This window comes from Podarcis melisellensis (genome assembly GCF_964234715.1).
Source record: "Podarcis melisellensis genome assembly, chromosome: 6".
Classification (NCBI taxonomy): domain Eukaryota; kingdom Metazoa; phylum Chordata; class Lepidosauria; order Squamata; family Lacertidae; genus Podarcis; species Podarcis melisellensis.
This window is the reverse complement of record NC_138538.1, coordinates 46,154,223-46,259,272: the sequence shown is the minus strand read 5'-3', so window position 1 is coordinate 46,259,272 and position 105,050 is coordinate 46,154,223. Positions and strand designations below refer to the sequence as shown.

Genomic DNA, 105,050 nt, shown 5'->3' with positions numbered 1-105,050 from the left:
GATGGGTTGGGGCAGTTGAGTCTATTTACTTTTCACAACCTGGCATTTCCCATGCTATTCTTGGTTTTGTCACTTATCTGAAAAAGCTGTTACTTTTGTAAACTGAAACATTATATCTTGATTTTTGAAAGTGCCTAATTCATTGATTTTTATTTAAAGACAAGGGATGCCACCAACATGCCTGGAAACTCTGCCTGAGCCCAAAAATCAAGAGTCATGCCAATGGGGACACCCACAGGTGGCATGGATTGGGGGGAGGTGTTTGCATATCTGCATGTGCCAAGCTGGGTGTGCGTGTCTGTGTCTGTGTCTGCCACATTGACTTGCAGGCTTATTTCCTGGCCTTTCTGTGTTTTGCAGGATCTGAAGCCTGGTAATTTGGCAGTCAATGAAGATTGTGAACTAAAGGTAGGAATACTTTTCAAAAGTATGAGGCATGTAGCAAGCAAGATTGGTTTGATGGCGCTTTTTCTGAATCAGCAACCACATCAGATGTGTGGTTAGTTGGAAGTACATCTGACTGATTTCAGTGGAACTTACCCCAAAGATTACTTAAAATTGCAGATTAGATAGAGACCCAATTTTGAATATTTGTTTATGTATGCTGCTGAATTTGAAGCAAGTGGTTCAGAGTGCAAATCCAGGGAAATTCTGATGTAGTTTCATTTATATTCAATCTTTGTTGGTTTAAAATCAACATAGATATACAAAGAAAACTTAGAAAAAGAAAAAGAAAGAAAAACACAGGACATCACTTACAGATAAAATAATAAAGAAAATAGTACAGTACATCACGAATACACAAAAATATTTCAGCCCCCAGTTTTAGAGTTGCACAATGGCACCTAAAATTATTCTCCATCATCGGTACTCTCTTTCACTGACAGATGGCTTTGGGACGGTAACAGGGACTGACCATAGTCCATGCCCCTGATTCATATCATCTAGGTTTAAAAACCATTTGGAATATAGATACTGACTCAGCAAGATTCTTGAGAAATGTATTTGATCTGGTTTTATGCTGCCAGCTTAAAAAAGAAACCCTGTTAGTTCTTATGTGTGATAGAGAAGATGTTTGTTATCAATAGGAATATATTGCTTCTAGTGTAAGAGTTTTGTGTCCAGATGATATTACAGGGTGTGCTGGTGATGCAGAATAGTCCTAGAAAAGACAAAGTCTTCCCTTTATTGAAGGTTGGTGAGTCTGCTCTGTGGTTCCTTCATTATATCTCACCATTTTTGTGTGTGTGTGTGCTGTAGATCTTGGACTTTGGCTTGGCAAGGCATACAGACTCTGAGATGACAGGCTATGTTGTGACCCGCTGGTACAGAGCCCCAGAAGTGATCCTGAACTGGATGCATTACAATCAGACTGGTGGGTGAAAGAATTTCCTTGTTCGACTGGTGGGGGAACTTTTCTCATTAGAATGCGGGTCTCCTTAGACGGATTCTTAAGATTTCAGAAATAATGCCACCTGATAAACAAGTACAATATAATTCCCTTATACCTCCTCTCAGTGCTTTTTTTTTCTAAAAAAAAATGTTTAGGGGGTACTCTCATTTTGACTCAAGAAAATCACCATTTTATAGTTCAAATCAGGAAAAATAAATACAGTAAATGGACAAAAGGCCACCATCAGGGGTAGCAACGGAACTAATGATTTACTGTGCTAGAGAAGAGACTACCAGTAATTTTTTTTTAAAAAAGTTTCTTCTCCCGTTTAGGGGGTATGCGTACCCCCGCGTACCCACGGGGAAAAAAGCACTGCCTCCTCTGGTTCAAAGATGCATCTGCTTAAAATGTGTACAAACCAGATAGCACAACCCTATATTACATTGTGAACTGCCCTGAGACCTGCGGGCATAGGGTAGTATACAAATTTAATAAATAAAATAATAAATAATACTGTACATGTTTACTTAGAAGTCAGCCCCACTCTGTCCAATGGTGCACATTCCTGAATAAATGTGCATAGGATTGCAGCTTGAACTAATTTTCTCCCCTTATACAGCCCATGAGCTAGTGTTCAGGACCTGGAAGAGGGCAGAACAAGAGCGGAACAGGCCATAAAAAGACCGCAACGGGGAGAGGCGGGTTTACGCACGCTCCCCAGATGCACACAGAGGCCAGGAATGCAATCCGTGCACAACTCAGGGGTTGCCTATGTGCCACTATGCACTGTATTCTCAGAGAAGCTAACAAGAGTGAGTAGCTTCTTAGCCTGAGTTATGGCAATAAGCACAGGTGTTTCTGATGCAGCTGCTTCCGCTGCTATCCCTATTAGAAAAAGCTTGTGTTGCATTAATCTGCACTAGTCATTGTCTGCAATCATCCCTGCACACACTCCACTATCTCCTTCAAGAGACAGGAAGTGAAAATATTCAGTAAGACCCCAGAGGAGGAATAGGACATACAAAGCATTGTTGCGGGAAATTATTTATTTATTTCGAACCCTTGTTTAAAAGAAGGGTTTTATGAGCCATTCAGTCACCTCCTCCTGTGTTTCTTCTCCTCAACAGTGGACATCTGGTCTGTTGGCTGTATCATGGCAGAAATGTTGACTGGGAAAACTCTCTTTAAGGGTAAAGACTGTATCCTTCTCTAACTATGACCTGTAGGGGTGGGTTAAATGCGTTCGTTGAGGGTGTGATGGAGGCTGATACTCTCGGTGTATGGACTAAAAATATAAATGATGGGAAATAGGAATCCTTGTGGCAGGAGGTACAGACAACTCCCCATTTACGTGAAATCTATTTGAGTGCAACCATGCACACACATGGTGCCGGGACCCTGGAAGTGGGACCCGGAAATGGGGAGCACCCTGGAGAGTTCTCCTGGCCTGCGAGGAGACCTGTTGCAGAGTCTGAAAAGGACATCCTCCTTGGCCTCCAGGGAAGGTCTCATGAGCCAGAGGCGCCAAGGGGCTTTGCTGAGGCTGCTCAGCCTTCCCAGCTAACAGCTGACATGCAGGGTAGCGCAGCCACCACTGCTGCTTCCCCTCACCTGAGCAGCCTCAACAAAACCCCGCTGCCCCTCCGGCTCATGAGGTGACCCTCCCCAGAGTGTGAACAGAATGTCCTCTTCAGGCTCTGGGGAGGGTCTCCGCACAATCTGGAGGCTTGGTGGGGCTGCTCAGCTGATATGCAGGAAAGCTTCCCCGCATGTCAGCTAAACATGCCCCACTGCCCCTCCAGCTCCTCTGAATCCCACCACTGGAGGAAGCTGATTATGTGGGGATGGGAGATAGAGCCTTCTCGGTGGTGGCACTACATTAATGGAATTCCCTCCCTTAGGAAGGCAAGAAGCACAATCCTATTCATGTCTACTCATTTCTGAGTAGTCTCATTGAGTTCAGTCAGGCTTATAATGCATATAGCATTGTAATCATAAAAGGTAAAGGTAAAGGTACCCCTGCCCGTACGGGCCAGTCTTGCCAGACTCTGGGGTTGTGCGCCCATCTCACTCAAGAGGCCAGGGGCCAGCGCTGTCCGAAGACACTTCCGGGTCACGTGGCCAGCGTGACATCGCTGCTCTGGTGAGCCAGAGCCGCACACGGAAACGCCGTTTACCTTCCCGCTGGTAAGCGGTCCCTATTTATCTACTTGCACCCGAGGGTGCTTTCGAACTGCTAGGTTGGCAGGCGCTGGGACCGAGAAGCGGGAGCGCACCCCGCCGCGGGGATTCGAACCGCCGACCTTTCGATCGGCAAGCCCTAGGCGCTGAGGCTTTAACCCACAGCGCCACCCGCGTCCCCATTGTAATCATAGTTGTGTGCTATTACTGTTATTGTTGGTGTCACTGTAAGCACCCCAAAGTAGCCATTGTACAAAAGATAATATAAAAATGCACAATAATGCGGGTGGGTGGGGGGTGGAATTGGGTATTTCAGATATAAGTTGAGGCTCTGAAACTCAACGTATTATCCAAAGGTTGTAGATTGTAGCCACCGTTATCACTATGAATCAGTAAACGGGAAAGTCTCACCATCTGTTAGTCTAGCAAGGATAAAATCAGGGTGGTGGAGGCGAACCTCTGTGGTGAAAGAATAAAATAGAAACGCATTAATAAATAGATATATAGATGTAACTTGTGCAGGTGCTTTGACACTTACGTTCCAAAATTTGAGCCTTTGTTTTAATAAACCTTAACTTAGCCTGCCAGATTTAGATCAGCTGACTCAGATCTTGAAAGTGACAGGAAGCCCCGGAGAAGAATTTGTGCAAAAGCTGGAAGACAAAGCGGTAAGAAAATTGCATCAGACGCTTCTCTCACTTTTGTGCTTGGCCTCGCCCACTATTCGCATACGGTCCTTAGAATGTGGGGCTTGCTCTGTTCGCCCCCATGTGGACTGGATTTTGTGCTCTCACAGTTGCAAAGGAACTTAAAGGAGACACATGCAAAGACGAAAATGCTGTATTGGAAGATCTCTACACCTGTTTGGGATGTAGTGAAACAAAGACTGGCAACCAGAACTCCTTGAGCTAATCATTTGCTGTGTGACTTAGAACACATTGTATTTCTGTACTTAAGTTTACCTAACAGTGCAACCCTTTACATCTTTATTCAGTCTCACTACGTACAGTGTGGCTTACTCCCTCGTAAGCATGTTTAGAACTGCACCAAATTACTTGCTTGAAGAAGGGAAAGATAAACAGGCAATTATTGCAGAAAGGGAGCTGCTGGAATTAAGAGCAAAATAGAGGAGGCATTAATAACTGGTAGAATTACTACTGTGTCCTATTTACAGATATGTTGGCCATTGTAAACTACTGCTCAAGTTAAAAGCTGACTGCATGTGTGAGTCTTTGGTTCCCCAACAATATATAAACTATTTAATATTGCTCCTTACACTTTCCGGTTGTGGGGCATTTGAATGCCTGTCTGAAAGTCTTGTTTCTTTCAGGCAAAAAGCTACATCCAGTCGCTTCCCAAGATCCCTAAAATGGATTTATCTCTCCTTTTCCCCAAAGCTAATCCTTTGGGTAAGTAGACACATTTTCCCTGACTCCACAGAACCTGCATTTAATGCTTCACTTTTAGTAAGGCTGGCCGAGCAAAGAATTCTTTTACAATAGAGGAGATGCAACTCTGCTGGAGTAATCATCATTTTCTGTAGTGTTTTGATGATGATGACAAATGAAAGGGAAAAAATCCCTTAAAACAGGGTGGTGGGATGCCAAGGCCAACAGGGCTCTGGCAATTTCAAAAGTGGTATTGGATGGGGATATTCAGCAGCCTGAACACATCACGCAAGCTACACCTTAAAGATGCAAGTTAGCGATTGTTCCAAATTGCTCTGTGCAACAAAGGGATCTTATTGTACTATTCCTGTCATGATTTGGGGGGCAGGATTCTACTAACAGGCCCTGCCAGCACAAGGACTTTCACTAGTTCTGCAGGGCTTCCCCCCCTCGCCTACTCACTGCCATTGACTATGGAGTGGCGTCATGAGAACCCCTTGAACTAGAGGCGGAGCTAGCTGCTCTGGCATGCACACCCTGCACCCGGGGGCGGGGCTAGCTGCCCGCAGGGGCGGAGCAAGTGTCCCGGGGGGGTGCAGCGAGCAGAGAGTGTCCCAGGGGGACAGCGTGATGTCACTCCCCCTCAGGGATGGCACCTGGGGTGGACCACACCCACCACACACCCCTTCCTCTGCCACTGCATGGAACTGAAGGGAGTGAGCACCTGGGGGAGAAGAGGGCAGGTTGTTCCATCAGGCAACCTGAAATGCTTGCACCATCAAAGCAGTCTGCTTAGCACCACATTGAAGTCTTCCTATAATATCAAGACAAGGAAATATTTCTGTACGTAGCTGTGAACTGAAGCTTTTGAACTCTGTGTGTGAATCGTCCTTGTTGAATTCCCTCCACTCCTTCTATGTAGGTTGCAGATGAGAAGAAGCACTGTGCTTCCAAAACGGGCTGAGAAGTAAAACTGAGAAGGAAACGGTCTTGACAGATTGGTTAACATCTGGGTTTCCTGCCTTCCTGTTTTCTAAGCCTAGTTTAGCTGTCTTTTTCTGTGTGCAGCTTACCTCTTTTCTGCACAATTTGAGATGAGTGAGGCTGAAAGGGAATTTAAAATGCGAAATAACCCTCTGCTGGAACGTTTTGATTATTTACCTTAACTCTCCCCACCCCCATCCCATTATGCAACACTCCCCATATATGTGATCACATGGAGAAACATCACACATGATCCAGTGGATCACAGATATAGTCGGCAGAAGAGATGGGGGAGAAATTTATTCTGTTTGCGTTTAGAGGCAAACCTACTTAATCCTCACGTTCCAAAACAATACAGAAACTGAAACACAGCAATTTGTCAATACTCACACTTCTCCAAATTTTGAGTGACCGTGGACCAGTCACTGCCTCTCACCCTCACAGCGTTGGAGATAAATAAATCATCCTACTTCACCTAAATTATTGAGTAAAATGCAAGCACGATTTTTGGGGGGCGGGGTGGGGGTTGTTTGAGCCAAACTACTTGGTGATGCTGTAAATCTCAGAATGGTTGTGGGGCTGGACTGATGTAGTTTCACCACGGAAACTAAGTATGTCTGGGACTGTGCAATACTTTGAAGAAGACTGAGAGCAGATACGAAAGGCAAGTTGTCGCATCTGAAGGGCTGTCACTTGGAAGTGGGAACCAGCTTGTTTTTTCTACTTTGGGGTAGGACCTGAACCAAGGGCTCCAGCCAGGGATTCTTTAGCTATGATTCCTGTGTTATAGGGGGCTGGGCTCCTGGGGTCCTTTTCTACTCTACAATTCTGTGAGTCTATGAATGGGCTACCTCTTTTGGAATATGCATTTTCTCTCCTTTCAGTGATGTATGTGACTACCATCTTCTGTGCTACTTCAGTGGGGGGTGAGATTCAATATAATAATGAAAACCATTTTTGGCTCCGTCTGATGAGCTGATGCAATCAGCCATGGGAAAGTGCCTCAGAGGCCAAGCATCCCTTTTGGTTTTCGGCACATTACTCTCTCGGGCTCATCCTAGTCTTAAGCATTATTGCCCTAATTTACCTAGCTCCGTTTCCCTCCTTTCTTGCAGCAGTGGACTTGCTTGACAAAATGCTGCAGCTGGATGTGGGAAAGCGTCTGACGGCCACCCAAGCTCTGGCTCACGCTTACTTTGACCCATACAGAGACATCGAGGAAGAGACAGAGGCGCAGCACTCCTATGATGACTCCACAGAGGCCGAAAAGCTTTCGATCAATGAATGGAGAAGTAAGTTCAGCTCGATAGCTTTGCAACCATGAGTGCAAGAAGTCTCTTGGGGAAAGGTAGGCACCTTCTCCACCCTCACATGCTATTTGGAGACATCTGGCTGTCATGGAAGTCCAGCAAGCCAGACTTTCCCTCATTTATTTCACTTCTGCCTTTCAACCGGCCGACTCCTTAAACAAGAGGAACCTCAGAAGTTTCTGCTTAGCTTCAGACCCAGGCAGCAATGACAGCCAACTGCATCTCCTCATCACTGTGAGGCAGATTTCATCTCATCCACCCTTTTGTCCTTCTAGGCCTAAGGCTGTAGTATGAGGAATCGGCTTGGAATGAGGGAGGAGAGTGATCCTTGGGCTGTTGTGTCCAAAGGACACAGTCAAAATCCAAGTTCCAAATTAGAAAGGGAGACAGAAAGAAAAGGCAAGTAGCACGAAATAAACAGCCTAGCCAGACCAAAGAATATTAAAAAGGCATTACATGCCATAAACAGCATGGGCCTCTCATATTCATCAGACAATAGTTTTCTACAGCATCCTATTGAACTTTAAAATCATTTGAGCCAGGGCATGGGGGGTGCTGGCCATGGGGAGCTGGATATGCCCGTTTGGCATCTTGTGGCAGTGTGTTCAGCATGTAGGTCAGAAAACCGGAAAACATGCAACAGGAATGTAGCCTTAATGAATTTGCTATGCCGAACATGCCTGACTCCATTCACCTATGCTTTTATGCCTTTTATCATCTTTGCAGCTCTTTTCACAACACTCAAATGAATTTTTTCCCATTCTAAAGCACAATTTTGAAATGCATCATTCCACGTGTTCTCAGGCCTCAAAATTTATGAAAATGCCCCATTATAGAGTCTTGTATACATCTGAGTTCCTTTCCCTGAGAATCACAGTTTTATGTTGTAAAGTAATGCACTAAGTAACCATTAAAACGTTCGGTGTACATACGGTAGATTGATCACAAATGCAAACATGTCTTTTGCTTCTCTTTCAAGGGCATATTTACAACGATATACTGTCATTCAGTCCAATCGCACGGAAGGACTCCAAGAGGAGAAGCGGTATGACATTGTAAGCTCTGTCCTATCTGATGCTGAGACACCTTTCCTATGAGAAAATGCACATCAATATTTTGACCCCAATAAAGAACAAATGTTAATCAGCATGGAAAAGCCTATGTACGTAGAACACAAGGACAATGAGTGTATTAGGGGAGTTCCAGCTTAGCCGGAAGGCCAAAACTGCACCAGGAACATCTTTCAATGCCAAAAATTAATATGCTTCTCATTAAAGCTCTTTGTGATAAATGGTGAGTTGCACATTTCTTTCTTTTCTTATGCATTCTGTAACTGGTTCTTCACTTGATTAAAAAGGCACCTGTGCATTCCATTATTCTTTTTCATTACACCTTCTGGAGTCTTCTCAACTCCCCGTTGGAAACTCTGCAGCTTCCAGCAAAACTGACACGGGGTGGTATTCAGTGCTAGTCCTACTCAGAATAGACCACTGAAGTTAATGGACACAGATAACTCAGATTCATTGATTTCAATGGGTCTACTCTGAGTATGACTCAGTAGAAACCAACCCAATGTTTCTAGAAATAAAATAAGATTTATGTAAGATAGTGACAATTTTTTCCTACTTTTTTGAGGGCACCACAAGGAATATTTTGGAGCTGGAAGTGATTTCTGATTTAGGACACCTCAATTCTCATTTGCCTGATATGAGGCCACATTATTAAACACAATGTGTCAACATTTTAAAGTGCTAACATAACATAGAAATAATGTTGTGTTAACTACATTATGACCATTCTGAACTAGGGGAGGGCTTAGGTCAGTGGCAGAGCATCTTTTTTGTATGCAGAAAGTCCCAGGTTTAATACTTGACATCTCGAGCATCTAGCAATTGGTATCCCAGCCTTTCCACTGGATTTCCGTTTCCTCCTCCTTCTGGGGGTGGGGTGGATTTATCATGTAAGAGCCCAAATTCACTTCAATTGTGCAATTTTCTGGCATGTGGCGAAATCCCACCTGCAGAAAAGCAAGTCTGGAAGGCCCTGAGCCTCTTAGATTTTTCCATGCACACTGGATTCCAATTGCTGCCCATTCATGGGAACTAAGAGAGGTGCAAACTCTAGGGAATATTTCCCTTCTTTGCCATACAGGACAAAAACATAGGGTATTCAGGAAAGAAAAACAAACCAGTATTGGTTTGCTTTGGGAATCATGGACAAAGGTAACCTGTGGCAGAGAATTCTGGAGAATTCAACCTGTGGCAATATCTGGGGAAAAGGGCATTACGGAAACCTAGAAAAAAGGGGGGATTGTAATCTCTTTCATTCCAGACCCATCATAACCAGTACACAATATTTTGTCAGAACTTGGCTACTTCCCTCTTCCCTTGACTAACTTTATGCAATGTGAGAAACTGAGCTTTAACAGATACTTTTAAAGGGGTGGATGGAAATGACCACAGCCAGCTACCATAACAGATCATCAGTGACTTCCAAAACAGAACAGGCTTGCCTCACAATTCCTCTACCCTGAGAATGGCCCCCTGACACACAGGCATTGAACTGCAACCAATCACTAAGGATGGCTTCCCAGCTCCTCTACCTCCGGAATGGCCCCTGGACTTAGGGATTGAATTGCAACAACATTCAAGTTCCTGCACTGGCTAAGTGACCCTTAGAATACCACACAATAAAACAAAATAAAATGTGCTAGCAGCTTTCTGTGCCAGGATGGGCTTTGGTCAGCAGTGAAATATTAGGAATGGCCACACTGTGTTGGTGCTACAAACACACACTGGCAGCAGAGCATCAGTCAGATCGAGAACTTACTGTACGAATTCCATTCTTATCTACTGTTCAGAAGACCCCATCATAAGGAATGGAAATATGCGACTTTCCAAAAGCCATATTGATGTGGCAATAAAAGGAGGCATCTCATTTGCAAGCAGGAGTGTTTGTTTTGAAAATGTCATCTGTTTCCTGTCAGTATCTGATTTGAGTCATTTTATCTGTTTATTCCACATAGCTCTTGCCTGCAATGCTTTTAGCGCTCCAAAAATCATTTTGATGTGCTTTTCCCTCTTCCATTGTTCAATATACTGTTATTTCCAATCCTAGTTTCATGCTGCAAGTTGTGGTACCTTTTCACTCATTGATATAAGCATGCTGTTAAACCAGCACTTATTCCCATTTGCTGTCCATCAGCAAAGCCCTGCTGTCAGTGAAAGTTAAATGCTATGCTATGAAGTGAATTGTTGGATGATTAATATTAAAAGTTGGGTACCCTATATTACTTTACTGCTGGCTAACTCAGATGACTATTCAGGAGCTTATTTTTTAAAAATGATTTTTTTTGGGGGGGTGGGGAAGGATCGCTCTTTTTGAATCTGCAGGTTGTTGTAGTATGAGTGGCTCCACCATGCAGCCAGATTATAGGCATATAATCTCCCTACGACAGCTCTAGTTCTAATATTATTTTGCCTTCTAAAAATCCCATTAGCCAACATTCATGATGTAAGAGGGATTTTACCAGAAACACCAACAAACTCAACCCCAGGTTGATTTCACTGCAGTAGTGGTCAGTAAAGCAAGCATGGGTGGGACTCTGTCGCTTTTCAGGCATCCAGACACCAGAGGCCACTGCAACTTACCACGAAGGGGACAAGTAAGGTGCAGAGTTTCCTATCTCCCCCCCCCCACCCCCCGGGTAACAGCCAGTGTGACTTGCAGTATTGGAAAGTGACTTGTCCCCTTCATCCCACCCCATACTGCCGACAGAAGGAACCCTGCATTTTAGTATCACATCCCATAGCAACAGAAGTGCAGTAGAGGGGAGTGAAGGGTAGACAGTGGCAGTGACAGCAGGAGCGTGGGAAGGCTTGCAAAGCCCATATACACTGATCCTTTCAATCTCAGGCATCCGAGGTTAGACATCCAAGGTGTGATTATTACTAACTGAAAACGTATTGCTAACTGAAAACCTTTGTGAAATAGGATGCTGCGGTCAGTACAGTACACTATACAGCAGCCACCAGTATAGAAGTACGGTAATTTCAATCTCAGATATCAGAAGTGCTAGTTGATTTACATGCATTTACGACATGTAGATGCTAGGCGTACATGTAGGTATACACCATTCAAACATTCTCCATAAACAAAATGAAACTTTTTAATATGAGGTGCCTGACAACTACAGTTCTGAAGTCGGTATAGCTTGCTAGGATTAGAGAATAAGAGTTCTTCAACTGTGTATCTGGAAAGGTCAGTCCCAGGATCCTCCATCAGTGACTTCAGTGTATTTGCCAGGTGCCTTGCTGTAGGTGGTTGTAACTCAGTGACAACTAAAGTTGTGCAAACCCAATAGTGTGCCTATTGTTCTTTACCCTTAACTAGGGTAGGATTTGGGATATATAAATATGCCATCTTGGCATAAAGAACAAAAATACACATCTTTATCTGGCTGTGCTCATACACAGTATGAAAGCGTCACCTATCAGATTACTCAATTTTATACCCTAGGGAGAGGTTATAACCCTTAATCTGCTTTCATGCAGTAAATGGTATTACTTTCTCTCTTTACTGCTTTGAAATAATAAAGCGGAGCACCCCATTAAGCTGGTAACATTGACAAACAAGTTTTCCTCATAACGCAGGGACACCCCCTTGGAATAAGATTATTTGAAGGATTACAAAATATTTCATAGTTACAGGAGGATACACCACAGAGAGCATAAGACTGGGTGTTTGTACAAAGCCATTTCTCCTACTCTTAGTTAAGCACTTTAGTATGAAACTAGAAATGGGCTGTTACCTGAAAAACATAGCATGTCATGAACCTGCATCACAAGGACTGTACTTCTAATACTGTCCCAACTTCTTGTATGGCATTATTTTACTCAAATTTGTTATGTGGTAGCACGCAGTTGTAGTTTGTGAATTGTTTGCTGCAGCAAAGGAAGACAAAGCTCTCTGCATGTGTGCAATCTATGAAATGAAATAAACCAGCAGCTAAAACAGAAAGCCTGTATTTGGAATGTACTATGTGCGTACAAATATTTTCTTGGCCAGGGTTCCAACCTGAGTCGTCAACAGCAGTGGTACAGTCCGGACATAGTCTCACCACCTCATGTGCTTTTTGGAACTAGGCCTACTTTAGGACTGCTTCACACAAGAGGAGAGCAACTCTGTAACAGGAACCTGTGAAAACACCATGCGATACCCAAACACTTGTCACTTTCTGGCCAGGTTCCCAAAGCCTGCAGCAACTATACACGTGTTAAAAGCTCAACATGCAGCAGTGGGATTCATCTATGCATGCCTACGGGGAAGTGACTTCCTGTAGGAATTTGAACGTGAGTGGAAAAAGCCCTTAGGACTCTGCACCAGGAGGAACCCATGTAGCCTATGAGCTCGACCGACGGGGGCACCTTTTCCCCATGCCCCCCAGTCTGCTGATCGGGCCCCGAAGTGCTCCCCAGAGGGGCCTCCCCCAGGGTCGCCCCCACCCCTAATGCAACCTAGCGAGCCTGGGAGTACCAACCCCCGAAGCTCTGCCCGCCACAGCGGGAAGGCGAGTGGCGACGGCGCTCATTAGCCTATCTCGGTGCCCCCCCAACCCCGCTCCTGACCGCTGTCGCCGGGCCTCCACGCTTTGTGTCCAGGGAGGAAAACGCAAGGGGGGGGCGGTCCCTGACCGGGGGGGAGAGAGAAAGAGCGGAGCGCGGTAGCAGCCCCCTCCCTCGCCGCCTCCTTCCCTCCCCCCCCTTCTCCCTCTCTCCATCGCTTGGCCGGGCTGCGCTCCTGTCGCCGCCGCCGCCTCCATCTTGCCTTCCCTCACTCCCTTCCCCCCACCCCGCAACAGGAGCCGGAGCCGCGGCTTAGGAGCTGAAGCGAGCGGGCGGCGGGTCCGAGGCAGGTCGGGAGCCGCGGCTATGAGGGGGAGGCGCTGAGGGGAAGCGCGCCGAGCCGACATCTTGTCTCCCCTCCCCGGCGGCGTGAGCCCGTCCGTCCCGCAGAAGACCCGGCGCCGCCACGGAGGAGGACAGGCAAGTAGACCGAAGGACGCGCCCGCCCTCGCCACCACTGCCGCCCGCTTGCCTGCAGCCCCGTTCCTCCCTCCCTCCCTCAGCGGCGCCCCCAGGGTCGCGGGAAGGTGACCGGACTAGGCGGTGAGGGGGTGGCGGGACTGAGGAGGCCTCGCGCCCTCCGAGCTGCGGAGCGGGGCTTTCTCCACAGCGCTTTATACCGAGGCTGAGAAGGGAGAGAGAGTGGGTGAGAACGCGGGGGGGAGAGAGAGGGAAACCGATGCCCGCCATCTTGTTCGCCCTCATAACCGGGACACCATTAGCCACGCCCACCTTCCCCTTCTTCATTGGCTCCGGCAGGGACACGTCGCTCTCGCCCGCGCGCTGTGTGCTGCTACTGGCCGCGGTGCAGGAAGATGGACATCGATCGTATCCAATGGAAGGATGATTACAGCTGTTTCCTTTCCCTGCCGTGTAATTAGTCGAGGGATTTCCCCCCTCGGAGGGGCTTGTAGATGTTGGCAAATTTATATTCAACATTTCCCACCCCCCTTCCCGCCGCCTGCGACTTTAATCTTGCTGTGGATGGAAGGAGGGCCGCTAGCATCTGGGAGAGCGAGATTGCTGCGCGCTCTGTCACGTGGAAAGGGCCTGGATTCTGACACAGCCCAGGCTGCCCCGTCCCCAAGGGAAAGGGTTTCTGCTGTGAGGCCTGGTGTGTTTTTCTTTCCCTGTGCACACTGAAGAGTCACCTGAGAGACGGTGCATGTGGACTCAAACCTCCTTCAGCGGTCTGCTGCTAGAACCCTTCAGTTGCATGGACCACCCTTTTCAAAAAGACCAAAACACAGTTCAAAGGCAGATTAAAATGTTGTCTGCTGCTGAGAGGGTTACTGAGAGATGTTTTGTTAGTTTATACTGATTGCATGTGATCCATAGACTAGGAGCAAGAAAGTTGTCCACTTGGAACTTATTCCAGCCTTTAAGTTCATAGTGGCAATAGTTTCCCTGAGGCATAAGATGCAACTCTTGAACAGGGGCCTCCTCCACTGAAGGATAGAGTTTGTTCACCTTAATGCAAGCCTCATTATTCATTTAGCTTTCCTTCAGATTCCTATTTCTCCATCTATTGCCTACCCTTATTGTATTTCCTATGTTCCTGGACTTCACAGTCAGCCTGTTTAAAGTCTTAATCATAGCCAAACTGACAACTACCTATCCCTTCCCAAAATCTATTCAGCAAACAGTTGGGTTTCTTGAGCAACTGAACATTCTGGGTTATCATACCAGCTTAGCTGTCAGAAGCACAAACTAATATAGATAATGGTGCAATAATCTGTTGAATATAATGATGCTAGTTAAATCTCACTCATCAACATGTGGCCAGGGCTTTGGCATAGTTTTCATTGGATCATGTGTAATGAATTATTTGTCTTTAATTCAGCATATGCATGATAGGAATAAGGAATAATGGCATGTGGGAAGAGAGGAATTCAGTGTTTTATGAATTGGGGAAGATTATTGTATTATTGAAACTAGAAAAGACTAACTTGAAGACAAATAGCAAAAGAAATTTGGCATGGTTTCAGCATAAAAATGGCATGCATTGTTTAGGGACATTTGGAGATGGTGGCTAGCATTCACTGAAACACTTTAAGCAGTATCATAGCACTTTCATGGCTTCCTCCCAAGAATCCTGATGCTAAGTGTTCTTAGCCTCATGGAGCTACAGTTCCCAAAGTTCCCTCAGAAGACGGGTTTATTGTTAAACCACTCGGCAGACTGTAGCTCTGTGAGTAGAATAGGGGTCTCCTAACAACTCTCAGCACCCTTAACAAACTACGGTTCCCAGGATACTTGAGGGGAGCCATGACTGCTTAAAGTGGCATGATACTGCTTTAAATGTATAGTGCAGATTGGGGCCTTGGTGAAAGTGCAAAAGGGGTCTAGTCTCTTGATAAGTGGCAAATATTAGCAATAGGCAAGGGTGAAGTCTTGAAAAGTGTGGAGGAAAGGTAAAGCTGTTTTAGGAAGGTGAGGTGTTGGATGTACCTTGTGAAGGAAGACACTGCTAGAGTATCATAGAGCGACAAAATATTTGGGGGGCAAGCCCTGTCCCACATAATTGATCACATGACACAGCACACACGCACCATTTGAATGGCCATATTCATCAACCTTAGGAGGACCAGCCCCCTCAATTTGGGGGGGGGGGCTGCTGAAGGGCCCCTAGGAGTTGGCTCCTGTGCAGAGGAATTTGTATTAAGTCCACAAAGTTTATTGCTATAATGTGGCCTTGTAAGAAGAGTGGCATAGCATCAGAGGAGAGAGGTGCAAGAAAGAAAATGAAACAATAAAGGGTCTGAAAACCAAGCCTTATGAGGAACGGTTGATGAAAATGGGTATGTTTATCCTGGTAAGAAGATGATAAAAGGTAAAGGGGCCCCTGACGATTAGATGCAGTTGTCACCGACTCTGGGGTTGCGGCGCTCATCTCGCTTTATTGGCTGAGGGAGCCGGCGTACAGCTTCCGGGTCACGTGGCCAGCATGACTAAGCTACTTCTGGCAAACCAGAGCAGCGCACGAAAACGCCGTTTACCTTCCTGCCGGAGCGGTACCTATTTATCTACTTGCACTTTGACATGCTTTCGAACTGCTAGGTTGGCAGGAGCAGGGACCAAGCAACGGGAGCTCACCCCGTCGTGGGGATTCAAACTGCCGACCTTCTGATCAGCAAGTCCTAGGCTCTGTGGTTTAACCCACAGCACCACAGCACCTTCAAATATCTAAAGGGCTGTCACATGGAGGATGGAGCAAGCTTGTTTTCTCCTGCTCCAGAAGCTGGGACCCAAACCAATGGATTTAAGTTACAAGAAAGTAGATCCAACAAAATACCAGGAAAAAAATTCCTGACAGTAAGAGCTGTTCAGCAAGAAGTGGTGGGGCTCTCCTTCCTTGCAGGTTTTTAAGCAGAGATTGACTGGCCATCTGTCATGTGTTATCTAGTAGATTCCTGTATTGCAGATGCTTGGACTAGATGACCCTTGCGGTCCCTTCCAAATCTACAATTCTATGAAATAATAATTGGTAAATCAGTGGGGTGGGGGGAATCCAGCAAGTGCTGATTTAGCACAAGGGTTGAATAATTTGAATACTGAAAATCAAGGGAATGTAAAATAAAGTAGTTTATGTCTTCTGTAACCAGCTGGCATCTTTAGTGTTTTAACATGAGAATAGAAAATATGTCTTCATAGGCAATCCACTAAGCTAAATTTTGCATGGCTAAGTTTTGTATTCATTGCGGAGGAGGCACTTTTACAACACAACTGCCTTCTTACAAATATGCAAGTGGAACATAATGGAAGCAGAACGTCATGGCATAATACTATGACTTGAGAATCATAGGACATAGTAATAATTTTATTATTTATACCCCTCCCAACTGGCTGGGTTTCCGCAGCCACTCTGGGTGGCTCACAGCATATCTAAAAACATAATAAAAACAACAAACATAAAAAAATCTCCTGATACAGGGCTGCCTTCTGCTCTGCCATTTTAAGGCTGTGCCAATAGAAATAGCACTGGTGCAGTTTCACACCAGCATACTTGAACTGCCAGCAGAACTTTACCAGTGGATTCACCAAAATGGGCCAAGGTTGAGTGCATGACAGAAGAGAATCAGATGTACACAAAATGCTATGCTGCTAACTCCAACACACTGTTCTGATGTTACACTGATGTCTGAAGTGGTGTAAGTAAAAAACACTAATAGAACCCCAAAATCATTGGCTACCCACCCTGTCTCCTCTCCCACCGTGGAGCATAGTATTCAAACAAACTTTGTACCTAATCACGGTTGTATAGAAACAGTATATAAATCCCTGGGAGGGAGAGTATAACTCAGATGATAAGGGATGCACTATGGGACTATGTCTCTGCCATGTCATTAATTGATTTAATGTGTCTAGTTTTGCCTTTCAAAGCAATAGTTTCAGGGGGCCCTGAGCAGGATTGGGAACATGTCATCTGGAGAAGGAGAGTTTAATTATCCCTTCCTCCCTCCACTTTTATGGTCCTGATTAAAATCACCTACAAATGTACTGTTAGCCCTAATAGGGAAATGTCCCCCTGAGGCTTTGGGGGTGGAATTTTTTATCTTGACCATGGTGAGAGGAATGATTCTCTCCTCCCATTTTAGCTTGCTGCAGTCCCACTTCTGCTTATGTGTCTTTCTGTAGATGTTACTTTGAAATGCAAAACCATATGCTAAGTCCACTCTGAACACAGTGTGTGTGTGTGTGTGTGTGTGTGCGCGCGCGTGCTTTGGAGATAGGAAGCACTGAGAAATGAAATGTTTCACAAAAAGGGGCAATTAAAGCAAGCTATTTAAGGGGCAATTAGCAGGCCCTTTATAACTTGTTTCCCAGCTGGGATCAACAGGAAGCAATAAAACTAGCAGAAACAACAAGCAATAAACTTTGAACTGAAGTTGTCAGGGACCTTTGTTTTAAATAGAACTTAATTGTGATGGAACATAGGAGAATTTGGTTATGGGGAAGGCCATTGCTTGGTAATATAGTGCTATATGCAAGCTCTGTATGGACACTCTGCTTTAATTCCTTTTCCAGCTAATTAGAGGAAACTGTGCACCTAAGGGCTTTAGGGTGAAAGCAGCCCTGAAAAGCAACATGGACTGGGACCTTATTTTCCTTTCACAGATTCCTCATCCCCATTTCCTCCCTTCCCACTCTCTTTCCCTTCCTATTGTCCCTCAAAAAACTCCACATAGACTTGATTCTTTTAAGGAAACTTTCTCCAGGAAACTATCATTGGCCTTCCCTGTTCAAAAAACAATGCTCAGAGTCCTTCACATCCCTCCATCCCATATAAATGGAATGCTTGCTCCATCCCCTGGAGAAAATACTGATTTCTCAAAACACATTTCTTTAAAAGGGAAGATGGAATACATGCATTAGTCAATATTAATACATCATGATGTTGACTGATACATATATTCCATCTCCCCCTATTCATATGCTAATGCACTTTTTCAATCTAAAATTGGTTCTGCGCAGTATAAAAAAATCTACTGACATGATAATAATAATAATAATATCATGATTATTATTAACTTGTTGATCACTTGTTACCTGAAGATCTTCAAGCAACTTACAATACATTTAAAACATAAATACATATACCATAACAACAGGGCAAAACAGCCCACATAACAACCACAAGGAGCCTTGATTGCACACTACTTTATATAATAATTATTTTTATTTTATATTTATATAATAAATGTTTATATTTTTTTTCTATAGAGCAGTGCAGGCCATGTGTACACTACACAACTGAACCAGTGGGCTAGAAGCAGTTTGTGGAGTAGCCACATTGACTATTATAATTTGTTTCAATGTTCTTCTATATGTTTGTTTATTTAAAAGTTATTTTTCCAACCACCTGTCAGTAAACTATCAGAGTCAAACACCGAGAACTTCTTTCTCTTTCTACATGAACTGATTCATTCTCATTAGCATTTTCAAAAGATATATGTAGCATTATTGATATATGTAGCATTATTTCTCCCGCTAATGTAGCATTGCTCTGTGTTTAAAAGTATTAGGCTCGAACATAAGACTCCAATATTCAAATACAGTATATGCTCAGCTATGAAGCTTACTGGGTAGCCCTAAGCAAGTCACTACCACTTATTCCACAGGTCACCAACATTCAGGGACCAGTGGAGGCATTGGGAGTTTTGAGAAAGTGCAATGCGCTAGTCAATAAATGGCTGCCTTGGGTGGGATATAACAATAAGTGACTGTTGTGAGGCATAGCTTAACAAAAAGTAGCTGCCACATTTAAAGGAGCGGAAGACCCAGGACCACGAAATGGTATTGGCGTGGCTACCATTGGCCTCCCATCAATGGAAAAGTCCACCTGCATCAGCCACCACTGTAGTTACAGAGATAACCTCTTTGTACCTTTTCTCTGTTCAGAACAGAAGACATGGACAATATCCCTTCCTTGCATCCAATAAAATCTGGGCATGATTAAGGGTGCTTATTCATTGAGGAAAGGACAAAACAATGCAAACAGAAACTGAGCAGGAAGCGCAACAGTCTCTCTTTTCCCCAGGTTTTAAAAAAAGTACCGTATTTTTTGCCCCATAGGACGCACCTAGTTTTTATGGGGGGGGAATAAAGAGAAAAAAAATTATTTCCCCCCCCAGGCGTGGGGGAAGCCCGAGCTTCCCCCGACCCCAGCCCCCAGAACAGCCTGCTATCTGCAAGCCTGGGGAGCCGTGCCGTCTCCCCAGGCTTGTGGAGAGCTGCGTGAAGCCCGGGTGCGCTCTTCAGCACGCCCCAGGCTTCAGAATGCAGGCAGCTCTGCGCAACCCTTTGGAGCCCGGTGCGGCTTCACGCCAGGCTCCGTAGGGTCGTGCAGAGCTGAGCGACCTCCGGGAGCGCAGGCAGCTCTGTGCAACCGTTTGGAGCCCGCGCGTCTTCGAGCCAGTCTCCCAAGGGTTGCGCAGAGCTTCCTGAAGCCTGGAGAGCGAGAGGGGTCGGTGCGCACCGACCCATCTCGCTCTCCAGGCTTCAGGGAAAGCCTGCATTCGCCCCATAGGACGCACACAAATTTCCCCTTCATTTTTGGAGGGGGGAAGTGCGTCCTATAGGGCGAAAAATACGGTAGTTTTAAAGTTGCTTCATCCATGAAGTAACCTTTCTGACTTAAGTTACATCATCTCCAGAACCAGTAGTTTTAGAATTCTCATCCTTCTCAAATGATAGCCTTTGGAAAAAATGTAGCAGATGCAGTCTGAAGGCTCATATTTTGTAACCAAAGGGGAATTGTAGATTTTCAATTATGTCTTTAAGAATACATGTTTATCTTAACTCAAGTATTGTTACTTTGTTCTATGCCACTAAGACCTATACAATAGGTATGGATTTCAATTGTTGCATTTCCATGTTTGGAAAACTGCCATTTGTTAAATTTATTCCTGGCATACAGTTACACAGAGGGCCTAGGAGAAAGGGCCTGGCTTTTTCTCCTTTCTTTAAATGCTTTTTTATTGAATGTTTCAAAAATAATTACACAATAGGAATAAATGTAAAACATTGTCACAGTTTAAGAAGAATATGCAAATGTAGGAAATATAGAGAAAGTTGACCATTGAAGACATGCATTATAACAGTTATTGGGTTGGGGGGGGGGGTTTAAAAGAATCATGCCAAAAAGAAAATTGGGTGATGGGAGGGCAAAAGGTTTTGTCTTTCGTATTTGCACACATAATACATGTTTGCCTTTTCAAACATTTCCCTCAACAGTAAGTTAAATTCTGTTCAAGAGTGCAATTCCAAATCAATGTTTGGTTTGTACACACTTAGTATCTCACAATCATGTGTCCCCTCCCTCCAAGGAAACTATGGAAGCTTTTGATTCCATTTTAGGTTAACATTATGCTGTGACCGATTTGCCTCCCTAGAGCTACAGTTGCCAGTGTTTCCTGGGAAGAGGGGCCGCTTGTTAAACCACTCTGGGAATTGTAGCTCTGTGAGGGGAATAGGGCTCTCCTAACACCTCTCAGCACCCTTAACATGCTTCACTTCCCAGAGGGAAACCATGCCTGTTTAAAGTGGTATAATACAGCTTTAAATGTAAAGTGCAGATGGCTTACAGCAAATTAGGTATCCACTAATTTAAAGTTTCACACACCCAAAAGTGCACTAAGAGATAAGGCCCCAGCCCAAATTTATCTTTTTAGTTTGCATTCATGTGCTGCTTTGCATTCTGTGTTTCAGAATCTTAGTTCATTAGAAGAGACAGGCTGATATTTAGGTCCTTCATTTTACTTCTTTGCTTGGGTTTGTGTTTCCAAATTAAATTCTTCTTTTGATCCATTTCTTCATTTTCAACCTCCTTGTTTATTATTGGATTTTCTTTGCTTCCAGGTTCTCTTCTACAAGTCTTCTGTGTCTAGCCTTCCTAGCTGCTTGCTTATGATATCTTTGTCTTGTTGGTTCTGTGAATGACTCCTATAATGCTAAAAGACACTTTAGTAGAAAGAAGAAAAGAATCTAAGGATTCATATTCAGGATAGCCTAATGTTTAGGGCTATTTCTTAAAGAATTTGTACTTGGTTAAATTTTGTTTTTTAACAGAGCAGTCAATTCAGTTTAAATACTTTTCAGAATGAACATTACCTAAGTTACCTCAGGATAGGTGCCTTTTTGAGAAACTGAAGTGTGAGATAAGCCAAATCTGTCTACCACTCGTTGTTAAAAGGCTTCATTTTCTTTCTTTTTTTATTCCCACAAACAAAGTAGTTGCCAAATAAACAGGTATGCTCTTATTTCTCAGCCCTCTTAGTTAAAATTAACTTTAACCAATTAATCAGTTGGAGTTAGACCTTGTTGCCCCTGAAATTTATGCTGCTCATGTTTATGCTATTTTTCTTTTGGACTATTCTGCAGGGTTTTTTGAGTTGCTGCTATGAGGAAACCTCGGAGGAGGTCCCGACAGACCCTAGAAGGGAGACGTTCTCCTTCACCATACAGCTTGAAATGCTCACCCACGCGAGAGACTCTGACCTATGCCCAGGCCCAGCGGATAGTCGAAGTTGATATTGATGGGCGTCTCCATCGCATCAGCATTTATGATCCTCTAAAGATCATCACAGATGATGAGCTGACTGCCCAGGACATCACAGAATGCAACAGTAACAAAGAAAACAGTGAGCAGCCACTGTTTCCTTCAAAATCAAAGAAAACTCAGTGTAAAGGCAAAAAAAGGGAAACATGCACAAAACACGCTCCTGGGACATCATTCCACCTACCACAGCCCAGCTTTCGGATGATTGATTCCTTGAGCCAACCAGATGCTCCAGCCCTGCCTTCCGCATACTATCAGTACATTGAGAAGCCACCTGAGGATGTTGATGCTGAAGTGGAGTATGATATGGATGAGGAAGATTTGGCGTGGCTTGACATGATCAATGAGAAAAGGAAGAACGATGGCTATGGGTCAGTTTCTGCTGAGACTTTTGAGTTGCTAGTAGATCGGTTGGAGAAGGAGTCATACCTGGAGAGCCGCAACAATGGGGCCCAGCAGACTCTAATAGATGAAGATGCCGTTTGCTGTGTTTGCATGGATGATGAATGCCATAACAGCAACGTCATTTTGTTTTGTGACATTTGTAACTTGGCTGTGCACCAAGAATGCTATGGAGTGCCCTACATCCCTGAGGGGCAATGGCTTTGTCGCTGCTGCCTACAGTCCCCTTCCCGCCCAGTTGATTGTGTTTTGTGCCCAAACAAGGGTGGAGCCTTCAAACAGACCAGTGATGGTCACTGGGCCCATGTTGTTTGTGCCATCTGGATCCCAGAAGTCTGTTTTGCAAACACTGTGTTTCTGGAGCCCATTGAGGGGATACAAAATATCCCACCAGCTCGCTGGAAGCTCACTTGCTACATCTGCAAGCAGAAGGGCATGGGAGCAGCCATCCAGTGTCACAAGGTGAACTGCTACACAGCCTTCCATGTCACCTGTGCCCAGAGGGCTGGTCTCTTCATGAAGATTGAGCCCATGAGGGAGACCAGTCTCAATGGCACAACGTTTACTGTGCGCAAGACTGCTTATTGCGAGGCACATTCCCCTCCTGGCACAGTGAAGAAAGGGCGCACAACTACTGTTCACAAGGGAGAGGAGGATGTTTCAAGGAATGAGGCAGTAGATGGGGGCACTCCCAAGAGCAAGAACAAAGTGAAATTGAAGCAGAAGGTCAAGAAGGAAGCCTGTTCTTCTGCCCCTTTGCTGATGGTTGCACAGATCCCTTCATACCGGTGAGTGGTGAAACCGTTCTGGCTTTTGTTTCCATGTTGATCAGTGAACTAGCCCAGCGTTTTTCTCCTGTTTTCCAATTGGGTGGCATCTTTTATGCCCTGCGGCTGTTTCAGCAAATGCTTTGTTTAATTACGTTAGGAAATGAAGTGCAGGCACAAATTGTTGAAGGTGGAAAACGAAGAAAATTTGCAATTTATGGTCCGAGTTTAGGCTTATCCCATTGACTTCAATGGGATTGTGACAGTTTAACTTGGAGCGGGATTGTAACCTCTATCTACAGTTGTGTTTGTTGCCTAGTGTTTATATTAGTAATGCATTTAAGTGATTATATGAAAGTGACTGGAGTAATCACTTGCGCTAAACCTCTGAATTAATTTGGTCCATTTGAGCTGAGCTGATGGCTGGGTGTTGCCCATTTTGCTGTTACTATTGCTTAATTGGAGCTGTAGAGCTGTTTCTTACAGAGCAGCAATTTCACAGTTGAAAAGCCTCTGATGAACTTGAGTTACTTATATAATTCCTAACATGTAATGTGATGTTAGAAAATTAGGCACTGTTTTGCTAAAGGGAGGGGGGTTCCATGTGTTACACTGGTCTTCTGGTATCTGAAGTTGGGTTTAATATGTGATGAAATCACTTGATGCTTTTGTTTTCCCTAGACTGAATAAAATATGCAGTGGTCTCGCCTTCCAGAGAAAGAATCAGTTTATGCAACGACTGCACAACTACTGGCTTTTAAAGCGTCAGTCAAGAAATGGTGTTCCTCTTATACGGCGTCTGCACTCTCATCTACAGTCCCAAAGAAATGCAGAGCAGGTATGATTGTGGCATCATTGACATTTTACTGAACCCTGAAATACCATGAGAGAATAGTGTTACATGAACTAATTAGGGAAGCTTCTGGGATACATGGATGGAAAATGTCCTTGGATGGAGTAGCTACTGCTAGCTAAAAAAAGTAGGAGGGTAGTTCATTTTGGGAATTTCTTATGAAGTATAGAAATGGAACTTCAAAATCTTCCTTTAGTAGAGTTGTCCATGAATAACTATTGTGATTGTAATAGAGGTTTTGCAGCATGCAATTTTTGTATTATGCCACATAGCGTAAAGCCCAAGCCACCCATGATCTATGCCTCGCTCCTGAAAATTCTCTTAACAGTTCCTTCCTTTGAAACCACATCCCATTGTTTTTATCTTGTAGATGGTTATCAATGGATTTTATCCACATTGTTTTTCTTTCCTGTGTAAAACTTTACATCTGTCTTTACCTTAGAAACAATCAGCACTGTGGAGACCACTTTTCCTTAGTTGTCATGGCCAAAGACTGTACCCACTGATTTACTGTTTGTGGTCTAGTCCTTTTGAGCTAGGCATACACTTTACTATTTTCTTTACACAGAATTGGTACTTGACATTTGCTGTGCCCCATAACTTTTTTTGAGTGACTTTGCTAGAGAGCTGCAGCAGTGTGCGAGGTTGGGGGGGGAGCAGCAGTGATGCCCTCCTGGTGGTGGTGCCACTGTGTTCACTAGGACAAAGATGGGGTGGGGGCAAGGTCAAGGAAGCACTCTGTTGGCGTCATCATTGTTGTGTATATGTATCTGCACCAGAGACATGCTTCTGCCATCAACCTGTAGCTCTCCACCCCATGAGTCCTGGTGAACACAGTCCAGGTGAGCACAGTGCTGCCACCACCAGGAGGGTGTCACTGCCATTCTGTGCCTCCTGTGCCACTGATGACACAGTGCAATCCTTTGTCAAAAGGCCGAAAGCAATGGAGCCTCACTTTCGGTTATACCACATGTATGAAGTAGCAACACATATTTGAGAAGTTAAAGAATGTCAGTGGGTATGGTTAAAACATTTCCAGAACATACTCAGAACGTTGGTTGGACTTCTTTAGATAGTCTATGCTTAGGACTCATAAGGTGCTTAGATTCTATGATCTAGTTAAAGACTGACTGTGAATAACTGTAAATATGAAGAGATTGGTGAATCAGGAGATATGAAGAGAGATCAGGTACCATTAAAAAAGAAAGAAAGAAAAATCTCCCATTTTACAGAAAGAGCATGATGAGAAGACTGGTGCAGTGAAGGAGGAACTGAAGTACTGGCAAAAACTGCGGCATGACTTGGAAAGGGCACGGCTGCTCATTGAATTAATTCGTAAGCGTGAAAAACTCAAACGTGAGCAGGTTGGTATGAGCATGACTTGCTGATCTGTACAGCTGTTTACACTCGCAATGAGATGGACATTATTTAATGCCTTTGATTAGAGCTGCTAAGGTGGCCTGGATGTGGAGTGATTGCCATTTCAGTGTTAAAACAAAACAAAAAAAACAAAACACCAATGCAATCCTAAGCATGCTTATTCAGAATCAAGCTGCATTGCAGTGGGCCTTACACCAAAATACGTGTGCACAGGATTACAGCAAAAAAAAAAAAAAAAAAAAGATTCTGAAATGAGTCAGATCCTACCTCTTATTGGACAAACTTTGTGTGTGTATGTGTGTGTGCGCGCGCACGCACATGTGCACACACACACAAACACATCCACTGGCACTTTAAAATTAAATGGCAGCTTTCCCCTGCCCCCTTTCCCCCTAGTGCTGGAGTGAAGTTGAGGGGAAAATGCTATCTCTTAGTATTAAAGAGCTGGAAGACAACTTTCTCTGATTTCAGTGCTGTGGTGCTTAGCACTGCGATTGGAGCTCAGATATTTCTCTAACTGCCAGATTAAACTTTATCTCCATATCTGTATCTAAGATCACAGAGCTAAAGTGCTTAGTGTTGAGATCAGAGAAGAAAGATCCCTCTGCTTGTTCTTTAGAGAAGATCTCTTTAGAAGAGGTCTCTAAAAAACAGTCAGAGGGATTTAATATTCTGATGAGTAGATATCACATCCATCTCCACTTTAGAGATTACTGTGTAAAGAACAGACCGAGATATTTATCTCCTGACCAGACTGGGGGCTCGTAGCCAATTTTCTATGACTTGGTGGGCCATATCTGGCCTGTTGGCCTCAAGTTAGCCATCTCAACTGTAAATGCTACAATTAAACTGCATTACTGTATAGATCAGGTCAGTTTTCTTCATTTCATAATCGTTTTAAAAACACATGGATAAATACGGCTAGATCATTAAAAGAAAACATATATCTCAAACTAGTACAGTGGTGCCTCGCAAGACGAAATTAATCCGTTCCGTGAGGCTCTTCGTATAGCGGTTTTTTCGTCTTGCGAAGCAAGCCCATTGACAGCTTAGCGGATTAGCGCTACAGCTGTCAAGCGGCTTCCAGCGATCAGCTGTTAAGCGGTTTATCAGCGGAACAGCGGCTTAAGAAAAGGGCGAAAAAAGCGAAAAAACCCCGCGGGGGGGGATGCAAGATTTTTTTCGTCTTGCGAAGCAACCCCATAGGGGAATTCGTTTTACGAAGCGCCTCCAAAACGGAAAACCCTTTCGTCTAGCGGGTTTTTCGTCTTGCGAGGCGTTCGTCTTGCGGGGCACCACTGTAGTTTATCTGGCCCACGATATTGTTATTGAGATATTTGCCACTAGAAGTAATAGATCCAATAACAAACTTATTTGTTGTTCATGACGTTCAAAATCATCTGTCTAGTTTTGCCTAATGGTAGGACCAGCCCTGCTTGTTGTATATCCTGTTATCCTTTTAGCCTCTAGTTAGTTGGTTTTATCAGAACTAGCATTTATAGTTTCTGCAGTTTACAAGGTTTGCCTACAGGAAATGCTATTTTCTATCATTAGTATCTCAGGTGTGCTGCTTTTAGTTATCATTCCTGCATTGCCCGCAGTTGAACTAGATGACCCTTGGGATCCGTTCCAACTCTGATTCTATGATTTTCAGGTAAAGGTTCAGCAAGCTGCTATGGAGTTGCAGCTCACACCTTTCAACGTGCTGCTGCGGACAACACTGGATCTTCTACAGGAAAAGGATCCAGCCCAGATCTTTGCAGAACCTGTAAAGCTGAGTGAGGCAAGTACTTTACCTAGAAGTGCAGTTAGATTTGACCTAAAGAACTGCTCATTTGAATGCCTGCAAAATGTAACTCTCAAAAAGCAAGACCAGACTGGACTGTTCAAGGCATACTTGCTCTGTTCTTGTATAAATTAAGGAATTCCTCTAAGGTTCTTATACAGAGGATTCCCCAACCAGGCAGACTAGAGCACTTTTTCTGAGGGAGTTTGCTTTTGCTTCTCAGCAAGGTTATTTATTTGCTGGGGCTGAATGGGATAGGACTTAACCGGATGAAATCACTGTGCATTTGTGCACTGTCCCAGTGCCAGTGAGAGGGCATTTAGAGTGCTTGTGATGGATATGCCTTGGTTGGCTAGTAAATGATTTTTGTAATTGTACAGGTTTTATATGTTTAGGTTCCAGATTACCTGGAATTCATTTCCAAGCCAATGGATTTTTCTACCATGAGGCGGAAGCTGGAGTCCCACCAGTACCGGACACTGGATGAGTTTGAGGAGGACTTTAACCTTATTCTTACCAACTGCATGAGGTATAATTCTAAAGACACTATTTTCCATCGAGCGGCTGTCCGGCTGAGAGACCTTGGAGGGGCAATATTGCGCCATGCACGGCGGCAAGCTGAGACTATTGGCTATGATCCCCAAGTGGGGATTCACTTGCCTGAATCGCCAAAGACAGAAGATTTTTATCGTTTTTCTTGGGAGGATGGTGAGTTTCCATTAGGGATTTTTGTATTTAAAAATAAAAGACCATTAAGGAGAAAGAAGATTAAAAACCTCCATGTGTGCAAAGAAAGACAATAATTTAAGAAACTACCCTGGAGGCAGTATCGACTGCAATACATATATTTTTAATTTTGTTAATACAGACCTCCATTTCCCATTGATCCTATGGAGGAATCCCATTTTGCATCTTCCCCCACTCCCCATCTGATTGATGCTGTAAACAGCTGAGGAGCATGCTAATCAGTGTGTCTATCAGGCAGGGAGGTGCATGCTGTTGCTGTTTTGCCACTCCTGTCTTCCCTTGCATTTGTTCTTTCATTGCCGTGCTGGGTTCAGTACTGACCTACCTGCCATACTGTGTCTTCTGCTTCCTGGCCAGATGATCATAGATGCCTACTTGGTGCTGTACCCTGCACTTTCTATATTTGTCTACCAGGAAGCAGGAATTAGTGGGCAGGAGCTGTCTGCAGTAAATTTGAGGCCAATGCTGTTGGGAATAGTTGCCAGGGGGACTACTGGAGGAGTGGGCCATACAGGACAACAGTGAGGGGTACATGTGTTCCACGGCCACAGGTTGCCTATGTGTGCTGTGGAACATGTGATCTCTCTTTTTCATTGGCTCTGGTGTACTCCCTACATATTATTGGCATTTCATTCAAAGGATCCTTATGACCTTATATGAAGTTCAAAAACAACTTTATTAATTGCCTGCCCTTCGCTCAAAAGTTGTAGGATGAGTTACAACAATTAAAACACAATATTCAAAACAGTTCAAAACGACTTAAAATTACAGAAATAAGGTATGTTCTAAAAATAACCATCTCAGATGTCAAAAGTGAGAGTGAAGAGGTGCCAAAAGCTGTATAATGAAGATGATAGTCGACGTGAGACCTAAATGGTGGGTTAGTCACATTCTTGCTTCTCATTTCAGTTGATAACCTCCTCCTCCCTGAGAACCGGGCTCACCTTTCGTTGGAGGTACAGCTGAAGGAGCTACTGGAAAAGCTGGATATGGTGAGCAGCATGAGGTCAAGTGGCGCCCGAACTCGCCGCATCCGACTCTTGAGACGTGAAATCAACTCTATCCGGCAAAAGCTGGCCCAGCAACAGAATAAAACCTTGCCAAATGGAGATCCAGCTCCATGGGAGGAAGGGCTGGAAAAGATGCTACAAGGAGAACGTGATGAAGATGGGGAGAAAGGTGAGTTTTTTCACTAGGTCTCTGAAGGAAGCAGTTCTGGTTGTACTGGAAAGGGCTAGGTAAATGTGAAGACTCAAGGGGATCTGTGCACATTAATTCTACACAAGTCTGGTAGGCAGAAGTCACTATGTAATTACTGCCTTTGACAACAAACTCAAAAATCATCTTGAGAAATGGAGAGCGTCAAGAACAGCCTTAATATAGCATTTGGTAAACCTGTACATTTTTGTAACAAATGCTGGAGAGTTTTGGGGCCGAGGAAGCAGCAGTCGATGGTAACAAGGGTTGCCAGTCTCAAAGCTTTATGGTGATAAGGCAGCCTTAGAGAAATGTGTTTGACAATCTTATCCCAGTTTCTAGAGGTCTGCATCACAAAGACACCTACACTTGGAAGTGCTAATTTACCTCCTTGGCAGGCTCATCAGGAAGAGGTTAAAAGACTGAGAAGACTGTCAGTCTCATGTCCTACATGTGTCTGTCACTTGTAGATACATAGCTGCAACAATGGGCTGTGAATGTAATAGCAGGAAGGAGCTGTGACATAGATTGATCCAAAGGATAGTGGACAAACCTGGGCAAGGAACCTTGGGTTGTGATCCCACCCATGGTCATCTGTGAATCAAGGATAGTAGAGACACTTACAGAATAGTGCACAAGTGGCTGCAGCCAACCATGATCCTAGTTTGCTATTGAGTAAGTGGCTCTATTTCTTCTTTAAAAGCATCATTTAGTTAGAACGTTAGCTGTCTAACTTTCCCTTAAAAACAAAATTAGAAGCCAGTAAAGATGGAAGCTGTAGTATATACAAAAAAATAACCATAGAAGCAGTCAGGGTTGGCCTTTCCTGTAGGGTGGGTCAGATCTCCTGGTAGGGAAAAGCGGTTCAACATTGCCTTGCCTGGCCTTCTAAAAGGCTCAAAATAGTCAGCTGACAGCAGTTTAATGCCATTAATTGTTACTGATAAAAACAGTGTTAGCATGGTCCTGCCATCGTATTCTCAGAAAACGTGCCTGCATTAACAAGCACTGCTGTTCTCCCCTATACTGTTTCAAAGCGGCAACCATGCTGAATTGTTAAGGAAAACTCTTTTCTCAACTCCTGCATGTTTGCAGAGCTTTACATGCAGCCACAGAGCAGCAAGCCTCACTCAGTTTGCACAGCTTTTGGCGTCAGTCAAATCTATGGCAAATGCAAATTCAGAAAGAATAGTGGATGCTGGTGCCACATGGCTGGAAAGTTCAAAACACATGGAGTGTGAAGTAGGGCCCATGAGGGGTGTGGCCAAACAGAGTGGTCTGTAGGGACATGAGGTTCCGCAGCCCTTCTGTACTGTTACACATCCATTTTGAAATCAACCAAATCCTTGCAAAAGTGCAACTTCAGTCATTGCCTTTGTATACCACCCTTCATCCGAAGATCACAGGGCAGTTCACAACATTTTGTTAGAATTACTGGAGCAGCATAGTCCTCCACCTGTGGGTGGCAGTAGCCCTGTCCATTGTTGATTGGATAGATATGTTTTGGGTACTACTCTAGCTACTCAGCCTGTGTCATGCTGAGAGGAAGGAGGAAAGAGGGGCCAGCCTTGTTTGAGCATCCAGGAAATGGGGAAGGCTGTTAAGGTGGAACAAATAGTAATTTTCCCTCTCTCTGCCGCTTCTGAGAGTCTGTGAACTGTTGTGTATATACACACATGTACACACATGTACACACACACACACACAGGTCCTTTCATTGGACTTCATTTGTGACCTTTTGGTACATAGGTCGCTAAAAGTATATTAAATTCCTTACCCTCCACCCGCTGTATGGACCAGTTAATGGTAAGGTCATGGTTAGAGACATAGCATTTCCAAAAAGTTTGAAGCCATGGTGTGTGTGTGAATATGTTTTTTTCCATTTTTCCCAGAAAAAAACCGGAAAAATCTGTTTTATATATATATATATATACATACACAGAAGGGACGCAGGTGGCGCTGTGGGTAAAAGCCTCAGTGCCTAGGACTTGCCGATCAAATGGTCGGCGGTTCGAATCCCCGTGGCGGGGTGTGCTCCCGCCGTTCGGTTCCAGCGCCTGCCAACCTAGCAGTTCGAAACCACCTCCAGGTGCAAGTAGATAAATAGGGACCGCTTACCAGCGGGAAGGTAAACAGCGTTCCATGTGCTGCGCTGGCTCACCAGATGCAGCTTGCCACGCTGGCCACGTGACCCGGAAGTGTCTGCGGACAGTGCTGGCTCCCGGCCTATAGAGTGAGATGAGCGCACAACCCTAGAGTCTGCCAAGACTGGCCCGAACTGGCAGGGGTACCTTTACCTTTACCTTACATACACAGAGATGAGAAAGAGAACAGGCAAATGATAATAATAAAAAGAAGAAGAAACAATTAATATTTGTGAAACAAAGAACATTATTATGTCTCCTCCAGTTCTCCATAGTGAAATTTAGTGTCTCATTTTCTGAGCTATTGCTATGAATTTCAGTTCCTGCATCTTCTGCTTCTTCATATTTGTCATCACCATATTTATAATGAACTTCTAAAATCTGAAGGTTTGCCTGTATTGAAACAAACATCTCTACCCTTTCACAAGCAAATGAGGCACTGAAATCATCTTCCTTCTCTTGTGACAATAGCAGTGCCCCCAGAGGCAGAAATGCATCTTGCTGTTGCATTTGAGAGTTGAAGTCTCAGTTTACAACCCAGGACTTGATTGTCCTTAATGTACAGGAATTGTAATCATCTGATACTGCACATAGTCTTAACATAAAAGTCTACCCATTACATAATTTTTAGAAATCATTTGTGGGGAGTAAATATATGAGCACTTTATCTTAAACATTGTAATTGTCATTCAAACATAATCTATTTTTTTGAACAAAACAAAAAGCTTTTTTTTGGGGGGGGGGAATGATTGGGAGGGATTCACCCTTGAAAAAGTTTCTGGCTTTTCCTAGGCTATCACATCTTTTGTCATGGTTGTAGCAGATGAAAATCTGTTTTGACTTTTGCTGAATGCATCTCAGAAATCTTAATTTCTCTTCTGGATTGCTTTCAGGAATATTTAAAGGGATGTTTTGAAAAGTTGTTTTCCTTTTCCTTGAGACACCCCCTCTCCCGATGATATACAAATAGGGTACACCAATGGTCTGCTGTCTCTTGGTGGGGGATTAAAGTATTCTTAACTAGTCGCCAAAAAACTTAAAAGAATATCAGTATTCCCAATTGAGGTTTAGGGAAGAGCTTCAGTATGAACAGATTACCTCATGTTTATTGTTTTGGTTAAATCTACAATAATCTTTAGTTTATAAGCGTACCAGTCTCTGATTTTGAACTGCACTAAATAGGACAAAAGGCTTCTTAATATACTTTGAATTCAGAGATGTTCTGTGCTCTCTTTATGAGGTTCTTACAAAATTCCTGAATGGTGACATTCCTTCTTAAGGGGTTGTAGTCATCTTAGCAGCCATGCTTTCCCACAGTGCTGGCAATCCATGCAGTTTAGCTAGTCGAGGGAATAACTTGTTTTCCCCTGCTGACAACCAGAACATTGCACAGATAGCAAATAGTGCTTGAACAGGAACAGAACCTTAAAAGGGGGAAGAATGAGTGCTAATCTGTGACCTCATTGCATCATGAATTGGAATTCAAGATGAAGGAAGGCTCACGGGAGAGAAAGCAGAGCTTGGATTTGGTAGTTTAATGATCTCTGGGTGTTTTTGGTGACCTTAGTACAAGGGACAATGACGTGGTTTAAAAGGAAAAGAATACACAATTGACTATTTTCCATTATTTGCAACATGATCGAGGTCCTTAAGATACTTTTTTGCATTTGAAACTCCTCCTTTGATGTTTTCTAGTTCTCCCATATCTCTTTACCCTCTTAGGTCAAACATGGCTATGTAGAGTTTAAAATACCTGAGGAATGAGGGTCTGAAAAAAAGAGTTAAGAAGGTTGGGGAGTTAAGCGTCATGCAGCCTGAACTTCAGCATGTAAACGTATAAGCAAATTCCATTAAATTCAGTGGGATTTGCATGCTTGTAGCGATGCATAGAACTGCCACCATAAATAACATTGTTGGTTAAATGACAAGCATGTTGACTGGCTCTCAAGAGGATGAATATTTTTTCTTCTGCAGAGTGCCATAGTTATTATTTTTTTCACCTCTGAGTGTCTTTCTTTAGGCTATTCAACAAAAGTTAGTTATTACCTGCCACTTACTTTCAAGCATAGAAAGGGGCAGAAAGGTGTGATCCATACTTTGGGAAATACTTTTTAAAATGTTCAAGCAGATTCTCTTTCTCTTTAGCAGATGACACCAAGCCCCCACTTCCCCCCACCCTGGAGCCCACAGGACCTGCACCCCCCCTATCGGAGCTGGACTCTCTGCAGGACCCTCCAACTCTCAAACCCATTAGCGAAAGCAAGTCCTTGAACAGACTACATAAGCGGCTGAAGTCCGAGGGCGAGCTCTTTGATAAGAAGACACTGCAGAGGGAGAGCCACGCCTTCCAGCGCTTGCTCAGCGACAACGGCCTGAACGGATTGGCCCTTCAGGCCACGGGCACCTCTGCCAGCCCCCCGCTTAGTGGAGTGGGCAGGCGGACATCTGTCCTTTTTAAAAAAGCCAAGAACGGGGTGAAACTGCAAAGAGGTCTGGACTGCCCCCTTGAGAATGGAGAGGACCACAGCCAGAGTGGGCAGCTTTCCCCCTCCAGCGTAGAGGGTGAGCGGCCATCCCGGAAACGGCCACAGAGTGGGAGCTGCAGCGAGAGTGATGGCGAGAAATCCCCCAGGCAGGCAGGAGTGACAGGTGACTCCCCTGAGCTTTCATTCCTCTGATGTCTTGGAAAGCCAGAGATCCCCAGAGTAGAAGTGTCTTGTAGCTGCGCTGCTTGCCTGCTGGCAAGAAGTCTCCACGCCTTCGCAGCATTTCTCTGAGTCCCTTTGGGAATTGAGTTCTGCCAAATGTCTGTTGCATGAATCCCAAAACTAGTTTTATTGTACTAAAGGATGAGAGGAAGCTATGGGCTCTGGAGCAGAAAAGAGTTTTATATTGCAGAGGAAGGCATATTAACCAGCCTATAAATCTGTGACTAATTTGGGAGTTTTCTTCCCTGATGCCTTTAGCATTCTAGGCTGCTTTTGGGAGAAGTGTAATACCTGATTGTTTGAGTTGGAGAGGAAGAGTAGGTCTCTCTCTTTTTCTTTGCACCTTTTTCAACCTTCAGCTGAATCAGATACACATCTCCCTCCATTTTTAATGTATGCATGTGTGAACTATTTATTTATAGTGTAGTGAACCTTAACACTATTGAGAATTTTCAGTGAAATCAAGTGATGTGAAAAGCTTACACCATATTCTTCTCTACTGTTTCTTGTTCCTGGATCCTGTGCAGTCATGTGCCAGAATTGGACAAATGGATATGCAGAGGGATAGTAATGGTTCTGTGGTGACTTATAGGTCTGGAGGATCTGGAAGGAAGCAGACAGTGTTAGGGAGACTTTTTATAAAGGCAAGCAGCAGGGTCATAGTATTGATCTGAATGTGTCCCTGAGCTCAGGCTGTTTTGCACATGCTTACACACCATTGGAATAATATGCACGTGATTACAGTGGTGCCCCGCAAGACGAACGCCTCGCAAGACGAAAAACCCGCTAGACGAAAGGGTTTTCTGTTTTGGAGGTGCTTCGCAAAACGAATTTCCCTATGGGCTTGCTTCACAAGAAGAAAGCCCATAGGGAAATCTCCAGGGACCTCTTTTAAATGCAAGCGGTGGGGAGCAAAGCCTTTCCCCCCCCCTCTGGCCTTCAGAAGAGGTCCAGGAATGCCGGCGGGGACGAAAGGCTTTGCTCCCCACCGCCAGCATTTTAAAAGCAGTCCGGGATAGCAGGGAAGCGCTTCTCGCTATCCCGGAGGGCTTTTGAAGGCAGGCGGGGGGGAGCAAAGACTTTTGCCCCCCGCCCGCCTTCAGAAGAGATTTATTTATCAAAATTATGTCCCATCTTTCCATCAAATGTTGCTCAAGGTAGCTAACAGAAATAATAAAAATACCATAGCATGTAATTAAAGGCAATAGAATAAGTTTTAAAATATGTAAAGACAAAGCAAGTGTGCTCACTTCTGCTTTCTTCTTTCAGAGTAAGCAACTAGCACATATCTTTTCTTAGTCATTAAAAACAGGGACCAGTTCTGAAGCTCTTTAGAGCAATCAGATGGGATTTTTGAGCCATTCTCAAAAAGTTGAATGAGTAACTATTTCTAAAGCAGTATTTGTGCATATGCTCATAGTGATCTTGTGATTTATCTTTAAAAGGGGCACAGAGAATCAAGGAAGTGTTTGGTAAAATAGTGCCGTGCAATCTCATACTGAGCAAGTGTAGTAGTACCTGTCAGAGGTATGCAACACCTTTTTAGCTAGCAGTTACTGATGTTAAAGTAGTAGGTGGAATCTCCCATTTAGCTGCAACCCAAACTTAGGAATACATGCTAGCTTGCACTTCTCTATTTTATGGTTTGTGTACTTCACACTGTTTCATTTATTTAACTTTATATATCAAAGACTGATAGTGGGTTACTATTTTAAAAATAAAAGCATGAAGTCTAAATGCAAATCCTAATAAAAACATCTCCACAGGCCTTAATACTTCTGGAAGAGTCTCATGCTGAGCCTTAGCACATCCATAGGGGGAGTTCATAAGTTTGGAGCCACCACTGATAAACCTTATTGTATGCAGTTTGCTCACAGAGGAAACGAGGGTCTGCTTAGTTTATTACAGAGCTGGTGATGGGATAGAAGAAATAAGACTGTCTCTTTGATTCCTCAGGTGCCTTTATATGTCAAGTGTAGCACCTTGAAGTCTCTGAATTGTATAGGGACCCAGTGCATGCTATGGAATACAGGTGTAATGTGCTCCCAGGGACCAAATTGTACAGCAGTATTAAGGCCTAGGTTGCCCTGATAATAGTTGATTCTTTGTTGGCTAAAATGCCTTTAAGATGGGCTGCTCCCCTCTCTACTTTATTCTGTGCTGTGCAGCAGCTTTGTCTGGTATCGCTTTACTTGTGTGTTGCCAGTTATGAAAGTGATAACCTATTCTGTTGGGATACTGCTGTGTCCTAGTTGGCTTGTGATTCTAGTACAGCTTGATAAGATGCAACAGTCATTGCTCCCCACCCTAAACACTTGTTTGACAGCTCAGTGACTTGTGAACTGAGCTTCATGATGGGTAAAAGAGATGTAGGTGAAATTAGTGGAAATTCATTACCAAATGTTTTTAGTAGTTGTTGTTTTTTCAATTTCATTTTCCACTTTCCTACTGATAAAGGACGTTAGTCAGCAGGGGACCCATAGATGGAATATTATACAGCTTTCTCACCTTCTTCCAAATCTCATATATCATATTCTCTAAGTCTGGGGCTACAGTGAAGTTTACCTGTGCCTGGGTTAACCTTCATTGGTGGAGTAAAGAATTGTTTTCGTAACCAATATGTGGAAACCCAAGTCAAAAAATTAAGAGATATCTACACTTGCAGCCCTTGTTTCATCACTTATTATTTCTCTTTGTCTCTCCTTGTCCTGTGATATTATAATACTTTTATGTATGCACTTTCTCCTCCCAGAGTTGAGGACCTGCTCTTTAATTTCTTTATTTCTAAACCCAGTGTCACTTGAATATGGAAAGGCTGTTAAGCAGATTGCACTCTTGCCAAGAGTGAGGGCATTAAAAAAAAATCAAATAAGGAAGGAGAACAGACCTCTGTGGGTGACCAAACCTTCTGGGATTATGCAAGAGCAGAAACAAACACATTCACACATCCCCAAAGGAAAGTAATGAGGTCTCTAGGGGATTGCTGTGTAGTGGATATGAGCCCAGTCTGTGTTTAAAACAAACAGTTTTTTTTAAAAAAGGGGGAATTAGTTGTGAAGTCTTGAGCTGATGACTGGGATGAGGGGCATTCCCAATGTTTAGCATACTTGACCATAGGGGACAATGCATGAAAAGTAGTACTTTTTTCACAAGGTACTAATGCCAAACACCCCTCCCCCCAAAGCACTAATCAGGAACATCTCATTATATGAAAAACTTGGCATGTCCAAAGCTCAAGTTTCTTTCCTATCAATAATCATAACCATGTAGCAGATGACATGCAGAATCAAATCCAGGCTAACAATACATTTAAGTGCAGACCTCTGGAATTGAAAATGGTTTTTAGAGTGTAGGGGGAGAAGCTTGGCAGATATACAGAAGGAAAATGTGTCTTGTGAACATTTGTTCAGGCTGAATTTTGACTTTGTAGACAAGGCAGTGCTTACCATAATTTGCCAGTTATCAGTGGGGTTATGGAGGTAGCAGTTGCTGGACTAAAGAGAGGTGGATGAGGAACATTTCCTTGCTAATGGGAAAGAGTTGGTAAGGACTGTTCTGCGAACATAAGAAAATGGTGGGGCAAAACTCGCTTTGAACAAGTTCTTTGAACATAGTTGCTGCAAGATGCCTCTTGACTCCAACTGTGCACAGACATTGGGAATGAGAATTTAATGCATTCTTTAAACTCTTAAATGCATTTTTTCCCAACAAAATTTTGACATGATTCAAATAGTCTTGTTAGCTGCATTGTAGAATTGTGGTGTATGTAGTCTGTTTTCTTTCATAAGTGTCTAAAGTGGGGACGGGGAGCAAGTTGGCCAAGTTGGATATTTTTTTACCTGCGTGTTAAATCACACAGGTAAAAAGGTGGGTTCTGCACTTTTCTAGCAGCAACTGTTCAACTGATAGTTGATGCTTAGGAAGCACTGTGCAAGGGACTTTGCAGGCACTCTCAATCAGCTGGTTGGGGATACCTGCAAAGCTTTGCCCAAGCGTCTCCTTTACCTGCCCTATACCTCATGCCAGATGTAGGGCAGATAGATGTGACTTGGCTGAAATGGCCTCACAGACCAAATGGGGAGGCGTAGTGGGCCTAATTAGGTCTGCAGGCTGGACGTTCCACAGCTGTGGTCTAAGGAATTTTTAAAATAGCACTGTATAGTTAGACTGTATATGAGTTAGACTCATTCTCACATGCATTCTTCTCAGCACCAGTGACAAATGGCTTCAGGAAGCATATGGAAAGCGGGTCTGACTCAGAGTGCAGTTCTGGCCTCGGTAGTGGTCTCTCATCTGACATCTGCAGGTAAGTCTTCTTCCAGGTGCTTTCACCCAGAAAAAACATTATTCTCTTGGTAATTTTCCAGTCTTTTCTTTCCGTTTATACTTTTAGGTGCCTCTTACATCCATATCAGAGGCCAGAGGTTTTTTAATAAAGAAATCAGCATTCCAGAGGAATTATGGCTCTAATCTTGATTTAGCTGCATGTGTGCAGTTTAGCACGTGGCAGCAGAGGGGTGATAAGTTCCAACCCTTGTATTCTAGGCAGTATAATTCTAAGCAGTATATAGTAAATTGGTGACACTGATGTCTGCATTATTTTTTCATCCTTTAGCATCAGTGTTTTCTATTATTTTGTGTTTTGTTACCAGTCTATTGCTGAGATAAGCTACCTTTTGATCCCAAGATGGTTATAGGGTCAAGAGTAGTCCCCAATCCCTTAATAATAATAATTAAGTAGTCCTTGATACTTAGCACAGGGACGCGGGTGGCGCTATGGGTTAAACCACAGAGCCTAGGACTTGCCGATCAGATGGGGTGAGCTCCCGTTGATCGGTCCCTGCTTCTGCCAACCGAGCAGTTCGAAAGCACGTCAAAGTGCAAGTAGATAAATAGGTACCACTCTGGAGGGAAGGTAAACAGTGTTTCCGTGCGCTGCTCTGGTTCGCCAGAAGCGGCTTAGTCATGCTGGCCACATGACCCGGAAGCTGTACGCAGGCTCCCTCGGCCAATAAAGTGAGATGAGCACTGCAACCCCAGAATCGGTCACAACTGGACCTAATGGTCGGGGGTCCCTTTATCTTTACCTTTAATACTTAGCACAGTCTTGCCATTAGCTTGCCTATCCCAAGTGAGCATCACTGCCAATACCATTCTCCCTCTGGCTTTACATCCGAACTTTTGTCTGCAGAACAGTCAATTGAGAACCAGCTTTATTGCAATGTTGGTTTGCTTCTGCCCTATCACATCCTGCTTCCAATGTCTGCAGCAATGCACAGCCTGCCTGAATTAGCTTGTTTCCCACCTTCCCTGTCCTTTGCATCAGATCCAATTCTCCTAGGAGCAGCTGATCAGATCTATGATTCATATGAATTTCTGCCTTTCACAGTAAGGTTTTAATTGCTGCTCTGGCCGCCCACTTCTGGTTATTTACTAAAAGAAAGGCTCCAGAAGTCCCTTATCAGGTCCAGATGTTATTGCCCACAACGGCATTCTATCCACTCCTCTTCCTTCACTCCATGAAGCTCAAGGTGTATTTTGGAGCTAAGCATTGTTTTATCTTGTTTTATCACTTGGCTCTCTTTTCACAGTGGTCTGACTCCGCACAAACGTAGCCGAGGAAAGCCTGCCCTTGCACGGGTCCCTTTTTTGGATGGTGTAAATGGAGACTTGGAATACAGTAGCTCAGGTAAGAAAAACAGTGTTGGTGTTTCTTAAGCATAACGTGTAGCTATAATTTGTACAACTAGGTTATGGATGTTATTTTTTCCTGTGGATTGTGCCAAAGGAGACTAAGGCTGCAATCCTTCCAACGCCAGCAAAATAAGCATTGTTGAACTCTGAAACTTATTTGCAAGTAAGCATGCATAGGATCAGTTTCTAAGCATGTTCTTTACATTTGTTGCCAGTCTTATAGCTTGCCATTTTTATAATGGCAGGATCAGTTCCGCTGTAAAGATGTAGGTAAAAGAGTTTGGGCAAGTTCTATAATGAGGCTTTCATCCCCCCCCCCCGCAAAAAGCCCCCATATGTTATAGCTGTAGAGAAAACCTTGAAAATGTGTTGTCAATATCTGGAGAAGGCTCAGACCACAGAGTGTTAAATCGATGGAGCAATATGCATTACTGTTATGGTTCCCTGCTTCCTAGTCCTTCCCCAGCTGACAGTCAAGTCTCCAAGCCTACTTCCTAAATGACCTGTGCCAATCAAGTTTTAGCATTCTAAATTCTTCAAAGTGAAGTGTGTGTGATAGGGGGAAGCTCATAATTTGGGGAATAGAATAATTTTGGCAATGTTGCCTAAAATATATTTTTAGATTTAATTTCCATAATTTATTCTGGGCACAAAAATATTTTTGCATGTTTCAGAATTCAGTCTTTGTGGAAGTAGCTTAGTATGGCAACAGTCAATGGTAGATTTTACCTGTATTTTCTCTGTAGTTGGGTCTTGAACCTTGTCCCAGAAAGGCTGTGTATGCTCTCATCAGTCCCCTAAACAATGTATACATTGCCTAATTACAATTGCCTCCAAGTGGTATAGAAGGATACTATGTTGCTGCATGTGGTGTTCATAAAACAGTGATTGAGAGGAGCATAAGGGAATTTCATCCTTTTTGCCTGGCCCTGGGGGGATGACTGGGCACTGACCTCAATGGGATTGTTGTTGGCTTTGCCATTGATGGTGTGGGAGTGTTAGGGTGGCTGCTTGCATATGATGTGTATTGCGATGCAGGGGCTGTGTTCCCATTGTTATAAGCTTATTGGTTCCTCCTTTATGTGTGTGGCATGGCATTCACAGTCCCCATTAGGTGAGTATTCCCCTTGCTTCTGGAATGTTGTGGGCATGTCTGTTTTAACGCTGTTTGGGGATTTTCTTGTGTGTTTTTCTCCTTGTGAGCTGAGCACACATTGGATGTGGCAGCTATTCTCCTGACATAATGATAGCTTGCCTTTGGTACTGGGTCAGTGTGAGATTGCACTGCCTGGTGTGCAATGTATTGCCTTTATACCAGATCCATTCTTACAAAACATTTTGTCTACTTATAAAAGGAGGATGGTAGGATAAGTCTTTGCCAACCTGGCGTCTTCCAGGTTTTCTGGACTGCAGCTCCCATCAGGTACGCTGGCAGAGGTTGATGGGAGTTGCAGTCCAAAGCTTCCCGAGGGCACCAGGCTGGCAAAGGTTGCCTTAGATATTGTTGTCTTATGCGAAATAGTTGCTCGTTTTTAATTAATATGTTTGGCCTGATTTCATTTTTCAACCTGCAAGTTTTATCAGAAGTGTTATTTAAGATGCAGGATATGTTTCCTCAACTTCGTATTCATAACAGCAGCCTTCATCTATAGTTCTGCAATATCTTTCAAGGAAAAATGTTATTGTCATGGTAGACTATGATTCTAAGGCAGTTCATATTGTGATTCCTTAGGTACAAACCTACTGATGCCCTTTGAGGAGCACACGGAACTAGAACCTCTGGAACTTGTATGGGCAAAATGTCGTGGCTACCCTTCTTACCCTGCGTTGGTATGTATATCTGGTTCAGGATGTCTTGGTGGCCTATAATACAGTGCTAAGCTCAAAATGTAGTTTCATCTGAGGAGGGAGCAGAAGATGTCCTCTGGAAGAACCCTACACAACACTGAAGCTTTCATCATGAAAACTTGGGGGCCTCTGAGCTATTGTTTCATGGCTAGCCATATTGTTACTTTGTTCCTTCTAATCATTTTTAATGTTCTTTATGCAGGTTCCATATTCTTTTGGTTAGCTGCCTTCCAGTGCTTTGGTGGAAAATAAATATACAAATAAATGACTCAGAATAGGTAGTAATCAACAATCCTCTATCACCATATGTTTAGCCATATGCCTAGTAACATCCACATTTCGAAACATGGAAGGATAAACAGTGATAAAAATATAATAAACAATTTTAACTAGAAAGATGCCATCTTGGTGCTAGGAAACCCTGGATGATTTCCTCTTAACCAAAAAGAAACAGCCACCATACATATCATTATTGTTAAATATTTAAAAACACCAGTGCAATATAAATACTTCATATGCCTACCCAGTAGAAAGTCTCCCACGGCTGGCGGAGACCTTGTCAACACCCAGAAGCTTGGGGCGCGCTGAACTCCGCACGCCCCAAGCTTCGGGATTAGCGCAGAGCACCTGGGGGGGGGGGGAATAATTTTTTTTCCCTTTATTCCCCCCCCCAAAAAAACTAGGTGCATCCTATGGGGCGAAAAATACGGTAAGCTGTGTTTTCTGAACCTGTTAGCTAAAACAGCTTCGAGCCTTATCACCTCTAGGCTCTGCCCTGCTTCACATAATTCTTTGCCCTTGCTAACTTCTTCACAATTTTCTTGGATCCATGCTGCTTCCACCTAAATGCTCAGATGGTTGTGAAGCTTGTTCCTTTAATTGCAATCAAGACTGCACATTCTACTACCATAGATGAGATTTCTTCGCTACCCACTCATCCTTTCCCTGGTTTCCTCGGGTGCTACAGAACAGGGCTTTTATCGTCAGGCAGAATTTCTAAGATCGGTGATGAGTTTCCATAATATAACCTGTGTATTTTGCCTTGTGTTTTTAGATAATTGACCCTGACATGCCTCGTGAGGGTCTCCTTCACAATGGAGTCCCAATTCCCGTCCCTCCTCTGGAGGTATTGAAGTTAGGGGAGCAAAGGCAAGCAGAAGTTGGAGAAAAGCTTTTCCTTGTCCTTTTCTTTGACAACAAGAGGACATGGTGAGTAAATGTAAACAGGTTAAGGAAAGACCATTTTATTGACTGCAGAGTATCAAGAAGTTATACTGATGAATTTGCAGCTTAAAATTTAAGCACCCAGAAGGTAGGAGGGAGGACATGCCATTTTCTCCCTTCCCCTTTTGGCACCAAGCAGAGTCGTTATACAAGTTCCTTCTTTTGGAGGGTGTACATGTCACAATATTATTCATCAGACTTAATTGACATTCCTTGAGGGTTTTCTTTCCAGTTAAAATGAATAGCAACAAACATGTCTGTAAATTTGGAAATAAATCTTTGCAGTCTAGGAGAAAACTAAGGCTCAGGATCATTGAAAATAGATTTCCTTGTGTTTTCTTATGCATTCTCATCTATAATTTTTGCCTCTTTATGTGCTCTTGAACTGCAGGCAGTGGCTTCCACAGGAAAAAGTTATTCCTCTTGGAGTAGATGACACAGTGGATAAACTAAAGATGATGGAGGGACGAAAAACCAGCATTCGCAAGTCTGTCCAGGTGGCATATGACCGGGCCATGATCCATATGAGTCGAGTTCGGGGAGACCACCCTTTTGTCACACCAAATTATCTGTAGGGACTGAAAGAGCCTGCTCTGCCCTTCCTGCTCTTTCTGGAAATAATGCCTGCATCTATAGGCACAGTGGGTCTCGGGTCACTGATCAGTAGGGGATTCTCCCCTGCTTGGAGGACGGTGTGAATGCTATGTCTGTTTGTGTTCATAACAGAGACGCACTATTCCTAGTAGTAGGGAAAGCAGCTGTAAAGTATCTGATATGTGCCATAAAGCCTGTCTGGATTCTTTCTGAATCTGTCTCAATGAAGAGCCAGCAGGAAATGAAGTGATGTAATAGTCTGACTAGGAAGAGGATGTCAGGAGCAGCTGCACTGTCCTGCCGTGGCCTTGGTTATAGGGCAAGGGAGAAGCTGAACTCATTTGGCGATTGGACTGCAAGTCTCACAAGTCTCTTGTGTTTCATTCTTCAGCTAGTCCTGAGTTCAGCTAATGAAGAATTATCTGGAGCCTGCCACTGCTATAAATAATCCTTTATCCTTTAGATGACTCTTGTGTGCCAAATTTAATATTCAACATACTTTTTCATGTTATTTTAAAAAGCACTGGTTTGCCCCACTGCATTTATACATTTAAAGGCTAGTCTAGAAGCCTCATGCCTAGGTTTATATAGGTTTTTATGTTAGATCTTACTGACAGGAAGGATAGAGATAATATTTTGGTGGGTTTTCCCTCCTCCCTCATGCACATTTAAATGCACAGAGCTTTAAATATGAAGATGAAATCACTTGTGAAATGTTTTGTGTGATTACATTTATGAAGTAGATTTTACATTTCAACTTCAGGTTAATAACATGTTTGAAACCGGGCAAAACAGTGTTTTAAATCTTCTTTTGGGAAGCACCTAGTCCGCTGGAGCAATGCTGTAGTAAGATTTACTAGGACACGACAAAAACAGAACCTTGTTGGTTTTAAAAACTTCTAGCACATAGCTCCATTTTAGGGGCGCTGCGTACAGACGTTCTGTCCGAGTAAGAGCTGCCTCATTCGCTTCTGTACATCATCACCCTGACCCATAAAGCCGCATAATTGCTGGATGTCTATAGAGGAGGCTGGCTATATGCAGAAACAGGTTTCCATGTGGCCATTGTGCACCTTGTGGCATGTGCAGAGATTTCTCCCCCTTTAAATGGTGCAGTTCCTGCTTGCATAGAGTGCCATGTGTGTATTGCCGTGTGGAGCTTTGGGTCAGGGCATTAGTGTAAAACTGCAGTTCCCCTTTGCCCTCAAAATGCCCCCCATCTTGTTTTGGTTGAATTTGGAATGGTGTCTGTTTTCTTGCTTACCAGAACACATTGCAATTTCACACTTAGCTTGCCCCATAAATATTTCTTTCTCTATGAATCTTCATTACTGGAATCCGTTAAAGTCAAGTGTGCAACTCCTCCGAGAATCCTAGCTTTTAACTTGCATGCGCTGGAAAAACTGGGAAAGCTGAAGTTTGCAAGTTGACAAAGCATTTCACATTTGAATTCTGATTTGTCTAGATTTCTCTATGTCTTTTTAAGCGTTACAAACCAAAGGTGCAAAGCAAGATTGTAATTTTAAAATATAATTGTTTCTTTTCTTTTTAACTCAGTATTTTTTTATTATTTTAATTTTTCTTCATACTAAAGAGATTGTGGAACAAAATGTTAATAATAAGGGGGAAATCACTGCCATTTCTATGTGGTCTACTTTTTTTAAAAGTACCACGTCTTATATATTGGGGACATAAAACCACACTTTATGGAAAATATCTGTAACATATAAAGAATAAGAATAGGATTTTTAAAAAATAAGTTGATAATGCCTAAAGAGTGTGGCTGTGGAAGGAACTTCTGTACATAGTTGTAAAATACTATTCTAAATTATTCAGGCCGATTGTTACCATTCTTGAAGTCCTCGGTTGTGTTGCTGGGTCTTTTGTATGCACACAGTGTAATTAATTTAAAGCAACATACACTTTTCCCAGGTTGTAGCTCAGCTGTGGACTTGTGACTTATGTATAACTGTTTTAAGATCTTGCATTTTACTTTTATCATTTTTTTAAAATTACATTTTAAGGATTTGAATTGGCTAATATCCTGCTGTTGCTATGGGACCTAAACGTGACTTGTCAGTCTGCTGTAAAGCACAGATGGCTCTATTTATTATAGAAAGTGAGTTTATTTGCTTTCTAGAACTGTTTATATCAGATGGTATAAAAGAGGTAATAAAATTCTATGCTCGTAAAGAAAAAAAATGCTAATTTTACCTACTATAATCTGACTGTCTGAAGCTATATTTTCTCTCTGAGAAATAAATGTTCTAATGTAAAATAACTAATTGAATTGTCTTGGGAGATCCTTGACCTGACATCTGGACTTTGAAATGTAATGTGAATTTTCCTAAGTCCCAAGCATTCAGCAGTTTTCATATACAATACCTCCTTTCCTGGAAACCTGTGTGCTCCCAAAGCTTTTCCTCAATTACATTTAAGTGTCAGATTTCGTAGAATGTTGAAAAGTTGACAGGTATTCATTTCTTTAAGGAAAATGTGGACCATATTCAAGAAAAAACTTCCCAAAATGACACGTCAAACACACATCTGTAAAACGGCCCAAAAATCTCAAAACAGGATTTGAAATATTTACCAAAAGCCACGAGGACCAGCACTAATCCAGCATAAATATCAGAATTGGGCAGAAATTTGGTAGTAGTATCGGGAAATGGGAAGGTTTAAAATGCGAGGACACTAAGCACATAAGCCTGAAAAATACCTAAAAGGTGATGTTTTTATCTGTCACATGTGTAGTTTGTCCCCACTCCAGCCCTGCCAGTCCCAAACTTTCATGATTTTAGGCTTGCAAGGAAAGAGCTCTCAGGCTACTATGGTAAAATGAACTTATGGGTAAGCCACCTGTGTAATGTTATCCACAACAAATCTTTTTCCAGCCATGGAAGCATATTTCCAATGCTTGTGGAGTGGGATACAAATTGAGTATATGCTGCAGCAATCTCATGGTGATTTTCTGCCCGTTGCAAATGCTGTGTGAATCCACATAACACATAATCAGTGTGTCAAACTGGATTGTATGAATTGGTTTACAGAACTGGGAACAGGCCACTTTAAGGGATAGAATTATATTAGTTCAGCAGTGGCTTTTGTCATTGGGTCTGCTCATATGGGAAGAACTTTGGACAGATGTGTTTCTCCTCTGGTTCTTGGAGGGCATTCTGGATTATCCATGGTAGAAACTCCTCTTGCTGGGAGGGAAGTGACTCATGTTTCTTGACATAGCTCCTTTAAGGAGGGACATCTCTCCTTTCCCCAGCTACCCTACCTAGTGGCAGATAAATTATTGGGGCTTGCATCCCTTTGTGACCAGTTGGTTTTAACAAGGCAGCACAATCCCAAAGAAACATGTCAACCAATGGAAGCCATTCATCAAGGCTTTATTGAACCCTGGATGCATAATCAGAGAGATCAAGTGATAACAACAGTATTTCTTTTTGGTTTGGTCCCAACAGAATGAAGAGTTTGATCACATGGCCAGCTCATATTCTGGTAGCTCCCATGAAGCTACCACTTACCACCTTCTCAGTCCACTTGGTGCATCTTCCTCACTCTATGCTCAGTACTCGGCTGGCACAGACCAATAGTCTGCTGTAGGGACTGGGTGCCATTCCGCCCATCCATGTACAAAACAAGAGTTTAGATGGAAGAATCTGAAGTTTGTATTGATTGATTCTGTGTTTGTAGAGCAGTGGCTAATAATCAAGTTTCACGAACATCCAAAATATTGTGACAGAAGTGAAGAATGGAGCCTGATTGCTTCATAGGGCACCTTTGGTAACTGGGTGTTAAGTATTTTATTTGTGATTTGATGTCTTGAAGTCATGCAGGAAGCAAGAGAGAAAGTCAACAAGTTCGCGCCTTGTTAATTTGATTTATCCTCCATTGTCCCTTCCCCCACTTACCACCTTCTCAGTCCACTTGGTGCATCTGTTGCCTAGGAAAACGCAGACTATAATAAGCTGTTTAAGGGTACAAGCCTGTATTTAGGCCTATACTGGCTGAGAAGCCAAAAGGTATGAGATGGGAGTGGAAAAATGCCGGATACAACTCAACCAGTGAAGATACGCCAGCACAACTTTGTGGATATGCCAGTTGAACTCCATGGAACACTGCACTGCCAGGACAACACTGCTGGTGGAATGACCAAAAAGGAGTACAGATGTGGCAGTGATGAATAAGTAGACAGATGACAGCTCCTGTACTCTCAACCCTACTCCAAACATCAGCATACTACCATTCCTAGAACTCAATAAGGACTGGCTCCTTGTATGGCTGGCTGAGATGATGTCAGCCCACGATTGGTGGGAGCCAGTAGTGTTGCCATGGGCACTAGGGGTGTGGCTGTGGTTGCTCTATTCCATGTTACTTGCTCCTCAAATTTGTGCTGGGCTTTGCTAGATACTGTCGATAAGTTACTCCAACCTTGCGGTGGTGCAAGAAGACTAAGATTGCACTCTGCTTGTTTCTTAGGAGCACAACAGTAGTCTGCCACAGACTTAACCTCACAGCTGTTTCTCTGAGAACGGCTTAGGCAGGTCACACCTCACCACATCACTTCTCCCCCAAACCATTACTTTTGCTCCGTGGTTTCTGTTTAAAATAATTTAATTATCTCTTAAATCCTACAAGGGCTTAACAGCCCGATTTAATGAGTGAGCTGCCAATTTTGGAGTCAGAAAAGAAGGTAGAATCATAGTTGTGGAGGAAAGCCATCTCCCCTTCCTCGTTGAGCTGGAGCTTCAGGATAACCCTGCAGGCCTGGATCTGCACCTCTTCCTCTGGGTGAATGATGAGCGAGAGGAGGCGGTCAGCTAGGCGGGAATCGTCCCCAAAAAGGACCTCATGAAGGGACGACTCATTGTACTGCCAGCTCACTGACTGGTACTGGGGAGTCAGGCGACCCTCACAAAGCCGTTCCACAAATACCAGCAGCTCAAAGAGAAGGTTTCCAGGTCGTGAAGGTTGGAAGAGGTGGAGGAAATCTGGATGGACCTTTAAAAAGAAGCAGATCAGGTTGATTTTGTCTTAAAGGACAAGGCTTGGGCCAGCAAGTCCTACCCGTCTGGATGACCAACTCCAGATTCTTCAGGTGGAAACCAAACACCACCCTCCAGATCTTTCTATCTGGCCCTTTGAACTCTCCCTGGGCCACACACTCCCCAGCCACATTCTACCCATTTTTGCCTCCGACCCCACTCACTGCTGGTATGTAGTTCTCAGAAGGTTGCCCAGAAAGGAAGGCAGCCCTCAGGCTAAAAATGACTGTATCCCTGTTCTACTAGGCAGACATCCCAGGCAGCAGGAAGACAATGCACTTTGCTCTGTTAATGCCGCTGCATTAAGCTGCAGCAGACATGGAAGGCGAATTGCTGCCTTCTGGCACCTTTTGCTTCCTTCCTCTCCCAGGTTTCCCAACAAAGACAGGACTGAAATCCTCACCTGGCAGTTCATGATGTCAAATAACAGAGCTTCCTTTTGGGCTAGCGTGCCAAGGAATTTTAGAACCTGCACCTGAAAAAGACAGTTGCAAGTATATCAACACTACAGATGAGGTGTCTCACTCTTGTTTTATGGCTTCCACTTAATGCCCTCACAGGATTTAGGACAGGGATGAGGGACCTGTGGCCGTCCAGATGTTTTTTGAGCTACAAGTTCCATCACCCCTTGATGATTGGCCATGTTGGCTGGGGCTGTTTGGAGTCCCACAACATCAGGAGTTCTCCACCCCTGATTTAGGAGTTGGGTACAAGGGATAAGCCTTGGTACCTGACACAAAGTGTTTCCCATCTGCAGAATTTCCATGAAGGCCGGCATAAGCTTCTTCACCAGTGGAAATGTGTGGTCTGACAACGGCAGCCCATTCAGCAGCCTCAGTCCAGCCGCATGTAAGTCGTGGTCCCAGATGCTGGCGACCATTTCGAGAACCTTGGGGAAAAACTCCTGCAGAAAACATAGTGATTTATGGTTACTGTGGGTTACTTTCCGTGACTGAATTGTCCCCTCTAGTGATGCATAAATGCCTCTTCCTTGCAGTTGTACGCTGAAGCAAGAAGACCACCCATTTTCTTCTTCTTATGGAATGATGTGGTAGGAAACATACTTAACAGATCAGATGGCCACAGCTAACAACATTCAAATGTGCTGTTCATAGCTCAAGTACTGTCATGGATCTAACCCCATGAGCAGAGTTTTCATAGACTTTCCATTACTTTAGATCCTTTCATAGCTTCTCAAAGAAGTCCGTTCACTTGTTCAAACCACAAGCCATAGAATGACGAGACACCAAATGATGTCAAATGGCAAGCCTTCTTGTGGGAATCAGTCGAGATCCACTGCATGTAGCCTAATATGGAAAAGCACTATGGGGTACAAACAATCACCTGAATCCTAATTCTAAACTTCCAAATGCCAGTGAAGGCCTTGAGGGCATGCAGAGTCTGAATCTTGATGCCAATGTCTGGATCATCCAGGAAGGAGGCCACCAGTTTGATATCCTCATACGTACAGGCGGAAGCCTGGAAAAATAGAGCACGCAAAGTCAAGAGGGATGTTAGTTTAGGTTTATTACATTTATGTGTTGCTCCCACTAAAGAAAGTTCTAAGCCAGGCTTCCTCAACCTCAGCCCTCCAGATGTTTTGAGACTACAGTTATCATCACCCCTGACCACTGGTCCTGCTAGCTAGGGGTCATGGGAGTTGTAGGCCAAAAACATGTGGAGGGCCGAGAAAGCCTGTTCTATGCAATTTACATCCCAGGTAAAAAAATACCCTCATAAAATCACATATGAATTGAAAATATATTTAACAATACAATAACACAATAACACTCAGGAAAACAAAAGCACATTTGCTACTGAAAAATGAGAAGGTTAGTTCCAGGCAGGCCTTCTTGGAGAGGCTCTATGGGGTGGGGTGGGGGGCTACTATGGAGAAGGCCCATCTCTCATTGCCACCCTCTTAACTGTCCTCAGAGGGGGCACACAGAGAAGGGCCTCACGTGATAGTCTCAGGATCCAGACAGGTTCATAAAGGTAAAGGGACTCCTGACCATTAGGTCCAGTCGTGACTGACTCTGGGGTTGCGGCGCTCATCTTGCTTGGACAAAACCATTCATTCAATCATTCATAGCACTTATACTCCACCTTTGTAGCTCCAGACCAAAACCGCTCAAGGCAGTTAACAGGACATAATTAAAAAGGGACATGGCAAGAAACAGCAAAATGCAAGCAAACAAGTGGCAGATAAAATTAACAAAAGAAAAGGAAAATATGGGGGGGAGGAAAGGAAAAGACAAAAAAGAAGCGAGCCAGCGAAATTAACCCACATTCATACCAAGGGCCCACCAAAATTCCAGGTAGTGGCCAAAAGAACCAGGTGGATTTCTTGAGGCAGGGAGTTTCATAGGGTTGGTGAAACAACTGAGACATCCCTTTTACATTCCCTTTTACATTCTGAGTCCTCCAAAAATGTGCATTCTTCTGAGGGATTTGCCACTCACTTTGCAGCAACTTGCCAGAACGCAAGACTGTTGGCCAAAATATGCCACCTTTAAATATGGCTTTGCCCCAATCAGTCGAAAAATAGGTGGGTGGGTGTAAAACTCTCCCCCGATCACCATTTCTCCCCTTGTAACCCACTATCCTCTCTCTCTCACACAGCTCTTTTTGCCTTAAACCAGACTCCAGTATCAGAGTCCTGCTGGGAGATAAGTGGCTGGTTGGAGGGATTGCCAGTGGAGGACAGGAGAAGAGTTTAAATCAAAGACCCATTTTAGATGCACAGGCTGCCATCATCAGATGTAGCTTTGGTCATGAACAGTGGCGGACTTTGGGCTCTCAAATTTCAGCAGCGCCATGTGTGATGCTAAAATTTGGTGCCCCTCACCTCTCCCACTCCGTTCTACAGCATTGCTGTGATGCCCCCTGGCGCCCAGTGCAGCCCAACCGGTTGTGCTACCTTAAAAGTGCCTCTGTCCTGAACTTGGTTACTTGGGTGCAACCTGGCTGGCCAACGCACACTTGATTTCCTTGGACTTGCTCTTCCACCACTGTACTTTACATCATGCAGTTCTGGAGTCTCACCTCATTGTCCAGTAGATAAACACACCGGGTGATGCCATGGAGTAGCATATTCTTGGAGTAGTCATCTAGCTTTGGGTTGAGGGTGTTCAGGAGTCCCCTGAGTTCTCCAGAGTCCAGCACAGTTTGACTCTGGTGCTCTATGGCGAGTTCTAAACACAGGAAAGGAAGGAAGGCAAGAGGTCCCGAGGGGGGCAAGGAGGCAAAAAGAGCAGTGATAGGTGAGCTGAATGGAGCATGTCGTACTAAATGGAATAACGTGTTTCGACATGGGAAGCATCAGAGCTCAGTCGGAGAGTATCTGCTTTTCTGTTAGGCAGATCCCAGGTTCAACCCTTAATATGTCCAGGTAGGGGTCAGGAAAACCCATGTTTGAAATTCTGGAAGGCCGCTGCCCATCATAATGGACAACACTGAGCTAAATAGACCAAATATTCTCAGTATATGACAGCTTCTGACAGTGTGTCTTCTTCTTCAAAGGTCATATGTTTATGCTATCTCCTATTTCAGCAAAGTCCTCTCTCAGATCTGTCCTTCTCAGGAGGAGGACACTGTCATTGCAAGGAGCGCAGCCAGTTAGAGGGACCTGATATTTAATTCATGGCAGTTCACATTTCATTAAGCAGATTGCTTCAGCCCAGAGAGATGCATAAAGCTAAGACATCTACATCCAGCACTTGCAAGGTGGGTATTAGAAGACAACACAGACCCCAAAGAAGCAACTCGACAAGTATTTCTAAATCAGAGATGCAAATTTAAGAGCAAATATATTCCTTTGTTGCACACTTTCAGAGATCATGTATGAGATTTAAATTTTAAAAACTGTGCCCAGTCTGGCTGGGGGAAAGGCCTTGAGTGTGGCCTTCCTGCCTGAACTCCATTGGCCATTGGTAGATATCTGAGAGCCTGTTTTAAGGCTGATTAGCAGAATGTGGCACCATGCAATAGTGCATATGGCATTTGTTTCAGCAAATGTCTATACCGTTCTCACATATTCAGCAGGAGCCTATCCAAAAGACCAATTCCCTCCATACTGTTTGCTTGGAGAGCCAGTGTGGTGTAGTGGTTAGAGCATTGGACTAGGACCTGGGAAACCAGAATTTGAATCCCTACTCAGCCATGAAGCTCACTGGGTGAATTTGGGCCAGTCACTGCCTCTCATCCTAACCTACCTCATAGGGTTGTTGTAGGGATTAAAAATGGGGTGGGCGGGGAGTGGGGGAGAGAATCATGTACACTATTTGGAACTCCAAGAAGAGCTGGGATATAAATGTGATAGACAGATAGACAGATGATTGTTGAGAGTTAAACCAGGGCCTGTGAAAACTGCCATGCTGGGAGCATTACATGACTCACTGGCTAAGGTAAGTGGCTCTGGGTTGTAGGGAGGGCTCTTGATCCCTGCCATGATGGTTTTGCCCAATAGGAAGATAGCTCCAGCTCCTGTTGCCGCAGATACCACGTTTTTTGTTGTCACCAGCTCAAAATACTTCATGTCCTCTCCTCGAACTCCCAGGGATGTAGATAGAGCCCTGGGTGCTGACCTCAAGCAGGTCCTCCAATGGGAATACTAGATTGCTCTTGGCATGGTTTGTGATGTCACCAGATTCCACCAGGACATCTGTGACACACCGTCCGAGAAGGTGCAGGAAGCAGGTCCCCCAGGTTCTCTGATATCAGTGCAGGAGTACATAGAAGCCTGTGCTGAGCTATGCAAAGGGAGCTGCTTAATAATAATAATAATAATAATAATAATAATAATAATAATAATTGTATCCCTACTATCTGGCTGGGTTGCTCTAGCCACTCTGGGCTCCTTCCAGCATATACAAAAAAAATAAAACATTAAAAACTTCCCTATACAGGGCTGCCTTCAGATGTCTTTTAAAGGTTGTATAGTTACTTATCTCCTTGACATCTGATGAGAGGGCATTCACAGGGCAGGTGCCACTACTGAGAAGGCCCTCTGCCTGATTCCCTGTAACCTCACTTTTCAGTGAGAGAACCATCAGAAGGCCCTCAGAGCTGGACCTCAGTGTCTAGGCTGAATGGTGGGGGTGGCTGGTGCATGTTTTCCCACTGAATTTTAAAGACAAAGTTTTCATATGGGCCACAGCAGGGGAGGAGGGGACCTGCCCCAGTTCCAGACACCGGGGTCAGCAAGGACAGGGGACTTTGCTCCCTCATCAGCACCCCCAAGTACACCCCTTAATTTTTCTCCCACAGAAGTGAATGGTAGCGGAGTGAGGGAAGTGTACCACTTGAAAACAACTCTTCAACCCAACTGATTCCCAACGCCCAAAAGAGATCCCCCTAGGAGGAGTACAATGAATCAGTCCATCTGAGACTTCTGTTCTTAGAGACACCTTGCATTCCTTCAGCAGCCCCTGCAATTTATAGGCTCACCCTCCCATCCTATCGATGGCCAATCATAGATGCAAATGGCAATATGCCAACTTTTCTGTACATGTTGTGGTGATGCCACTGCTTTCCCACACCCCACCAGTTGCTCACAGAGAGAAGCCCTTTGCACCTCTCCTGACCTCAGCAGAGAAAGGAGGGTGACTAACCACTCCTCACATCTAATGAAATGTAGGCATGGCTGAGGGCTCATGCTCTGTGTTGGGAGAGGCAGAGCCAGTGGAAAGAGGAACTGAGCAGGAACAGAACCATGCGGGAGGGCCCAATGATAAGCCCACATTTCCCCTTTTTTTCATGGCCTCAAAGGGCAGAAACAAACCTTTATGTGCAATGTAATGATAGGTAAAGGTAAAGGGACCTCTGACCATTAGGTCCAGTCGTGGCCGACTCTGGGGTTGCGGCACTCATCTCACTTTATTGGTCAAGGGAGCCGGCATACAGCTTCCGGGTCATGTGGCCAGCATGACTAAGCTGCTTCTTGCGAACCAGAGCAGTGCACGGAAACGCCGTTTACCTTCCCGCTGGAGTGGTACCTATTTATCTATTTGCACTTTGACGTGCTTTCAAACTGCTAGGTTGGCAGGAGCAGGAACCGAGCAACGGGAGCTCACTCCGTTGCGGGGATTCAAACTGCCAACCTTCTGATCAGCAAGTCCTAGGCTCTGTGGTTTAACCCACAGCACCACCCGCGTCCCAATGTAACGATAGGGACATGTTTATTTATGTTAGGTGTTGTATCTGCAATTCTTCTAGTTTTCCCCTGCTCCTACTCCTCCCAGGCTGTCTTCTTTTCTTATTTCTTGGGATGAAACTTCTCTTTTTCCTGTTCTGAGTCCACAGCCTGAGTGCTCTGGAGTCTTCTGACAGATCCTGCAGCTTATTGGCTCGCAGGGCAATAGATGAAATCATGCTCACATCTCTGCCAAAAACAGATCTCAGGAAAGTATGGGGGGGCCCAGTTTTTGCCTTGCTTCTGCTGGAGCAACTGAACTAAACTCAGAGGGTATAGATCTGATGTGGAACGAGAACGAATAAAAAGAGAATGTGAGCATCTTGGGTTATGCTTATGTTGCTGGGTGAACAACAGGACTTCCTGCCAGAAGATGGCGACAGCAACCAAATATTATGTGGCTTTATTCCTTAGCACTGGAACTCTACCAGCAGTGTGGGCCAAGTATTGCCTATGTCACACTTACCAGGTAGATATGAGCATCAAAGGCTTGATTTCCTTTCTGTTCCTTCCTTGTTTTTAGTTCAAGGTAGGCTTGCAAGAACTATTGGGTTGCATTTTTTACTAGAACCCCCAAAGGCTCTTAACTGGAGCCAGTTGCCAAACAGTGGTGGAAGAAGGGGGGGGCCATATCCAGATATAAGGAGCAGAGCGTCTCTGAAGACATGCGGAGGCCAGGGATTTGTTTTCAGTACTCACAGGCCTGTCACACCAAAACCCACTCCTGCTTATCCCCGCCTCCCAGCTTTCCTTATCTCAGCAGCCTAATAAATCAATCCTTCTTGAACTACTGCAGGGATGGTGAACCTTCTGCAGGTTGTTGGACTCCATCTCCCATCTGCCCCAGCCAGCATGGTCAATGGTCAAGGATTATGGGAGTTGTAGTCTAGCAACATTCGAAGGTCCATGGGTTCCCCAACCTGCAAATCATTTAGAGATCTACCAGTACAGTAGTTCCCAGTCTACCTTCTGCCCATCTCTGCTTTAGAACACATGTTTTAGTAATCAACCCCCTTTTTTTTTGCCCAGGGAACCTTAGTAATTTACTTTATGGAAGATTTTGATGCTTTCAGATAATAAAAAAGCCTTGCATTCTGCTTGCTAAGAGATGTGGGAATGTAGGTCTGGAGATGCTTCAAAACCACCTGTGTGATGCTAGCTACACACACACACACACACACACAGAGAGAGAGAGAGAGAGAGTAGAAAGAAGAATGCTTGTACAGTGGTACCCTGGATTAAGTACTTAATTTGTTCCGGAGGTCTGTTCTTAACCTGAAACTGTTGTTAACCTGAAGCACCACTTTAGCTAATGGGGCCTCCCGCTGCCACCGCGCTGCCAGAGCATGATTCTTAACCCAAGGTAATATTTCTGGGTTAGCAGAGTCTGTAACCTGAAGCGTATGTAACCTGAAGCATATGTAACCTGAGGCACTACTGTATACAAATTTCAAAAAGTTAAATGATCTTGGGAAAAAGCGAACTGGAGAAATTCTCATGATGATCCTTTAGTTAGTCAAATGAAGGGCCCCACACCAGCCCAAAGGCACAAGCTGGTAAGAATACATTACAAAGCAAATATAAATTATATGGTTGAAACTCATTTAAGCAAATCATGCTTCACAAAACCTTTTCAGAAACACACACTCACCACTGTATTCAGCTTCTCCAACACACCCACCCACACAACGCTGTATTCACTTGGGTACCCAAAGCCAGACATATAGAAATTCTGGCATATCTCCGGGGGGGGGGGGGAATGGGAGTTCTATAGAGAATGCTTTTCTGCGTGGTGAAGCTGTTCTCATTTGATGCAAGGACAGTAGCCTCAAGGGGGCACTCTCTTTCAAAGTTAGAAATCACAAGAGGGCATTACAGAAGAGGCAGGTACGTTGGGCTAAGCTGTACAGTGCCTGGAATTGTTCCTGAAAGAATATGAGGAATAATGCAGACGCTGCAACATTGGGGTAACATGCTCCCAGCTGCGCGTTGCTCCAGGGCTGGCCATCTGTCTTGCTGGCACAGCAGGCAAGAAGACCAAAAAATGCACATACAGACTTGCCTAATGTATCGTATCCTGCCCGATGGGGACAGACGCCTCCACATGCCTCTTATGGTGCAATGGAAATACGTTTGCATTCACAGAGCAGACCTTTCATGACACATACGTAAATGCACTACACATCAAGTCACAAGTCCCCAAGTGAAGTGAAGCCTCCGTGTGTGTTGCTGCTTTCTCTAACGCAGTTGTAACAATGTACATTGGTGGTTTGCAGTGTCATCTGCATGTTTTCTGCACTGACAAGAATCAAAAGAGAAAAATAGTCAAGAGAGCCCCAAATATGTTTTTCCAATGTTTCACATTAAACTCTGCAGCCATGACAGGTGATGCCTACAGATTGAATGGGCTGAAGGGTTTCAGTTGTACAGACACAGGTAGCAACTCTGCACACTTGCATAAAGAGCAATCAACCAAGCAACTGAAGGGGGAAAAAATCAAACCAAGTTAAAAGTAACGCAGACCAGCCTTACAGCTGAAATTAAGTAAAGGTAAATCGTACTCGTCGGAAGGGATAACTCTGTCTGTTTCAGTTGTTTCCGTTTATCACTTTCCCCATTAAATCCAGCTCTCCACATTTCTGCAGCAATTTGTGAATTAAAAACACAAAATCTTTGCAAAACTTAAATCGGCATTTTAGTGTGAATTTCTTCTAATCAAAACTACATTTTTGTATGTAGTTTTGATTAACATACACTGTTTTGCAAGCAGCTATCCCCAATATAATGCATGGTTGTAAGTTCTTTCCATGACGTGTTCATTTTTATGCCTATTTTCTTTGTCTGGAGAATTTCATCACAAAATTTGGTTAAGTGCAAACTTCAAAGGGAAGCTATGTTTTGGTTTGTGCATTGGTTCACAAAGTGCGAAATGGGTCATTTCTCTTTAAGATGCAAGCAAAATAGAGTTAGTTCCCCATCCCTATATGCTTGTGTAGTGAAGTATAAGAGTCTTAGCAGCAATACCAATAGGTGTTTCCCCACTTCTGACCTCTACAGGTGTGCTGGCATCAAGAGCACACCAGTGTGCGGTAAGATGACTTCAAGTGTGCCATGAAAAAGGAAACTGTCAAGGTAGAAGCATCCACCACTTTATGCCTGTCACAGTGGGGAAACCCTTGGTAGTATTGATTCCCCTTTTTGCTCATATATGGGCAGTGACATCACATACCCTCCAATATGTCCAGGCTCAAAACCAGGCCGTGCGTCTTCCAGGGTGATTCATGTGATCTGTGCAGTGCCAGATTACTAAATAGGCAGAGTAGGCACCAGCTTAAGGGCCCCATGCCTTTTAGGGGTCCCGCGACAACGGATCAAAATAATGTTGTGTAATAAAATTAGTTTATTAGAATTGTCGATTGGTAAAATCAAGAACGTATTAGGAGATAATTTGTTGGGGTGGGGGAGCCCTAGAGATTTTGACTGCCTAGGGGTCTCCACAGGCTTTAATTTGGCACTGGAGCTACCTTTTCAGGGTGAGGTTGTGGCATCCAAAATGGCCGCTGTGCTCTTGCATGGTAAAACAGGATGTCCTGGTTTCCCCAGGACAGTTGAGAGGTATGACATCATCTCAGGGAGGGAGTAACAGAGGATCAAAGTATTGCCACTGAAAACTGTGGGGAATTCCAGACACACCCCATTGTCTGGAAAACATGGGTCCCATCCTTGTGAACTCTGACTCAGAGGCGATATTAGCGCAACGATCCTACAGTTGTGAGGAAGATGCCAGCCCATTGTTCTGGGAGCTGGCTGTGGAAGTATATGAATAATATGAATGGAGTTCAGGAGTGAGCTCATTTCAATGCCTCAAACCCTGTGGCCTGGATATTAAAGGTTTAGGAAACACTGCATCAAGGTGAGGGACCGGGACTAAAACATGGGACTCAAACACAAACCTTGCACACCCTCTGATTCGACTGTGCTGCCCTTACCATTCCAGGTCTCCCTGACAGACAGTAAACAAGCTCTGCTTCCTACCCCCTTTCTTTGAAATCACCTCCTTTTGTCGCTCTTATCTGTTACTTCCACAGCTTCCCAGCCCTCTCATCAGAGAGCAAAGAGCCTCCTTCTCTGGGTTCCCACAGCTGTCAGTCTGATTCGTGAAGAAGCCTAATTTCTGGTAATCTGCCTTCCTTGATGGCCCTTCTGCTGTTGTGCCTCTTGATCCTCAACTCAAACTGCTGATAAAATACCCTGTAATTAAATTCCTGTTCCTCCTAATGGACTTGTCCTTTTTTGGATGGCACTGCATCTCATTTGAAGCATCTGCAGGTGGTTTCGGTTTGAGGGCGGAGGTGGGAGCTGCCTGTTGCAGGAATCTATTTGGCTTTCATTGACGAGCACTTTTGTCAGAAGGATACATTGCTTCTTTATTTCACCTTTTGAAAGTGAGGAAAGTGATGCGATGTCATGGGGAGTTTCTCCCCGTGTGGAGTTTGATTCATGCCAACGCCAGAGAGCCTCGTCTATCTCCTGGCACAGAAACTCATCTCCCCATGCACAGCCCTATGGGCTCAAAACTGCCTTCTTGTTGGAATGATAATAGCTGAATATAAACATACTAGCAGTAAAATCATCCTTTCTACCTAACAGAGCTGAATGTGATAAGACATCCCAGCCCACCTGTCATCAAATGGGCAGCCTGTCCATTTTCATTCACTTGTACTGTACATGTTAAATGCTCTGCTCTGGGGAGAAGGATTGCTAAAGAGGTCTTTGTTCTCCTGTATTCTGAAGACTCTGAGCGACAGCCATAGCTCTGCATATGTTTGAAAAAGGGAAATTGTACACCAAGTGACCCAAATTCAGCACTGAGAAAAGTGGGAGTCTCTTAATTGTATACAATGCATTATGCGAGGGTGCGTTATAGTCTGCAAAATTTATTTTGCTGCTGCTGATCATGGGAGGTCTGTCAAAGGAATAAACTGAAGCTTTGGAGTTCTTCAGAACTCTTCAGGAGGCTAGATGGTAAACAAAAGGGGGAGGATGTGGTGCAGGGTGGGGGGAAGAGTGAGTGACGTAATCTGAGGCTGCATCTGGTATGAGTGTTAAGGTCGAACATCAAATGCTGCCTTATACTGAGTCAGACCATTGGGCCCTTGCTAATGGGCATCTAGGTCAGTCCTGCACTGACTTTCACCATCCCTGCAGGGTTTTAGACAAGGGGCCTTTCCAGTCCTACCTGCAGATGTGACATTCAAATGAGACTATTTAGGTGCTATGCAGGTTTCTGGTTGCACCGAGATGAGAAGGAGAAACATACAATAGCATACTCTCCAACCGTCCCTATTTTTTTTTAAATAAAAAACATATTTTTATTAATGATTTCTTGGTTTACAAAAGTATGTGCAATGTCTCTTTTTTCAAGTTACATTTTCTACAGATCAGTTTCATTTCTTGAGACCTTAGGAAGAAAAAGGGGGGAAGAGGTGGAGGGGGGCATGGTGAGTGGGGTCGGGGTTGGGTGGCAATGCTTCTATTCTGCTTAATGTATGTGTGGGGGTTTGTGTCAGTGTCGCTTTACTATTTGCTTGTGTTCCTTTGGTGGTGAGAGAGGTTGGGGTTGGCCTAGGGTGTGGTTGGTGGTCTTTGATTGGCTGTAGTGAAGTTTGTTTTCATGTGTGAGTGGGGTATGTGTGTGTTTTTGTATCAAGTTAGCCATATTGATTTGTATGCTGTTGGTGGATTCTTGTCATTGTCTTGTTGGGCTGTGTATGTGATAAAGGGGAGGTGTCTTCTTCCATTTGTCCCCGTGTCAGTTTCAGTTTGTTGGTTAGTTTTTCTAATAAGGCTGTTTCCCATATTATTTGGTACCATTGGTCAACCGTCCCTATTTTAATGGGACATTCCCAGAATTACAGAAGCCATCCTGGCTTCTGATTTGATCCCAGAATGTCTTTGGGCTGAGCCGGTGACCACAGCTGATGCTGTCCTGTCACGCGAGTCAGATGATTTGGGTGAGAGTGCGGCGCAAAAGACACACATCTCCTGGTGTCGCATGAGTAAACTGACTCACACGACAGCATGGTAACAAAAAATGTGTGTCTTTTGATGCCACACTCTCGTGTCCCGATTTTCACCAGGGGAATGTTGGAGCTGATTCCATGTTGTCAGTTTTTGCATTTCCACAGATGGGGAATAAGTTGCTGTATGTTTCTCCTTCCCCCACAGGGTAGTGGAGAGTGTAAAGTGCTATGATAGTGTCTCTGCTAAAGTTTTATCTGAAAATAGGTAGTTTGCAATACACTTTGTTTCTCTCCAAACTAGGGTGTTTCCATGTGGTTTTCAGAACTGAATCAGAAAGTGTGAAGTCAGAAGGGACTGCTGAGCTAATGGGTTCTTCAGCACTCAAATGGTACCACCCAGTGCCAATTGGTTTCCAGAACTCTTACTTAAAAATACTCCCTCTTGCCTGGAGGCTCCCTTCCTTTGGCAGAGGAAGATTGGCCTGAGTGCTTCCTGGGGGAGAAGAACAGGAGTATTTCTAGAACCACAGTCCCGACTAGCGTGAGTGATGATTATACACTCAAACGTGGCGAGATTTGGCTATAGACTGAGCACTGATTACATAAATACATATTTAAAACCAGAATCTTACAGCAGTGAATCTAATTGTCCATAGACTCGTATATGTGTGCCTAATTAGCATCACATAAATAAATCAACAGTGGATAATTATACAGTGAATCAGCATTTATTTTAGCAAGCACTGCAGCTAACGGCAAAGTTGTGCCTTCGCTGTTGTGAGTTCCTGTTGTGTTATATAAGAAAGGCTCGGAACACAAGCACCTGCTGCCCCCGAAGGATGGCAAAGCCTTGGAGGAAGGCAGAGGAGAGGCTCTTGCCAGGAGCTGCAGCCAATCATCTGCAGCAGAAGCAGCCAAACAGGTTTCCCTCAGCTGCATGACGAGGTTTCCATGCTGCCTTTTGAATTGCAAGGCTTGGGTGGATGGTTTGGCACAGTGGCAGCAGCAGCATCGTCTGCTCACTCGCCCACTGCATCCAGCTGGGGTCCTGGAGAGGAGGATGACCTGTGGGTCAGTCGGACTCCTGTGTCGCAGCGGCAGGCTTTAAGCTTTCCGGCCAGGTGTCTCCTGTTGTGCACACACACAAATTTGCACAGTGGCCCTTCCAAGCTGTCCTAGCCGTCCACCTGAATAGAAGAGGACGAGGGAGGCAAAGATGCATTTATTTGACCTGCACCAGAAACAGGGATGATCCCCAAACCAGCTAGGGAGACAACTCGCCGTAGCTTTTAGCATCTCCGTGTGTGGTTGAACGTGGCTGTTGTCAAACCAGCATCTGCTCCAAGTAGCCCTGTAACTTACTAAAACAACAATAGGTGAGTTCCGTCACTTATTTTTCTGGGGGAAAGGCACCGACTATGGCAATCTGCAAAGAGTCAAAGGAGGAGGATCGCTCTCATTCTACACTGTCTTCCACGTGTGAAGAACACTCATTGCTATTCCTATGGCACCCTGCCTCTAAGAATGCTTCCACTTCTTTGTCACCCAGCATTGATTTAATAGCCATAAATTCTTCAGGATTTTCTTACCTGAAGGCCCCTGTTGAACATCAATCTCGGGGAATTCCACAATATGGTCCCCAGCCGTGGCCCATTGAGATGGACTGACCTCAGGCTCATCTGCCCATGACAAAATAAGAGAGCGCAGTGCAGAATGAGCAATTTACGGGCAGATGGATAGCAGGTGACAAAACTTAATGGTGCTTGCTCTTGGGATAAGGATTAACTCCTCATTCCTGATGATGTGCAATGGTGGCTTGCTGCCATCTCAAGGCCTCCCGTCACCAAATGACCTCCCTAATGTGCAGGTGCCAGGCTGAAATGCCGCAGCTATTGTTGGGTCAAGCAAGAAGCCCAGGTCTTAAGAAATCCAAGAAAACAATGATGTATTGTTGTTGTTAGAAGCACAAGGGGAATAACAAAATGGTGAAATCTGTGGGAAGGATTTTCCCTCTGTGCAGAAATGGTATGTGGGTTTACCCCCCCCCCCCAGTAATTCTGCCCCCAACAAGCAGATATGCCAGGGGTCAGCAAACTTTTTCAGCAGGGGGCCGGTCCACGGTCCCTCAGACCATGTGGTGTGCCGGACTATATTTTTTGGGGGAAAAATGAATGAATTCCTATGCCCCACAAATAACCCAAAGATGCATTTTAAATAAAAGGATACATTCTACTCATGTAAAACCACACTGATTCCCGGACTGTCCGTGGGCCGGATTTAGAAGGCAATTGGGCCGGATCCAGCCCCTGGGCCTTACCTTGTCTACCCATGAGATATGCTGTGCTGAAAATACTCCGGATTCAGGGGGCTGAGGAGAGAGCAATATTGAGCTCCTTACTGAGTAGGAAAGGAATAGGACTTAGTTTCTTGTTGAGCGAAGCAGCAACAGACTGTTTTCCGGTACTCCTGTTTGGCGTCCCCAGCCCCCTATGGATCCACAGGTTGGTTGCACCAGATGTCACAAAGAGATTGATGCTACCCTGTATGAACCTGCCTGAACTCTGTGATCTGCTCTGGAGGATCAGTTCTCTGGTCCATCAATATGAGAACTTAGACTAACAGGGATTAGGAACAGGGCCTTTTCAGTGGTGACCCCATACTTATGGAATATGATCGCCTATGAAGTACATGTGGTCCCTTCATTGCTGGCATTAAAATAACAACCCTCAAAGCATTTTTATTTCAATCTGCTTTTTAGTAATAATTTTAATTCCCATGCCTTGTTGGTGTTTTTTCTGCCAGTTTCAAAGGGGTGCAGTTGGAGATTATAAATGGCTGATTTATATGCTTTGCGACTGGTATTGTACCCCATCTTGTGAGGACTTGTCATATAAATCTTTTAATAATAATAATAAAAAAATCATTTTGCCAGCATAATGATTTTACTATTGATGGGGGTCATCATGAGAGGTTTAACTAAATGTGTGGTTGCTTTTTCTGCAGGTTCCCTGTATTAACGCAGCAGATTTCTGCATCCCCCTCAGAGTTCTGTATTGAATATACATTCCCTCTGAATAAGAACAAGTGGGGCTTTCTCCTTCTGCTTTCTGTTTTAAATATGCTATGCTGTAATACTGTAATCGTGCTTCTAATGATGTTCCTTGGGCAATGGACATGGAATGTTTCTTTGTTGATGCTCTTGGATTTCTTAGCAACTGGGAGGGGGGGGGAACGGACTCTGCAGTAATTCTGGCCCTATCTAGGGGTAGATTCCAGAAAGTAGTGCAGATCCTCCCCTTGGCCTTCTGCTTGTGGAGTGCCACAGGATTCAATCAGTTCTTGACACTGCTGGGGGAAGTCATCCAGAGGTGCTGTTGTGCTGGCGACAGCCAACTCTCTCTGCCACCCATTTCCCACCAAGGCAGTGGATGTTCTGAACTGGGGCTTGGAGACATTCATTCTGATTTGCTTGCACAAAACTTGCACAGTGGTTAGAATATGTCCGGTCTTTATTGAGCATTTGTTTCTATTCATTCATGGGTTGGTTATACGACAAGGATCATTCATCCTGATAGGCTTTGTTTACACCTGTTCCTCTTCATCATTTGTTCCTCCCACACTTTTCAGTGAACTTCTCAGTCACTTTCTAAACTGCAAAAAGGTTATTAAAAACACACACACACACACAAAGCGGATTTGTTGCACTAGGGCTACAGAGTGCTTTAATCTGCTTGAATTGCAGAAACCTAATGTTCTGGTAAGCAACTGAATCCCACCTGCAAAATAGTGACAATCAGGAGGCACCCAATGATGATAAGAGTGATCAAAACAATACTTAATGAAGATATAGGGAGGTCCTGTTGCTTGAAGGTATCTAGAGATAGGTATATAACTGGTGGTAGACCGGACGGCTTAGGCTTTTTCTTGGAGAGGAATGGCCCAGCCAAGTGATGCCTCACTTGTACTACTGTAAAGAGCTGCACACGACTGCTTTCAAAAAGTGCTTATAAACCACAGCTGCTTCAGAATGCTGCTCTTAGGATTTTGAGTGGAGCAGCCCACGAAGGGCTTGTAATGCCATATTTGCAGCAACTTCACTGACTTACAGTTAGTTTCTGATCCCAACTGAAAGGTCACTTTCATATTCACAGCCTTAAATCTACTGGGTCCAGGATATATTTTTAGGGCCACCTGATATTGTATAAGCTTACTTTGAAGTCCTCCTCTGCATACTCCTGATCATTTGAAGTACTCTGTGTATGCGTGTGCGTGCGCGCAGAATAGGACACACACACACGCACGCACATGCATGCAGTGCTTTTTTTCTAAAAAAATGTTTACGGGTACTCTCATTCCACCTGAGAGTCAGGAAACACTGTGACAGGAAATGAGGCCGCCATTGGGGGTAGCAATGGAACTGACAATTCACCGTGCTACAAAAGAAATGAAAAATTTATTTTTTAAAAAAGTTTCTTCTCCCGTTAGATTCACAAAATGTTTAGGTTTTGTGCGCCCCCCCGAAAAAAGCACTGTAGATAGATAGATAGATAGAGAGAGAGAGAGAGAGAGTGTTTTTATTGAAAGTTTTCAGCATACAATAAAAAATAAACTAATTTAAATGAAAAAGAAAGAAAGAAATAAAACAGAGAAAACAGGAGGAAAAAGAAAGAGAAATAAAATACAGGAGGAAAAAGAAAGAGAAATAAAAGAGAACTCTCTTAACCGTTATCTTACAAATAAAAGGGGGTGGTCCCTCCCAGCTCTCAGCTGGAAACTTCCATTTCTTCTTCCAGCCTCCCACCCTGGGAGTTCTTCCCTTCCCTGCCTCCGTCAGTCCTCCATCACCTTCCTGTGAGTATCCTCATTAACCAGACCTTCTCAGTGGTGATTCCAAAGTTATAGAACTTCCTTCCTAGGCCACGTTGGGGTATTCTGAATGCATTTTTATGACAACTGTATGCTGTCCCCACCCCTTGTTTCTGCTGTTTGATGTTTCTTTTGGGTTTTATTGCATTTCCTCTTCTGCACTGTGTTACCCTCACTCTGAATGGGTGTCCAGGGAGCGGGGAGATGGGGAAAGCACCAACAGATGCTGGGAAGGAAAGCACAGGTGTTGGCTATGCTGGTGCTTTCCTGCCTATTGTGTTATGATAATTGGATGATCTTGGTTGGGAAGCCGACATATTGCTACCCCACCTAATGGTAGATTCTGCCCCTGCACACTTCAGCACCTTGGGGTGGTGGGAAATCATGCCAAAAAGGATGGATGCTTTTTAGATCAGGTGAAAGGGTTCGCACACAGTCACAAACACTTGTGGTTTCTGCTCAGATGTACATGAAATTCTTTGTCCTTGAGATGACTGCTGTATTGCAACACTCTTCATGCTTCAGGGGTCATTAATAGCACCATGGCAGCACTTGGTGACAAAACAGAGCATTAACCTGATTAGCTCATATTTGAGCACATCCTTTGCAAACAGCCTGGTCTTCTTTAGGATGAGACAAATGTCTCCAGTTTTGTGGAATGAGACTATATATGGGTTTTTACACAAGCACACCTGGGGGGAAGGCTGGGAGACTTCATGTCAGGGACATGAACTGGAAAAGAACCTGCTTCACAATGTGGTTTGGAGGGATTTCCAAGCAGGGGGGCTTGCATCCAAATATGCAGGGACCAAGGATACAGACAAGGGGTTGTGGGTGTGAGATCATGTGGGTCTTTGATAGTTTACTTTGTTCCCAGGTTATTTCTCAGCAAGAAATCAATGTAGTCATCCAGTGGCTTGGGTTAGTTGAGAGTTAGAAAAACGAGTTCTGGAGTCATTATTACTGTGGGATGGAGGAGTTGTGGCAAAACAACACTAAGTACACTTGTAACTTGACAAGGTTTGAAATGCTTAGGAGGGGCACAGTTGCACTGGGCTTCAAGTTTCACAAACAGCTGCTGAAGTGAAATGGGCATAGGAGATTCCATGGCAACAAATGGGACCCATGTAGTTTCCCTATTGCCTAGTCCAAAGGTGAGGAAACGCCATCCTTTGGGCAAATCTTGCTCTGCCAGGGGTTCCAACCCGGAAGGCCATTTTTCGAAACCACTCCCACCTGTCAATCGGCTAACAATCTGTTGAGCAGAGGAGTAAATCCTGCTCATTTGGGTAGGGTTCAACGCAAAACTGTTCCCAATCAGGGGACTTGGGCACTTCAGAGCACCAAGTCACTTGCTGGCCACCAACTTGGATGGCTTCCAAAGAGGACAAATTCATGGAGGATAAAGCTATCAGTGTCTGCTAGCCATGGGGTAACTGTCTTGCCTCCCCTGTTGGAGGCAGTGTGCTTCTGCATGTCAGTTGTTGGGAATGGCAAGTGGAGAGAGTGCTGCTGTGCTCAGGCCCTTCCTTCAGGCTTCCCACGGGTTGTTCATTGTGAGAAGAGGATGCTGAAGTAATTGAGCCTTTGGCCTGATCCAGCAGGACTCTTCTGTTCAAGCAAAAGCTTATTGGCAAAACGGAACGATCCTTATCCTGACTCTAAGAACTACTGTCACGTTGCCGCTTTCTAACAGCAAAGACAATGCCAATTTCTTAAACTAATCTCTGGAGCAAAGAGGCACTTGCAGGAGCAGCCCAATGCTGTGATAGTTCGTTTACTCCTCTGCTGCTTGCAATGGGATGAAAATGGAGCCCTGCTTAAACTTCATTGATGGTAGGTGGCAGAAATTCTTCAGGAGAAGCCAGGAGGTGACAGCTGTACTGTATGTGGCACTGCCATGTTGCCCTACAGGATGCCATTTTGTGAGTTCCAGCTGCAGCCTTGGAATGCCTCCTCCTAGCGATGGTGAGGGCAAGTGGGGTGTATTTGTGGTCCACACACCATCCAATTCCCCTGTTGCCGACACTCTGCCTGCGTTGCTATCTCTCGCAGAGGGAACCTCCCCCCTGCTGTCTGTGCCTCGACAATAGTGTCAGCAGGCTCAAAGTAAATAGTTATTTTATAATCTTATGTTTCTATCAGTCAACTAATGGGCTCTCTCAAACACCAGGGCTGCAGGAGTTCTGTGCCATTAAGCTGTATAATGCCATATTTCTCAGCTGACAGTCCTGTGCTCTCATCAGCATTGATTACAGTGGCAGAATCATAATCAAAGCAGGTGGAAAGAAAAGAGGAACAGCAGACTCCTTTACAGAGCAGTGTGATGTGAAGGGCAGGCTGGATGCCTTGGGAAAGGAGCTTGGGGGCAACTGCTGGACCAGCAGCTTAAATCCCAGTAGTATTTCAGAGGGAGAATTCAGGCAACGCAGCATATTTGGCTCCCAGATGCTCAATCCCCACAGCATCTCTCTGCTGCCTGCTTGACCTTCCTTGCAATGCAAGATGTCAGCCTCAGATGCTTTGCCTTTAGGAGTCACTGCATGCCAGGGTGGACCTGCCCTAAAAGCTGGATTGAATGCAGATAGACAGACTTCATGGAAAGGGAGTCTACAAATCTTCTTCTTCTTCTTCTTCTTCTTCTTCTTCTTCTTCTTCTTCTTCTTCTTCTTCTTCTTCTTCTCTTCTTCTTCTTCTTCTTCTTCTTCTTCTTCTTCTTCTTCTTCTTCTTCTTCTTCTTCTTCTTCTTCTTCCACTCGTAGCCGAGTAAGATTGTCTTCCATAAACACAGTTTTAACAATGAGTCCTTAAGTTACTGTGGAGGCCAATTCTGGATCCACACGTCCTTCCACAGTGGGGACATTGGTTTCCTGGCAAGAGTTGATAACGGCATGGATTTGCCAAGCGTGCCTTCATCTTAGCACGTTTCTCCCTTGCATCCTGAGTTCGAGTGTCTTCAAAGCCCATGACACCTTTGGTAAAGGCTGTTCTCCAACTGGAGCGCTCACAGGCAAGTGTTTCCCAGTTGTCAGTGTTTATACTACATTTTTTTAGATTTGCCTTGAGACAGTCTTTAAACCTCTTTTGTTGACCACCAGCATTATGCTTTCCATTTTTAAGTTCGGAATAGAGTAGTTGCTTTGGAAGACGATCATCAGGCATCCGCACAACATGACCAGTCCAACAAAGTTGATGTTGAAGAATCAATGCTTCAACACTGGTGATCTTTGCTTCTTCCAGTACATTAGTTTGCCTGTCTTCCCAAGTGATGTGTAAAAAATTTTGGAGACACCATTGATGGAATCTTTCGAGGAGCTGGAGATGGCGTTTATAAGTGGTCCATGTTTCACAAGCATACAGTAAGGTTGGTAGTACAATAGCTTTGTAAACAAGCATTTTCGTTTCCCTGTGAATGTCCTGGTCCTCAAACACTCTGCACTTCAATCAGGAGAAAGCTGCAGTCGCAGAGCTCAGGTGATGCTGGATTTTGGCAACAGTGTCGGCCCTTGTGGAAAGATAACCAAGTAGGAGAAGTGCTTGACATTTTCCAACATTACATCATTGAGTTGGATTTGTGGCACTGCAGAGGGGTTATTTTGTACTTGGTTTCATTTGGGAGTTCCAACAGTATCTGAAAGGCCACTGATTCCCCATTCCAGCTTTAGGGAAGCAATAAGGGGAGCTTTTTGCTGAACCACAGGAGTGGAGTGAGAGTGGCACTGGAAAAAACTATGAGAGGGGAAACCAGAGCATTGTAGAGTGGGGACAGAGATTCTTTATATCAATGACTGTAGCTTCTATGCAGCAGCAGCAGCAGCAGCAGCAGCCTTCTCCTTCAAGGGTATGGCTAACTAGGGAAAAAATATCAGTTTGTAATTTATGATTATCATATGCAATTTGTGCAATCAGGAGCTGATACTGCAAGGAAAGAGATGAACTGCAAAAGAGGGTCAAGCAAATCAGAGCCCTGAGCTGCCAATAGCAGCAGGCTTATTTTGGGTGATGGTGCTTCAAAGGCATCAGTGTGAGCCAATCAAGATAACATGCAGGAAGAAGTGGTGGTGAATGAGTCATATGCTGCTTCCTTGGTCTCTTGATGGGTCCCAAAAGTGGTGCATGCTGCAATTTTTGGCTACCACCACTGAGTAAAAGGCATCTAATTTGACACACTCCTGGGGGCATCTTCACAGCTGCCTTGCAGACGTGCTTGTAGACCAGTGGCTCCAGCTACATAGTTGGTGCAATTGTGAGGCTCAGGTCTTTGGCAGTGCTGTTGCAGGCTGGTCCTTCTTTCAGAGCTATGCCAATCCCTTCAGCTGTACCATAATTAAATGCAATGGCAAGAATGGGAGCCCCAAACAATACAGAGAAGGGATGCCATTTGCAGCCACACAAAAACCATTAAGCATGAATCAAGCAGAAAGCTTTGTGTTTTTGCTTAGTGGTGCAAGGTGTTGGGGTGCATCTTCAAAAGCAGGATCCCATCATCCCCAAAGCAGAAGAAGAGACGGCTGCCTGGAAAGGGAAAGGCCGGTCATGCTATTTGCTGCTGCTCCACACATCCCCTCTTTGCTGTGCTCGTGGCTTTCCAGCTCATCCGTCATACAGCAACGACAGTCAGCGTGTGACTAATTTACCCGTAGCTGACTTTAATAAATCATCAGGAAAGCACCGGCTCGGGCACAAATGAAAAATTACTTAATTTTAATTAAGACTGCACAATTAATTTGCAGGACTCCTGCCAGGAGCTGGGGGGTCACTCCGTTCCTGAGCCAGTGCAGTTGGCTTGCGTTGCAGATGGTAATAGAAATCCAGGCTGTTTGGCTGAAATCTGTGTGGGATGAGATGAGGGCAGGAAGCCTGCAGGGCTGGCAGACACCTGCCTGTTTGGAAACAAGCAAAGCCTTCAGACAGCATTCAGAGGAATGCAAGGCAGGAATAGATACAGTGGTACCTCAGGTTACAGACGCTTCAGGTTACAGACGCTTCAGGTTACGGACTCCGCTAACCCAGAAATAGTAGCTCAGGTTAAGAACTTTACCTCAGGATGAGAACAGAAATCGCATGGCGGCAGCAGGAGACCCCGTTAGCTAAAGTGGCACCTCAGGTTAAGAACGGACTTTCAGAACAAATTAAGTTCTTAACCAGAGGTACCACTGTATGTAGGTTGGATACATGGGGTTGGATCCCATGGGCTGCTTTGGATTTGAGCATTTCTAGAAGGGTTTCCTGGTTCTTTTTTGTAAACAGCAGAGCTCCCCATGCACCCATTCCATATGCCACAGCACAAATTCCTTCTGAAAGTCACCTCGGCCTCAAAAGCAATTTGGCACCTATACCAGGAGAGGTTCCCGTTTAAGAGACGCAACAGGCAATGCCCCTTTGCATATGGGTCAGGCCAATGACCCATCTGGCCCAGCACCCTGTTCTCACAGTGGCCCCCCATATGCCTGTGGAAAACCCTCAAGCAGAACCTAAGCACAAAAGCACTCTCCCCGCCATGGTTTCCAGAAGCACTGGAGAGATGCATGATTCTGATCGTAGCTAATATTGACACTGAGGTTAATCCTGCACACAGACCAAACATAGGAAGAGCCCTGCTGGGTCACATTAAAGGCCCATCTAGTCCAGCTCCAAATTTTCCACCGTGGCCAAAGAGTTGCCTATGGGGAGCTCACAAGCAGGGCATGAGGACAACGGCTCTCTCCCACTGTTGTTCCCCAAAGACTGGCTTTCAGATCCATACCTCCTTTGGTGCAGGGAGCAGCCATGAGACTAGCAATCATTCACAACCTTGTCCTCCATGAATTTCTGTACTCCCCTTCCTCTATTATTATTATTTTTTTAAAAAAACTGAATAGCACTATAAACATATTTTTACATATAAATAAATAAGCTCCGTATTGTATACACAAGGGCTATGCAATGGCGGTGACATGTGGGGCAGGGGACAGGTGACAATGAGCGTTCACCGAAGAGTCGCTACCTTGTCTCTTGTGTTACCGGCACACCAATTTGCTCCCGCTGTGAGCTCTGACAATGTGATTACTCTCCTGGGTTCCAAGACTATCTTAAGGCACAGTTGAAAACAGATCAGACATCAAGGTTGCAATTGTAATGGCGACTGTCATATAAAATGATTAGATGAAGTACAGATAGAACTGTTGGGAGATGCAAGCTGATGATCAGAAGTGCAGTTCTGTTCTGAGCTGGTGTGTTTTGGCTACCAGATGCCATGGGTCAGCACCGGGGGGTGGGGTGGGGGTGGGGGGGGGTGGGATGCTGCCATTGCCTGTGCCTCTTTATGGCTTTTAACTGGCCTTGATTGATAGGGCAGGATGCAGAGGCAGATGGGCGAGTGTATGAAGCAGGCTGGCCATTCCTGTGTTTTTAACCTGAACCTTCTAATATATAACCAATTCTACTGGAATCAATAAGGCCATCAAAGAGTAAATGGATTGAGGATTGTGGAGCGTTTCATCTTATGTAGAAGAGGAAAATAATGCGGGAAAGGAAAGGGAAGCTCTTTCCAAACATATGGTTGCTTTCCCCCCCCCTTTCGTGTTACCAGCGGTTTGATGGATGCTGCTACACTGTGAAATAGCCTGTAATTACTCAGTGGGACAGTGTGGATTCATCAAGCAGTGATCAATATTCACAGCATCCAATCAGGTAAAAGTCTTCAGTCCTGGTCTTCGGGCATAAAGAAGCTCTAAGCTGATGGATAGATGCTGTTTACGTGACAAGCCACATTAGAGGATTCTCACAGTAATGCAGTACACACACACACACACACACACACACACACACCTTCAGCTATTTATTGTATACATGGGGGGGGGGTGGAGAGCAAAATGTGGGATAGGGAGGAAAGGGGGTGGAAAAGATTCGGGGGAGGTGCCTGTCCACCATTGGCTGTGACCTCATACACCACCAGCAAGTGACTTCCAACAGATTACTCTGAGGGAAAGTGGTTCTTGACAGGAAAAATAAAGGTTTTGCACCCCTGTTCTATTGGATCATTCACATAGGGCATTAAAGGGAAGCAACACTATCCCTCCCTTCCATGACAATGTCATTTTGTGTACCTTGTTGTTGTTGTTGTTTTAAAAAAATCAATGCTGAGTGTTAGTCAAGTGTTGGGCCACCATCTAGCTCCTGAGTGGAGCTGATCCCAACACAATTAGGAGTTCCCTCTAAGGTTCTTCTGTAGCCGTGGCATCATTCTGCATCAGTGGCAAGGAATGCACCACGCCTCTCCAGTGCAACGGAATGAATGCAGAATGGATGCACATCTCTCCTGATTATTTAGGGGAGAAGGAGACTATCAATTTCACTCCAGGGTTCCCAATAGCGAAACCAGCAAGCATCCATTTCCTTTCCTTTTACATCTTTTAATCTTATTTTGTTGATCATTTTAATATACAGAAAAAGACAGAAAGGGTAAAATTGTGAAAAACAAATAAGCTGATGTCCAGCTTAAAAAAAACAACAGATTGCAGATTTCCATATCATAACCAAGCAGAGTCAATTAAAATCATAAAGGTCCAAATAATATAAACAGATCAGCAGTCTTGAACCTTCTTACTCCAGTACCTTATAAAAGCACCCAATTTTTCTACCATTTTTTTTTATCTCATTATCTGTCTTCTCAGATTCCTACCATAACATCACTTTTCAGGGGAGCAAAAAGAGAGCTGTGAACTATTTGCCCAAGGGAGAGAATATACCTGGAGTATGCTTTCCGTGGGCATGTGACAAAGATTTGACCTTAAGTACACTTGTTTGGAAGTAAACTATGTTGATGCCAGTGGAACTTATTTTTGAGTAAACATGGTTGAGATCAATATTCAAGCCCATCATTTTCAGAAGAGGTAATTGTATTTGCAGTGGTTCACTGAGAGGCAATCTCTTTCTGCAAATTTAGCTCCAACTCCCTGGTGAAATCCTTGCAAGTAGTCATTGGGGTTTGCTTTTGCCTCTTCCAGCTACGTGTGGCGCTTGGAGATGATAGTTGCTGTGAGTGCAAGAGGGCATCATGTTTCCATGCCACCGAGCTGTGATCAGAAAACCCTTTGCTAGCTTTTTGGCTGGTCAGAAGGGGATGAAGAGGAGGTGGTAGTCAATGGGAATTATTATTTTTAAAAGAGGAAGTACCATCTCACTGCAAGCAAGGCGACAAGATGAAGTCAACGAATGCCTGTGTTTGGTAGATACCCGATCCCCTCCCTTCTTTTCTGACCCCAGGAGTACATTTGCTTAGCAACCTGCCTTCTACTCTCTTTCAAAATTCTACTGAGGGAAGGTTTTACTTCTTCAATTTTGTTCCATTAGAAGTAATGAAAAGGATCTGTCAGCATGAACATCTGGAATTTCTATTGGGGAAAACTAACTTTCAGCCAAGGAGCTGACTCCTCTGCAAGACAACAAGCCCCTGGATACATCAGCAACAGGCAGGAGGTCTTTTTATGCTTGCCTTGCCCTCAAGCGGCTCTTGCAGCTTTCAAGTGTTCCACCAGGAGGACCACTGTCTCTGGTGAAATCTGACTAAATGGGTGCATTGATTTAATGCTAAGCAGATGCTGTCAAGTAATTAAGACTCTCCACTTGGAGGAGTTGCATTGGGAAAGGATGAGAAGACCCCCCCCCCAAAGATGACTAGGCTTCTTTTATCATTGTTTAAGATGGGATGGGTGGATGGATAATAAACGAATGAATGAATGAATGAATGAATGGAGGTATTTTGCTGTGGTGTGCCTGGGAAATGGAAGTCGCTAAGCAGGCACATGACAAATGGAGAGAGAGAAAGAGAATAGAGATAGATAGCAAAGAGAGATCTCTGATGTGGACTGCTCTGGCCTTAGGGGCCTTTTCAGATGATGAAAGAAATGGCTTTTTTTGTTTGTTCAATGGGGAAGGGTCATGAGTCTTGCATACAGAAGGTCCCACATTCAATCCCTTGCATATCCAGGTAGGGCTGGGAGAAGACTTGCTGTCTGAATCCCTGGAGAGCAGCTGCCAGTCAGCATAGATGATACTGAGCTAAATAGACCAATGGCAGCTTCCTATGTTCCTATGCCCGCCTTCCCCAACCTGGTGCCATGGTGGCTGGTACTGATGGAAGCTGTAGTCCAAAGTATCTGGTGCCACGCTGGCTTAAACGTCATGAGGGCAGGCTTTGTAATCTGACCCACAGGAGGTAGGTGCCCTCACTTTGCAAGAACATTTGTCTTGTCTGAACAACAAAGGTGACACACAGGGAGGAAAAAAGCCAAATATTATAGGTCTTAAATCCCAGAAGAATGTATTTATTATTCCTGCTACAACATTAAGTAATAGGATTGCATCTGCTCAAATGAAACATGCTGGAGTCTAAGCTTTATTCTAATCCAGATGTATCAGTGGAAAGGAAAAGGAACTCTGCATAGGCGCCTGTCAGGGTTTCAGGGAGAGAAGAGCAGATGGGGGAGGAGACAGAAAGCGAGGGGGAAGAATCCCAGAGAGATGAGGAGGAGGATGACGATGACCAAAGGTCGTCCATGAGTCTGTCCAGTGAGTCAGAGGACTCCCAAAAGGGGGCCCCCCTGGTCAGACCAAAGGGAGGCCAAGGGGGAAACAGTGAGGAGCAGGGGAGCGAAGGGAGAAGCCCCAGTGGGAGTTGGACACCGGAGCCGGCTTCTCAGCCGGAACGGAGTGAAGGGGGTGGAGTTACCAGTGTGTCAGAGGGAGCAGAGCAAGAAGGAGACAGGGGAAGGAGATCGGAGCAGGGCGCTCAGCCGGAAGGGGTGGAGAGCAGCACCGGGAGCAGTGTAGCGGTCGAGAGAAAGGTCAGAAGCAACGTACGCGCGCCAAGTTCAAATGTAGAGGCGCGCGGAAGTGAGGAGAGCCCTGGGGAGGAGCCCGGCCCCAAAGCGAGAAGGAGGGGGGCGGAGGCGTCAGAGGATTCAGCCTCGGGCGAGTCCCGGCGAGGGGGAACCCAGGGGGGCAGAAAGAGCCTGCGGAAAAGGAAGGAGAGGAAGAGGTGGTCCAGCACAAGCCTCTTAAATTGGTGTAGAGGCGGGACGGATTCAGAGGGTACTTCAGCGGTCTAACGTTACAGACGTAGAGTCACAAAGATGGAATGTAAATGGAGCAATGATCTTCAATAAAGACTTTTTGTAAATAAGCTGGATCGGATTTGGGTCTCTTGTGAGCTGGGACCAGACGGGTGGCTCTGACAGTAAGTACCCTCCCAAGAACGCAAAATTTTTTTTTTTGCAAAGCTCACCAACGGGAGCAGCCATGAGCACTGAGGAACAGCTGCTTACACTGAGGAAGCAGGTTACCGACCTCACAGCTGCAGTCATTGCATCTCAGAAGAAGAATGACGAACTGGAGAAGGCTTGCCAGGACCTGCGAACAAGGTGGGAGCATGCAAGAGGGGCAGGGGTCCCGGGTTCCAGATCGGAGGGAGTTGCACTTGGACGGCGGGGGGGCGCCCTAGTTACGCACTTTGATGGCAACCTGCAAAACTACCCTAACTTCAGGGCAGACGTCGTGTATGCACTGCATTTGCTTCGTCATGATTTTAAGGATGAGGAGGAAAAAGTGGGGTTCATAATTTCGTTTTTGCATGGGGAGGCCAGAGCTTGGTTGCGCAATTTGTGGCGCGAAGATGGCCCTGCCCGCCGCAATTCTGATGAATTTATTAAAGCGATGGATGCTTGTTTCCAGTCATCTGTGGATGTGGATATTGCTCGTAGGCAGATGCATGGACTGCGGCAAGGCAAAGCCACTGTACGTCAATATCACTCCAGATTCTTTGCGTTACTAACTGCGTTGGGCTGGGAGAAGGATAGTAAACCAGTAAGAGATCTGTTCTGGGAAGGTCTAAGCCCCCCCGTCAAGGATGAGATCGCCAGAGGAGATAGACCCCAGACCCTAGAAGACGTAGTCCAGAGGGCTTTGGCAATGGGAATACGACATGAGGGACGCCCGTGGCACGAGGGGGAGGGACCCCAGGCGCGTGCACCAGCGAGAACCCCCCCTTTTGTCCCCAGGGACTTCAGCCAGACGCACCCCTCGCCCTTGGGGAGGCAGGGAGAAGAGCCGATGGAAATTGGTGGTGCTAGGGCTCAGACACCATCCAGAGCCCCTGTTTCCGGTGCACTGAAGGCGAAGCCTCCTAGAGGGACCAGGAAATGTTACATCTGTGACAGTGCACACCATATGGCGAAAGAGTGCCCCCAGAGGCTCCAAAAACACACTGCAGCTCTAGCAACAGTGGCAGCGGAAGTGGTGCAAAGAGAGCAGCCTCAGGGAAACGACAGTGCCTGGCTGGAAGCGGAGCTACTGGGGCTCAGCCAGGCGGATCTGTAGAACAGTCCCCAGCACCCTTGCAACGCACAGACCCTTTACCACCCAAGCCAGCAGTGCAACTCACTGCAACCCTTCAGCTGCCGAATGGACACTCCCTGGAAGTTCCCATCACGATTGATTCAGGGAGCAATGCGGATTTTGTGGGAATACAATTTGTCAAGCAGCATAGCATAGCGCTCCTGCCTGCAACGACGCCTCTGAACGTGGTCACGGTGGACGGCAGGAAATTGCTGGGAGGGCAAGTTGTGCAGCAGACGCCTCCCATGGTGATGCAGATTGGAAACCATCGAGAAGTCATTAGCTTCAATGTCACCCACCTGTCAGACACGCCCATTGTGTTGGGCATGAGTTGGCTGGAGAGGCATAGTCCCGCTGTAGCGTGGTACCAGCGGCAAATCACCTTCTGCTCATCGTATTGTGCTCAGCATTGCATCCAAACCAATCAGGAGGAGGGGGCTGAGCAGCAGCTGCAACTGGGCATGGTGCAGGCAGTGCCTCACAAGTACGAAGGATTCTTGGAGGTTTTCTGCGAGAAAGAAGCTGACAAGTTGCCGCCTCACAGGCCTTACGACTGTGCGATCGACCTGGTGCCGGGGGCGCAACTGCCAACTGCAAAGCTGTATTCCATGTCTGAGGACGAGATGCAAGAGCTCAGAGAGTTCATAGAGCATAATCTGAAGCGCGGGTTCATCCGGGAATCCAAAGCAGTGGGAGGCAGTCCTGTTTTCTTTGTGAAGAAGAAAGACACGCCCCAAAAAAGACTCATTGTGGACTACCGGTTCATAAACAGACTGACTAAGCCCAAGGCCTTCCCCATGCCCAAGATTGACGACCTCCTAGCGACCGTTAGGAAGGGTAAGATCTTCACCAAGTTGGATTTGCGTGGAGCGTACAACCTCATCCGCATCCGGAAGGGCGATGAGTGGAAGACTGCCATGTTCACGCCTCTGGGCACGTATGAATACAGAGTTATGCCGTTTGGTCTCCAAAATGGCAGCCACGTTTTCCAAGCATTTATGCATCACGTGCTGGCGGGACTCCTCTACAAGAAGTGTGTATGTTTTCTCGACGACATCCTGATTTTCTCGGAATCGCCGGAAGCTCACGAGAAGGATGTAAAGGAGGTCCTACAGAGGTTGCGGGAGCACAGGCTGTACGCCAAGTTGGAGAAATGCCAGTTTGATGTGACGGAGGTGGATTTCCTTGGCTACAAGCTGTCCGACGAGGGGCTGGCCATGGACAGAGTCAAGGTCCAAGCGGTGTTGGACTGGAAGAGCCCACGCAATCGGAAGGAAGTCCAGAGATTCATCGGATTTGCCTATTTTTATCGCAAGTTCATCAAAGGTTTTGCAAAGGAGACGGCAGCAATCACGGACACCCTCAGCTCCAAGAAGAAGAAGTTCGCTTGGACGGAACAGGCAGAGCGCTCTTTTCGGAAGCTTAAAGGCCTCTTCGCCTCCGAGGAACAGCTACTGCACGTGAATCCCGGCAGGCCCATGCGGGTAGAAACCGACGCGTCAGACAGAGCAGTTGGAGCCGTCCTTCTGCAGGAGGATCCGCAAGGCAATTGGAGGCCGGGCGCCTTTTACTCCCGGAAGCTCAGCAAGACGGAGCAGAACTACACCATATGGGACAGGGAGCTGTTGGCCATTCATGCAGCTTTCAAAGCGTGGCGACACTTCCTCATAGGAGCCAAGCACACAGTGCAGGTGCGCACGGATCACAAGAACTTGGAGTATTGGCGGACGGCGAAGCTGCAGACCCAAAGACACATGCGCTGGGCAGAATTCTTTGCGGATTTCGACTTCAAAATAGAATACATCCCGGGGGACTCCAATGTTATAGCTGACGCACTCTCCAGGAAACCGCAATACCTTGAGGAGACGGCACCAATAGCAGCGAAGCACATTTTCGCACCGCAGGCGTGGGCGTGCGCAGCCATCGCAGTCGATCTGGACGCGGTGCGACGCGCGTTGCAAGCGGATCCATTTGCACAATCCAAGATGGAGGAGCTGCGCAGCGGGTCGCAGAGAGACGATGAGTTCCAGTTGCGAGACGGGCTCTTGACTCGCAAGGGTGCCCTCTACGTGCCAAACGACGAGCTTCGCGCAAAGGTTCTGCAGCAATTGCACGACGCCCCCAGTGCGGGCCACTTCGGCAAGGAGAAGACAATAGAATTAGTGGCCAGGGACTTTTGGTGGCCCCAGATGCGGGGAGAGGTGGCGGATTACGTCACCAGATGTGACACCTGTCAGAGGTCCAAACCAGTACACCAGAAGCCAGCGGGATTGCTGGAACCGCTGGAGACGCCGCAGCAGCCGTGGGAGAGGGTAGCCCTAGATTTTGTTACTGACCTGCCCAGCTCCAGGGGCAAGACGGCGGTACTGGTGGTTGTGGACTTGTTCACCAAGATGGCGCACTTCATTCCTTGTGCCAAGGTGGTGACGGCAGAACAGACCGCCAAACTCTTCATCGACCACGTGTTCAGAGTGCATGGGCTACCGCAGTCCGTCCTGTCCGACAGGGGGCGCCAATTTGTTTCCAACTTCTGGCAGAAGCTTCTGGGTATCCTGCACGTCAAGATCGACCTAGCGTCGGCGAGACATCCACAGACCAACGGCCAAGCAGAGAGGGTCAACGCGATCATGCAGCAGTACCTGAGGTGTTACGCCAATCAGCGACCCGCAGCGTGGGTGGACTACCTGCCGATGGCTGAGTTTGCCTACAACAACACGAAGCACGCATCGACGGGGGTGACGCCGTTCTTCGCGAACAATGGCCGTCATCCCAGAACCTTTCCGAGGCTTGTAGCACCAGGAGAGGGAGTGCCGCAAGAGGCCGACCAGTTTGCAGCAGAGTTGCAAGAGGTGCACGAGGAGCTGAGGAGACATTTGGAGCTGGCCAAACAAGCCTATAAGGTGCAGGCGGACAAACACAGAAGGGCGGGAGAAGACATCCAGGTGGGGGACTGGGTATGGTTAGCGGCCCAAGCGATGCCAGCCAAATCGTTAGCCAAGAAGAAGCTAGGACACAGGCAGCTAGGACCATACCAAGTTGAGGCTAGGATCAATCCTGTAGCATTTCGCCTGGCCCTTCCAGAAGGCTCCAGAGTACACCCGGTCTTTCATAGGTCGGTGCTCACTCCCTACAAGGCCCCGCATAGGTTTCAAGAGTCAGAAACAGTACCAGACCCACGCAAAGAGTCACCCAAGGGGGGGGGTCGCCTAGGGCCGAACCCCTCAACGAGGTCACAGAGATACTGGACTCGAGATGGGGGGCAGAGGGGGTTGAATACTTTCTCGCCAGAGAGGGCACCCCAGCCACTGCCAATAGTTGGGTGCCGGGCTACGCGTTAGACGAACCCCTTTTGAAAGAAGAGTTCCATGCACTTTTCCCACATAGACCCATGCCAGCTGAGTACTTTGATGACTGGCTTTTCACACCCACATTGTCAGATAGCACGTTCAGGGGTTTCTCTTCCTCCGGGGAAGGAACTGCAGAATCGAGCACGCCCAGGGGATCGTGTTCGGGAGTGGACACACTACCTTCGGATTGGTGGGAGGAGCAACCAGAGGAGGAATGGCGTAAGAGGTGGGTGAAGTGGCCTTGGCGGGCAGCACCAGAGGAAGTAGCAATGGAAGAAGAGACTGAGATGGCTTTGGGTGACGAACCCGAGTTCGAACACACATACACAGAACTGCCAGCAGAGAACATTGACGTAGACGACCTGTATCCTGAGCCTACCCCCGAGGAGCCGCAGTTTCCACAACCGGCACCCGCCGAGCGGGAGGGGGGAAGGGGGGGCTTCGAGGGGGGGATGGATGTCAGGGTTTCAGGGAGAGAAGAGCAGATGGGGGAGGAGACAGAGAGCGAGGGGGAAGAATCCCAGAGAGATGAGGAGGAGGATGACGATGACCAAAGGTCGTCCATGAGTCTGTCCAGTGAGTCAGAGGACTCCCAAAAGGGGGCCCCCCGGTCAGACCAAAGGGAGGCCAAGGGGGAAACAGTGAGGAGCAGGGGAGTGAAGGGAGAAGCCCCAGTGGGAGTTGGACACCGGAGCCGGCTTCTCAGCCGGAACGGAGTGAAGGGGGTGGAGTTACCAGTGTGTCAGAGGGAGCAGAGCAAGAAGGAGACAGGGGAAGGAGATCGGAGCAGGGTGCTCAGCCGGAAGGGGTGGAGAGCAGCACCGGGAGCAGTGTAGCGGTCGAGAGAAAGGTCAGAAGCAACGTACGCGTGCCAAGTTCAAATGTAGAGGCGCGCGGAAGTGAGGAGAGCCCTGGGGAGGAGCCCGGCCCCAAAGCGAGAAGGAGGGGGGCGGAGGCGTCAGAGGATTCAGCCTCGGGCGAGTCCCGGCGAGGGGGAACCCAGGGGGGCAGAAAGAGCCTGCGGAAAAGGAAGGAGAGGAAGAGGTGGTCCAGCACAAGCCTCTTAAATTGGTGTAGAGGCGGGACGGATTCAGAGGGTACTTCAGCGGTCTAACGTTACAGACGTAGAGTCACAAAGATGGAATGTAAATGGAGCAATGATCTTCAATAAAGACTTTTTGTAAATAAGCTGGATCGGATTTGGGTCTCTTGTGAGCTGGGACCAGACGGGTGGCTCTGACAGCGCCAAAATATTTTAATGAGTACTAAGGCTGAGCATGGGTCTTGCAAATGGGTTCCAGGGGCTGGTTCTGATGGGACACATTTTAAGCCATTTCTATATTATTTTATTGTAAGCATGTGATCCTACGCATATTTGCTTGGGAGTAGATTCCCCTATGTTATTGGGCTTATTTGTGTGCTTAGGATTGGAGCCTGAGACCTGTGGAGGCAAGCCTTAATTCTAGCATTATATTTGCATGGCACAAAGTAATGCCTTCTTTACAGAAATGGTACCAGCCCAAGATCCATGCATTGCCGTTGTCTTGCTTATAATAAGACTTGTATTAAAACTAAAGAGGGTTTGGTTGATGGATATCCTGCCTTTGAAGTAATCAATTAAATTTAAACAAATTTTCATGTCACCAGAACCTTTTGGGCTATTGAAATCACTATTAAGATAACTTAACAATTTAATAAAGAAAAGCTGCAACGTGTTGTGAGAAGGAAAAGCCCCACTTATTATAATTCCTTTTTCATTTCCTATTGCAGTAACACAATACCATTACCAAACCAAAATAGCCTCAGTATATAAACTCGGGTGCCCTAAAACTCCAAACCTTGCCCATTAAGATTTGCCTCTGCCAATTAATCAGCTAAAGCTTTAGCTGATTAATGTAGTACAAGAAGCTCGCAGCCTTCATTAAAACTTGCAGTGCCTTTCCGACAAATCCATCGCTTCTCAGCAGGACTTTCCATGCATGTACCCCATGCGTATTTCTTCACTTGTGCCAAATCTGCCTATTTTACCATATTTTCACATGGCGAACATAGAAATGCATGTCCGTGGGAGTTCCCATATTTCCTATGCAAGTTGTGCATCGCAAACTGGCCATGTGGAAAGGGTTAGGATAATTTCTGGATACTGGGCCAGCAGGCTGTGTGGGGGTGGTGGGGGTGGTTTTGACCAGCGGGGGGGGGGGAGGCGAGAGAGAATCTCGCTGTTCTGCACTAGCTCCCAAGCCTGTCAGAGGCACCAGCTGGAGTTTCACCCAGGTGTCAGGCACAGGCAGGTGGAATATGATTCTCATTTCACAGAATCATTAATCTTCTTTTGGCAGCCTTGCCGAGGAGATGGGCTCATGTGAGATGTGGCCTCCTCACCCCCATTCTTTTGGCAGAGGGAGTGCCTGTCCCAAGACGTCTTGCTCCCTCCACATGACATAAACCAAAATGTCGGTGCAAGAGAGAAAAGGGTCTTCTGCTCTGTCTAGAGGCCCTGGGCACAAAGTTTAGTCACTGGGAAGGTTTGATCTGCATGGGCAGTCAGCCCTAAGCTGAAGCTCCATTGCACAGGGCCTGGGCTGTGGGGAGGAAGAGCTGCCTGGAAGATAGAGGAGGCCTGCAGAAGATCCCATTGAGCCATGGCACCATCTGGGCTTCAGGGCAGGAGTCCGGAGCCTCACTTGGCAGATGAACAAGGGGGCTCTGCAAATGCACCTACTAGGCAGGGAGAGGCTGCCCCAGATGATGCAACATGCTGGGCATGGGTGAGAATGAGGCAGTTACTGACACCAGATCTTCCGCTGCTGTCACCACAAACTGAGGGGGTGACGACATGATTGTGATTAATGAAAAAATGCGTCTGCAGCAAATGTTTAACAAAAATGTGATTTTAGCAAAGAAACTACAAGAGAGCTTCAGGAGTGAAAATGAATGTAACTACAGAGCAAAAGAAAAATCTTTCAACACCCTTGTTTCGTATGGAAGAGCACTTGAAGCCCATGGTCCCTTTGCCTCAGTCTCCCAGATTTTCATTAAACAACCCTTTGAGCAGTGCTTTTTTCTGGGGGTATTCAAGGGTATCACATTTTTTTCTAGAAGAAAAGTGCTGGTTAAAAAGCACTGATATTCACCAGAGCAGAGATGAGGCATCTATGGCCCTGTAGGCATCATTGGATGCCTATCATAATGGGTGCTGCAACGGAACAGCACCTGGAGTCTTGCATAGGTTCCCCATTCCTAGATCGGAGCAACTTGTAGGTCAGTTTCTTTTCCTTTAAAATGGAAGCCAAGCTGTTCAAAAAAGTGAAAGGCAAACTGTTGGAAAGTTGTCTTCATTGTGTGGTCCCTTGTAAGAGTCACCTTGGAGTCAGAAGGTGTAAATCACTTTGTTTTGATGTGAGGTTGATTCTCAGCAGCTGATGGATCTGGCTCAGAGCCAGCATGGCAGAGCCAATGGAAGAAACCTTGGGTAAAGGTAAAGGACCCTTGAATGGTTGAGGCCAAGTCAAAGGTGACTATGGGGTGCAGCACACATCTTGCTTCAGACCGAGGGAGCCAGTTTTTTTCCGCAGACAGCTTTCCAGATCATGTGGCCAGCATGACTAAATCGCTTCTGGTGCAATGGGACACCATGATGAGTGCCGGAGTGGGGACAGAGCAACGGGAGCTCGCCCCTTCAGGTGGACTCAAACTGCCAACCTTCTGATCAGCAAGCCCAAGAGGCTCAGTGGTTTCGACCACAGCACCACCCACTTCCTTTGCTGCCTCTGCAACCTCAGCTCGCTTGATGCTGGTCCATTATACCCCAATTGCTAATAATAATAATAATAATAATAATAATAATAATAATAATAATAATTTTTATACCCCACCCTCCCCAGCCAAGACCGGGCTCAGGGCGGCTAACACCCAATATAAAAACAATTGATTGAAATACAGCTTTAAAAAAAAAGATAAAATACAACATTAAAACATTAAAATGCAGCCTCATTTCAGTGGAAACTCAAATCAAAAACTTTTGGGGGATGAAAACATCAAGTTTTCACCAAGGCTAACTATCCAGACTGGTCCTACATGGGCCAGAGATAAGCCAGAGAAGTCCCCAAATAGGAGTTCCATCACAGAAGGAGAAAGGAAAAAAGAAAGAGGGGGAGGGAATCAAACTGATTCCAAGCCAAAGGCCAGGTGGAACAACTCTGTCTTACAGGCCCTGCGGAAAGAAATCAGATACTGCAGGGCCCTGGTCTCATGAGACAGAGTGTTCCACCAGGCCGGAGCCAGTGTTGAAAAGGCTCTGGCTCTGGTTGAGGCTACTTCCTTGGGGCCTGGGACCTCTAGGGTGTTGTTATTTATGGACCTTAAGTTCCTCCATGGGGCATGGTGGGAGAGGCGGTCCTGTAGCTGAAGCTCCCTGACCAAAGTGGGGAGGTGAATCTTAGTTCACTTTTCCCCATGCCAGTATCAGCTCTGATAGGGAGGCATGATTGAAGTCATAGCTCTCCCCACCCCCGTCCCGCTCCCAGAAGCTTCCTCCAGCAGCAAAACAGAGACGGGATTATGCAGAAAGAATGTCCTTCAAGGTTAGTTTGCTTCTCATTTCTGCTCCCTGAGATGAGAAACCTGCTGAAAGTTTGAGAAATCTGAAATAAGTTTCCAGGGCATTACAGTCCCTTATTACTGCTGTTTGTTTCTGAGACCAGAGGGATTATCTGAATCAGTGAACTGAGAAATTCTATCATTCTTGCAAAAATGGGTTGAAACAGAGGTGGCTTGAGGCACGAGGGAGCAATTAGAGTGACCTTGAAGGCCCAAGAAGAGCAGCTCTTCAGCAGGACGGACACCTCAATTAGGATTGCTGCGGGTGGCCAGAGGAAGGGGTGGGAAGGTGGGAGATGACCGGCAGCAGCCCAGCGGGTGGCCTCAGGGCCAGAGCAAGAAAACAGCAGCACCTTTACTCTCCCCTCTTCCCCTGGAAAATACAAAACAAAAAGAGGTTACAAATGGGAAGCATGCCTCTTTGGGTGCTTCCAGACTGCCAATATTTTGTGGGAGAGGTTTAAGTGAATCCTGAAAAACTAAGTTTGTACAATTAAAGTGGATTAAACTTCTCTGTTGCCCTTGCACAACAAATCCATTTTTAAAAAAGGATTTTCATGGTAAGGAAAGTGATGGGGAAATGCACTGAAAAATGTGGGTGAATGAACAATTAATGAGAAGACATGCAACCCCCTCCATGTGCAAATTAGGACGCATGCTCATTGTCATATAACCAGTCCATTAATGAATCAGAACGAATGCTCAATAAAGACTGAATCCAATCTAATCTTTACAACTGTGCCTCATACCTCTTGAGTATGTGCTGCTTTGGGGATGGGAAACTGGTGGACCATGATGGGTAAAAAAAAATGCACAGTGGAGAAGGTATAGACAGAAGGATGAGTTTCATGTTTGAAGGACTAGTTTGACTTCACCTCAGGGGCGCCACCTATAGGGGCTCTGGGTACCCTAGCACCCACAACAATTTTCTTGTGGGTGCTCAGCACCCACACTGCAAGGCCCCCAATGCAACTTCCAGTGCCTTGTGAAGCCAGAAGTCATGTTTGAGGCCTTGCATGACCTCGAAACCTGACTTCTGGTACTACTGGAAGTGAGGTTCTGAGGCTGGGTGTGTGTGTGTGTGTGATGTCATGATGTCACGTTGCAATATGATGTCATGATGTCACATGCACTGGGGCCCAGGTCGGCTCCCCTGCTTCACCTAGACTCAGTGTTATTTTACTAGAAAAAGAGGTGCCAGAACTCACCATGAACACCTCTCTCATTCTCTTAGAATGGCAATGGTGCTCACCTGAGAGGTGCCAGAACTGAGTTCTAATGAGTTCTGGCTGAAAAAAAGTCCTGCCTAGACTGCTGTCTGATTTTGGGTGCCGTAATCTTGAAAGCGTGACCGCAATCCTACCCCAGAGTGAACCCCATTATTTCAATAGGACTTCACTGAATAGATATGGATATGATTGTGTGCACACTCTCTCGCTACATATATAGGCAAAGTGGAATGTGTTCAGGAAAACAAGTCCCATGAGAAAAAGTTGAAGGAAGTGAGTAGATTTAGCCTGAAGAAGAGAAGATTGTGGGGGACTAACAGAGAGCTGTGTTCAGTGTTTGAGGTGTTCCCCAATCCCAAGACTGGCTTGGCTGTCAAGGGCTCCTGACATGTATCACGGCAGGGGTTTTTTTTTTAATCTAGACATTTGACAAGGACAAAAAAGTGGCAAATGCATCAACAAGGCTAGCTGCTGTTCTTGCAGTAATATCCTGACACTTCATTCATCATCATCATCATCATCATCATCATCATCATCATCATCATCATATTTTTAGCTCTCTGAAGGTTTGCATGCATATGAAACCAATGGAGCTATCAGACTCTTAGTCCATCTACCAGCTAGATTCTAGCTCATCAGTAGGTGCCGTAGCTATCACTCAAATGCTAGTCCCCTGATGCTGTCAGCAGCATTCTCCTATGTTTCACAGATGAAAATAGGAACATCCTTGTAGCATTCCATTCTGCCTTGTTCAGGCTGTGCACAGTATGGCAGGTTAGTGCTGTGCCATCCTCTGAATAACTGTATCCTAGAGAAAAGCAGTGTTTACTTTCTAGAGTCTCAGGGGAGAAAGCAAAACCCAGAATAATGACAGTGTTAGCATGAAGAGTATTAACAAGGCATCCTCCAAGACAGGACCAAATAGAATCCTAGAATTGTAGAGTTGGAAGGGACCCCAAGGGCCATCTAGTCCAGACGCATGCAGTGCAGGAATAACAACCAAAAAGGACACCCTGAGATTGTGTGCATCAGTTGGTAAAATTGTCCTGGGCACAATCATGCCCAGCTCACTTCTTTGCCACTGCCCACCAGTATGCAGAGTGCTGCCTCTGCCTCCTCTATTATCAGGTGGTCCCAGCAGCAGCAGAAGAAGCAGCAGCCGCCGCCACAGGCACCCATGGAATGGCTCAGGCAGGCAGGCAAGCAAACTCCACACCCAGTTATGCCAAGGGGAGAGGACAGAAGGACCACATGCAATACTGGCTGCAGCAACAGGGGTGCCAGCATCTATCTATATCTATCTATATCATCTATCTATCTATCTATCTATCTATCTATCTATCTATCTATCTATCTATCTATCTATCATCTATCTATATCTATCTATCTATCTATCATCTATCTATCTATCTATCTATCTATCTATATCTATCTATCTATATCTATCTATCTATCTATCTATCTATCTATCTATCTATCATCTATCTATCTATCTATCATCTATCTATCTATATCTATTTATCTATCTATCATCTATCTATCTATCTATCTATCTATCTATCAATCATCTATCTATCTATCTATCTATCTATCTATCTATCTATCTATCTATCTATATCTATCATCTATCTATATCTATCTATCTATTATCTATCTATCTATCTATCATCTATCTATCTATCTATCTATCTATCTATCTATCTATCTATCATCTATCTATCTATCATCTATCTATCTATCATCTATCTATATCTATCTATCTATCTATCTATCTATCTATCTATCTATCTATCTATCTATCTATCTATCTATCATCTATCTATCATCTATCTATATCTATCTATCTATCTATCTATCTATCTATCTATCTATCTATCTATCTATCTATCATCTATCTATCTATCTATCTATCTATCATCTATCATCTATCTATCTATCATCTATCTATCTATATCATCTATCTATCATCTATCATCTATCTATCTATCTATCTATCTATCTATCTATCTATCTATCTATCATCTATCTATCTATCTATCTATCTATCTATATCTATCTATCTATCATCTATCTATCTATCTAATCTGCCTCTTAATGCCTTAGATGGCTTCTCATCGGTTTACAAAACAGGGCAACCCATTGCAAGTCATAGTTTAAAATGCAGAACAATTTAAAACCTGCCACGATTAAAATGCTCAATAAAGCAATCTTATTAAAGCATTAAAATATAAGCACCCACAATTAAAACACGCAATGAAGCACAGCAACTGAAATGGAACGCCTCTGGTGAAGGCGATCCAAGGTGCATCAGCTGCTTCTGGAACCCGGCTGCTGACACTATGCACACCCTGCAGCACGTGAACCCAGGCCCTCTTGGGTGGATTGGCGGTGGCAGCAGGCAGGCAGGTCTGTGGACTACCCTCCTGACCCACTGGGGACCTGAGCAGGCAAGCGGGTGTGTGCAGGTAGCAGCCTGACACCTGACCCTTGTTGGTAACCAGGCCAAGTACACTGGGGGTACACACACACACACACACACACAGCCATGGGGATGGTAGGAGAACCTCCTTGTACAGAGCAGTCTGTCTAGATAGGTGATCAAAGATTTTCCGACACCCCCAGGAACTCCCTTCGTTTATGGCACAGACAGCAACAAGCCCCAGGCCAGCCTTTTTTTGTCGTTTGAGAATCAGGTCATGTCGTTTAGCTTTGGCTGCTCTCCAGGAGGCAATGAGCACTAGAGAAGTGAGAGCAAATGGCTTGGGGGCTGTTAATTCCAAGGGTACAAAGTGAATAACTAGGCTCCACAAGGTGAGATCTATTCACTTGGATTCTGTAACGCCAGCTTCAAGGCAAAATGTGTGTGTGGAGGAAAGGGCTAAGTGGGGGGGGGAGGGAGCGTTCTTTCTCACACTAAATAAAGGCTGCACATCTATTTCCATTCACCAGCTAAGTCCCATTGAACTCAATGGGGCTTGCTTCTGAGTAGACCTCTAGAAGGTTGCACAATTGGGTTGCAATCCTAAACACGGCTCAGGACCACTATACCTCATGGATCGCCTCTCCATATATGAACCCACCTGGACCCTGTGATCATCATCTGAGGCCCTTCCTTGCGTGCTTCCTCCATGAGAGGTCTACAGGATGGCAACATGAGAATGAGCCTTTTCTGTAGTGCAGGCTTCCTCAAACTCGGCCCTCCAGATGTTTTGAGACTACAATTCCCATAATCCCTGACCACTGGTCTTGCTAGTTTAGGGATCATGGGAGTTGTAGGCCAAAAACAACTGAAGGGCCGAGGTTGAGGAAGCCTGCTGTAGCGGCTCCTAGCTTGTGAAATGCTATCCTCAAGGAGACTCGCCTGGTGCCTTCATTACATAAATTTAGGTGCCATACAAAAATATCCCTCTTCTCCCAGGCCTTTGGCTAATTAAACGAATTATGGCCTTTTAAGCACTCTCTGGGATGTGTTATTTGTCTTTGCTTGTTACTATGTTGTGCATTTTTGTGTTTTTATTTTGTAAACCATGCTGCTGAAGGGTATTATAGAAATTTAATAAACAGTAGCAATAATAAATACACTCACTAAGTGCCACCCAAAGCATGTTACTCAGAAGCAGGTCCCACTGATTTCGCTTGGGTTTATTTCCAGGTACAGATGGAGAGCAGGGGTGAACAGGCTTGATGGATCTACTTTGCTTTTTACAATAACCAACTTTACGATCCACCAGTGAAGGCTAGATACAAAATTATGTCACAGGAGACTTTATGTAAATGTATAATTAAGGATCAGGGGGCCCCTGAGCAGTTGCTCAGCCCCATAATTTGTTTTAGGGAGCAGATCTAATCTCACAGTCTTCTCACACACAAATCAGTCCTGCTTTCTCCTCTGCCGCATTTCATTTCGCACTCTTCTCTTTCTTCGCTTCAGAAACCATGTGGGTTTTTTTTTTTAGGGGGTGGTCTTTTTGTTGTGCTATTGTTAAACCATTGGGTGCCAGAAATGCTTGTCAATCTACTACAAATCATGTTGAGATCTCCCATTAGATTCTGATTGGCCTATTGCCCACTCCTAATGTGTAAGACTGCAGTCTAAGTTCAGTGATTAGACACTTGCTTAAACATATTTTACTTGCGGGGGGGGGGCTGACAAAATTGGGGTGTGTGTGATGGAGATATATAAAATTATGAACAGTGCAGAAATAGTGGATAGACAGATTACCACCCACCCACCCCAGTAATTCAATAGAGTTCTTTGGCAGCAAATTCAGAACAAGCAAATGGTTGCATTTCTTTCCATAGCACTGAATTAACTTATTGCAATCCTTAGCATGAAATGTAATGATGACCAGCATATTCAATAGCACTGAAAACATACAGACAACTTCATGGAGGAAACACTGTCGGTGGATATCTGCCATAAGAACTGAATGGAGCCTCCATGTTATATACATCAGAACCAGTTTATACACTGCTGAATTGCTCTATGTAGTTATGTGTGCACAAAGAAGCATGAAGAAACAAGTCGTGTGAACTGGGTTGCACATGAAATGAGCTGGCAGCCATTTTGGCAATTGTGGTCGCACTTTATCTAGCCATCTTTCCCAGCATCTGGATGGGAAACTACCTTGTGTCCTGATCCATGGAGATGCATACTACTGCAGATAGGTGCCTGTCCAAGCAAAGGCGTGGTCAATGGCAAGGCAAGGAATGGCAAGGCAAGATCAGCACCTTGGAGAGGGACCTGGGTGTGGTTTTCAGCTGAGGAAGAAAATGCAAGTTGACTTCGCAACCTCCTGGTACAACTAGCAGGTATTTATAGCCTGGGTAGGTATTCATTGAGTAGAGGCCACACTTCCCAAAGTCTGACCAGTTAAAGTGCCACTGCCTTCTTCTGCTTTTTCCATACCCCAATATTTCCGACTCTCCTGATCCTTTGAGGAATCTGTGAACCAGTCAACAGAGTCTACTGGCAGAGTTGTCTCCCTGAGTTTCTGGGGAGGAGTTTTAGGCTCCACATGGGGATGGACCAGGGAGTGGATTCATTTCCTCCTCAGGACTGCCATTGTTGGAGGGCTCTGGTCTGGGGCCATGACATTTGGTAATCACAAATGTGTCATTTTGATCCGCTTAGAAAAAAGACTAGGATAAGCAGCAGCAACAACATGGCCCACTAATTCACTCTGTATCACATGCCAACTTTCAAACTTATGTGCTTGACCTATGGATGTTTGGCTGGGAGTCAGCTGTTCGAGGTTACTCAGGAAAAAAACATGTTTGTTTTGCAATATCTTTATTCCTAACACCGTCTCATTCTGGCGTCTTTTGCCATAGATCTAGTCCCTCCATAAAGCTTATCGGGATAGAAAAATGATTTGATTTACAAATTGGTGTGCTAACAGAAATTCTTCTCTGGTAATTTCCCACTTATAATTAAATATGAGAGGACTTCATTTGTGTCTTTTCTAAAAAGTTGACATTTCTACTGAGATGCTAACCATCCTGAAAGCTCAATGCTTTGATTGATAAAATCACCAGCCCATGACATTTCCATGCAGCTTCTTCCATCTCATCATCGATTCAGGGCAGAAACCTATTCTAGCATATGCAATGTGCATAGATTTATTGCTGTCTTCATGGTGAACAGGATACAGAAAAACTATCATGCAAGGAGTATCATACTTTTTCCTAATTGCATGGTTTAGAGTCTAAATGTTCTTGGTTAATCATTAGCCTGCCAAAAAGCTGCTAAAATCTTCCTGACGTGGGGAATATAGCGAATTTAGATTTTGGAGAGCTGGATAACTAATGTTCAAAAACATAGGAAGCCATTGAAAAATGGTCGGATGTACACCACACAGAAGAGGCTGGCTCCAGAGTGCAGCAAGGGTAGGCATTTGCTGGGGAACCATGACTTTTACAAATGGCCCACCCAACCCCAAGTGGGTCATTCATCTCATTTTGCAAAGTGCATCCAAGACAGTTGACAGTATTGTAAGAAAATTATTGGATGATGTGCTCTGCCTCTAGTGGGTTTAAGATGGGCATGGGTCGACATCTGCAAAAGATCCCCCACGTCTTGTTTAAGAGTGTATATCACCAAAATATGGCCTCTGAAATCCTGATGCCAACACTGGATGGGTATATAGATTACAGTCTGGTGCTAATCTGAGTTGATGATCCTGAATTTCCAATATGATCATCTGCTTTATTCAAACACATTCTGCATGTTTTGCTTCATTTCTGCAGAAGCGAATGTTCAAACCAAGTGCAGCTGTGCATTTTAAGGAGAATCCACCTTCTCTCCCAAGGCATGCACACACGGGCACAGTCCTCATTTTGTGGGCTGAAGCTAACAATAATTCCATAGATGGCTCCTTAATAAAAGGGCAGTGAGCAGCTGTCATTCTACTGTGCCAGCATCTGTCAGATACAATGATTATCTATCATTAGGTGTAGCTGAAATAAGGGGATTGTGATAGAATGTGATAAAATGGGAAATGTCTTGGTTCTGTCTGGAATTTATGTGGCTGAAAGAGAGCATTAGCATGAGACATTGTTCTGTTCTACTGGCATTACCTCTTAATACATTCCTAATACTCATCATTATAGCGTATAGCCCCCGCTTCGTTCCACGCAGCCAGCCAGAAATGTCCTCCAATCAGTCAGCTGTCACTATTCATAGATCAAGATTCATGATCATAACACATTCAGCACACTGTCCACGTGGCAAGCTGCCTTCAAACTGTGCTGCCATCCATCATGCGCAGTGACCTCTGGCACAGGATGGAGAAGCTGAAGCAAAGGGCTGGATGACAGCTCCAGAAGGAATGGCGAGTAACAGGCGGCAACTGGACCTTGCTGGAACCAAAGCTGGATCTTTGCTGCAAGCACACTTAAACCTGTTTATTTGCTGGGCTTCCTGTCTTGTAGGGATTCAGAGTCTGGGATTTAGTTTTATGAAGGTGCTAAGGTTTCTCATCTACAGGTCCTTGGACTCATCAGAATGACCTTTTCCCTTGAGGTCATGTTATCCATCAAGGGATTTTTGTACCCTGGGCATTTTTCAACTTTTACATTCAAGGGTGGAAGACATATTTGGGGTGAAAGACATGGGGCAAGGGCTACTGATGAAATGAGGCAGGGATTGGGATGAACAACAACAGACACCTCTCTTCCCACTTTCCTGAGAGTCAGGCATGGATCTCTATTTTAGAAGCCAAGAGGCTGTGGAAGCATCACACATGTCCTTCTTCTGGAAGCCCCATTCCTCCTCCTTTGGAAGTGTCTAAACAGACAGTATGATTTGAGAGCTGCTTCCAGGATCCACCCCCCTACCCTCCACTGCACTGGTCCGTAGGGAACAGCTAAGCGCAGTGAAGTCTAGTTTTGGAACATGCAAAAGGAAAATAATGGTTTTAAAGTTTATTTACTTTTTAATAGCAGACTGTGCATTAGTTCTATCTTACCTGTCTCCATTGCAGAATTGTACAATTGCCCTTAATGCTGCCCATTCCTAATAATGCTGCTGTGTGTGTGGCTATGACAGTTAAGCAATCTTTTATTAGACCAGCTTGCCTTTAGAAGAGGGGAAAAAATACTGCATATGCCTTGTGATATATGGAATGCAAATATTTTAAAATGCATTTGGACGTTTATGCCCTGCCTTTCTATGCTAGAAATCACACTCAAGGTGTCTTACATATGGGGATATGATGTTAATCATCAGTGTTAATCTCTGTCAATCCAATTCAAGCTGTAGGGGGCATTCATGTTTGCATGTCTACACTGCACATCTCCCAGGGGGCACCACTAAGGGTGAAGGAGATAAGAGATTGGAAACATACAGCAAACATGGGGCACGCCTTGTAAACACAGGGACCTGTGCTGTAGATGCACAAATGACTCTGACTACCAGGAAGGTGTTGCTCATATTGTTGCAAACATGCCCTCTACTCACTATGAGCCCTGTTTGCTTCTGCAAACTCCAGATTAACTCCACCAAAGTCATTGTATGAACAGAACAGCTTCCACTCACACAACTGAACTTCTCATGTCTCCATCCCTAAATCTGCTCTGAAGGTTTGGGAGAATCTCCAGAGATTGGAACCCCCATAAAATTACAGTGACTGTATGCAAGAGGAGCTCTGTACAATATGTTGCGGTGTGTATCTTACTTGAGCTTGAGGCTTAGAGGATTGGAAAAAAACAAGATATGCCATTGAAGACAGGAGTCTTGTTTTACTTTGTTTTCTCTTGATTTGAGCATTTAAAAAGCGGAAGATGGTTTGCAAGTTAGTGGAGTTCGAAGCCCCTAGTAGTAGTTAAGGTTTATTTGACCCAGGAGGAGGTCTAAGGGTCAGTTTAGGTAGCTCCCCCTCTGGCCTGTGGCTGCAATACTGGACTACATTGCAAGGCTGCTGTAAGCTACTGTCTCTCAGCACAGCTTTCCAACTTGCAATAGGAACAGAACAGTGAACTAAGTGATTTTTGTATCCTACTCTCTCAGTCCAATCTGTAATACAAGGAAAAAAGCAGCAAATAACACTGCAGTGTTGTTGAAATATAGTCTCTCAGCTTCTGCTCAACCCTCAGCCTGCAAAAAAGGAGCAAATACTCTTGGGCAACATTGCAGGGTTGTCGTAAACCACTCGGAGCCTGATCTGTGTGAATGACACTGCAGGACCATCATAAGCAACTGCCTTCCAGCAACTGCCCCTTCGAAGCTGCAGTTTGGGGGCAGCGGACTGCATTTGCTTTGGAATCTGCATTAGCAAGGCTGCTTTTTTAAAAGTGTCACACTAAATAAGAACTGAGTCTTTCTGAGGAGGGACTATTGGCTTCTGAGTTATTTGCTTGGGTCTGGGTTGGGTGGCTGGGTGGACACACAAGTGGTGCCCAATCCCAACTACATTAAAATCTTGATTTCTGTGGGCAGGTCTCTTAAAAATAGGTGCTCACGTTGAACCAGTGCGACCAATCCACAAAGGGGCCAGCCCAGACAATCCAGACTCTTTCTGCTAGGACTCGTGAGTGAGTGTATGCGTCTTCTCCTGTTGCAAGCACTCTGTTTTCCCCAACCCAGGACTCTGACCCTGGCCCCTTCCATCAGCCAGGATCCCATGCCATTGAGCTAATATGGGGTTGTATGGGGTTTTCTTGTCTATAGAGAGCCAATATGGTGTAATGATTAGAACAGACATAGGCAACCTTTGGGCCTCCAGATGTTTTGGACTACAATTCCCATCATCCCTGACCACTGGTCCTGTTAGCTAGGGATCATGGGAGTTGTAGGCCAAAACATTTGGCGGGTCAAAGGTTGCCTATGCCTGGATTAGAATGCTGAACGAAAACCTGTGTGGCTGGGGCTCTGGTCCCCACTCAGCCATGAAGCTCAGTGGTTGATTTTGGACCAGTCACTGTCTTTCAGCTTAACCTACCTCACAGGGTTGTTGTGAGGATAAAATGGGGAGACGGAGAACCATGCATGCCACCTTGAACTCCTTGGAGGAAAGAGTGGGATATAAAGGTTATAAATAATATATATAAATAAGGATTGCCTTGCATATCTGCCTCTTTCTTTCTTTCTTTCTTTCTTTCTTTCTTTCTTTCTTTCTTTCTTTCTTTCTTTCTTGCATTTGATGTGGTTTTGACTCCAGCTGCTCAAGCATGGGAAGATTCAAATTAGGGTTTATACACGGTGATGGTGATGATTCCATCCAAGGCTGTTTGATGCTTAGCACTTCAGTGGTCAGTCAGTAGCAGCCAAATATATATTTCCCAGATACCTCTTTTAAAAACACAATTGGCAAGGTTCATTCTTCCTAACATGTGGTGGGGTAGAGCCCTCTGGCAGATTAGCAGGATACAGTCACATTTTACAGTCATTCTTCAAGGTCTATGTACACACACATAGTGTGTGTGTGTGTGTGTGTGTGTGTGTGAGAGAGAGAGAGAGAGAGAGAGAGAGAGAGAGAATGAGAATGAGAATGAGAATGAATACCTATGAATACAAAGCAAGTTTAACGAATGCACAAAATATGTAACAAAATGCAGAGAGCCGGGGAAGAAGGCTCAGAACTTCCTCATCCGTTTCAGTGTGTGCTTGTTCAGTAGCTGGCTATTTAAATTCCTTCCCACTCCCTAAAGAACAGAGATTGCTGCCCCCCAAGATTGTAAAAGAAGAATAAAATGGCAGCAGACAGAGTGGCAAGAAAAGCTACTAAAGAAAAGACATGATCCAGCTCCCTGCAAGTCCTTGTTCATTCCAAGGAAGTGTGCACAGGATCTTCCACAGGGAAGCGAATCCTAAAATAGTTAAGATAGACACCGCAACCGTCTGTTTTATTATGACTCATTTCCCACACAGTGCTGGCTGGTGATGATGGGCATTGTACTCCAAAAACATTTGGAGGGTGCCGAGTTGGCAAAGGCTAGTCGGGATGTTGTCTGAGATGTATGGCAACTCGGCTTCTCTCTTGAAATTCCTTTTGGGGTGTTTTGAAGGTTGTTTCACAGCTTAAGGGTTTAAATTCGCCTGTTTACTTTGTAACTGATCAGAAAAGAAATGAAATTGTCATGCTAATATATTTTAATTGACCCATTAGAATTGCTAAATAAAATAAATTTTCAGCGGCAGATGCATCCAGCGAAGCGTGAACTTTCATTTCTCATTCTTGGTTAGCACAAAGCAAATTATTATTATTTTTGGTACCTTCCAAGAAGATTTAGATTACAATTCATTGTCTGACAACCAATTCCAACCCTCAAGACACGTTTTTCTTCCATATACATATACACAATCATGTATTTCCCTTACCTAAGTTTTGTGGGTGGGTAGGTGGATGGGTGTGTAATAGAATATTAGAATTTTAGAACTGGAAGGGACCTCAGAGGCCATCTCTATGGGTGGGGGATAAGTGCAATTCAGATCATATATAAAGGGGAAAGTACCAAATTTCCACCTCCTGAAACAATATTTGAACCGAAACACAGCCATCCTTCAAATTTCACACCTTTCTGAATATTGGACTCCAGTTCTCCAGCTGTGCAATGTGTGCAAAAATGCATACATTTGGGTTAAGCATGCATATATTAGAAAAAATAACATGCAAAATGCTGTATATTAGGGAAAATTGCCAAACTGTATATTTATCAAAATCCATTCAAAACTGTGATTATGAGGAGAAATTTGCACTGAATGGCTGAGGAATTTTCATAAGGATTAAAAAATAAAAATGCAAATTGCTGCAGCTATGTAGAGAACTGAATCTAAGACTGGAAAGTAAGAAATGAAGAGAATGGACATAACCATCTAATGTAGTCTCCAGCTCAGCGCAGTATCTGCAGTGCTGGATGCAATTGCTATAGCATCCCTGGCTTTGCTTAAAGACCTCCCGCGAAGGAGAGCCCACTGCCTCCCATGGCAATCTGCTCAACTGTCAAACGTTAGAAAGCTTCTCCTAAGGTTTAGTCAAAATCTGCTCTTCCACAATTTTGACCCATCGGTGCTTGTCTTGCCCTTTGGAGCAACAAAGACCAAAGTTGCTCCTTGTTCTGCATGGCAGCCCTTCAGAATTCAGGGTGGCTTTTATTGGGTGTGTTACATTTGGTGGAGAGGACGCTAGAGACATAAGAAGAGCCTGGTGGCCTCAGACCAAAGACCCATCTGGCCCAGCATCCTGTTTCTCCACAGTGGCCAAACAGAGAGGCTTCTGGGAAGCTGTTGTGACCCGGAAGCCAGTTCCCCTATGATCAAGGAAAGGTTCTGAGGACTCTGCAGAGGGTGAAGATCAAATTATCCTCAGAATCGGCACACCCTGAGAGAGACAGGGGAAGAGAAGAATCCTGTATATGTCCCTTAAATCCTTGGAGGAACAGTAGGACATATACATAACTAAAAATAATAATGAAATAGTGGAAGCCAGAAGACAGCACTCTGCCAGAAGCCTCTGTGTGAGAAGAACCCCTAAGGACCTTTTGCACTGGCACCTCCATGGCCTGAGGACAGCCAGTGCTTGATGAAGAGGGCATGGCCCCTTTAAGAACAGGAATTTCCATCCCTATCCTGGCATGAAGGGAGGACCAATCCTTCCTCCCTGGTGCTTCATGGTGGGGAGAAAAACCGCTCCATTCAGGTGATGGAGGGCAGTTTTCTTCCTGATTGCGGCACACAAGAAGGGAGGAGTTTAACCATCCTTCTCAGTGCACAGAGATTGGGATGAAAAATAGGCTCTCCTCAATAAACTGAGAAGCAGCTGAGGATCTGGTGGAGAGAGCCTGGGTTGAGCAGGGTGCTGGGGGTTGGGTGAAGAGGTCCAGCAGGCTGGATTAGACCATGCCTGCACTAGCAGTTTCCTCAGTGATGGGGTGGAGTTAGGTACACCAAACTAGACAGTAGGGTTCATGGGTGCCAGGGGTGAATAAAATATTGGGGGGACCAGGCAAGCCCCGCCCCACATAATCAATCACAAGGCACAGTGCATGCACATCATTTGAATGGCAATGCTCATCAACTCAGGGGGTCAGCCTCCTCAAGGGGTGATGGTAAAGGGACCTCGGCCCCTAGGATTTGGCTCCCAAAGTAGGGTTATTTACACTCTCAATTGCCTCTGTCTCCCTGCTGGGGTAACATCCTGGTCTGCTACTATTGGGTGTTTGTATCCATCCTGGACTTTGGCCAGCCTCACTTGGAGCTGTCCATAGTTTTCCTTCCCCATCTAAACTCTTGCTTCTCTCTCCTAGTCCTCTCTCTGGATTTCCTACACTTTAGTGTAGTCTAATGTTGGATTTTTGAAACAACATGGTTCGGGCAGAGTCTTGAAGAACACTTAGAGATGCTTGGATTGTCACACCCAGTCCCTCATCCTTGTCCAAACATTTGCAGTGGCAAACATTACAAGATCTGTGTGAAATTCTTGCTCAGGGAGCCTCAGATCTTTATGCACAAAACAGGTTGGTTGGAAGGAATAGCGGTGAATTGCCTTGCACTAAAGCAGGCACTCCCAAACTCAGCCCTCCAGCTGTTTTGGGACTACAACTCCCTTCATCCCTAGCTAACAGGACCAGTGGTCAGGGATGATGGGAACTGTAGTCCCAAAACAGCTGGAGGGCTGAGTTTGGGGATGCCTGCACTAAAGGAACATACATGATTTGAACACTTTAAATATGAGATACCAATGCTAGATATGCATTTAAAATATTTTAGGCCCCCCTTCATTACCATGAGTTCAGGGGAGGGCACATCAATAAAAAATATTAAAATGCAATCCCATACTGTTACAATATAATGTGAACACTTAATACAGAACAATAGAATTATAGAACTGAAAGGGACTCCCAGGGTCAATTAGTCCAACCCCCTGTGATGCAGGAATCACAAGTAAAGAATCCCTGCAGATAGCCATTCAACCTCTGCTTTAAAACCTCCAGTGAAGAAAGGAGGAGGTGGGCAGGAGAAGAATGTACATCCTTCGTCTTGCTGTGAAACATGAAGAGCTGTTTGCTATATTATTAGCAGCTGTTCTATAGTCAAGACAAGGCATCTTTGCAGCTGCTACCATCAGATGTGCCTCCTCCTGTCACTACACGGGTGACTTGAAGAAGAGGCAAGGAAGAAATGGAGTTATCATGTTGCTCCAGCTGTGTCAATGAGTGTAGCTGGTTGATAGGTGAGCAAAGAGGGAGGTACACCTTTTAACCAGGAGGAAGAAGGGTGCAGAACATCCCCTCTCTTACAAACATTTCCCAGTCTCCATAACTGTGTGAGCCTGTCACTCGGTGAAGCAGGTTTTTTTCTTACCTACTCCTGGTTCTGAGAAGAGCAGGTAAATCTCCCTTGCTGATGCCCAGACTAGGCGCCTTGCAAGGTAGAATTGGTTACCTGCATTGGACAAGAGTCTTGCCTGCCAATGAGAAGGATTTTTCTGCTCCCCTCCTGGCTTAGAGGTGGGAAAGGTGGGGTGCAAATGTGAAAAGTATCGGAGTGAAATCTACTTCCACTAATGGGTCCTTTTGAGCGTGTGAATTGGCCTAACACTTTGGGATGAGAGAGAGAAAAATTCAGCTGCTCTTTGCCAACAGCTCCTCATTCATCAAGACTGCCCTTAGAGGTCAGGAGCCACCTCTGCTTATCTCCTGGTCCAAAGCCCTTTGCTTCAGCTAGGATGCATTACTGCCTTCCATGTGATGGATTGCCAGTGTGGCCTTGCTTGCTTCCAGGTGCACAGTGTGTGGCATTGTTATTATCCAATCAATCCCATCATCAGGAAGCCAACAGCTGAGTGATCTGACAGGCTGACATGGGAAGGCATTAAGGAGGCTGCCAACAAATAGCTGGCAACATCACTGAACAACAGAGCCACCTTCCACACCAGCTGGTGACTGGAGACTTGGCAGTTGTGCCCAGAAGGAGAGACTGAATAATGAACACTTGCCAGTAAGTAACACCTGCAGCCAGAAGGGCACCGGAGAGCCAGTTACACCTGCAGCCAGAAAGACAGGCACTGCCAAAGCAACATAGTGGGCAATAACAGCAAGATCAGAGATAGGAAGAGTAAGATGGCAGTGCCCGGAAATGCTATTGTATATTCTGCTGGCCAGTGTGTGGACAGTGCCTCGAATTGCTGGAGAGCAGCTCCACCATGCCTGCTACACGTGTTGCAGTACAAGTTTTCTTTAATGAAAACCTTGAAAGCATCAGAGATGGGCAGGTTTCATTCTGTGCACGGAGCTCATCAGAAGGGAGCAGAGCATTTCTAAAAGGAAGGCAGAGATTGGGCTCAATGTATATGTAGTCTAGGCATTAAGGAGCAAGCTAAAAGGAGCATGAAGATGTCCAAGAAATGACTCAAACTTTCTACACCAGGGATAGCCAGCATTGTTGGACTAGTTTCCATCAACCCCAGGGAGCATGGCCAATGGTCAGGGATGATGGGACCCATAACCCAACATCTGGGGGCCACCATGTTGGCTTCCCCAGTTCTACAGTATAGCACCAGCAGAGAAGACTTGGTTCATATCTGCTCAACCTGGTGAATATTCGGCTTGTAGTCAGCTAACTTCAACTCAGAATGGACCCACTGAAATCAATGACTATGATTAATTATAACGAATCTATCCCAAGTAAAATTTAGATAAATATAATCCTTTATTTATTTATTTTTTCTCTTATCAACATCAAAGTATTTAGATGTGCTTACCATCACCTATTTTGGGAAGCACGTTTTCTTCCTGCATTTATATCCCACCTTTGCTCCAAATTGCTCAAGGTGGCATTCATGATTCCATATACTGGGAGTGGGGGACAGAGGGAAGGTTAGTACTGCTAATGTCGTAAAACAAAGCTGTCTTCATTTCACCTTCTGTGTTGTCCACCTTGGATGAAATATATGCTGCTGTAGGTGGAAAGGAGTATAGTGCAAAGGCTTAAAAATGCACCCGGGACATGCTTTTAAGCATGCTTTGATGGTTGATGGGGTGGGAGGACTTCTGTAGCTCAGTGGTAGGACACAGGTGTGGGAAGGAGCTCTGCTGGTGATCTTGGAAGTTGAGCCATTGGACAAGGTTGAAAGTGTTGAGCCAGATGATCCATTGATCTGACATGTGTTCTTGTTTATGGAAAATACTTCCATTACCTCAGCTCACTTTGTCACTGGAAATACGAGCATTTGCCCACTCAAGGCTTTTTAAGGAGTCACTGAAGAGCTTTGGGCTAAAAGGTTAGGTCGAGTACTAGTTCCTTGGGACACCAAGAGGAACTTGCGGTTGATGAATGTGACACTCATTTCAAGTTTCTCGGGCTCTTTCCCCGCCATCGTCACAGTTTCTCCTGGCCCTCAACTTGACCCCTTCCGCTGTGATAAACACAGGGGGATTACGTTTCTTGTGGGTTTCACTTTATTGGATTTATCACCTGCAATTCCTTCTTTGGATAAATATGTTGAACTAAAACCCTTTACCTCTTTGGATTGCTGTGCTAACCCACAGAACACAAACATGGAAGCATTAGATTTACCTAAAGCTGAATCTTACAAAACCCAGCTTAAAGGGTGTTTGGGTGGTGGACGCCATAAGGTGGTGGATGACCACAGATGGCTTTACTATCTACTTCTGACTTTACTGGGAAGGAAGCTAGGTAGCAAAGACTGTTCTAAGATAGCTGACAGAAAGGCAGCCATTTCCTTCTGTGTTTGAAAAAGGACTCATGGGAGCTCTGTGACTGCAAGCGGTATTCTCTGCAGACAAGGGACCTTTCTATTCTCACCAGTACTGTGTTTTATGGATAATTAATGGCTCCCAGGATCTTGTGTGTCCAGACTGCAAGCAGCCTCTCTGTTGTTTAAATGGATTCTTTAAGAGGGCCTCACGTAGAACATCTTCAAATGGTGCTGTGATAATGAGAGAGACTGTTGTATGTGGAAATCCAATCAATGGTAATTAGGCCAAGACATGAATTAGTGCCTTGGAGACTTGGTCTCTCTCTGCACTCTGATTGCATGGAGGTGGGCAAAGCAGAATAGGCAGGTATTTAACTATTGCTGGCTAGACACATACATATTCCATTTACTTGGACATTTGCCCAGATTAAGAAAAATATGTTGTTGTTCGTTTCAATTGCATTGCTTGGCTTTTTCCAATCTGTAGGGTGTTAATGTTTGCTGGTATTCATGCAAGTCATTTCTCTGAGCAGAGTATCATCCACAATACCATGAGAAATGAATTTTGCACAACAGGCAGGGAGAGAAATATATTGAGCCTCGGGCATTTGAAATCATGGGGCTCAAATCTTGCTTTATTACATCACTCTTCACACAAAATACCTGTTAGATCAGACCAAATGCCTACCTAAACCAACAACTGGTCTCCTAAAATGGTCCATCAGATGCATTTGGGATTCCCACCAGCAGGGAATGAATGAAATAGCCCCCTCCCACTGTAGTAGCTCCCCATAAAGTGATATTTTGAGGCATCTTGCAAAGTGGGTTAGTTTTCAAAGATCTCTGTCCTTTGCGTAAACACCAGTGGGTTGAGTACTCATTCTCTTCAACTGCTTTCAGGATCACTCAATATACACATTTATTTTTCTCCCCTGCACTAGAGGGAGAGCATACCATACATGAATGCTCCCCTTAATCTGATGACTAGGAACCCCCATCCCTTTCTTACAGTGACTCTCTTCCAAGTATGGCAGGACATTTTCCAAGTAACATTAGATCCCTCAAGTGCCTATGTAACAGAACATTTACCACAAACAAGTACAATGGTTGTTTCCCATGGGATTCCACTTCCTATGTGTCATATACCAATCCTTCCACAGGTGTGTGAAAGGTACACTCTTGCATTTTATTTTTTGTTTCTGTGCCCAACGACAAATTGTTGCATGTTTCCCACATGGTATTCCTCCTCTGAAAACTGCAGATCCTGGTTTTCTCCTTTTTCTTTAACCCTTTTCAAGCATTCATTATCTGTGTGGGTAACACATGAAGGGGACCGCAATGACACACATGACAGCCATGTCTCCCAGCTGATGTGATCAGCTCAGTCGGATGGGAACATGTAGGATTTCCTCATTCTCATTCCTGTAAAAAGATGAAACCTACAGCCAGGTTTCAATTATGTGTTGGCTGGCAGACATCAATAGCAAATGCCTCATTATCAAAGGGACAGGACTAGCTGGCCCCTTCACTGTCAAAAATGAATGCCTGGATACTGTTTTTTAAAAAATAAATGCTGAATGTGCACATTGATACCCCTACACCTCCCACTGTCTGGGTGCTATAGTTTTTACCACTGAACGTACACAGATGCAAAAAACCAGGAAGGATGGGGAGTGTCCTTGTTGACTAATAAAGTTAGAATTTTATTTCCTTACCTTTTTCTCTTTTTTGACATCACAAATTTTGGAAATTTATTACAGTGGAAAAGGCCCTTGCAATGTAAGAGTCCAACTCACAGTGAGACCAGAAAAGGTGGGGAGGGATGCTGGGATGAGAGCAGACCCCCCAACCTTTGATATTTACAGGTGAGGGAGAAATTCTCAAATTGTCGATCAGTGCCAACCAATGGGACTTGGAAAATTTTAAATGTTTTGTCGAGTCACCAAAAAAGCGTGATGGTAGAATTGAAGAAGTACAACATGTTGCACTTCTAGGTGAAGGGAAGAATTGAAATCAACAGGGCAGATAGTGCATTAAGAAAAAAGGAAAACCAACAGTGAATCTCTGGGTAAAAACTAATGACAGCCTTGAACTAAAGGCAAAATACTCTTGTTCTTCTCCAGCTGGGCATATGTGTGGGATGAGGAACCTGTGGCTCTCCAGATGTTACTGCACTACAACTCCCATCATTCATGACCATTGTCTATTCTGGCTGGGACTGATAGGAGTCCAACGACATCTTGAGGGTCACAGGTTCTCGACCCGTATTGTTAGTCTCTGCATTTTCAACTGCTCTAGTTTTCTTGCTGTAGCTCTATCAACCACTGATCAGGCCTTATTGTCTCTTATTATGTGTTGATTGGTTGTTCCTAGGTAGAATTCCTATTCCTGGTTAGGCCTGTTTTCTGCAGAAAGTCTTCTTCTGGCCTTCTGTCTTGCCAGCTCAACCTACCTCACCTCTTTTACCTCGGTCCATCTGATTAAGCCTTCCATTCACCCTTCCCCTATAGCTGTGCATTTGATCATCTGCATTTACTAGTTATTGCCTCTTCAAATTCTGTTATCAGTCAAGGTGAAGACTGAAATTAGCTGGCTGGGTTAACACACAAGCCAGAACAACTTGCTGTCATTTGCCTGGTGAGACTTGGGCTAATTGACCCTGACTGCTGTGATATGTCAAAGTCAAGGAAAGGAGAGCCCATGGTTTACCATGCAGGCTCAATGTATTAAATTACACCCCCCATCACAAAAAAGAGGCAAAGCCATGATTAGAACTGGAGTGTATAGTGGAACATAGCTATAATCACCCTAGGATGCTACTGGGTCTTGCTGTGGTTAGCACTACAAGCATCTGGAGAATGGTGGACCACATCTATCTCCCCTGTGACTTGGATTCTTCCTGACACTGGCAAACCACAAAC

At 45.0% G+C, this 105,050-nt stretch overlaps 3 protein-coding genes and 2 long non-coding RNA genes across 8 annotated transcripts in view; 3 read left to right on the top strand and 2 right to left on the bottom strand.

The window, feature by feature from the left end:
- MAPK13 (mitogen-activated protein kinase 13) overlaps positions 1-8,547 on the top strand; it is an 18,210-nt gene extending 9,663 nt beyond the window's left edge. Inside the window, exons 6-12 of the mRNA XM_081914503.1 lie at positions 361-408; positions 1,261-1,375; positions 2,521-2,592; positions 4,163-4,242; positions 4,905-4,983; positions 7,062-7,238; positions 8,236-8,547. Coding sequence (XP_081770629.1) covers positions 361-408; positions 1,261-1,375; positions 2,521-2,592; positions 4,163-4,242; positions 4,905-4,983; positions 7,062-7,238; positions 8,236-8,315 — 651 coding nt within the window. The 3' untranslated portion in view covers positions 8,316-8,547. The remainder of the gene's footprint in view (positions 1-360; positions 409-1,260; positions 1,376-2,520; positions 2,593-4,162; positions 4,243-4,904; positions 4,984-7,061; positions 7,239-8,235) is intronic.
- Positions 8,548-11,442: 2,895 nt separating this feature from the next.
- On the top strand, positions 11,443-45,566 carry BRPF3 (bromodomain and PHD finger containing 3). Of its 3 annotated transcripts, none has more exons than XM_081914497.1 (13): positions 11,443-13,300; positions 21,764-23,131; positions 23,792-23,948; positions 25,196-25,327; positions 26,998-27,126; positions 27,525-27,837; positions 28,786-29,055; positions 33,366-33,866; positions 38,135-38,231; positions 39,517-39,614; positions 41,352-41,449; positions 42,522-42,676; positions 43,083-45,566. In XM_081914497.1, the coding sequence occupies exons 2-13, from the start codon at positions 21,783-21,785 to the stop codon at positions 43,264-43,266; spliced, it is 3,483 nt and encodes a 1,160-aa protein (XP_081770623.1). In that variant the 5' UTR covers positions 11,443-13,300; positions 21,764-21,782; the 3' UTR covers positions 43,267-45,566. The 3 variants fall into 3 exon arrangements, with proteins under 3 accessions (XP_081770623.1, XP_081770622.1, XP_081770624.1); XM_081914496.1 differs by having other exon boundaries at positions 33,363-33,866; XM_081914498.1 differs by lacking the exon at positions 33,366-33,866 and having other exon boundaries at positions 11,449-13,300.
- A 2,324-nt stretch (positions 45,567-47,890) lies between these two features.
- On the bottom strand, positions 47,891-52,947 carry LOC309373325 (armadillo repeat-containing protein 12-like). Of its 2 annotated transcripts, XM_081917439.1 has the most exons (6): positions 52,738-52,946; positions 51,385-51,533; positions 49,684-49,818; positions 49,070-49,243; positions 48,743-48,814; positions 47,891-48,295 (listed from the first exon to the last, which is right to left on the bottom strand). In XM_081917439.1, the coding sequence occupies exons 1-6, from the start codon at positions 52,874-52,876 to the stop codon at positions 47,936-47,938; spliced, it is 1,029 nt and encodes a 342-aa protein (XP_081773565.1). In that variant the 5' UTR covers positions 52,877-52,946; the 3' UTR covers positions 47,891-47,935. The 2 variants fall into 2 exon arrangements, with proteins under 2 accessions (XP_081773565.1, XP_081773566.1); XM_081917440.1 differs by lacking the exon at positions 49,684-49,818 and having other exon boundaries at positions 52,738-52,947.
- Positions 52,948-61,264: 8,317 nt separating this feature from the next.
- LOC309371666 lies at positions 61,265-63,036 on the bottom strand. The gene is made up of 2 exons (XR_014169248.1): positions 62,954-63,036; positions 61,265-61,742 (listed from the first exon to the last, which is right to left on the bottom strand). It is a non-coding gene; the product is annotated as an uncharacterized lncRNA (long non-coding RNA).
- A 771-nt stretch (positions 63,037-63,807) lies between these two features.
- Positions 63,808-73,990, top strand: LOC309373327. The gene is made up of 3 exons (XR_014169975.1): positions 63,808-63,923; positions 65,349-65,406; positions 73,756-73,990. It is a non-coding gene; the product is annotated as an uncharacterized lncRNA (long non-coding RNA).
- The last annotated feature ends 31,060 nt before the right edge of the window (positions 73,991-105,050 follow it).

Excerpts from the sequence above, each read along its gene's own strand:
- LOC309373325 (XM_081917439.1), bottom strand. The coding sequence starts at position 52,876 with ATGAAGTATTTTGAGCTGGTGACAACAAAAAACGTGGTATCTGCGGCA. Across the intron at positions 51,534-52,737 it reads AGAGCCACTTACCTTAGCCA|AACTCGCCATAGAGCACCAG; the intron begins GTGAGTCATGTA and ends TCCTGTGTTTAG. Across the intron at positions 49,819-51,384 it reads TTTATCTACTGGACAATGAG|GCTTCCGCCTGTACGTATGA; the intron begins GTGAGACTCCAG and ends CTATTTTTCCAG.
- BRPF3 (XM_081914496.1), top strand. The coding sequence starts at position 21,783 with ATGAGGAAACCTCGGAGGAGGTCCCGACAGACCCTAGAAGGGAGACGT. Across the intron at positions 23,949-25,195 it reads CCCAAAGAAATGCAGAGCAG|AAAGAGCATGATGAGAAGAC; the intron begins GTATGATTGTGG and ends CCCATTTTACAG. Across the intron at positions 39,615-41,351 it reads CTTGGAATACAGTAGCTCAG|GTACAAACCTACTGATGCCC; the intron begins GTAAGAAAAACA and ends GTGATTCCTTAG.